This window comes from Cydia fagiglandana, chromosome 12 (assembly GCF_963556715.1).
Source record: "Cydia fagiglandana chromosome 12, ilCydFagi1.1, whole genome shotgun sequence".
Taxonomy (NCBI): domain Eukaryota; kingdom Metazoa; phylum Arthropoda; class Insecta; order Lepidoptera; family Tortricidae; genus Cydia; species Cydia fagiglandana.
Window position 1 is genome coordinate 3,263,428 of NC_085943.1, and position 144,179 is coordinate 3,407,606.

The 144,179-nt window shown below is 37.3% G+C and overlaps 3 protein-coding genes and 1 long non-coding RNA gene across 7 annotated transcripts; 3 read left to right on the top strand and 1 right to left on the bottom strand.

Moving 5' to 3' along the window:
• Window positions 1-3,716: 3,716 nt before the first annotated feature.
• Window positions 3,717-53,727, top strand: LOC134669210 (uncharacterized). Its single transcript, XR_010098873.1, has 2 exons — window positions 3,717-4,361; window positions 53,522-53,727. It is a non-coding gene; the product is annotated as an uncharacterized LOC134669210 (long non-coding RNA).
• On the bottom strand, window positions 10,198-11,288 carry LOC134669208 (lipase 1-like). Its single transcript, XM_063526725.1, has one exon. It carries the CDS (start codon window positions 11,286-11,288, stop codon window positions 10,200-10,202), a length of 1,089 nt encoding a protein of 362 aa, XP_063382795.1. The 3' UTR covers window positions 10,198-10,199.
• LOC134669209 (uncharacterized) lies at window positions 39,882-40,566 on the top strand. The gene has a single exon (XM_063526726.1). The coding sequence runs from the start codon at window positions 39,962-39,964 to the stop codon at window positions 40,475-40,477; it is 516 nt and encodes a 171-aa protein (XP_063382796.1). The 5' UTR covers window positions 39,882-39,961; the 3' UTR covers window positions 40,478-40,566.
• Window positions 53,728-61,667: 7,940 nt separating the features above from the next.
• Window positions 61,668-118,053, top strand: LOC134669397 (limbic system-associated membrane protein-like). Of its 4 annotated transcripts, none has more exons than XM_063526918.1 (10): window positions 61,668-61,903; window positions 62,371-62,692; window positions 72,092-72,219; window positions 83,224-83,431; window positions 97,697-97,870; window positions 99,053-99,181; window positions 105,589-105,727; window positions 109,734-109,882; window positions 110,275-110,331; window positions 116,007-118,053. In XM_063526918.1, exons 2-10 carry the CDS (start codon window positions 62,620-62,622, stop codon window positions 116,111-116,113), a joined length of 1,164 nt encoding a protein of 387 aa, XP_063382988.1. In that variant the 5' UTR covers window positions 61,668-61,903; window positions 62,371-62,619; the 3' UTR covers window positions 116,114-118,053. The 4 variants fall into 4 exon arrangements, with proteins under 4 accessions (XP_063382988.1, XP_063382989.1, XP_063382991.1 ...); XM_063526919.1 differs by having other exon boundaries at window positions 62,390-62,692; XM_063526921.1 differs by having other exon boundaries at window positions 62,486-62,692.
• Window positions 118,054-144,179: the final 26,126 nt, after the last annotated feature.

A 144,179-nucleotide genomic window follows, 5' to 3' on the forward strand; every position in this document is an offset into this window, starting at 1 on the left:
AGCAGATTTTGTAAAGTAACTTAAAGGTTAACTGGAAGAGATCCCTTAAAGGGATAAGTTCGCCTTTGTACTAATGACAAATGTTATTTTTCCTGTTTTGTTTTTATTTTTGTACAATAAAATGTTTTACTACTACTAAAGTATGGATCGTCCTCGCGATGCAGCGTCCGTAGCTAAAGGACTTTCTATCCTTTGCGAAATTTGCTCTGCGTTGCGCTGCGTGTACTGCGTCGCCTGCATCTCAGCATAAGCAATGTCAGTCAGGATGTCTACATACGTCTCTGCGCCGCAAGATCGAAATCCATCCTTAATGCGGCCTCCAGTAAGCGGTAATCTACTTCCGCAAATAATGAACCATTAATTTGGTCTGGAAGCATCCAGGGTATAAAATGGCATAAAATAGGGGAAGTGGGGGTCGTTAAAGTCCAGTTCTTACTTTATTGTTAGTTTTCGTACCTCGTCTACTTAAACTTTATGCATCTTTATAACAACCCTATTTTTCTACTCAGAATCAGGAGCTCTTTCGATTCTGAAAGAGACAAAGTATCCCAAGATGTTTTGTTTCATTTCGTTACCAGTTTTCAAAGACTTATTTGGCTGTAACGAAATGGAAAGAACGAAAAATGTATGGGAATTTACCTCCTTTCGTTGTCTGTACATGTTTGTACATGTCTGAACATGTCTGAGCTTATCGTAATCAGAAAATAAATGTCTTTTATCTTTTTATTTATGTTCTTTTTTCAAAGTCATTACTTTGTCATACATTACGTATGTCATAAAATTATTCACTTGAACAAAAGCCCGTTTTCCCCCAAGGTAGTATGAATAGTCCAATCAAGAAGATTTATTATTGCAAGCGCAAGCACAGCGCACTATACGAACAGGTAGGCGTGTTAGACCGATCAACGAGGAAGGCATATTCGGGTCTCGCGCTGAACGGAGCCTAGCAGGGAGCGGGGTGAGGCTGATCCGTATAATGAGGAATTTTGCCATTATTTATGTTTTATTGCACACTGTGATAAAAGAAAACGAATCACAATATTAAGAGTAGAAGTAAAACTATGGTTGGTTTTATCGCTGAAGAGAAATTTTTCACACAAAATATTTGCAAAATCGCGTCTGATGTTTAACCCTTGATAACTATGATAGACAATATTGTACAATTGTATATTACATTGATAAATTTCACATGCAAGACCAAGTAACGTATGAAGTATGTTAATTTCAAGGGATCATGCTTAAGGTGACAGTCCATTTCCAACGACAGCAGCACTACCATTCATTTTACTATGGAAATTGACAATAACACCGACGCGTTCGTACTAGCAGTGCAGCTGCGGTCAGAAATGGAATGTTTGTTACCCTTAGACCCACTTGCACCATTCCGCTAGCCTGGGGTTAACTGGTTAAACCGTTAACTCACTGCCAAATTGTACTGGTAACCATGGAAACTCCAGGTTTAACCGGTTAACCCGGGTTAGTGGATTGGTGCAAGTGGGCTTTAGTTGACGTATTTTTAACCGACTCCAAAAAACGATGGGGTTCACCAAAAAAAATATTATCTGACTGCTGAAGATATCACATATACTGAAATATTCACTTAAGTATCACGATATTGGTCATAGGTCCAATTTAACGTAATCACGTGACGCATGTAGCGAAAACATAGAACAGTGATGTTTATTTCATAAAATTGCAAAATTTCAATTTAAGGATTGTTTAGCGAAAAAATAATCCTTGTTGATTAGGATATGTTGTCAAGTTAGGGGAAGTGAGATTGGTTAGGGGAGAGAAAATTATTTTATATATTTATCAGGCTTCCTTACTTCAGAAAACGGAACCTTATAAAAATATTATGGAATATTTTATATGCATATCAAACATTTTGGTGTTAAATGAGGTTTTTATGAATATACACGTTATAAAGGGTGCCTAGATGTCATGTACTTAGGGCCGGTACAGAAGGACTGCAACCTGACTGCAATTTGTATGGAAACTGCATGCCAACTGCAACGTCGGCGTGCAGTTCCCATACAAGTTGCAGTCCATCTGTACCGGCGCTTAGTGTTATTAGTCATTAGTGCTAGTTATTAGGTACTTAGCGATTTGCTCACATAGGCGTTGGTTCTAAATTAGTAACTAAGTATGCTGTATTTTGTTCAATATCAAATGTTATTGAAAACTAGGTTACATTTTCTTTTAGATTTTAATATTCAAGGGTTAATGTTTCATTGTTTTTCATTGTCCCGGACAATTGACATAATATTTTATATTAAAAAGTTTACGACAACAAGTTTAAGTCAACACGTTTTATAAACCTATACTTACCCTATGAAGCTATACTAACATTTAATTTACTTTCGATGTATAGTTTAGTCTGATGTATAGAAAGTAAATTATGTAGACGTTAGCGTAATACAGGGCGAAATCTGGGTCGTGATTCAAACCTATTGTACTTAACTCGGTAAATTAACGCGATGTTAGGTATAAAGTTAATTTTTAAGTAATTGCAGCTATTCATTAATTAATCAACAATTTAAGTATCCCAGTTAAAAACAGAAATTATGGTTACCTTACAATTACTGTTAAAACCTATTTAATAAACAACTGATTAGATGAGTAAGAAATGTCAACCGTCACTGTTATGACAAAGCCAAAACTTTAAAATAAATAAAATCATTCAAAGATTGTACATTGAGTTCATTAATTCTGGTAATTTTAAAGATAATTAAGCAGAAAGATGCCCGTGGCATATCCGTTTTCAAATGTTGAGCGGTCTGACATGGTAATGTTTTATTACCAAGCACGTCGTGCTACCACTGCTCGGGATTTATTTCACCAACGTTATCGATTGATATGTTGAGAAAAGTGGTGCCTGAATTACTGCGAGAAGTGCCGGAACATTACTTGCATAACCTACACTATCAACACGATGGTGCTCCGGCTCATTTTGAACACCGAGTACGCAATTACCTTGATGAACAGTTCCCCGGGACGTTGGATTGGCCGAGGCGGCGGCGGACCCGTGGCAAGGCCTCCTCGTAGTCCCGACCTGACGCTCTAGGATTTTTTTCTCTGGGGCGAAATCAAAAGATTGGTGTACCATCGAAGAGCTTTGTCAGCGAGATATTGGAGCATTTGAAAGTGTGAAAATGAATCACTTTGCTCTCGGCAGATTAAAAGATAACCTAAGAGGACGAGCCGAATTGTGTCGACAGCAAAACGGATCACACTTTGAGCAGCTCCTGAAGTATGTTTAAGTTGTGATCGTATTTGTTAAAAGCTTGTGGAGTCTCCGTCCCAGTGCTTGTAAATAATTTTAATAAAGTCTTTAAATTATTTTTAAACTTTTTAATTGCTTTTACACTGAATGTAAAACCGAAGATAAGTGTTATCAGTTAATTATCGTAAGTTACCACTACTTTCTTTTCGAGATTCTAGATGTTCGTCTTGTCAAGTTGTAGGGTGACCATGACCCTAAATAAGAAATTATTTTGTATTTTATTTTTGTATGTGCAAAAAAAATACAAATTAATGCACTCTAATCTACAGTGTTGTGTTCCTAATTAAGTGGCAAGTCTTATTTTTCTTTCTTGCTACACGACCCAGATTTCACCCTGTATATGTTAACGACTCGAGGTACGGTTACTTAATTGTGACGTAGAGTCACGAAATGTCATTAAATCAAGTCGAATGAGCCTCCAGACAAAACCGCGTCACATAATCCTTAATTACATAACTCTTTCATTTACTAAGTTAGCATGAAAGAGCGAATAGGAATAACCCCGTAATGGAAGCTTTCCGGATTAATGGTTGACACCTTTTTAAATTTAATGAAGTGTTTTTTATTCATGTGTTTTTAGGGTTCCGTAGCCGAATGGCAAAAAACGGAACCCTTATGGATTCGTCATGTCTGTCCGTCGTGTATGTCACAGCCACTTTTTTCCGAAACTATAAGAACTATACTGTTGAAACTTGGTAAGTAGATGTATTCTGTGAACCGCATTAAGATTTTTACACAAAAATAGAAAAAAAAAACAATAAATTTTGAGGGTTCCCCATACTTAGAACTGAAACTGAAAAATGTTTTTTCATCAAACCCATACGTGTGGGGTATCCATGAATAGGTCTACAAAAATTATATTGAGGTTTCTAATATATTTTTTTTCTAAGCTGAATAGTTTGCGCGAGATACACTTCCAAAGTGGTAAAATGTGTGTTCCCCCCCCCCCCTGTAACTTCAAAATAAGAGAATGATAAAACTAAAAAAAATATATGATGTACATTACCATGCAAACTTCCACCGAAAATTGGTTTGAACGAGATCTAATAAGTAGTTTTTTTTTAATACGTCATAAATCGTAAACCGCAATTTTATAATGTTACTTGCTGCTACGGAACCCTTCATGGGCGAGTCCGACTCACACTTGGCCGCTTTTTTATTCATGTATTTTTGTTCTGTGGGTTTGTTTAACTTGGTGTTTTATTTTTAAGTTACGTATACGCTAGCTGTCGCTATCAGTGTCACGTCGGTAACCAGTGTCAGTGTCAGATCGAGTTTCAAAATATCATTGACGAATTTTTTTTGTTACCTGGGTGCCTAGCCAATATGCCATCACTTGCGCCGTAGCGAACGATACGCTAAAGTCTATCCGTTGCACTCATATGGAAGAGTTCGCTACGGCGCAAATGATTGGCATCTTAGGGCCCCCCACATCTGGCGTCTTTCGAGCGTCGGCGTCTACAATTCTATGGCCGACGTCGACGAAACGTCGACGCAGCGTCGACGCAACTGCGCGGCGACGTCATTTTACATAGCGCTGGACCGACGCCGACAGACGCCGACGCTCGAAAGACGCCAGATGTGGGGGGGCCCTTAGTTTCCTGAATACACTCTCACTTACCCATTAAGGTTGTTGAAGAAAGTTTACAGTTTCACCTAAAAGCTTACCGGTATTTACAAGACGTTATTTAATTTACTCAAGCCTTTAACATAACATATACATTTACCTAATTAACTTAATTAATTACCGTACGTGGGAGGTAACGTGCACAAGTGTGGGCATTAGTTAACCTCCTGAGACCCAAGAGCAATTGTATTGTTTTTTTTTTAAATTAGAATTTGGTTACACAATAAAAGTATACAAAATAGATTTTGGAATATGTACAAAAAATTGTACGCAGGGACTTTAGAGGTTAAGGTGTGTTGGGTTTATCTCGATGGATATTTATGTATTAACCCCCTTATTCATATTTAGTTAAATAATGTTTTATCCCTTTCTTACAAATAATAAGTCAAAATGACAGATAAAGACAAACGATTCTTAGCTAATTCAGGCCAGTATCGCGATTATGAATAATGCCATACATATATCGTTGTCAAAGTACCCACAACACAACCTTTATTGAGATTACTGTGGGACTTATTCAATTTGGGTGATAATGTCCTTTATATTTATTATTTATTTTGGCACATTGGGGGGAATATGTACATAGTGCAAGTGTTATTTTAAACGCCGAACTGCTATGAGAATATGACGTTTAAAAAACACTTTCACCGTCTGGGTTATCAAAATCGCTGCAAACTTGGCTTGGTCTAACACTATCAGGATCCCGACGAAACCCCCCCTCCCCCGTCGGTAGATAAGCTTTCCTTCCTACCTAAAGTAGGTAAACAACAACACACCAAATCCCTCAAAACGTGCGCAAGGCATCATTCAACGTTCATCTGGTCCCGTACACCGTATTCATTTGTTTTCGGTAGGATAGGTTCGGTAGGATTCGGTTGGTAAGTGACATTCGAAAGCACATTCAATTTTGTACCTTATCTTAGTGGGATAAGGTGCAAGTTTGAACTGGTTTACGAATGTGATGTATAGGTTGTTATGTGTGACGGGGCAGCGTGGCGAAACGCATGCAAATTTTAATACGATTTACCTACCTGCCCTACCTGAGTCTTAGGTTGGTTGACTACGAAGAATAGGGAGTTAGGGTACTATTTTAGTTTTATAATCGGTCTTAGCCTGCATAGAGTCCTCGAGACCAATTCACACACCAAAATTATCGCTTTTACATTGTTCATAGTTATAATTCGCGTGTGTATTTCGCTTGTACGTGTCCTTATTATTGGCGCAAGTGAAATTCAGTATGTCAAATGAGAACAATATGACATCATTTAGATATAATTTTGATGTTAAACGTAAGTTTGAATTTTCATTCTTGGCTTCTCTGTCAGACTCAGTTATTTGTTGTTTTGCATAATACACAATAAAGATTTACTTTAAATAAGTAATGAACTAATGAATTACAGACTAGTTTAGTATAGAAAAACGTAATTGCTCAAACATGATTTTATCGTTTAAAGGAATGAAATAAGAAAAAACAAGACGTGTCGTCAGGTGAGAACCAAAACTGACTAATTACTAAAAAATAATGAAACAAAAATGATTTTTTTTTGATATTAATACGGTTAACTAGGAGTTTTGTTTGTCACCTGACGATAACTATAAAAAACAGGTGGATTTGTTACGACGTCACAGAGTCCAATTTAGTAGCTTATCGTTACGACTGACTCTTCATATACAGGATGATTCAGGAGACGTGAGCAGGACTAACAGTGCGCATTTTGTAAATTATAAGCAACTGTTTCGTATCAGTATTAGTGAGATTAACGTTAATTTAGTACACGTGATGAAAAAAAAAATATTTACGACATGCACATGCGTATGCGTATGCATGCGATATTCTCTGTCAAATTGAATGTCATCACGGTCTGGTTACTTTTGAAAACTCGTATCTCACTCAAGTTTGATAGTTTATTTTCTACGTAATCAAAATGCTGTCATTACGGTTAAAAAGGTTTTATGTTTATTAATTAGGTCTTGTAGGGTAACCATGATTGTAGGGAGTTAAATTTGCCCACTCCAAAAAGTTAAAAATAGGAAAAAGTGTAGATGTTTCACCTAAATACGACGGTGATCGATGAATTATCAGTTACTAAGTGTGCAGGATTAGTCCTGCTTACGTCTCATGAATCACCCTGTAGAGTAAATGACTTAATTAAGAAAACTATCTTATCCATATTATTTGCAACGAAGTCGCCAGTCTTAAAATAAATAGCAAATGTCCACAGTCGTAGTAGTCTCACAATACTTCAATCACACTCAACCGCACTGAATCCGAGGCTTGATCAGCACTCTATTGACCAGTGCCGTACCGCAACGCAATACACCCTTGCGTTATAGTGTTTATATACCATAGTCTAATAAAACATGGTCTTCTCTTCCCAGAGCGACACAAGCCTACGTCACAATAACATTGCCACTTTATATAGCGCTATTGCATATTATTATATAGCGCTGTCGCATGATGACGTAGGCTTGTGTCAGTCACGTCGTCGGAAGAGAATACCAGGCGGAGTATCATTATTATTATACCATGTTATATACCTAATAAATCCGGACACACACGGATCCTTTAGCCAATCCAGTGCCGGATTTAGACATTTGCCGCCCGTAGGCTGTGCCGACTTTGCCGCCCCTATCCGCCTCGCTTATAGGTTTTTAAAGTACTTTCCTATCAGAGGCGTTTAATTTTATAGTACAACACACCATAGCCATATTAAAATGCATATAAGGTGACGTCACTTTCACATTCTAGATACAGATTTATATGGGCCGTTTTTGTCACTCAATGACGATACAACCTCTTTATATTTGCCTGATCTGATCGGTGACCGGTGGGTACCGCTGGGTTTTGGCCATTGAGAATCAAGGTGAGACATTGGCAGTCAGGCTGGATATAGCTAAGGAGTTCGGTTGGGTCTGGCATTGAGTCTGCTCGAAAGACTATGCTATACAAATGGATCGCTAGCTTTTTATCCGGTAGACGCATATGAGGCGTATAGTAGACGGAAGCTGCTCCGATAGCGTGGACATTACCGCTGGCGTTCTACTAGGCTCTGTGCTATCATTCAATGATATGGTCAGATGGGTAACAATAAAATGTAGTTAGCTAAACGAAAACCCGAGTCGTAGCGAGCGCGAAATTTTTTCGAGAATATATTAGTAGGTAGATAAATTTTTAGGGTTCCGTACTTCAAAAGGAAAGAATCGGAACCTATAATACCACGAAGATACAAGAATCGTCGACCATCCCAAATTTACAATGTAGACAGATGGGTCACAAATAATGTAGGTACTTAAGGCCGAGCCACACCGGCTGCGGGTGCAGCACGTTGCGTGGCGTGCGCTGCGTGACGTGCGCAGCACCCCTGTCACACCGGGTGACGCGCACGTCACGCAGCGCACGCCACGCAACGTGCTGCACACGCCACACAGGCGCACGCTGCAGCTCAGTCATGCGTGCAGTAAAATAAAATACTCCTGCGACAGTACCTACATCATGTTATTATAACTCCCGTTGCAAATGGAAGCTGCTCACCTAATGCCGCCATTGCAATTAGAAGAAAAAAATGTCTCATATTTGAATCGAGATAGTTGAGAGTACATAATATTGTTCACCGACGCAAAATAGTTCACAATACAACAACCTTGTTTTCCAATAGTATCGTTAATACCTAAAATCGATTCATTCCCACAGGCCAAATTATTTTTTTTAAGACGTATTTGTGGTAATCTTTGTGCTATATCGTAAATATACATTCATATTAACGAAAGATTATAATTAGTTTTTCTTTTATCACTGAATCCGTATTAAAAACCAGCACGCGCACCGGCCGAGTTGTAAATAAATACAAGTGGCTGCGCGTGTACACGCACAGCACCTATGCAGCACCGAGCTGTGCGTGTCCGAACCTGTTCGGTTCGCCCTCTCATAGGGAACGCAGTTAAACACAACGTCATCACTGCACGCAACGAAGCGACGTTGCCGCTCCGCTGCGTGGACGCGTGCACGCAGCACGCAGCTGGTTTGTCTCGTCGGAGCTGCGTTGCGTGCAAGTCACGCGTACGCGCACGTCACGCACACGTCACGCAAGCGGTGTGTCCTCTCTTATGAGTTTTCATATTCTACAACGCAGCGGGACGCGTACGTCACGCACACGCATCCGGTGTGGTTTGGCCTTTAAACGCGAGAAAACGCGAGCGTAGCGAGCGCGAAATTTTTTCGAGAAAATGGTAGGTACATGTTCAGGGTTTCGTACTTCAAAAAGGTCTTGACATGACAGACAAATTATGCTTGTTATTTAAATTTTACAAATAAATTCTGGTCTACCCTATTTGAACAGCACATAAAATATTTTATTTGACCCACATTTGCCGCCCCCTAAAATCTGCCGCTTTAGGCTTCAGCCTACTCAGCCTAGTGGTAAATCCGGCACTGAGCCAATCAAAAAGCAATGATTATCGCACATGTACATAAATTGCGAGACCAATTTAAAAATAACTCTATGAGACCCACCGCATTGCCGTACCGCAATATAACCTTGCGTTATAGTGTTTATATATAAAATCCGGATACTAACACGGACCCTATAGCCAATCAAAAAGCTATGATTATCGCACATGTACATTGCGAGACTAATTAAAAAATAAACTACGAGTATACTCTGGCACACCCACTTTCTCAAAAGAAAAAAAATTTTTCTGGAATTCGTGCATTTTATTTCTGCCTTTTGATTTTTGTGAAACGGTTTGAGTCGCATATTTTAAATGTGAAACCGCTCGAATTTTTATTGAACTATTGATACATTTTTATCGGTCTCGTCGGCTATAAAATGCGTTTCAATTTCTCTTTGCGCTTTGATCTTTGTATCGATACTTTTGGCATTGTAATTAGTTTTTGTGAATTTGTTTTAAAATTGTATCGTAAAAGTATTCAAGATTATTACATCTAGTATAAATCGTAAAGTTTTGTTTTAAATTTACCATTTTAACGATATTTTAAAACTTGTGAATAATAACGTAGTTAAGTTAGAAAAAACTTGCTACAAACAAAGTGACAAAGAAAGATAAAAATACTCAAAGTGAAATTTCAATAAATGTTGGTGGTTAAATAAAAGTCACAGACATAATTTTACAGAGCGATGTGAATATTGGGAGTTGTAGGAGAAGAAGAGATAGAATGAGCAATGACCATTCGGTCATTGATATGGATGCATTCAGAAACAATAAAACGCCCATTATTTTGTTAAGAGGAAGACCTAGAGTGAAATCAATAAAAAAAAAATGATTTAATTGTCATTGATCATTTTTATTCAACAACTCAATTATGTCACCAAATAAATACTTATCTGCTTCTCTTCCCCAAGTGAAATCGATGTGGGTCCATTTCTTATCTTTTATAGCCTTTATGTAAACTAGATTTGGCAATAGTCTTCCAAGGTGTTGGACATCCTCCATTGTTGCCATCATGTCGTTTTCACCATACAAAATGGCTGTTTTGGTAAACATTTTTCCCAAATCATATTCCGGAGGAACAATTTTCCCATAAACTAGAAAATTCTTTGAAGGTCCGTAATCAAATTGAGCAAATTTTCCACTAAAATATATTTGATCATAATGCTCTAAAGTTTTGCGAGAAATACCAGCGAAGTATTGAGCAAACAACAGTGGAATAAATTCTGATTCTATACCATCTGGATTGATACCAGTTATTATACCCACGGGAAAAATTGTACAAATCTTTTGTGTCAATTTTCCTAGAGTGCAAAATGATTCCATGAGCTTTTTATCTGCGTTACCATCAGCAAATATCTCATTGATTTGTAGTATTTTCAGTACTTTTGCAATAAGGGGACCTGCTTTTGCTATTGTTGCCATACCAGGTCCTATATGGTCTAAAAATGCTACTGGAGCCAGAGCTATTAGAAATTCAACTTTTTCATTATATTCTGGTTTTAAAGATGCTAAAACAAAAAAGGATGTTGTACCTTGCGAATGTGCAATTGCACTGAGTTTTGTTTGTTTAGTTTCTTTCAACACTCGATCGATCATCGCCGGCCAGTCGAATAAGCCCACTTGGTGAAAACTGAAGTTCCAGAAAGCCTCGTCTGTGTCTGGATTGAGATGAACATGCTTCCTTCCATATCGGTTGCCTCTTATATTTCCAGCCCATACATCATAGCCCTCGCGCGCCAGGGTTATAGCCAAGGACTTGTTGCCTCTGAGGACCCAAGTGTTCGAAGTGTCGCCTATCCCGTGCACCAAGAGTACCGGTTTCTTCTTCCCTGGTATGTGGAACAGCGTCAATATATAGCCATCTTCGGTCACCACTTCAAATTCTTCAGCATAAACACCACATTCGCGTGAAAGTTTAGTGAAATTCATTCGCTCTTTAGGAACTTTTGTAGAACTAATGTCACTGTGTTTAGTAGATTCACTTGAACTGAATTTGAAAAGTGATATAATTTGAATTGTAATCACAACTAACCGCATTCTAAGTTAAAAACAACGCGCAACGGTGCTATCTTTATCCAGACTAGTAAACTAAAGGTCCGTATGACTAGACAATTGATTTGAAAGTGACGCAACGACTTTAATATTTTATTAATTTGTTTAGTAAGTACATTAAGTAAAAAGTGGTCATTAGTGCTTTCCGTCTTAATCTTCAAGTGATTAAAAATATTCCACTGCTTTGGATTATAAGACTCGATTTATTGTGCAAGCATTTGTAGATCTTAGTTCAATAGTAGTAAGGCTTATAGGTATATTATTAATAAGGTAAGGCAAATGGTAACAATTATATAATAATTAAATAAATGATTATTCAATTATTGAATGTGTTGCTGTTTGTAAACATCCAAGAATTAGGAGCTTAATGCTTGCGCTCGACAAATATTTGCTTTCACCGGTATTTGGTCCGTAGGTAGGGTCACCAAACAAGTTATCTGCGTTATAATCTTATTGTTCTATCCTTTCGGCACCCCAGAGTTTCAGAACGTATTCATTAGCTAGCGCCACGCCCATGTCCTTAGTTATAGGGGAGAGTGGGGTAATCCCGGACAGCGGGTAAAGGGGCCCACTGATTAACAGTCCGCCGTACGGTATCGGCCTGTCAGTTGTTCGGAACTGTCAACTTTTGCGTTTAACTGACAGGCTGATATCGTCCGGCGAACTGTTAATCAGTGGGCCTCTTAATAGCAGACGTTTATGTATTGGATTTTTATCAATTTGGATATAGTTTCCATATTTTAACAAACAAGACATTTTATTGTAAATACTTAGGTACTCGCACATGCGTGGTACCACGCAGTAATAACATACACTAATCTATGGTACCATTTTAATTTTCGGTCCCAATATTTTGATGAAGCGGTGGTGGCCGAGTGGATATGTCGCCCGACTTTCAATCCAGAGGTCGCGGGTTCAAATCCTGGCTCGTACCAATGAGTTTTTCGGAACTTATGTACGAAATATCATTTGATATTTACCACTGGCTTTTCGGTGAAGGAAAACATCGTGAGGAAACCTGCATATATCTGCGAAGAAATTCAATGGTGTATGTGAAGTCCCCAATCCGCATTGGGCTAGCGTGGGGACTATATAGCCCAAACCCTCTCGTGCTTGAGAGGAGGCCTGTGCCCAGCAGTGGGACGTATAAAATAGGCTACATTTTTTTTTTGTATTTATAATATTTTGTCAAATTTTACCTGACTGCAAGGTGAGGTAATATTTAATTTCGTACTAGATCCAGACCCACCCAGCGATTTACCCTTCTGATCCTTTAAATGGCCATGTTAGCTTGAAATAATAATTTAAATATTAAAGATACGCCGCGCAACACCAGAATAAAAGGTAAAACATACTGACCACTTGCCTCCCACATCCGGGCCGGATGTTCCGGCCCCGGACAATAGAACCGGGTAAACACCCGGGTAATGTATTAACTTACTGTATACCCGGGCAATCTGCTTTTAAATCTGCGCTTAGATTTTTCAGGAATTTGAGATATAAATTTAATGTCGCTTTTGTTTCAAGATATTATTAATGGAGTGTGTAATTTAGGTGTCTAGATAATGTCCCTGTCTTTATGTTGGTTTTCGTAATAAATATACCAAACATAAATGTGAAATATGAGCCAAGAGTAGGTACGAGTGTGCCGTGTCGACAAAATAATTGAGATATAAATGGAAGCCAAGTCAGAATCAGATAATTATTCTGATTATTGGCTATTATTTAAGGGTTATCAAAATGCACAACAGGACTTAATCGCGTATTTAAGTTTTCAGATTTACCTCCGACGTTTCGAGGACGGCGTTGTCCCCTTGTTCTCGGAGAAGACTGGCTCAAGTTGACATCAACATCTTCTAGCCGCGCGAGTCGGAGTCGGAGGTAAATCTTAAAACTTAAATACGCGATAAGTCCCGTTGTGCAGTTTGATAATGTTTAATAATCGTGAAAGTTTAAATCAGTGTATTATTTAAGGATTTTGAAGGTATCATAGAGGGTTTATGTTGAGTGTGTAGATAAAAATATTAAGTAGCTACAAACAGCACTTTACAACATTACTTAACTTGGTTAACTGGAAGAGATCCCTCATAGGGATAAGTCTATATGTAGTTTATCAGAATTATTAGTTGTTCGTTGTTCAGTTGTTTTCCAATGCTGTAATAAATGCCTCTGTTCTCCTTGCTCCATTTTTACATGTCTCTGTTTGGCCCGATGGTTGACTGGTAGAGAATGCCATTAGGCATTAAGTTCGCCATTTGTTCATTATTTTTTTGTTTTGTGCAATAAAGTTTAAATAAATAAATAAATAAGTTTGTACTTCTTACTAATTGTATGTTATTTTTTTATATTTATGTTTTAATGTCTTTTTGTACAGTAAAAAGTTTACTACTACTACTACTAAGGTAGGTGTCATTACTTTTGTAGACTTACCTGTGACCACAATACCCAAGTGTGGCGTTTCGCTGTTACTTAACTCTTGGAGTTTCTAGCTATAGGGATGGTACTCCATGAGATTTATTTTAATTAAGTGGGACAGAAAACAACAACGTACGATGAAAATACATAATTATTCTAATTAAGTATAGGTATGTCTAGAAATATATCTTTATGAGTATTAGTCCCCAAAAATAGCGAAAACGAATTAAATTGATTATGTTTTTGAGTTTGCCCAAATATTCTTTTCTCATAACTTTTCTCTATATCATGTCCATCATATTATAAAAAATGTATTTTAAACTTGTAATGTAGTGTTAGCGATTGGTTTTAAATATAATTATGTACATATAAAGTCAATAATAAACATTTAAAAAAATTTGATACCTAAACGGGTGTTTTGAATTATTCGTAATTTCTCAGCTATTGTTATTTCTCGGCTTCTAAAAATATTCCATTCCATTGTATTGTAGGCTCTAAAATACGGATTTACTATAAATCCGCTTTTCGTAAATAGAATACATGTTTATTTCAGAGCAATAATCCAATAACGTATATTTTCTATAGAATTATCCTATTCAAATGGAATTATTACATTATAATTGAAGCTTACAGGAATAAGTTTCAATTTTCAGAACTGGATTTCCATTTTCAAAATCATTGATGAAAATAATTTACAAACAATGTGAACTAATGGGATGAATTTAATACAAAGTGCTTTTAAAGTAATACCACAACGTGTGTTATATACAAAACATTAATTAAATTAAGTGTTACATTCGAATTGAGACTGCACCAGCGTTAATGCTGCATACTGGTTGCTGCCGTCTGCTTTGCTGTGGGAAACGTCAATTACTTATAATACATACTTATTCAAATACATTACTTTTTGACGTTTGCACAGGCTAAAGGGTTATTCGCGGACGGTCTAGAACGCAAAATGACTAGTGTTACATTTTGCCTAAAGCGCTCTTAGTCCACATCGCGAACGGTCCAGAAGCGGCATTATGGTCGCATTTTTATTTACATAAACATATTTGTTAGAACGTGACAGACATGGTGACAAACAAGTGTCAAAATTGACATTTCTTCAAACAAAAACGTCATTTTGACACTTGTTTGACACTGACATATCTATTCCATATCATTTCAATATCTAGTACATATTTGACGTATCTCATTGTTCGAATACGGTTGTAAGGGTTAGATTTGACAAATCCGCGCGTCATCGTGGATGACACGAACTATAACGTCTATAACAATACAAATATATACTCGTAAATTTGAGATGAGTTGCGGTTTTAACATAACTAACATTATATTGTACTATACGTAACATTATATTCTTTACACGAAATAAAAAATATTTAATATATTTTCAAATCCCATTCTCGTCCCTACGCCGCGGCAAAAAGGAGACTTTGTGACGCAAACACGAAGGAAAAGTGGGCATGTCGCTTTTTAGAAGCAACTTAGTAATTTATCTTAGCTGCTTAAGCTTGCCCTTTTTGTTTTTGCCTTTGCCTTTTTAATTAGTTTCGTGCCGAGTTAAGATTTAAAAAAAGCTTAATTTTTTTGGTATGTCTTTATGGTTTGTGTTTTTATAATTATACAGGGTGTTTTTTCTGACCAGACTCTGAGGGGTGAAAATGTACGTACTGAACAACTTTTACTATGGGACCAAACCCGAAATCGCGAAATTTTTTTCAATAAGTATAGAAAACTGTCTACCGCCTTGACATTCTTGACAATAGAGGCGTGTTCAGATATTTGTGAGCAACTTGGCCGCTTTGGTATATCTGATGGCGATTGTACATTCCAGACCTGTGCTTGACAAGTACCTTCCTAGAATAAATGAACAAAAATACACCGTCGAGAATAAGACCAGTGTGGCTACCACCAGTTTGGCATTGACATAAACGCTAGCGTGAACGTAACTTTACTTTCTACGCATCTCGCTCGTCAGTACGAGTCAGAGGGGCTACCGCGAAAACCGAAATTCGCAAATTGCGGGGATCTTCCTCTTTTACTCCAATGAAGGCGTAATTTGAGTGACAGAGAAAAATGCCCGCAATTTGCGAACTTCGATTTTCGCGGTTATTGCCCTGTACGTCAGTACATATAAGTGCGGGCGGTACCTATAGAAAATAAATTACGTGGACGTTATTAGCGTATATACAGGGTGGCCCAAAAATACGTTGACAAAGTTTCTTGTAATTATTTTATTAATTACTTACGTAACTAGTACAAAATAAGCTAAAAATGAAAACTACACTGTTTTTATTCAAGAAAAATTGTCTTCATAATAGCCTCCTTTCGCTTTGCTACCCAAACGCAAACGTTTATTAAAATTTTCAACGAAATGCCGCAGCTCTCCAAGCATATTTTGTCCCATTCTTTAGTAAGTGTTGCTACTTTGTACTAGTTACGTAAGTACTTAATAAAATAATTAGAAAAGAACGTTGTCATCGTATTTTTGGGCCACCCTGTATTATTGTCAGTCACTCATGGTACGGGTACAGAAAAGCAATCGCATTTCGATATTCAAACCTGTCATTTTAATTCAGCTTCATCTCTTTCTCAATTTTTTGTTATTCATCTGGAACCTTTTAATAAAATTACCATAAACATAAAAAGACAAATTCACTGCACCGCGGCGGGGGGATTGGCTCGTAAATTTTCATAAAAAAATACGGCGCATTAGAAGATTGTAGGAAGAGTTATGTATTTTGAAATCTGTTTTATGTATTGTAAAATTGTTATGTATTGTAAAATTGTGTGCGACTTTCGGCTTGATTCGGAAAATGAACCACTTTTCTACCCTACCCACATATGTATTACCTAACCCTTTGCCTATGTACTTATGATTGTTTTAATGTAATAAATTTTTGTTGGAGATTTCTACTAGACTTCAACAAGTTACGGTACGGATAATTTAAAGATATTTTAAAGATAAATACCTATGTCAAATTTGACGTTGCCTCGATTCTGGAGGTCCTCTTGAACGATTTCGACAAGTTATGACTTAGATATCCAAGTCACATCTAGTCGATATCTAATGTAGATCTAGTTGATCTCTAAATCGTCTCAAGATCTTGTGATTATCTCGAAATCCGAATAGGCCTGTTTGGATCTAAACTCGTGTAAAGGGAAGTCAAAGGTACTTATTTACACTGAGCAAATGTTCTATGTTATGCCAGCAGGCAGAACTTGCCAGGGTATTTTGAGACAGGGGACTATTGAGAGGTTGATAGAATTAGACCAAGACAAGTCTGCAGCGATTTTGATAGCCCACGCAGTGCCAGGTGTTATTTTAAACGTCAAACTTCTATGAAATGATGAGGTATAAGTAACATTTGCACTGCGTGGGCTATCAAAATCGCTGCAGACTTTTCTTGGTCTAACTTTAATCGGAAATGTGCTTATAAGTAGACCGATCAAAGAGATCCAAAAAAGCGTTTTCAGGAATTACTTCCCAGCAAGCTAGAAATAGTTTTAAATATATATAGGTACCTTTAATTCATGAGTTGTGCATCACATTATTTTTTTAACACATTCATTACCACTAAATGCTACGGGTTACGCTCGTAGCGCGTAGCCACGGTTTCGCCGTATGTAGCGCGTAGTCGCTACGAACAGTGTACCCGACAGTCGGGTTCTTGGTGTTGAATGTGTTAAACAGTAAAATTTACTAGGTTACAAATGACTTGTTACCACTTTTATGAACAGCTCTAATATAAACCACATGAAACGAAAAGCCACGTTAAACTCTGAACAATAATTATTTATTCCGAAACCGTAACATCAAAGTAATATCAAATTTGACGTACTTACACTCTATTACATAAATCCTGGTAGCTTGTTAAAGTTGAATTAATGTAAATACCGCCAAACCTGATATAATTTGATCAGGTGGAATATATGTTAGGTACCTTATATACCTTATTACATTCTGACATTTCACTGTGGAGTTCGTTAAACACACTCGAACGTTTAAAGGGGCGTTGAGTTAACTCTTAAGTTTTATTTTATTTTACATGAATGAGGTATGAATTTTTAAAGATTTTAATATCGATCACGAGAAAATTTCTGTGTAAAATAGACCTTTTCTTAGGTACTAAGTATAGGCAATGATATTATTTGTGAAATGTATATTGGTTAATTTCCGTTACAGTGTAGCTACTTTTGAAAATTTCGTTTTCGAATTTTTTTCCATCAAACTATTGACATAAAAGTTTTAGGTACTTAATCAAACATCAATTTTAAACAATAATAAAATCTGTATCTGTAGGCATCTAGACACGCGGTAGCGTGTCCAGCCAAGTTCAAAGAAAAAGGAACTGGCGACGCAGCAACCGTTTGTACCTAATATTTACCTTTTTCCGTATATACCGTTATAAACCATTTGTGATACATGGTACATAATAATGTATCTAAGTCAGACGTGGCTCACTCCGCGATTCGCTTTGTTACAGGTATCTAAAAGTGCATCCGTTCCACACCAATTTTGGTCGCTAGCCATAAGCCGCGCGTGGCGCAGTCGCCACCTAGCGGCCATATGATATCTGTCCTGACATACTATTATTTATTCTGTGGTCCTGATCGTAACATACGCGTTTTGTTAGAGAGAGTATTCTGTAGGTAGGTAAGTACCTAGTACTATTATTTATTCTGTGTCTAAGTACAAAATGCAGCGCAAAGATTTTGGCTCTGTACAATGAAAATAATAAATAGTTATTTACTATTCCCATTTTGTGCTAGTAGGAACGGTATCAAAATGTTCCCATCTGTGACTTAACCTAGCCAAGCTGCATTTGGGACTAAACTATGCGACACGGTGCTACTAACGTTTTGATCTGGCAAAATATTTGATTTATCCACTTAAGAAAACACTAAATACCAGAATATTAATATTGACAAAGATATTTAGTGGTGTATTTTAACGACTTATATGTATGTATGTTTTAACTCTTTTTTTGTACAGATCACATAAAGGCAATTTTTTTATGAATATATTTACCTAAGTCATAGAGTGTCTATGAACTTTTGCAGCCGAGTGGGCCTACCAGCTGCGTCAACCAGACCGCGTAGCGTAGCCAACGTGCCAATCGCTAACACTCCGTAGCGAACGAAACTCAACTGTCACTGGCACACTAATATGGAAGAGTGATAGCACAAAGCGTTTCGATGGCGAAGCCCAAGCGATCATCTTGTCTAGGCCGCCTTGCAAAAATGTAGGTAAAGTTGGCATCACGTATTTATATAGAGTAATTACTGGCTATTTTTATTTTAAATTATTGTATTTTTTTAATTAATCACAGAATCAAAATAACATTTTATTTATTTATTTATTTTATTAGTCAAATAAGTAACACAGCATTACAGTAAAACCAAGGCACTGTGAAACTAAAAAAAAAACAATATAAAGAAACTACAAATAAAAACAAATAAAAACCAAAGACAAATTAAACATTAGATTTGGGCGACGACGTAACAGCGTGGCTCCGTTGCGTCGTCTGACTTGGTGTAGGATTCGGCAGGTTGCCCCGGTACCGCCGAAACACCACACCCTTCGGCCAGAAGTCCGCGCTTGCGATGGTGTCCTGCAGCGGCCGCGGCACGCGCACCACAAATGAACTGAAGTGCACATAGTGACGCGACTGTAGCTGGTGCACCCTCAGCGTGTAGCCAGTCTTCCGGCGGATGTACTCCACCACCTCGTCGGCCCCGGCGGAGTAATGCAGGCGAGACACGTAGAGCGCCTTACCCGGTGTCGCAATTCGTAGACCAGAATTAACCGGCCTTGTAAACAGCTTTTTCTTGGTAAAAATAATATTTTTGGCTAATGGCGAGGAAAATAACGCATCCAAAGCCTGCACATCTCACCGCAAGACTATTATGAAAACATAAATCGCACAGCTTATTAACTTGGCAACACTGCTTTATTAAAATGATAGTTTATTCAGCTTCAGCATGATAAAAGACTCATTTAGGTTTGGTTTGAAAATGAATTATGATTTCAAGGAAATAATTAACATTTTTCCTAGTCATATTATGGAAAAAATTATAGTTTGGGTAATATTCTCTGATCAATTGATAATGGATTAGTGGGCCTAGCACAAGAGTAGTGCGACAAACTTGGCTTACCTTTCCCTTTCTCACAGTATTATTTAGACAGGGAAGGGTTTTCTATCTCGCGGGTGAGATACTGTCGCACTGCTCCTGTGCTAGGCCTACACTACAGGCCCATCATGAGTTTTCTTAAACTGACGTTTGTAGGTATATAGTTTATTTTTACAATTATTCGACTATGTTATATCACATTTTTTACATTATTATTAAGTGTTAGAATTAAGAATTAACATGTAAACGAGTTGGTGACTTTACTGTAAGTTTATTATGTATCTTGAATAAATAAATGAAATGTTAAAGGGGCCCACTGATTAACAGTCCGCCGGACGGTATCGGCTTGTCAGTTGTTCGGACAATCGAACAAGTTTGAATAAGATCGTCCCATTTTATATTAATTATATGTCGTCAACTTTAACTATCCCAGCTTACATTACGAGTAAGTAGGTGTTTAACATTGTGTTTATAAGAGGATTATTCATAAAGGAGCATAGATATGTTTAACCTAACGTGAACCTAACATAAAGTTTGCAAGCATCCACAGGCTTAGGTAACCGCTTCTCGGCGGCCTTTAAGCTTGTTTGCCACCGACGTAAAAAAACCGGTTGCAATAGTCCAACAATACCGATTATCCGGAAACCGGTTTATTCCGGTAATGGGCCAATCACGTGGCGTAATCCGTATTTCGGGAAAGCAATCAAAATAGAATAAGGAGTCGCTATTGATGGCGTCAGGGTGGAAATTTGATTTGATTGGAGGGTGGGTTAACTTACTCGCATTTTGACTAAGGTTGGTTATTATTAAAGGTATAACAACCTTCTACAACACGTGTCAACTATGCTAATAGTTGACACGTGTTTCACGCCCCGATTCGAACTTTAAGATACGTCAGTTAATAGATCTAGAAACGATATGGATTAGATATGTCAGTGTTAAATGTGATGTTTCTTCAAACAAAAACGTCACCTTTGACACTGACACATCTAATACATATCGTTTCTAGATCTGTTAATTGACGTATCTTAAAGTTCGAATCGGGCAGTCAGTCTCGGCAACGTCTGAGGTATCAACCTCAGTTAACCTGAGTTATCAGACTGTTTAAGTTTAGGCACTAATCAATTTTGGTATCATTTTCAACTAAATCGAAGATGTAGACCATACCAAAATTCATCAAAATCTGGTCAGCGGTTATTGATTCCCTATACGAATTTCCACCTCCCTTTTCACCCTTTCAAGGGATGGTTTCTGGGATAAAAATTATCCTATGTCCTTGCCCGAGCGGGACTCAAACTAGTATACCAAATTTCAACTAAATCGATTCCGCAATTTTCTATTCTATCTTAAAACAGGTACCCTTTCAATACACCTGTCAGCCATTTAACTGTTAGATTATAATGCTGCCGGCGTATTATGGATGGCTTTATCCATCTTTATCCACGTGTTAAAATAACTGTCACTTTCGTGGGATAGAAAGTGCCGGACACCGTTCTATCAAGCTATCATGTAGACAAGAATGACCATCATATCCGCACTTGAGTAGAAAAACTCGTTTTTATAACACATTTAATAACACACCGTAATATATGCCCGTTAATAATGGCTCCTTTACTGAAAAATCCAAGGTTTTAATTAATCCTTTACGTCGCGGCGGCCGCGGGCGCCGGACAAAGTGGCCGGGGCACGGGAACTGTGAACTTGTGCAAAAAAATCGTCAGCAATTAATAACGCTCAACGAACTAGAATAACTATACATATATCCGTCGCTGATAACACCGAACTGTCTACCTAGCGTACGTATTATGCTTACGGTAAAGGACCCATGTCTCAGATGAGTACAGCAGGTTCGGCAGCACTCGATCGAGTTAGCGTTTTTGAGGCTGAACGCCGCAGTGAGCTCGACAAAAAACGAGATGAGCTTAAGGCTCGGCCGCCAGCCTCAATTTCCTACAATTATTTAGGTGGTGTGCTGACGTGCCCAAAATGCGCTCGAGTATTTAGCAAGAAGATAGGGTACGTGAGCCACTTCCTTAAGTGGCTCACGTACCCTATCTTCTTACTGTTTCTATTGCACCCTTGCCTTTTCTGGTGTGCCCTTGCACACCAGAGAGTGGATCAGCTACACTCTAATAACACGAGTTAAAAATTGCATACTCCAGAGCACACAGTCGCTGTGGCCAAAATAGGTCAGGAGAGAGCATCATCATCATCATTATCATCACCTAGCGTAGCTGCACAGACGCGTATTCGACATTATACGCTATATAGTTGTGTGCTTGCGTGCAGTTTACTTACATACGGAAGCGCTGGTCGCAAGTCGTAAGAGCGTGCAACTTGCAATCCGGAGGTCGCAGGTTCAAACCCCGGCTCATAGTACCAATGAGCTTTTTGGAACTTATGTACGAAATATCATTTTATAATTACCAGTCGCTTTTCGGCGAAGGAAAACATCGTGAGGAAACCGGACTAATCCCAATGAGGCCTAGTTTCCCCTCTGGATTGGAAGGTCAGATGGCAGTCACTTTCGGATAAAGTAGTGCCTATTCTTGGGATTAGTTGCCAAGCAGACCCTAGGCTCTCATGAGCCGTGGCAAAATGCCGGGATAACGCGAGGAAGAAGATACTATTATAGTACAAACGCCCGTTTTCTGTAACTCATCTGACCCTTTTTTACGCTCATCTGTGTTTACCGCAAAAGCTGAGTCAAACACGATTCCAACACTCCGTGGTTGTTATTTACACAGCGCCCTCATTAAACGAGCAAAGAACTTTTCACCAGTTGGGACTTTTAAAATGTTCGCGAAACTCGGATTTTTAATTTATTACCACTTTTAAAGACTTAACGCGGTTTGCGGCTCAAAGTTATCTTTTTAATAGTGCAAATTAAAATTGTTGCCAAAGGTTTTTGAGAAATTAACGCCAGAAAACCTAGAGAATAAGCGGAATACCTATTATGTGACTGAAATATAGAACGAAAAGTTGAAATGAAATGTTATTGCAGGTGAAATATAATATACAAATCAGTTTAATCAGAAATTAGAAATATTTATTTGCTTAGATACAGTAATTTGATGTTACACTACATTCATAAGACAAAATACTAAAAAAAAATTTCAATATTTGTTTCAGCTATTACTTTGGGCAAAGATCATTATCTTAAAGATTATTATCTTGTCGAAGAATCTTCTTCAAATTTGTAAACACTCATTGACTTCTCAAAATCTTTGAATCCCATAGATTAATGTTCCAGATAATCTTTATCGCCCGAAAACGTCTAAGACCCCTTCCTTTTACACCATCGTTTCCAAATTATTTTAAACAATCCACCGTTAAGAAACGGACGTCTATCCCGAAGGGACATCCCGGGGATCTCCAGAAACCACTATAACTAGACATCAGACAGCTACCAAAACCCCCCTGAACTACAAGAACTATCGCTGGAACTTCGGGGAGTGGAGGGTCTTGCAGAAGTGGTTCTGGTATACATAACAATTGGCCCGTCCCCTTATCTAAAAGGATAATTTTTCACGTCACTACAACCACGGGGCGGTGTTAGTCACAACTCCTTCAAGGCTTTTTATGGGCCGAAACGAGGGAGATTATGGTGTTCGGATGGAAACAGTACGCAACAATTTTTTGATAGTCTGCACAAATGTCCCGCAGTTCGGCAAATGCTTCCCCTGATTTTCATCATTTGACACCTCGAGACTCGACGGTTGTAATGATACTGCAGAGTTAAAGTGTTGTCATTGTCACTGTCAATCTCTTTGATAAAATGAGTGACGGATGGAAGGTTTTAATCGTGATGCCATGTTATTTTGTGGTACAATTTCCGACTCACATTGCATGTCAATGTCGCTGGACAATGTATCTCTTTTGTGGGTTGTCTAAGGTTGTCTACGCCAGCCATCCTGTGTGATCCATAAAATAATGAAATAAAGAATGCCTTGGTTTCGACTTTAGCTAATAATACATGATGTGCGATACAGTCATTATGGCCAATATGGTTTCTTTACGAAAAGTTATATTATAGTTACGTTTAGAAAATATTTAATTGCTTAAGTATTTATTGGAAAAGAAAACAAGATGGGGGTTCCTAGACACGACGCTGACGTAAGTACCTACATACAAGAAAATTTCTCTCTTTGGGGCACTGTTAACTTTCGTAATTTATGTCTCGTAATCGAAATTAGTCGCGTTTCACAATATTAAAATAGTATAAGTAAATAGTGTAGTTTTGGTCATCGCCAAAACGGTATCTTCCTAATAACTATACTGAGATTAGACAAAACTTTATCAACAATTTTATCACTTCAATCCTCGCCTCTGTTAGTTGAATAAACAGTTTGAAGAAGATAAGATAGTAAATCATTATCGTAATTTATTATAATATAAATATTGAATTATTTATTATAATAATGCTCCTGTCATTATAAAATTAGCCGTTACCCTCCTAACAACTTCATAAGATTATAGTATGAGTACTTTACTTGATTGGATCTTAGGCGCGGGCGAGTTCCTACATTTGTTACTAAACCCAAATATACCAAATTAACTAGCTTGCACTTAACTGCCCACGCTTTAAATATTTCTAAAGATTCCACATCGGGAAAACCTGAGCAAGGAACTCGATTTAGGTCCCCCATCGCTCCCATCTTCATCAAAATCTAGTAAGGCATGAAATGTTTCCCCCTCTTTTACGTGAGTGATCGTTAAAGCCAAGCCATACTAGCTTCTCCCGAGCGTAGGCGTTTAGTCCACTCTATGGCTGCTGCTCGATGTAACGTTAACGCAACTGCGTAGCGACGCCATTTTCCATAGCGTTGACTAGACGCCGACACTGGTGAGGGGTGGCTCTAAGGGCCAGATTAGTCCGTCTGCCAGTAGATCTTGGGCACATATTCAGCTGTTGAGGTGGTCGATCTTGGGTTACTGTTACAAGTTAGTTGACTGCGCCACTACCTCGCTGTCCGTGCCGAGGATTTATTCTATGCGTGCGGCCAGGAGCCGGTAAAATCGAGTTTCGCTACCGATTAGTCGAGTTACCTACTGCGGTTTTTGTACACTTGCATTTATTATGGATGTTTATATTGTTTCTTCTCATTTATCTATTAACCTATGGTTCTGGGTCATCCAGTTATCTCTTTTAAGGGTATAATAAACCTTGAATAGGCGTAATTCGCAGCAGTCGGAGCAGCATGGTCCAAACTTTTTTGTCGTTGGTCATCTTATCATTCATCTGCTTTCTTTTGACATCATCTCTCACTCATGATTCATCTCACTCAAAATTATTGATTTGATTTGGGATGTTTGTTGCAGTTTATATTAAGTTTTTGTAAGCTGTTCCAAAATTTTGACAAGTTTTTATCGTTAAAGTGTCTCTCCCATTCAGAACAGGTACTTAACTTATAGCCCTTAATTTAAAGAAACAAAGGAGTCATAAGCGAAGTACTATCAAACTTTTCGAAATGTTCTGATATCGGACCGAACTATGGTGAAATATCTGTAACACAACATCACAATATCGAGGTTGGGTAAAACTCGTTTGAAGAATTATTGAGCTGGCCCAAAAGCACGTTGACAGAGATTTTTACTTCGGCATATTCCTGATAATTCTAACAAACGTTTGCATTCATCTATCATAGCTACTAGAGAATATTTTGAAGACAATATAGTTAGAAACTAAACTACCATTGCTAGGGAGTTCTACCTTAGAGAAACATAACCAAGCAACTTACTTAAATAATAAGACTAGGTATACCAACTTTGTAACGAAAACCTGCAACAATATTAATGAAAGAATAAAGTTTGCGAAAGTTACTATTAGATAAATCCCCGTCTACTTACCTGGCTTAATTGTGACACAAGTCTAAAATAAAACAACCCGTGCCAAACTCCATCTAAGTTCGAGTTAAGCAATCTTCAATTCTCATATCGGCTTTGTACTAAGCCCCAAACGGCCGATTCTGTATGAAAATTTTAACAAAGTATGTGCGGAAAGAGAAGAGTCGTGGAATGTATGGGACCCAATACATTCCACGACTAACCTCCCTGTTTTGACTATAGTCTGACCGTAGAAAGTCTGCAGCGATTTTGATAGCCCACGCAGTGCAAGTGTCATTTTAAAAGTCAAACTTCTATGAAATTATGACGTATAAATAACACATACGCTGCGTGGGCTATCAAATCTGCTGAAGACTTTTATTGGTGCGACTATATTATTGTCAGTGATATTAATATTAGAGTGTGTATTTTTATTGAATTTGTATGCTAATAGGCACGACATAGTGATGCTCACAGAACACGTTAAAGACACCTTATATTCTTATTTCTGTGGTGATACTGAAATTTTATTTTAACATCTTTTTATACGATCTTGAATTGAGTTGAGTGTGAGTACCAATCAGTGAGGACGATAACCTCCCCTCCCCCTATAACCTCTCCTCCTCCTGTGGGTGACCTTTCGCTTCTTTTTTAGGGTTCCGTACCCAAAGGGTAAAACGGGACCCTATTACTAAGACTTCGCTGTCCGTCCGTCCGTCCGTCCGTCCGTCCGTCTGTCACCAGGCTGTATCTCACGAACCGTGATAGCTAGACAGTTGAAATTTTCACAGATGATGTATTTCTGTTGCCGCTATAACAACAAATACTAAAAACAGAATAAAATAATGATTTAAATGGGGCTCCCATACAACAAACGTGATTTTTGACCAAAGTTAAGCAACATCGGGAGGGGTCAGTACTTGGATGGGTGACCGGTTTTTTTTTTGCTTTTTTTTTGTTTTTTTTTTGCATTATGGTACGGAACCCTTCGTGCGCGAGTCCAACTCGCACTTGCCCGTTTTTTTTTAAATTTGCCGTTTTTTTCTTCTGACAGGAAGGACTTGACAGAGTATAATTGAGAGATGCAGCGGCATCAACAATGAAGACGTACATACATCTGCAATTGACACCGAACGTTATCTTCAAGGTCAAGTTTACATCAAATAAAATGAAAACCATATCAAATTGTGAACGGTTCAGTATCGTCAAGTCATCCGAGTTCTACAGGCAATGTATTAAAAAATCTTGATTTCTATACATGAATCAAAGAAGTTTCCGAAATTTTTGTAAGTGAACATTTTGCAATTTTTGACGTTTTCGATGACAAAAAGTAGGTAAACCAGAATCGGCCAGAAGCGAGTCTTACTTCGTTAACCGACTCGCCTGTCAAATTAAGATAGGCTACAATTTAATCTGTTAGCGTACTCGAAGGCTGAGTCAACAGATCGGGTATCCGTGGATGGATTTGCTCTATTGATTTGCATTGGTGGAGGAATTTTAAAATATTTGGTTGTAATAAGGTGAAAAACGTAAACGTAATCTATGTCGTGCGCGTTGGAGGACCTGTCATCTTGTGGACTGAATTGGAAACATAAACAACATTGTCAAAGCAAGTGCTGCCATCTGCGGTTCTCGTACGTTCTCTTGTGCAGTCATGATTGTCATGAATCTAGTATAACTGGTCAGGCATGGAGGGTGGGGGAAATGACCAAACGGGATAGTCTCATGTATATTTCAGTAGGAGTCGTAGAGAAAGCGCTATTATTGTTTGTCCTTATGTCAGTCTCACATTTTTTCTATTCCCCACCGTAAATTTTGTATAGTTTATGGTGGGCAACAAATATGTAATAAAACTCGACCTATTATAGTGTTGCATTGCGTATGTTTTATCCCTCTTGGATGCACGCGTAGGTATTGTACTCGTATATCTATAAGATCCTACCATCTATGTGCACAGTAGGTCCTGCCATATTGTGGGCTACATCGGAAGTATTAAACTTCATATTTACACCTCGCGCCAAAAATCTGACGGCTCCAGTCCTGCCCTGTCCCCTATAGTTCTTACACGCTTGGCTCCGTATAGATGTTCACTGTTCAGTATCTCAGTTTTCGTTGCACCATTGGTTTATAATATGTATAACTTTAAGATACGTCAAATATTACGATGTAGATTATATACATTCAGTGTCAAAAGTGACGTTTTTGTTTGAAGAAAAGTCTATTTTGACACTGACACATCTAATCCATATCGTCTCTAGCCGTAATATTTGAAGTAGGTATCTCAAAGTTCGAATCGGGCCGATAAGCTGTAGGCCTAAAGAAGATGAAGCTTTTAAATCAAATTTCAACACTTTAAAAACGCGGAACTAAAACGGGGTATTTGGCATTTGCTTTCCAAAGCCGATTTTAACAAACTGGTCGCCGTACGGGTTTTGTGTGGCCGGCGAAAAGCCCTGCCTTTACTTGAAGACTTAAGCCGACGTGTATTCTGCTCCTAGCGACAATATGTCGAACGGAGCTCAGGAAATATCGACTTTTTTAAAGATTCAGTCGATTGTTGTCATGATGGTAGACCGCCAAATATCTCGGCTTTGTGTTGCGATTTATCCTTTAAAATCGGAAAGATGAAATTAAGGTTGAATTACGTTAGACCGGGCCGGGTCCGGGCCGGACCTTCCGAGCGGAGCGGAGAAAAGTAACCGCCGGAAGCTTCGGCCCGGATCCGGCCGGCATGTATAGACCGTTAGCGTGAGTCATTCTTAAGATAGGATAAGTGATTTATTTTCTTAAACATGTAAAATTGATGTTTACATAATCTATATAAAATATCACATGATGTGAGCATGTAAGTATTGATCATAAAATTAAAGTATTTAAGATAAATAATTCGAAACCGGGACCTCAAGTTTCGTGGGCAGGATCACTACAGATTAGGCTGGAAGGCCGCCATCAAGCTTTAAAAGATTCATTAAATAATCGTTTTCCATCGTATTTTCTCGGAAACGTTCGTATTTGTCATGCTACTTCAGTCAACATCAGTACTTTTTGTAACGAGACTGACTGAAATAGCAAGACACGTTTGTACGTTTCCGTGAAAATACGATGGAAAATAATTATGCACTAAATCCGTAAATTGCCCGTATCGATCGATATAAGAATAGCCGCCCCGCTATCTTCCCAGACAGACCACTCGCCTGTTGGTTGAAGCGCTTAATTACTCGCGGCTCAAGCGCAATTGAGCGCTTGAAATTACCACTGATTTTTAAAACTTATTTTCTTCGTTTGGACAATTAAGGCCTGTGCACACCGGCTGCGTGTGCGTGACGTGCACGTGTGTGTGCGGCGTTGTAGTATACAGATCCTTACGAGAGACGGCACACCGCTTGCGTGACGTGTGCGTGTGCAGCTCCAACATTTTAGCGCACGCGCACATGCACGTCAGGCACACGCAAGCCCGTGTGCACAGGCCTTTAGTGGCGCTGACCAGGCCGCGTAGCCAACATGTCAAATATTACTACTGTTTCCACAATACCGCGCGTGTTGGATGGTCTGCCATGCCATCTCGTGACTTGAACCCATGGTATAATAATATACTCCGGCTGGTACTCTCTTCCCGTCGTTTCGTGGTCACGTGACTGACACAAGCCTACGTCATCATACGAAAGCGTTATATGATAACTAGATGAAAACCCGGCTTCGCTCGGGTAAAATTAAATAATAGTAATAGGTAATACTCATTTTGAATTAAGTAATTATTTACTTTTAGACTTCAAACCTTCATCAAGGCGGTTACAAACCTATCTCATCTCAGAAAACTTTAAATCCGTAACATACAATTATAACTCGAAAAATGTACTATTCCGATATATCTAAAAACAAATATGTAATTAAAAAAACCTAATCCGCTTTTCTGGTAGCAGTTCGGTTCTGTAAGGGTCGCAGTTCTAACCTAACCTAACCCACTTCTGGTTGCAGTTTGGTTCTATAAGGATCACAGTTCTAACCTGACCCACTTTTCTGGTCGCAGATCGGTTCTGTGAAGGCCGCATTTATAACCTAGCCCACTTTCCAATTTCAAAAATTGGAACCCTTTTGTACCTACCCTTCATGGCACTAAAGTGAAACTACTACTATTTCATTCTTTAATATTAATTAATATTAAATTCGTTTACAAAAAAAAAACTGGATAATTGCGAGTCGGACTCACCCATCAAGAACGGAACACTTTTTAATATTTGTTGTTATAGCGGCAACAGAAATACATCATGTGTGAAAATTTCAACTGTCTAGCTATCACGGTTCATGAGATACAGCCTGGTGACAGAGGGACAGTGGAGTAAACTGAAATAAAGGTTCCGTCACACCGGCGCGTTTTCAGAGCCGGGCCTGAGCGTTTTATATGAAAAAGCGGCGCGCCCCGCTCACGCGCCGCACGCGAAACGCGCCTGTGTGACGGAGCCTGAAGTGTCAAACCGGGCAAGTGCTCGCGCACGAAGGGTTCCATACTTTTTAGTATTTGTTGTTATAGCGGCAACAGAACTACATCATCTGTGAAAATTTCAACTGCCTAGGCCTATCAAGGTTCATGAGATACAGCCTGGTGACAGACAGACAGAAAGACAGACGGACAATGAAGTAAAACTGAAATAAATGTCATATACCTACTAAGAAAAGCCGGCCAAGTGCGAGTCGGAATCGCTAATAGGTTCCCGTTTTTTAGTTACCCTTCAGGTACGGAACCCTAGTATGAGTGTAATATATTTGTAACCGGACAGCAATGTGAGTCCCTTGGAGAAGCAGAGGTCTAGTCTAAACTCCCACTTACCATCGGCATTAACAGCCTTGTATGCTTGTTTGCCACCAAAATGTCATATTAAAACATATTAATAAAAATTTACTTGGTCAACAATGTGAGTCCCTTGGAGAAGCAGAGGTCTAGTCTAAACTCCCACTTACCATCGGCATTAACAGCCTTGTATGCTTGTTTGCCACCAACATGTCATATTTAAACATATTAATAAAAATTTACTCGGTCAGCAATCTGAGTCCCTTGGAGAAGCAGAGGTCTAGTCTAAACTCCCACTTACCATCGGCATTAACAGCCTTGTATGCTTGTTTGCCACCTGCCAATATGACATGTTATATTAAAACATATTAATAAAAATTTACTCATTTCATCGGTCATATCCAGCCTAGCATTGCATTGGCCCCGCTTAAATATTTCTTTAATTTGTTTTTAGTATTTGTTGTTATAGCGGCAACAGAAATACATCATTTGTGAAAGTTTAAACTGTCTAGTTAATCTAGTTATCACGGTTCATGAGATCTTGAGATACAGCCTGGTGACAGACAGGCGGACAGCAGAGTCTTAATATTTAATAGGGTCCCGTTTTTACCCTTTGGGTATGGAACCCTAAAAAGTGACCAAGGCCTCCAGTGCCCCAGGCTGAAATCAAAGCAGCGTCCTCTGCTATTGCAGCAGGTGCCTGTGCCATTCTGCCACCGGGCCACCCACGGCGGCATAGGTCGAATTTTTCCAAGTATACTTATGCACTACTTACTGAAGGCTTATGGAGCCTCGCCATCCCTAAGCCTAAATTAAATATTTTCTGAAAATAATTTGTTTTGTTCTAATAATATTGGAGTCCTAGTAATAGGGCTCCCGTTTTTACCCTTTGGCTACAGAACCCTAAAAATCAACCTTGTTTTGGTACTATGTACTACGCTTCACTATGACTCTAAAATTTTAGCAGGAATTAATATTTTTTTTGTTGTCACCTGTCAAATTAGAATAGAATAGAATAGAATATAGCCTTTATTGACCAAAAAATTAAATTTCAGCACATATTACATTTAAATAAATTCACATTTCATTTATATCAATTAGTTTCAATATTTTTTCCTTAGTAACTTTATTAAATAATTTTTATGTCATTGCTTTTTAATAATTATTTCAGTCTGCCTTCTTGGCATAGGCCTCCCCCAGCTCTCTCCAAAGCTCTCTATCCCTTGCCGTCCCTATCCAATTCGGTCCCGCATGCTTCTTTATGTCATCCGACCACCTCATTATTGGTCTCCCTTCTCTCCTTTTTCCATCTCTAGGATACCATTCCGCTACCTCTCTATCCCACTTATCTTTACCTTCCCTTGCCATATGTCCAGCCCAAGCTGTTGCAGTCAAAAGTGTGAACTGGTCAAAAGAACTTTTAACCGACAAAAACAGGCAAAACTGCTTTTGACTGAGCATGTTGGTCAAAAGTAGTTTTACCTGAAAATCATACCTATTTCTGGCAGCAGTTTCGTTTTTAGGGCGTAGCAAAAAAAAAATAACCCGAACCTACCTATCTCTGGGAACAGTTTCGTTTTTTGGGCGTAGCAAAAAAAATAACCCTAACCTAGCTATCTCTGCGAGTACTTTTGACTGATAGTAACAGTCACAACACAATTACTACCTATTAACCAATGATTTTCAGGTAAAACTACTTTTGACCAACATGCTCAGACAAAAGCAGTTTTGCCTGTTTTTGTCGGTTAAAAGTTCTTTTGACCAGTTCACACTTTTGACTGCGACATATATACTATCTATATATCTTATTATATTTAATCTTATATTCAACTTACATTCACTCCGGAGATAACTAATTAGTTTTATGCAGTTCACTTTCCAATTCACCGATCCACCTCAAATTTGATTCATAGTCTAAAGCACAGTTATTAAATATGTCCACAATACACTGTAGCTTTTAGCACTGTTTCACACTGTCAATGTACTTAATTAGAGTGAGTTACAGTCAGCTGGCACTTAAACTCAAAGTTTCTTTGAACAACGTCATTTTCATCTCGCTCACTTATTAGTTTATCACAGCTGCTTCAAGGTTGCTTTCACTTGCATTTCCAGGTAGCTCGTAGTGCCTTGACATGTAAGAATATTTGGAACCATTCTGAAATATTAAAATACAACTGAGAGACCGATGTTTATACTAAACACAATACACCCATGGAACGCTTTGAAGTTCAAATCTCGTTACGTTACGATGGCGTTTGCACTTTGCACTGTGTTCGGTGACTATTTTTTATTGTTAACACACACAATACACTATTTAACAGGTTTTTATCACGTCTGGAGTACCGGATAAAGTATTTTCGAATAACAGCTGTCGTTGACGTCTAGGCAGTGTTGCTATCGTCTTAAAAGCCGTAACAGACTATCGCACGTTCTGGCTTAAAAAAAAATTATGTAATAAATTATACCGGTATACATATCCATATGAAACGAAACTTAATGCAAATAATAACCATTATACATACCGGAAAGTCATCAAATAAACAGTAATATTCGTCTTGCTTTTTATTAAAAAAAAAACGACCAACCTAACTTGTAAGCATGTTTGCAGTTTCTAAACGCAACGCATAGCTGTCAAATGTCTACCAACAAATTGAACATTTGCATTCTTTGTCGAAATTTTTTCACTTTTAAATGCAAAATACTCGACAATACGAATTTTGCGGATACATGTTCTCGATTCAAAAGTGATATTTTTTCAAGCTCTTTCGATTGAGCATAATTTCATTTAGGTCTACCGTTAAACCGGCTCGCGTTTATATATAAAGATATGCGATAGCGCTATATATAGCGGCCATGTTATTGTGACGTAGGCTTATGTCATGCTGCATGCATGTGCTGTCACTATAGGAAGAGAAGACCATGTTTTATTAGACTATGCTTGAACCTAAAGCAAAAACAATTCACGCTTCTAAGCATGTGCTGTCCTCTACACTTCTACCTCTATTTCACATAGTAGGGTCTGCCATCCAGTGGCTTAAATCTAAAAATGGAAACTTAAATTATGCATGGCGTCAATGAATCTGTGCTTCTGTGATCTTATGGCTCCTCTATACGATGGGCCAGTGCCGGCCACTCCAAGGAACGCAGCCATGCGGTAGAATGAGATAGCAATATCACTTGCTCCCTCTAACGCATAAATGCGTCCCTTGGATTGGCGGCGTTGGCCCATCGTGTAGAGTAGCCATTACAGTTCATACACGCTCCGAATATTCTTGCAGATTTCGTATTTTTAACATATCGTGAGCGTATTATGGGCCCGATTCGGTTTTTGAAATAGACATCTATTAGATATCTTTTAGACATCACCAAGATACCATAACGATATCATGTTTAAGATCTAACCTGTCAAATTTGACATTTGCGCGATTCTGGAGATACTCTTGAACGATTTCCACAGGATATGACTTAGAGATCCAATTCACATCTAATAGATATCTTACTCTATCTAACGTAAAAGTGACATTGGTTGCCCGAATTGCGCTGCAAAAGAGAACTAGTTGATATCTAAACTATAACGTATCTAGAATGGATCTAGTACGTGTCGTCTCTTGTGAATATCTTGAAGTTCGAATACAGCAGTATGTCACCGTCTGTTTTCCATTTGGTTTTCATAATCGACAGTGATTGACAGGGCTCGCGGGGACTGTTCTGAAACATCTTCCTTCTTTACTCACTGCAGTGATTGACGTTTTGACGGAGCTGCTTGCGAACGCTACCTATCTGGGTACCTACTTAATGTATGTCTTTCGTAGCCATTTGGTTAAATTAGCCAGGGGGGCTGCCGCGAAAACCGAAATTCCTGTGATCTTTCTCTTTTACCTCAATGAAGGCGTAATTAGAGTGACAGAGAAAAATGCCCGCAATTTGCGAACGTCGATTTTCGCGGTTATAGGGCCAATTTTTATACTAGCGGCGGTATCATTATCATGGTCGCCTTTTTATCACCTATCATGCCATGCGTCACTGTCGCACTTAGATACCCACTTATTAGAACGTGACAGGTAATATCATCATCATCATCATCATCATCTCAGCCATAAGACGTCCACTGCTGAACATAGGCCTCCCCCTTGGACCTCCATTCGTACCGGTTGGAAGCGACCCGCATCCAGCGTCTTCCGGCGGCCTTAACAAGGTCGTCCGTCCATCTTGTGGGTGGACGTCCTACGTTGCGCTTGCTAGTCCGTGGTCTCCACTCGAGCACTTTTCGACCCCATTGGCCAACTTCTCTGCTGCTGTACTTACCTACTCTTAATTTCATCCACAAAATATGAAGTTTCCAGTTATATCATTAGGTATAATTACAAAAACCTGCCACAGATGTACTTAATTGTTTTCCATCGTATTTTCCCGATAACGTTCGTATTTGTCATGCTATTTCAGTCAACGTCAGTACTTTTTGTACCGAGACTGACTGAAACAGCAAGACACGTTCGTACGTTTCCGTGAAAATACGATGGAAAATAATTATTCACTATACCTGAAGGGCTACCGCGAAAACAGAAATTCGGAAATTGTGGGGATCTTTCTCTTTTACTCCAATGAAGGCGTAATAAGAGTGACAGAGAAAAATTCCCGCAATTTGCGAACTTCGATTTTCGCGGTTATAGCCCTGTACCTACCTCTAACATGTGTACCCAAACCTAATCATCATTAAACAGGCATCAAACGCGATCAATAAAGCGCCTGTCAGACGGCAAACGTCAAAGGTGTCAAGCGTGTGCTCGCCGTAATTTCCCCCGGGCCCCGGTTTCGGTCCGGTGGATTAGTTGCTTTCTTTTTAAGATGTTTATTATTGTATTTTGGGTTATATATTACATTTTGGGGAAATTACACACGGTGCTTTTGTTATCCTGTTCAAAGTCTGAGGGGTGAATATGTATGCGAAAAAAACTCTGATTCACCGAAATGTATGAATAGAATAGAATTGATATGAAAAGGCAGATTTTTTTTTGCGATTTTGTGGTTGGCCCCATAGTAAAAGTTGTTCAGTATGACTTACATATCCCTCAGAGTTTGGTCAGAGTACAAAATAAACCTGTATATTTACGGGCAATTTATTATTTGAGGAATGAAACAACATTCAATTCGTTTAACATAGAGGTATAATAATGAAATTTGTTTGAGGAAGCTGTCAATTCTGCTCAATTTCTTGCGAAGAAAATATGTTTACAATGTTATCTACATACATAACTTGCAAGTCGTTATAATATTGTATTGTTTTGTCGTTAGTCGTTATAACATTATCAAACTGCACAACGGGACTTAATCGCGTATTTAAACCCCCCCTCCCCCCCACCCCCGAAACGTCCTCGAAACGTCGGAGGTAAATCTTAAAACTTAAATACGCGATTAAGTCCCGTTGTGCAGTTTGATAATGTTTAATAGTCGTTATAAATTTGGCAAACATAGGGACTTGGACTTAGAAACTCCTAAAAGTAAGCCTAGTATAATAATAGCTCAGGCGAACGTAGGTATACTGACATCAGTACGGATATGATGGTCGTTCTTGTCTACGTGACAGCGTGATAAAACGGTGTCCGTCACTTTCTATCCCACGGTGATAAAAAGTGACAGTTATCTTGTCACGTGGATAAAGATGGATAAAGCCATCCATAATAAACCGGCAGAATGATGTCATTGGGCATGTTAATTAAACCCAACGTGTTAAGGCAAGTCCAGTAGAGTCCAGATTTTGGCATTTGTTAGTTTAGTTTGATAGTTTTCAGTTATGATATGACCTTGAAACTAATCTTTTATTTACTTTATTTACAAACCTGACTAATTGTACTTAATCTACTTATTGCGATACTCCGCACTTATACTAATAGAATGATTCAGATGTATTATTCATAAAAATATTAGTAACTCTTCACGGATTCATTCCACTACTGTTTGCAGACATAAGATAAGATCTTAATCTTATCATTATCATGAATTATTTTTAAACCGACGGACGGAGAAAGGAGGGTACAGATGTGGCGCATAATAATTTTCCATCGTATTTTCACGGATACTTACGAACGTGTCTTGATATTTCAGTCAGTCTCGGTACAAAAACTACTGAGGTTGACTGAAGTAGCATGACAAATACGAATGTTTCTGAGAAAACACGATGGAAAACAATTATGCACTACCCCCCTTATTCATAAACGTTTACTAAAGTTGACAAGCCTATAATAATCGTTTGTCCCTTTCCGACGTATTGGCATGATGGAAAGGGACAAACGATTATTTTCGGATTGTAAACTTTAGTAAACGTTTATGAATAAGGGGGTAGCTCCGACGTGTTGGCATGATGGAAAGGGATAAACGATTAACGGATTGTCAACTTTAGTAAACGTTTATGAATAAGGGGGTAGCTCCGACGTGTTGGCCTGATGGAAAGGGACAAACGATTAACGGATTGTCAACTTTAGTAAACGTTTATGGATAAGGGTACATCACATCTATAAAGTTCTTAAGCCACATGCCCATTAAGGGTTCGAGTTCAATAAAGTAAAGCGAACTGGAGCAAAATGAAATTAACATTCCTCTGGACTAAATCCAAATACTTTTCTATTCCAAGAATTATTTGCTACAAATTCCGCAGGGGTGCCGCGCCATTATCTTATCCAACGGGCCCATCCCTTACACCGGGGCCGGGACAGTCTCGCATTTGTCACCCCTAGCAACTGAGGGTAGGTATGTGAAAAATTTGGTCTCCGGGTTAAGAAAGGAGTTTCAACGGCAATTGAGAGAAGGAAATGAATAGTTGTTAAGGCTATTAGGTTTTTGAGAGTTTATTCGAAGTTTCTCGCATCGCATCTCGCTATAGGTACCTACAAGGTGATTTTGTGTACATGTATCTGATCTCACTTTAAAAAGTGAATATATCCCCGCGAAAATTAGCTGTGAAATAGAAAAAATAAAAGTCCATGAGAGTGGTTGAGTATAAGTAATAATACCCTTCAGGGTATAAGACATATGACGATATTTAATAAAAAAATCTGTTTAGGTAAGTACAATTAAGATGTGCTTATAGTAGCAGGACATTTATTTAAAGTTATATCAAAATGTATTGTGTTAGAATTGGGATTTTATACATTATGTCTACTCAGAACCAAGAGCTTTTTCCATTTTTACTGAGAGATAACGTGTGTATAAAAATACCAAAATATAAAATGCAAGTTGAGGGTACCACTTCAAATAGAAATGCCCAACAACAAGTGATGTCAACATGAGATTCGTAAAATAGTGTAAAGTTTAGTTTAGTGGGGAAAAAACTCATTTATTGTAAAATAAGTGTTATAAAATGAATACAAAACTAAAATTAACTACAACTAAAAACTAAAGCTAAAAATTAAAAATACCTATCAAAATTTTGCGCCATTAGTTTAGTTATTATTATCAGACTGACAGGCCAATTCGGCTTTATTTATTGGATTGCATTCCAATAAGATTCTAATGTCAGTATTAGTACAGTAGCAGTGACATGCTTGGTTGAAGAAATGTCTCTTTTGACCCTGACACATCACTGATGTGACATCAGTATCATATCGGAATGAGATACAATAACTAAAACTCGAATTTGCATGTGATTCTATGTTTATAATTAATAATTTGTGAAACGCAAAACTATGTATGTATGTGTGTATGTATGTGTGCAGGTACTCGTTGTACATGGATGACCGGTGAATCAGAATACTCTGATTCTGGTCCATTAGTATCGCCAATATAATCTCAAGTGGGCTTATCACTATTATTCATGAAGGTCACTATAGAAGGCGCATTTCCTAATATCAAAATTATGATTTCGTTATAACCTAAGTATTGCAACTCCTTAACTAAAGTTAGACCAATAAAAGTCTACAGCGCAATAATTTGACGGCGAATGAAAAAAAACTATAATAATGGCTGGGCCACTTTCTATAGGAGGGTATTTTTTTTAGCGATTTCGGGATTGGTCCCATATTACAAGTTGCAGTATAATCCAAAAAAGCTCCTTGGCATCGGGAATGCTGTCATTTTTTGCCCATCCTGTATTTACGGCGATATTCGAAGTTTGAAAACCTGATTTTAAATTGATATTGTCTATTGTTTCGGCATTACGTGGACAACTGAAAGTATAATCCAATAAAAACAGATTTTTTAATTTCTATATTTCTATTTCGGTCTTACTTTTAATTAGGTAATGGATTCTTGCGGGACTCTTCGTAATTAATAAAAAAAATCTATTTCTGGTTGTGGCAGTGTCACAACCAGAATCTGGGGCATGGCTGCACGCGTTGCCATCACCCCAATTGGGCACCTTACTTGACGGCAACTCGTTACGCGTGGCCGTTGCTCTCCGCCTGGGCTGCGATGTTTGCCAACCACATTTATGCATCTGCGGTTCCATGGTGGGGGCTGACGGTCACCACGCACTGAGTTGTCGCCGATGTGCAGGTAGGCATCCGCGTCACCATGCCCTAAATGATACGATCCAGCGAGCTCTCAGGTCGGCTGGTGTCCCATCAGTGCTTGAACCACCAGGCCTCAGTCGTACCGACGGTAAACGGCCTGATGGTCTGACTTTGGTACCATGGGAAAGGGGACGGTGTTTGGTTTGGGACGCTACATGCGTCAGTACGTTCGCCGCCTCCCACATCAGCCGTACATCGCGCGTGGCCGGTGCGGCAGCCGAAACTCAAGCGGATCTAAAGCGTCAAAAATATGCCCCTCTCTCCCCTGCCTACATAGTCATCCCTTTCTCTGTAGAAACGGCGGGTTGCTGGTCTGCCGACGCGAAACGCTTCACTCGTGATTTGGGACGTCGACTCAGACAGAAAGGGGAGGGTCCCCGCTCCGAGTCGTTCCTTGTGCAAAGGCTGTCCGTGGTGATCCAGCGTGGAAATGCTGCGAGCATCATGGGCACCTTTGCACCGGGAACGGCAGGGAGCGGTTTGTTTTCTTAAATTTATAGTTTTAATTTTTATTTGTAAGCCTTAGTTATATGTTATTTGTATTATTATGATTAATTTTTTTCACAGAATATTCCAATACATTGATAACATCAAATTAATCTACAACAATATGAATCATATAGATAATACTGCTGTTCAACAATACACTTGGGTCACCAATTCCAATATTATCAATATCGCTAAACACGTTCATCCAATTCGAAACCTAATGCCCTAAGCTATTGACTGCAATTTTCAATAAACTATATATGTACTTGATAAGCGGATATCTACTGAATAGATTTAAAAGCCTACGATAACAGAAATCAGTCGATATCACAACGTACAAACAACTCAGACGGTGAAGTATTTTATTGTGTTGCGCAAGAAAAGTCAAAATGAATTGTCGATATTACACCGAACGGACTTTGGGATGGATGTTGAACAATAAATTAATAGTGTTTCTTAGTCTTCTTTGTTTCTGCCTGTTCGTATCAACTTTAGCGTTATCAGGACAAAAAGGAAGATTACAGGATGAGTTAGACGAATTAAAAGCAGCGACGACAACAGAAGCGCCTACTGAAGCACCTGATAATACTACAGAGGCGTCCACAAATCCTGACGAGACGACAACCGAGGGAACTAATCCTGATGAAACGGAGACAAATCCTGATAACACTGCTCCAGAAACGAATCCTGATGAAGCTGCCCCAGAAACGGACGCAAACAATGGAACTGAAACTGAGACGGATACTGGCGAAAATAATACAGACAACAATGGTACTGAGGGCGCAAATCCTGTACTAGCAAAATCTGAAACAGTTGAATCTACGAATGAAGAAAATGTGAACACGTCAGAAAACTTGAAGGATATTGTGAAAGAGAGTAAATTACTGTCCTTGATAGTAGCGTAAGATAGCGAACAATTGTGTCAGTGTTATGTGTACCTATGTCATAAGTATTTTAACGATTGTAAATTTCTAATAAATCAAGAGTTTTTTTATTACTGATTTTAATGTCAATGCCAAGCTAAGTTTTATTAAAATAGACATTCGAGTTTTACATTCGAGGGTACAAACGATTGTTGGAAATTACAGTTGTGTGTTTGTGTTTTCTTAAAAACATTTAAAAACAAATCTTTATTTTGTTAATAAATGTAATCATAGTGATTCTGGCAAAACGACCGTGTCAGTAGAAAGACAATAATTAAAAAAAAATGTAGGCGCGGAGTGTTGACTGCACATAGAAAATTTTAATTTTCTACTGGCTGAAGTTGGGTGTGTTTCAATATATTTTTTTGCAACTACAATATTTGAATATAAATAATTATTAAAATAGGAGGTTATCGATACACTTCATTTATTCTCTCTTATTAATTTTTAACTAACTCTCTTACTTATAAATCTTATAATGTATCACCAAATAATAATATTACACGTATTACGTCTAATTATATGTCCTTATAACCCACAAAATACTTGTTATTTGATCAATACTGATAACGTTATCGGAACATACACCAGGAGGCAAATTAAAATATTTAATGTATGAAAATTTTGATTCGATATCACTGTTTCGCTTGCAGCAAAAAATTGATGCTCGTTTTCGTTTTGACCGATATCATAATTATAGAAAATACCATAATGGCAAAGGACACTTACCTTACTGGGATTTAAGTCCAAGACCAGTAGGCTATTAAGGCCATTATACTCGTATTTGTTGCTACAAAAATCGTGAAAAGTTAAGCTCTTGTTTACCTTCTATTTCTTATCAAGACATTATTAATAAACCACATAAAAACGGAAAACTCGACAACGGGAAAAGGAAACTGCCGATCAGTAAAAATATCAGGGACATTCTTATTTCATCAATTTTCTGGCAACAAATTGATGCGTGGTAGAGGGGGGAATAAGGAGGGAGAAATTTCGAAGGAAGCGATCTCATTTATAGAGCCTCTTTGATGAGATGACTTTCTCCATTACGGCACAGCTTACAACCGTATAAACATTTTGTAGAAAACGCGAGTACCTAATCATTGACACATAATATAAATAAAATATATAAAAAACGGACAAGCGCGAGTCGGACTCTCCCACCGAGGGTTCCGTACAAACTGAACTTATATTTAATTATTTTTGTGTATAAATTTATAGTTTTCTCATTTTTCCATGTACTTGTAGTGTAAAATGGTATTAAGTACTTGCTAAATTTCATAGTTCTAGGTCTAGAGAAGTACCTTTATAGAAGATGCCATTGAAGATGAACTTTATGCCTGCTTTCATTAGTTTCAATAGTTGTTGTTGTGTTTTCAATAGTTGCCTAGAAATAAATATCTTCATTTTTATTTTCATTTTCATTAGGTTCTTATTAGCTGTCACCATATTTCCCTCAAGGATTTTAATAGCGACCGTGAAAGGAGGTACAGTCAATAACAGAGCTACGAATAAGGCAAAGTGTCAAAAATATGTATACAGTACTTTATTGCCTGTACATTAAGGTCGTGTATACATATTTTTGGCACTTTGCCTGTATTCATAGCTCTGTTGTTGACTGTACCATGCAAACTTAACCATGTTATTGGGGACCGAAATACGCTGCACTTTCTGGTTCAAAATTACCGCTCTTGGAGAACCCTTACTGGAAGGTCACTGGTTTTACGAGCGATGCTTTTATTTTTTAACACATTCACTGCTAGCTTAGCCGATAACACGGTTAACCCGTTTGCAGCGAAAAACGTCTACGAACAGAGAACTCGTCTAGCGGGTCGCTGGCAGTGAATATGTTAAGGTTTTATTTCATATTTTAGGCGGCTATAAGTTGAGGTGACGTAACTGTTCTACTCTGTTGTAATTCCAATTTATCACACATATATTATATTGCTGAAATGATCAATGCTTATATGTATTTTGCGGTAAGTTTGTAATCTTGATAAAACATTTATTTAATGGGGTCGATTATTCACCCAAAACATGTTATTTTAGCTTATTTTTAATAATAGGTACTATAGTACCAAAAAATATAAATCACTCAAAGAGTCTCAAACCACGTAAAATTAATCAACTCAATAAATATACGGCTTCCTTCACAAAACAGGCAAAACAAACCCATCAGAAAATGCATACAGATTCCCTTTCCCGAAGGAAATATAAATACAGTATTGAAATATCGTATAATGTGTATCGGAATAACCTCCCAAGCATGTATAGCCGTCCAATTTACCTAGACCTACCTCGCCTCTCAAAACCCCTTGAAGTAGGAGGTGATAGGGGTATTTGCAGTGGTGTCGGGGGGTCAGAATCGAATGGTGGCAGTAAACGTTCGATAGGTTGGGAGCTACTTATGACTATGAATATTTATAATGTATTAGTAGAACGTCGCTGTTGCTACCGTGAATGTTAAGGCGCTTTCGGTGTAAAAAAATTAAACGTGATTGAAGTTAAACTGTTAAATCCCGGGTGGATTAGCTGATGTTATAATGATTATACATGGCCGTAAAATAACCTCGACCTATATTAGCCCTCGTTTACGTTCGAATAAAATGTGCATTTATGCCGGAGTTATATGTGTAGGTAGGTATTATGTTGTTTTTCGCTGCGATTGCGAGGAAAATATATTATTTTACCGTATATTTAAGTTGAGACACGCTTTCTTCTCTTCTTTAAATAACAGTAACGGATTAAGGAACGCAGCACACACCACCTCTACATCCGCCATTTTGCCTAATTTGTATGGAGCAGCGAATATTCAGGTGTTTTAGGTATTTGCTCACAACGAACAAATGCTCGCATCGAGCAAATGCGAATATTCGCATCGAGCAAATGCTCACGTCAGTCGCCACCTTAAAGGTGACAGTCCATTTCCAACGACAGCTGCTGCACTACTGTTCATTTTACTATGGAAATTGACAATGACAGCGACGCGTTCAGTACCGATAGTGCAGCTGCGGTTAGAAATGGAATGTTACCATAAGGAAAAGAGTAACCGGCATGCGAACTGACACGTGGAGATGCAGCAGTGGTTGTTTGTTTGGCAGGATTTGGACCTAATTGCTAAGTAAATAAGAGTCGTAATAGATTATTTCATTTTATGCACTAGAGCATAACAAATAAGTTTACGTCGCTTGAACGGGACTTAAACACCAATTTTATAAAAACTTGAGAAGTGAAAAAGTGTTGCATTTATTTTGTATTTTGGCCGACATCGAATAGACAATTATGTACATTGAAAAACAGGAAGCTGACAATGATAAACGAAGTAAATAAAACATTATTTAATTTGTTACTAATTATATCCCTTATCTCTGGCGGCTTCCTGACAAACTCAATTATAATTAAAATTAATGGTATTGTTCTAAATTCAAATTCAAAATTCATGTTTAATATGTAATTGATAATTGTATTTATTCAGAATCACTAAAAAATATTAGCATAGATGTAATGTTCGTATTAACAACTTGAAACATCATTAAAATACAAGCATCAATAAAATAAAATCATTAAAACATACCTACTTTGTTTGCTTGAGCGAAAAATGTTTTTAACGCAAATTAAATACAATTTACTGACATGCAAAATGTTTATTCAAAAAAACATTTCACATAGGTACAAAAAGTCAAACCTTAATTCAGTAACTACAAAAATACGAAAGATAATTTCAAAAATATATTCAATAACGGCCATTTTTCACCCCCTATTTACATATCAGACACTATTTTATAAACTGAATTTCATCGCACAATTTTCACTCCATATTTCACCAGCTCGCGCCGGCTGCCCCTTAAATGCAAATTATAAATGCTTATAAAGAGTTCAATTTATATTCTAATTCGATGGGCTGCCGCTAGAGGGCGCGGATTCCTTTGTTAAATAAAGTCGTTAAATCTAAACCCGGGAGCTTCCTATGTGTTACTTTGTGACTGTTGGAATATCAATTTTCTCATCAAGATATACCTATAACTACGGTTAAACACGTATTTCGGTAAAAGGCGAAATGGCGAATTTTTACTCGCATAACACTTTAAACTCTCGCGTTTTGTATACATAATTAATGTCATTAATGAATCGAAATTTAAAAAAAACACCCTAAAAATTTCAACAAGGAAGATGGGTACTAAATTATTATCCTCGACTTGGGGACCAGTGATTCAGATATTTAAACCAACAGTACGGATATGATGGTCGTTTTTGTCTACGTGACAGTGTGATAAAACGGTGCCCGTCTCTTTCTGTCCCGCAGAGTTAAAAAGTGACAGTTATTTTATCACGTGGATAAATGTGGATAAAGCGATCCATAATACGGCTTGCAGACCTATCTTCGGACGAGTGTGTTGCGTGTCGTTGTGCCGTGGACAATAAACATTAAACAAAAACGCCTTTGTTCTTCAGTACACCTGCATGAAATAAGGTATTTTTCGAGTAAGTGTGATGAAAATGACATTCGGCTCGATTCGGAAAATGATTTAGATTTCTACTAGACTTCAACAAGTTACGATATGGATAATTTAAAGATATTTGTAAGATAGATATGTCAAATTTGACGTTTCCGCGATTCTGGAGGTCCTCTTCAACGATTTCGACTAGTTATGACTTAGATATCCGAGTCACATCTAGTCGATATCGAATGTAGATCTAGTTGATCTCTAAATCGTCTCTAGATCTTGTGATTATCTCGAAATCCGAATAGGCCTGATTAATTATGTGACGAGTTTTTATTAACCGCCCATCACTTGGGATCGGCGCAGCATGTCGTTCCTCCATACCTCTGTCGTTCTCTGTCTCATCATTCACCTGTTTCCTTTTCATATCATGCCCAGTGTTCAACGGTGCTTGATAAACGGTCGCAGAAGAAGCCCCAAAGTAGTTTACACTTGCACAACTGTCGGAAATGTTTCGAGGAAGTACTCTTGTTGGAGGCAAAGACAAGTTAATGATAGAGACTGCCCAACTAACATGTAGTCTAATAAATATTATTTATGGAAAATTTGAAAGGAACCGTGGAAAAGGAAAACTAAACATAACCTACATGAGACTGACAAATAATTTCTTGTTAATGGGGAACGACACAAATCAAGTTATTAAGAAAAGATTTATTTTATTTTTTTATTTATTTATAATAACGGTACAGCTATCGTGACAGTTGCTTAATGCGATAGTGTAGCAAATATTTACCTAGGACTTAATACTATTAATATTTCAAAGAATTACATATAACATAACAAAGTGATTTTATTGAAGGCATTCTCAGAACAATGGAACACATCAATCCGGGTAGCAACTCGATAGAGCGCGCGCAGAGCTCTCGTCCACGGCGCCTCGCGCAGCAGGCCAGTGCGCGCGCGCGGCTCCGCCAGCAGCGGCGGTCGGCATCGGCGCCACACATACCATTGAAAACAGCCAAGCTAGGATGAGAATAAGCGTAGGCCACATGAGACATAAAACAATAGGAGACAGGATAATGAAAACTGTAGCTGATAGGTACCGAGATGTCACACCAATATGACACTGATCTGTCAGTGTTAAAACTGACATTTCTTCGACAAAAACGTCACTTTAGATACTGACATATCAGTATTATGGCTCCTCTACACGATGAGCCAACGCCGGCCACTCCAAGGGACGCATTTATGCGTTAGAGGGAGCCAAGTGATATTGCTATCTCATTCTACCGCATGGCTGCGTCCCTTGGAGTGGCGGGCGTTGGCCCATCGTGTAGAGGAGCCATTATATCAGCGTGACTTCTTTTGCAAGCATCCGAATCAGGCCGAAACATGAGTAACGCTACCTACTTAAGGGTCAATTTCACCAAACGAGCATTTTTGTCTAATTTCCATGGAATTTTGAAATACCAACATTACACAAAAAAAATATGCTGAGAATTTGATAAAAAATATAATAAATATTAATTTTCTTATGGGATAAAAATACTCATAAAACTATAAAAGTTATTTAAATTTAAAATTTTGGTCAGGGCACGGGAATTAGTGTGTCCATGGAAATTAGATTTTACTAGGACGGAAATAAGAACACGGCACGGGAATTGTTTTCTTAACTTATTTTGGTACTTAAAACTATTATTTATGTATATTTTAATCTACAATAATATACTGCAACCATACTGATGTGGCATCGGACATATTTGTAACAGGCTATATTGGTGTTTTGGTTTTTAAGAGCTATGGACTATCAGTGGTACTCAGGGTTCGTGGGTCTGACGCTCTATTGTCACACTACACGTCTGTGATATTCCTAAAAATCTATTTAATGAGTAAAATTAATTTTAGACAGAGAGAATGGGCGCCAGCACGCTGTAAGGCGTACAGAAAGGTAAAAATAAGATGAGGAAAAGAAAACTATTGTTTAAGCTCGAGACAATTAAATATAATATCAATGTTTCACACGAAAACAGTAGTATGGTTAGCAATACAGAAAATAACCTTACGCTATTATTATACTAAGAACACTATGCTATCGGACTGGTTACGCAGTCTCAGTTAAAGTTTATTATGTCTATACACTAATTATGCACTGAGCACTTGAAGTTTATTAAGAGGCCACTATTGCGTGAAGTTAATTAAAGTCTATTGATTAGTAGCACACCTAAATCACGTGTCTGTAGAAAGAAGGCAGCCTAGCTGTGACCAAGTCACGCCAGAGGCGCATAAGTGGCAGCCAAAAGCCGCGGTGACACGTGCTGAAACCGTCAGCCACGTGTCCAAGTGACCGCCTATCTAGCACGCCAACGTCGCGATGCGCAACAGGAGTCACAAGCTCGAGAGAGCCAATAACAAAATAGATCTGACCACACCTGAGTCACGTGTCCGTAGCAGAAGCCGGTGAAGCCCAGGCTACGCACTGCCCCAGAGGCGCGCAAGGGAACAGCCAAGAGTCGCGGTGACACGCGGTGATACCATCAGCCACGTGTCCAGGTGGCTGCCTGCCCGCTTCGCCAACGTCGCGATGAGCAGCGCGAAGCTCCAGCCCAACGTCTACGGCAACGCCCAGCGCCGACACGTGCCCGAAGAAAAGCCCAGGGTAGGGACCGGCATAAAGGCTAAAGGGAAAAAAAACCACATATTGAAACCCAATATAAAAAAAAAGGATTGATTCTCCACTGAAATTAACTGGACAATTACTAAACTAACACACCGATCTGGCATTTACAGGAAAACCTACAAATTGGCCATGCGGTCATCCGAAACACATGGGCAAGGACAAAAAAAAGGTTACATTTCCTACAATAAAATCGCAAATGCTTACCCGGATCTCAAGTGAAGCGATTGATGCTACACTGCTGACATTTATAAAAAAATATTTCTTTAGGAATTATCCTCCAGGAATTCAATTTAGGACGCCATATTGCTCTGTTTGCTGTAACAAGGAAATGTAAAATCAGTAAAGACGAACGTTATAAAAAACCGGGCTATATTTCTATAAAGATTTGCGCTGTGGCTTACCTCGCTACAAAAAGTGAAGATGTATTTCCATATTTTACAGGGATGGCTCCCGTACAAAGCGACCAGAGAATATCTGCACCAACTTCCTCACATGGCTGCGGAAATCTCAGTGACTTGATCTCGTTCGACAATCAATTTCCTCTCCTGTCACTTTTTTCAAACAAAAAACCCCGCTCAGAGCCAAGGAATTTTGCCAGGCATTGCAAACGATGTCCCAAACAATATTTGAAAATTATAATATTAAAAGACCAACGATACCGAGTACTAATATTTTTGAGGAACCAAACCTAAATATTTCAACCATTAAAGAAAATATTGAATACTAAATAAGAACCATAATATTTTCTAGACCGACAGCTCGCGACTAAGGGTTCAAGTGTCTCCTTGTGCGGATAGATGGCGCTGAAAACAATCTCGTTCGGCCTGTTCTATTACAATGTCGCTGTGAGTATGGAACTAAAAAAAAGAAATTGCTTTAGTTACGTTTGAAACGTAACATATTTACCTTCTTTAATTTTAGTTTCGAACGACAAATCTACGAAAGTATGTTACACTAAAAACTACGTATTTGAATAATCCTTTCCTTTATTTTAATGGCAACTAATCTCTCTTTCTTAGTAAAATGTACATATTTCAAAACAATACTTTGAGTAGTTTCGTAAACTTGTCCGCCTTTACATACAAAACTATTCATTAAAAAGTATCATTATGTATCTGCATGTAGATAGGTACAAGGTGTATGATCTGGTATATGGTCTTATAGGAAATGATCCTAAGAAATAAATAGGGGCACAGTGAGAAGAAGTTATTGTGTAAGTTAATCTGAAGAAATCGAATATGCTGCCTACATTAATTAATAACCCAAAAAAATGTTTGAACACATATGTGGTAAGGTGGGGTAAGACTATCACCGGGGTAAGACTATCACTTGTATGGAATCCTCATACTGTTAGTCTTGCCCCGATCAAAATAAACTAAGTTAGTCTTACCCCGCCTTACTTTACACATAGGTATACGGGGTGTCCCTGCCCTGCGGGAATATCTTCAAAGTGTAGGTTGGTTAAGTAATTTCTCAAAAATATCATAAACTTCCTAAAAAAAACTTGCTAAAAAAATACCCCCTGGCACTGACTAAAATAACCGACTTGGTTTCACATTACATCCCAAAACTTTTTTGTAGTAGAGTAGAAGAACTGCGTTGCGAGATTTGCATCTTTTTACATGAATTCTTTTTGATAGGATCCCATCTCTTTTTGTAGGCTGTCCTTCTTTTCGGGTAATCATACCCATACCATACTGATACTATGTATATACATATCATAATACATCTTTATTCATACTCACATCGTCCAGCGTAGTGTACCTTTACTTTCCCTACTAATTGTAAGAACTAAAAGGTAACGTTATTATCGCATATATTTCTATAGGATTATACAAACTTAATTATGCAGTTATCTTTAGAACGTGACTAATATTGCAGTATTATTAGATTTTTATTGGCTTAAAAAGCTAAAACCTAATTACGTTTCTAATTTGGAACTTGTGGGTATGCTAGAAGTACCTTAAAATAATATTGATTGAGAGTGATTGTGCCAGTGACAAAACTAAGGGATTTTAAAGTGTATTAATTCTTAGACTACATGCTCAAATTAAATGTTATTTAGATAGAATGTTATTGAGATTTGATGGTACGGCCGTGCCACTTTGTTTTGCTCGACTTGGCGGCGGCACTGCCGTGCCCCCAGATCCTTTGTCCTTCTTTAGGCCTCAAACTATCTCCATGCCAAATATGTATTATCAAGATGATATTGTTTCAGCGGCTTAAGCGTGACAAGATAATTTAACAGAGAGACAGACAGAGATACTTTCGCATTTATAATATAGTAAGAATAGGATATATTTAATTTTTCTTGTCCCTATTAGAAAAGCTAATTTATAACAACTAATCTATTAACCCTTATCTTGGCAAGGCTCAAAATATCTTAAATATAAACATTTTTTTAGTTTTTTGTCACCTATTGAGCATACTAGACTATTAAAAAATAAGAAAAAAAATCCAGGATTTTCCAGTTTCGGAAAATCATATGTATCATATTTGATACAGTGCCAATAACTCGACAAAATAGTTACCTACTTTTTAAAAGAAAAATGTAGATTTTAATAAAAATAAAACATGTAATGCAACAGAAATTAGCATTTACTGCTAATTAAACGCAATCTAAAGCATCAGATGACTATTAAACCTGTAAATATAAAATATATCTACGAATACCTGATCACATGGGCGGAAAATTTAATCCCGTAAAGTTTCAAAAAAGTCGTCAGCAAAAAGTTGAGTAAAATATGAAAAGTAAACAAATAATTAAAAGTAAAAAAAATATTTTTTTTTTTACTTTGGGGCCATTTTTTGCCATACACATATTTTTCCGTGCTACGGGCTACGGCGTAGCAATAGTGCTACAGCGTACGAATATATAGTTAAATAACATCTAGTCCTTAAAAAAATCAAAGTTAAATAACTAAATAATACGACAACTAATATTCTATAATTGAAGCATGTTTTGTAACCCCACAAAAATAAAAAAATAAAAAAATCATGTAAATCTATTTTGACGATAACTTGGCAATGTATTAAATGTAATACAATCCTTTCGATATGTACATTTCTGAGTTCTTGGCACTGTATCAAATATAATACATAACAGTTTCATGTAAGGTTCTATGTATTAAATGTTTTTAAATTCAAAGGCATTGTAAATATGTATGCATTAAGAGCCAGTAAAGACATCAAAATGTAGATTATGGAAAAATATATACTAACATAAGAAATAAATGCAAAACTTCCTGTACGAACCGAAATCTATTGTTTCCGCGGCGCCATGTTGATTATTACTAATTAATTTACAATGACACTCGTGCCCATTATTTTTTTCTATAAGTAAGGAGGGTAGCTCGACATATTGATGGTAGAATTATTTTGTTAGGTAATAAAGTGAACTTGCTAGATTTTTTTAAGTTCCATGTATCACGGGTGTTACGATGCCAAGATAAGGGTTAAACGAGCAATTCTTGTATATATTTCGGGGATCTCGGAAACAGCTCTAACGATTTCGATGAAATTTGATCATATATGGGTGTTTTCTGGGATGAAAAATTGATCTAGCTAGGTGTCTCTGGGAAAACGCGCATTTTTGAGTTTTTAGGTAGGTATATGTTTTCCGAGCAAAGCTCGGTCTCCTAGATATTTAAACTTTATACGGCTTACGCTGTCAGCTGTCAAATTTACAAAAAAAAAACCATTGTAAATTTGATTCATTTTGTTTCATGTAACCTTAGGTACGGGTATTATAATATGTAATAATTCCAAAAATAGTTTTATGTTTATATAATATTTTAATGGTATAATATGATCAATGAATAAGGTAAGGTGGCGCAAGGCTAACAGTACGAGGATTCCATACAAGTGATAGGCTTACCCCAGTGTCGTCTTACCCCACCTTACCTTACGTTGCCTAAATAAATTAAAAAAAAAAAAAATTAAAATTGCCCGGGTTATTCGGGTCCACCCTGTAAGTTGGTACTATAGTACTTATACTAAAAAACCGTTCATAGATTTTTGTGCATTCTTTGAGATTTCCTTAAATGTAAAATAGAAAGATACACGTCATATTATTATTACATATAATATATATTCAATGCCAATATATATATATATATGTAATAATAATATGACGTAAACATTGCCAATTAACTTACAGTGCCCCCAATTAAAAATTTATTGACAATAAATGTAATACTTTCTAATTCCCGTGCCACTTAATCAGCTGTTTTAGGTAAATATTCCATGGAAATTAGGGCACGGAAATTAGAATTCGTAATAAAAAAATTCGCCAAAAATTTAAATCGTGTTTACCCAAACTGTTATGTTATCGCTTACATAAAGATACATAAAGGGCTCCTAAATATGACAATTGTTATTGAAAAGCTATGTGGAAAATAAAATTTCTAAGGGGCATCGAAATTAGAAAAAAATTGTCGCCCACCCGGATTCCGAAATACTTATGCGATTTGCTCGAACACGCCGCGGCTTGACGTACATCCGTTTGCTTTGAGAAACAGCCGAATACTGCCAGTACAGGTGAGGCGGGACACGAGGCGGTTCAGATACAGACGTCGGCTGTCAGAGCCCTTTGAGTTTTGCCGACGAAATTTTACTCGCGCGCTCGGACAAAATTTAAACTTCGATCACGAGTTATTTACCACAATGAAGTTAATAGTGTATGTGCTCAATGATAGTAAATAGTTTAAGTATTTGACACTAAATTAGTGATACTAATGTAGAATTTTTCGTAGAATTTTTCATTATGCTCAAAAGCAGATTCCGGACAGGGCACGGGAGTAGTAATTTGAGCCTTTAGGTATTTTTAAGTGTACTCTAAAAACCAATTAATCAGTGAATTCATATGGAACCCGGTGTGAAAGTGTGGCTTCTTTATGTAAAAAAAAAATGGTAAGTATTATCCGATGCTAACCCGCGATTTTCATCACGGACAGAAAAAAAATCGTGTTCAGAAATTGACCCTTAACATATTGTCCGTCTTTATTTTTTATGTGTCTTTTATGTCTGGTGGAAAGTAACAGGTGAAGCACAACGATATTTACCTAAGTAGTACAACATTGTAAGCTTCAAAGAAAATAGGTAAACATTTTAGTATTTACGCAAAGAATGATATATAAGAAAGTAGGGAGTTTGGGGCCCACAAAAAACATGTAATATTAATAAAATATATACAGGTTTTGCATAGAAACGGGAAAAAGAAGTAAATATAAAAAGGCATGTTTCGTTTATTCTCAAATACCTACTCGTGATTTCTACGAGTATATGTACTTACCTAATTTTTTCAATATTTTGTTACACGAGTAACAAAACAAACAAAGTTGTAAAAGTAAATATCATTACTTTTTCACGTTAAGTTTGTTCTTCGTAAGTAACTCTGGGTATTCTAGAAAAACAATAATTAATAAACTGTTCAGGTATTCGTTTAGGGAACTATTGCTTTTTATTATTGAACGTACAATCTAGTAATGTACAAACTAACAAACTGATTTTAGAGCCACCATAGAACGTTTTCACAGTAAAGGTGACAGCCCATTTCCAACGACAGCTGCATTACTGTTCATTTTACTATGGAAATTGACAATGACAGCGACGCGTTCAGTACCGGTAGTGCAGCTGCGGTTAGAAATGGAATGTTACCATAAGTGTCATACCTCATAATAATTTTACTTTTTTAGGGTTCCGTAGCCAAATGGAAAAAAAACGGAACCCTTATAGATTCGTCATGTCTGTCTGTCTGTCCGTCCGTATGTCACAGCCACTTTTTTCCGAAACTATAAGAACTATACTGTTGAAACTTGGTAAGTAGATGTATTCTGTGAACCGCATTAAGATTTTCACACAAAAATAGAAAATAAACAATAAATTTTGGGGGTCCCCCATACTTAGAACTGAAAAATTTTTTTTTCATCAAACCCATACGTGTGGGTTATCTATGGATAGGTCTTCAGAAATGATATTGAGGTTTCTAAAATCAGTTTTTTCTAAACTGAATAATTTGCGCGAGAGACACTTCCAAAGTGGTAAAATGTGTGTCCCCCTCCCCCTGTAACTTCTAAAATAAGAGAATGATAAAACTAAAAAAAATATATGATGTACATTACCATGCAAACTTCCACCGAAAATTGGTTTGAACGAGATCTAGTAAGTAGTTTTTATTTAATCGTCATAAATCGTAAACCGCAATTTTATTATGTTACTTGCTGCTACGGAACCCTTCATGGGCGAGTCCGACTCGCACTTGGCCGCTTTTTTTAATCAATGTAATGCCAATCACGTAAATAGGTAGTTAATGTGAAAAGGTTTGACAGTGGGTCAGGTATCAAGTAGGTAGTTTGATAATTATTTTACTATTTACTACACTGTACTAACTAATAGTTAGCTATAGTCTGACCATCAGGGTGTAATAGTTAGCTATAACTAGTCTGGGTATACAGGGTGCTTCCTGTAACAGGAGCAATAAATTAAACTAAAGGCTGTACTCCTCAAACTGACCAACATTTGTTCAGCAACTTTTAAAAATTATGAATCCTTTAGACTTCCTCTTTTTCATACAAAATAAATATTGCCTTCTATGTACGCTGACATAGCAATGCACGCACGAGAACTTTCCAAAGTTGCGAAACTTTCCACATGAGAATTTCTCGGTAACTTCTGAGAATGTTCTCGAGAACGAGAATTTATTTATTTATCGTAGTTTATTCCATGAATATTCACGATAGTTTAGGTGTAGTCCTTACCCCCAGAAAATTCCGACTTTTGGTCGTCTGCTTCCGGTCAGAAAAATGTATGACGGCCCGGCCAAACGGTCAGACTTAGGTGGGGGGTGCTCGACCAAATGTCATAGAGGGACCCTGGCAGTGACATCAGTGTGTTTGACGTTACTTGTCACGCTTTTAACGTAACAAAATTTGCAATACATTGCGTCTTAGAATAAACTTTAAAGTGTAATAAAAATCAAAACATGAGTTATTTTCAAAAGTTGCTGAACAAATGTTGGTCAGTTTGAGGAGTACAACCTACAGTTTAATTTATTGCTCCTGTTACAGAAAACACACTGTATATTCATTGAAAATAATTAAGTGTTGGCAAAAATACGTATCCTGAATTGGCCTTTAGTAAATAACTTCGCATTAATTAACATTAAATCATCATCATCTTCCTCGCGTTGTCCCGGCATTTTGCCGCGGCTCACGGGAGCCTGGGGTCCGCATGGCAACTAATTCCAAGAATTTTATAAATTGTATCAAGGGATTCATGGGCGTATAGAACATATAGAATTTGGATTGTTTTAGTATAATTTTCATACTATGATATATATGATATGATAAAGCGAAGTGTTTGTGGGTGGGGACAGAGTGGGTCTCGCTTAAGTGTAACGAGTCCATATCACCCACATCCCTTTTATTATTATTACCCATAAAACAAATCCCTAATTAATAACTAACGCAATGTACGGTCATCTTAAGAGCCCATCAACGTGCACACTAGCGCCACTGCTAAATAATCGTGATTATTCAAATTAAGCGAAAGATATTTTAAAAAAGGGGCCGCTATGTACTTTATTTTGTATTTAAGTACCTTTTGAATACATCAAACTAGTTTTTATGCTGCTGGATTCGTCATTCTATGCGTCCAAAGTTAAAACGGCCGTTTTTGTTTTGAGTTCATAGATCGACGAATCCGGCAACATGGAAACTAGTTTGATGTATTCAAAAGGTACTTAAATACAAAATACAGTACGTAGCGGCCGCCGTTTTTGAAAGGTCTTTAGTTTAATTTGAATAATCACGATTATTTAGCAGTGGCGCTAGTGTGTAAGTTGATGGGCTCTTAAGAAGGTCCAATAAAGTGCTTGCTTCCAGGCTTATGCCATTTCATGTTGCGAGTGTGACCTTAAAATAAGGCACGTACTACACTGCAGTAAACAGGCAGTCGCAGGAGACTGGAGACGAGTAACAAGCCCTTTGGAGTATAAGGGATAAACCGGAAGCGGAAACAACTCATTCTATCAACATTTTGGTGAATAAAGGTGTAAGACCAAAAATTAAGGGCTATAAAAATTAATTTTCTTATTTAACCCTTATTTATTTTATCAATTTCATCATACTTATCCAAATGAAAGGATTACCTTTTAATGTGTCATGGCTTTCATGTGTCAATTTCATCCAGGAGCGTATATTTCTTTGATTTTCAATCGTAGGAAAAAAAAAACCATTTTATTTGATTGCTGAAACTAAAAGCAATCGCTGCTTTACCGACGAAATTATCAATGTTCTTCGTTGTTCCAGAAAAACGCTAAGTAGACGGAACTGCCGGCCTAGCCAAGGTTACAATCGCTATCGCTTCGACAACGAAACGCTTTGTGTCTCTCTATCACTCTTCCATAGTAGTGCGACAGTGGCAGTTGTGTTTCGATCGCTACGGAGCGTAAGCGATTGTCATGTTGGCTACGCGGCCTGTCCCTATGACGGAATTAGCCACATTGACACAGCAATCAGTGGATTTGTGTACGATTGTTCCTAAATATTCATTTCATCGTAAACCGCCCTAAGTTTATAATATTGTGATATCACATTGGGCCCCACCTGCTTGTCATTTGCGGCCGTTACGGTCTCTCCGCACTTAGAGAGTTGCCCGGCGCTAATGACTAAACTTTCAGCTTGATACATGTGGAATTACCCTAACAGGGCTTGTTGTAGACGCTTTGTGAAGGACTGGTTATATGTCTAAAGAGGCTATATATTGTAGGTATGGTCATATTATTACAGGGGTCGGACAAAAAGTGCGGATGACGTAAAAATGACGTAATCTTGCACACAGGATGATGTTTGAGTTTGTATTAACAAGATGTAGAAGTAACAGAATAATCGTAAATAAATCCATGGAATTAATAATACAGGTGGTAGGGTGATGTAGTGAATAAAATAAATTTCACGAATATGTAAATGTCTTTTAATATTGCTTACCTTCGTTGGTATATCTTGATTACAGCAAGAGCAGTATACGTGTTTGTCACGTACCTCCAAAAACGGAAAATTGCCACAATATTCGAGTAAAGATGACATTTTAGAGCGTTTTCTTATACATTAGTAAATATAAATTTTAGCTAAATATAATCGTGAAGATACAATAGCTAAACAATAACGAAGTCAATTTATTGTTCATCTGATTGACAATGTGTCAGTCAAAAACGTACTTACTCATTTCAAGTGGCGATATCGTTTAATAAAGAGGTTGATAAATGATAAGTGATAATTGTTTATGAAAATCAAAAATACTATTTGAAAACCTATAAGTGGTTTGACGTCATCCGCACTTTTTGTACGACCCCTCATATAAAAATGACTGACTAATTTTGTTACTAAATTTTAGAGATGGAATGTACCTATAATTATGTAGACGAAGCTAAGCTCTTGGTATATATTCTTAGGCTTTTTGTGATTTTTTTTGTCTAAGTATATGATAAATAATATATCTAAATATGAAAAATATAGGTAGGTAGTTATAAAAAGTCATTTTTTTAAGCAAGGAAACGTATAAATTAAATACCTATCTTAAGTAAAAATTTTGCATCAAAACTTCGATTGGCTCGTTCCTAGTACAAAGGCTGGACATACAAATAACATCATGGGCACCTTTGCACCGGGAGCGGCAAGGAGCGGTGCCCTATTTACAGTCAAAGAATTTAATTTCCTACTTGTAAAGACCCAATTTCTATTTTAAAACCCGTTTAAAACTATAAAGAGTAGGTAATTTGATTGTGACGTCACAAGCTAGTGTTTCATTGAAATTCCTTAGTAGCAAAATCGTTATGACAGTTCAAAAAAAAAAAAACTGATTTGACTTAGTAGTCAAATACCCTATTAGTATGATCAAGCCACACGACTCCGCTGGCTAGGTCACCTGGAGAGGATGAGGGAGGTTCGTGCTGTGAGAAGAGCGTATGTGGGGCACCTGGGTGGAAAACGTCCGTCTGGGCGTCTCAGATACCGCTGGAGTGACGAAGCCCAAAAAGACCTGTCCGCCTTCGGAATACCCAACTGGTGTGAAGTGGCGCAGAATAGGGCAGAATGGCCTTCTCTTGTTTTAGAGGCCAACTACCCGATTCGAACTTTAAGATACGTCAAATATTACAGCCAGATACGATATGGATTAGATATATCAGTGTCAAAAGTAACGTTTTTGTTTGAAGAAACGTCACATTTGACACTGACATACCTATCCAATCCGTATCGTATCTAGCCGATATATTTGACGTATCCTAAATTTCAAATAGGGCCGCAATATCCTTTTTGGGTCACTGAGCCAGTGATGTATGTATGTAAGTATGTATGTATGATATATGAGTGTCGTTATCAATACATACGTTTTCCAATCAATTAAATTTAAATTAAATGTTATTGATTACGATAGTTAATGTACCAAATTCAATATCATAATTATAACGATTCCCTTAATTTCTGTTAATGAATAAACAGTAAAGCAATTTACGTTAATTACTTTCCGGTCAGTTACATTAAATAAATTACTTTGATTAATAGATAGCAACTTCTGAAATTACATTCTATAGCTATGTAGTTTATTGGATTGTTATTATGGGTTATTAATGAAAAAGGGGTTAAATCCAACTTCATATTTCATCAACATCATCATTCTCTTGCCCTTGTCCCATTCACTTGGGGTCGGCGCAGCATGTCTTTCACGCGTATTCGGGAAACGAGATAATCACAAGATCTAGAGACGATATAGAGATCAACTAGATTTACATTAGATATCGCCTAGATGTGACTTGGATATCTAAGTCATAACTTGTCGACATCGTTCAAGAGGACCTCCAGAATCGCGGAAACGTCAAATTTGACATATCTATCTTACAAATATCTTTAAATTATCCATATCGTAACTTGTTGAGGTCTAGTAGAGATCTATTTCTCTTCCACACCTCTCTGTCGCCCGTCATTTCATCATTCACTTGCGTTCGTTTCATAATCATCTCTCACACAGTCCATCCACCTTTTCCTCGGTTTTCCTTTCCTCGTACCCCGTACTACCCTCCACATTCATTCGTAATACCTTTCTCGTTACATGACTTTCATCGCTCCGCATGACATGCCCGTAGTCCCGTATAGGGAATGCAAATCGGTTATTTTCGGTTATTTTTTGTATGGAAATAATCGGTTATTAACCGAAACCGCGGTTATTTCCATACAAAAAATAACCGATTTGCATTCCCTAGTCCCGTACCACGTTTCTAAATTCAACCATAAATAGTTAAATAAATTGAAAGGAATAAGTACATACAATTCTAGAAACAAGTGTTCTTAAAGACATTTTAAACTTGACTGAAATGTTTAACAAAAACTTTTTTTTTGTAGATAATATATCTAAATGAATAGTACAGTATCGTTTATTGCAACGCATGGCATAATACAATAGAAGTTACAATTGAAAAGGTCCGCATGGCACCCTGGTGTGCCCTGGTATGGCATTTATCCTTCAAATTAAATACATTACCTAAATATGATATTTAACACACATAAATAGATAATTAAACAGAATTGCCTCATTCGCTTTATAGAATAGAATATAAATACATTTATTTATGACAGACAAACACAGATGACAAAAACATGTTGACAAATATACAATGTATAACATTTAGTGCAAAATGCCATAAAAGGGTCACAACTCAGGATGTAGCTGGCAAAGCCAGCGCTGTTTTTCCAGCCAGCCAGTGTTGTTTGTTGTTTTTCAGCGCTGTTGTTCTTGTTTGTTTGTTTTTGTTGTTGTTGTTTGTTGTTGTTGTTGTTGTGTTGTTGGTTGTGTTGTTGTGTTGTTGTTGTTGTTCTTTGTTGTGTGTGTTGTTTGTGTTTTGTTCAGCGCTGTTGTTCGTTACATAGGTAGGTGTACAAAAAGTTGTATATCTCGATATATACGTATAAATATGTTATATGTACGTGTACGACACGTAATTTAATCAGGCACATTACGAGGTAATGTCTAAAATATAGCTCCACGGGCGTGTAATGGATACGACAAGTAACGCCACAGATACATGGTAAGTAGACGACGCATGTACTAAAACATTTGTGGAACGCATTTAAAACTGTCAGGCCAATTCAAACGTGCACCTGACATTAAAACATATAAATGATATTGGAATCATATCAGTAAGCTGTCATGTTTTGGGAATTTTTAACTATACTTATCTCAATAAATTATTTGTATTTGATATGACGAAATATCATTTGAAATTTACCAGTCGCTTTTCGGTGAAGGAAAACACCGTGAGGAAACCGGACTAATCCTAATATGGCCTAGTTTACCCTGTGGGTTGGAAGGTCAGATAGCAGTTGCTTTCGTAAAAACTAATGCCTACGTCAACTCTTGGGATTAGTTGCCAAGTGGACCCGAGGCTCCCATGAGACGTGGCAAAATGCCGGGACAACGCGAGGAAGATGATCAGTAAGCTGTCATTTGTTCGAGCTCACCTTACCTCACTTCTCGCTCGCAAAAAAATATACATGCACGGACAAATCAGAGCGCAATAAACGCGCGAATGACAGCTAACTGATTTGATTCCAATTGATACTGCAATAATATCGTTAGCTGTCATGCGCTCCTTTATTTTGCTGTATTTTGAATGATTTCAAATAATATCATTTAAATGGTTTGATGTCAGTTCAGATTGGCCGGTATAAATCATGTTTGATATCAGATGCACGTTCGAATTGGCCTGTATAAATGATTGAAATGGATATCATGTTATGGTACGAAAATAAGGTCCCGATGAGTGGTCTACTTAGATATGTCTATGGGAGAAGCAGATATACGCGAAAATATTGTGCCCAAACAATCATCCATCATGCTAACTCTTTTATTGGGAATTTTCTGTACGAATATTATTTATAATGTATTGTCACCGTAATGTAAAGGATTCGATCCATTTGGGTATATGACCGGTTAAAATACAGTACAATTAATCATAGAGAAATAAGTATCTTTTCACCACACCAGCTCAGAAAGGCTTACTTTGCACTTCAAAAACTGATAGCAAAGTTGCATTTTATTCACATGTGAGGCAAAGTAATCAAATGCAAATTTTGAGTGGTTTTCTTATGTTTGCTGGTAGAATTGATTTTTAAATGATGATTTTCGATGATAATATTACAAAAAAATCATTTGGGTGTTTTGGTTTGATTTTGTTTGATATTTTACATTTAATATTTACTTCGGGTTGAGTAGTGAAAAATTTTGTGTTTCACTCGGGAGCAAATTTGTTTAACCCTCGTGCTTTGAAATCCTCGCAACGCTCATGATTCCATTTTTCGAACCACTCGCTACGCTCGTGGTTCAATTTTGGAATTTTTCGCTTGCAACAACTTTGCCCCCTTGTAAAACAAATAACTAATTGTATTCTTACATATAGCGATCACTTTTAGCTAAAAACTTATTTTTATAATAAATTATAAATGAATTATAAGCAAGCTTTGCGAACAAAATATTTGTAAGATTGACCTTAAACTTAAGTTTAAGCTCTAAGCGAGTTTGAAACTTATGAATAATACCTACATTTAATTACACCTTTCATATATTTTATTATTACTAAGCAAGGATACTGAATGGATGGAGTAAGCGCTAAGGTAATAATATAATTATTGTAGACACACTTATAATTCTTACAAAATAATACGCTTACAGTTAAAAGTTAAACTTGTTGACACCCCTGTTTACATTGGGGATTGGTAAGACCCTTAAAAGAATCCTCAAAACAGAAAGCGATCGCTTCTTCATCTAACAAAACGTTAACAAGAGCCTTTCACACTCCCAAGTTCCATAAACGCGACGACGTATCAACGGGAATCCAAACACGTTCTTTTATTCCACAAAAATGGAACACCGGGGAAAGGAAAACAAAAATACAGTCGTATCCGTATTCATGCAAAAAGGCGCCTTCTAAACGTTTGAGTGGCAACCTTTTCATGACGTAACGTGTCTACGCCGCTGTGTGCTACGACTGCTACGAGCGGCCCGTAGCGGATCAGTGTGCCCGTAGATCCGCTACGGAACGGTCGTGCGGCGCTGCCAACTTGACGACTTGTTGCCGATGCCGCGATTTTTTTTGTGCGAATTCGATTTTTGAAATTTTGAATGTGCCAGTGTTAATAAAAAGAACGTGTTATTTAACGTATGTTTTTGAAAATCGCTCCACGGAAAAGGATGTAGATTGTTTATTGGGATTTCGGCATATAATAATAAAAACTATTCGTAAGTGATTCTGAATAGGAATACCAAGTGGATTTGATTTATTCCTGAGATTTTGTTTATATTCTGAGGAACGTATTCTGTATGAAGATGATTTTTATTTTTTGTCCTTTTTTGTTCTTCGTAGTTTTCTTACTTGCTGTATGATGATTTGTTAAAACATTCACTGCCAAAAACACGTATGTGTGTTCATTTTGGACTGGAAAGGGCCCGGATTGTTAATGTAATTAATTCCGTTCATTAAAGTTAACATATGTTTAGTGTAAGAATAATTTTGAAATTTGGTAATTCGCAATATTACCACGAACCCATTTTTTGATTCGTGCTTAAAGGATTGAGATTTCAAATTTAAAACTGTTTGAAAGACAAATCGAAATTTAAACTTCGACTTGAAACCATACTAGACGAATTCATATCAAATGGTAAATCCCCAATAAATATTCTCAAATGAATATTTAATACGAGCGAAGCCTGTATGTGTATATCCAGCGATTCAATAAACTATGTAAATGAAAACATTAAAATAATACCCGGAGAGAAAAGAAAAAGATACTGGCACATTACAAATGTACACAAAATTAAAAGCGCGATGAAAAATAAGTGAAAAGGAAAAACAAAAGAGCGTTGGCGTTGAGTCTCGAGCGAAAATGACTCTTCTTGAGTACTTTTAATGAGGGAAAATGTACTGTTTTTGCGTGAAATAGTGAATAGTTGACGGAATGAGGATCGAGAGGACGTGTTTTTGGTCGATGCTGCAGGCGCTGGCATTGTTGCCTACTATGGCTTTGAAAGGTGAGTTAAGTTTGCTCATAGGAATACTTTATTTGATGTAAAACATAAAACTTAACATATAATACATCTTATTCTAAATACAGGGTGATTTTTGGACCATTTGCCATATTAAGCGAGGTGATTAGTTAGGCCATACTGAACGACTTTTTCTATGGGACCAACTCCGAATGGTCCTGGGTTCGAATCCCGGTAAGGGCATTTATTTATGTGATGAACACATATATTTGTTCCTGATTCATGGGTGTTTTCTATACATATAAGTAAGTAGGTAAGTAAATATCCTTTATTGCAGCATAAAGGTAAAAAAATACAATTAGCGAAATACAAACTTAAGACTATGTAACAACAATAATAAGTATATATCTATAAGTATGTTTATATCGTCGCCTAGTACCCATATCACAAGCTATGCTTAGTCTGGGGCCAGGTTGATCTGTGTAAGATGTCCCCAATATTTATTTATTTAACTCCAATATTATCATCGTACTGACAGATAAAATAGGCGCGTACCAAAATACGCACAAACACATTCAAGAAACGAAATCCGCCCATAAAATTTCTCGTGTGACGTGACTTATTAAATCCAAACTTTTTTCAAAGCAAGTTATTGCCGGCATTGTCTTAGTCATGAAATTAAGCAACATTCGTGACGGATCCCGAACCACCTAAAAGTGCAATAAAATTGTTATAAAAAAATACTAAGCCTTATGGCAGAGAGAAAGTAAAGAAGTAAAGAGTAGTATACGGGGTGAAATTTTAATCACCATTCATACTTACGCAAAGTTCCTAGTGATCAATCGCGAAAAAAAATTGGCAGTCCCATAGAAATCATTAAAATAATCCAATATAATAATAGCGCTTAAATTGTATAAATTGTACAGTTGCTCTTTAGTCGCGCATAGGTAAGCGAGAAATGTGTTCATGCTAACGAGCTAGCTCCCGTACACCTAAAGGTAAAAATACATGCTTTTGTTTTTATAACAAGTTTAACAAAGATTAATGGATTGTGAAAATGTATCAAGAAATCAGATTCATTCTACGAATGAATCTGGTTTACGCCAATTGGGGTTAACACTCTATAAATCTGATTTCTCTCTAGTTTTGTCGAATAAAAATCTAAGTTACATAAGGCTCGGTACGGTACCGATCGCACCTGTCACCGAATGCTAATGCTCACACACAAATGGCGTTTCTTTCGCTTTTCGAACGGTTTCATGTGCCATGAGAAATGGGCCTGAATTGTATAAGAAGTGTGAGGTTCCGTGATGTTTAATAATAAAAAATACGTAGGTAGAGTCGGACCAAGTAAAGTGTGCAGCGGATTCCAAAGCTCACGCAGTGAAAGTGTCATTTATACGTCATAATTTCATAGAAGTTTGACGTTTAAAATATCACTTACACTGCGTGGGCAATCAAATCCGTGTCAGGCTTTTCTTGGACTGATTTTATAAGGGTATGATTTTGGATTTTATTGATATCGTATGATTAGTCTGACTTTCTGCCGTATTCGAACTTCAAGATATTCACAAGAAACGAGACGTACTAGATCCATTCTAGATACGTCGTTATAGTTTAGATATCAACTAGTTCTCTTTTGCAGCGCAATTCGGGCAACCAATGTCACTTTTACGTAAGATATAGTAAGATATCTATTAGATGTGATTGGATCTCTAAGTCATATCCTGTGGAAATCGTTCAAGAGTATCTCCAGAATCGCGCAAATGTCAAATTTGACATGTTAGATCTTAAACATATCGTTATCGTATCTTGGTGATGTCTAAAAGATAATAGATGTCTATTTCAAAATCCGAATCGGGCCCTTTTATTTGTTTCATTTCATTCATTTCAAAATGTGTTTGATGTAGAACTGATCCACACTAATTAAGTCCTATCTGGAATCCAATTGAAATTTGCTCAGCGGTAAATTTTCGGTTTTATCCAATAAGTCTACTGACAGGATCACATTATTCAGTAACCGCGGGCAATCTTTACGGATTGCATTCAAGTGTAATTCGTCGACTGTTCAATTTAGTCTGAGATTATAGCTTAACGTTAATTTTGCTAATGGTAACATTCCATTTCTAACCGCAGCTTCACTCCTAGTACTGAACGCGTCGCTGTTTTTGTCAATTTCCATAGTATGAACAGTAATGCAGCTGTCGTTGGAAATGGACTGTCACTACATTTAGGATTTGACGTCTCAAAATTGAACTTGATGCCAACTTCGAAATTCTGACAGGTGATTCCGATGTATGGAGATGTGAATAAGTAAAAATAATTCATATGTTGGCGTCAGATCATCTAACTCAGGACATGACGATCAGCTATTTTCTGCATCGCTAAATTCTTCACAGGCCCGATTTATTGTTGCCCGCAATATTTCAAAGTCGAATTCACTATTGGCACCCGAAGATCTATCATCCAGATCACGATCATCTTTACTTGCAAAGAATTGATAAATAATGCTCATTATCCGCACCTAAAAACCATCCATAATTATTAATATAATCAACTGTTCTCAGCTCTAAAAGAAGGTTAATTATTTTGAGCCTTATGCCTTGGTCAGAAGTTCTCAAATGTGTGCCGTAAAACTATAAATAACCGTTTCTATAGTTGAGAACGCGTTAAGGAAAACAAATTAATAGATTAAAAATCGATGACAATCAAAGTCTACCACTTAAAAATTGACTTGTGGTTGTGACTTGTGTCAATAAGTAGATGAATTGTAGTTACTTATAAATATTTATACCATCAAGGAAAATAAAAATAGGTGATGCTTTTCCGTATTGTTTGCGACATAATGTCTTCCCATATTATAATATATGTTCACGGAAATATAAAACAATGTCAACATTATTAAGCTTTCTTAGAAAGACACAGCCTTGACCCGATGGGACGCAAAAGCCGACAGAAGGTTAATGAAGCAAACATGGCGTATTTTCACTATATCCGATAGTACAATGCGGGCTTTTGTTTAAGGTGGTTCGCTTTCCATACAAAAAACAATTGCGTTATATTATGTAATTAGGTACACACTATTACTACATAAATATGTGTGCATCTATCTACTTTCGAATGTTTATTTGCGCTAAATTGATAGTAAAACTTTGTTTCATACAGAAATCACGCAAAAAAACGTTTTATTTTATATCAATGCAATACCAAAATAGTTATTTACGATACAAGTGCGTAAAAGAGAAAATTCGAAACGAGTGGCGATAAATTAAAACACGATCGAAGGGAGTGTTTTAAATCGACACGAGTTGCGAATTATTTATTCGCACGTGTATCGTACAACGTTTTACAGTACATATGGCCCTTTAAACTTTTGACATCGCACGAAAAGTGCTATTTTACGCACTAGTGCGGAAAAATAGGACCATATGTACTCTAATAACATTTTTTGCGTGATTTTAGTATAAAACAAAGTTTTAATGTCAGTTTAGCGCAAAGAAACATTCGAAAGCTGACAGATACGCACGTAATTATTTATATAGTATGTATGCAAAATTTCAGCTTCATTGGAAGACGGAAAGTGGGTCAAATTTAGCCTGCAAGATTTGACCCGTAAGATCATTTATGTATACATCGCAAGTTAAATATAAGCTTGTAAAATTGCCATTTCCAGCGACAAAAGTATCCGAGATTCAAGTTATTTTCGCGTGTCAGCTTCATTATGTGAGTAAAGCTCGTTTACAGGGCATGTAGTCGCTAATATATCTCTAGAGCTTTATTGTGCAAAAGCTCAGAGCTACGAGTATTCCCAGTTGGCAGCAAAATGAACTTTTCTAAATTGTCTCATTCTAAAGCTTGGCTGGCAGGCGCTTTCAGGCTGTATTAACGTTAGGTTTTTAGGGTACCCTACCAAAAAGGGTAAAAACGGGACCCTATTACTATGACTCCGCTGTCCGCCTGTCCGTCCGTCTCTCTGTCACCAGGCTATATCTCATGAACCGCGAAAGCTAGACAGTTGAAATTCTCACAGATGATATATTTATGTTGCCGCTACAACAACAAATACGAGTAGGTACTAAAAACATAATAACATATTTTTTTAAGTGGGGCTCCCGTACAACAAACGTGATTTGATTACCTTTCTTTGCGTAATGGTACGGAATCCTTCGTGTGCGAGTCCGACTTGCATTTGTTTTTATTTGACTGAAGTTAAAGCTTTAGAATTTGATACTAAATACACTGGGTATTCCTACCTAATTAAATAGGATATTTTAGTGTAGATATTGCTAAAGTTTCTTTGCAACGAAATAGTTTCTAATAACTCGAGGACACTGCTTTTTCGTGTTATCAGTGTTTTTGTGTAAAATGAACTTAAAAAAGACCCCTTGTATGTTTTGTTTACATTGCTGAGTTTTTTTACTTTCATTGGCAACTTTTAGTCTGTAGCATACTTAATTTTTAATTCTGAGTTGTTGTAAATATGGTAGAAATTCTTGTGAGTACCTAATACGTCAAGCAATAGTATATAAGGCCGTTAAAAAAGACCAACTTTAATGCTTGATTTTACATCAGAATACATCAAAGAAGGTGCCGAATTTAACCAAATGAATGAATTTGCAATTCCACAGCTGTTTTGGAAGTGATAAATTAGTACTATTAGGCACTGACTATCGATTTGGGGGTATGAATAGAACTGAAGAGCGTTTTTCTTTGAACGAGTGTTATTGGAAGCTTAATTTTATTCAACGAATACGAATTCTAGTTATCCAAACATTATCAATGCGGACTTATTAGGATTTCTTATAGTAAACACATTCTCTGCGGCACGGCACACGGTTGATTCGACCCAGTAAAAGTTTGCTTATGAAGTTAAACTAACAGTTTTTATTTGTTAGTAAGTTAAATAAGATTAAACGATTATTTATTTCAATTCACAAACTTACACACAATACATATTCAGAATCAACAAGAGTACACAAACTAACAGTGGCAATCATTTTAAAAAGTCGCTGAACAAAATGTTGGTCAGTTTGAGGAGTACCAGGCTACAGTTTCCTTTATTGCAACATTACAGTTTGAGGAGTACAAACTACAGTTTACTTCATTGCAACAATCAGTTTGAGGATTACAAGCTACAGTTTACTTTATTGCAACATTCAGTTTGAGGAACACAGGCTACAGTTTACTTTATTGCAACATTCAGTTTGAGGAATACAGGGTACAGTTTACTTTATTGCAACATTCAGTTTGAGGATTACAAGCTACAGTTTACTTTATTGCAACATTCAGTTTGAGGAATACAGGCTACAGTTTACTTTATTGCAACATTCAGTTTGAGGAATACAGGGTACAGTTTACTTTATTGCAACATTCAGTTTGAGGAATACAGGGTACAGTTTACTTTATTGCAACATTCAGTTTGAGGAACACAGGCTACAGTTTACTTTATTGCAACATTCAGTTTGAGGAATACAGGGTACAGTTTACTTTATTGCAACATTCAGTTTGAGGAGTACAGGCTACAGTTTACTTTATTGCAACATTCAGTTTGAGGAGTACAAGCTACCGTTTCTTTTTTTGCAATATTCAGTTTGAGGAGTACAAAATACAGTTTACTTTATTGCAATATTCAGTTTGAGGAGTACAAGCTACAGTTTACTTCATTGCAACAATTTGTTTGAGAAGAACAAGCTACAGTTTACTTTATTGCAATATTCAGTTTGAGGAGTACAAAAAACAGTTTACTTTACTGCAATATTCAGTTTGAGGAGTACAGGCTACAGTTTACTTTATTGCAACATTCAGTTTGAGGAATACAGGCTACAGTTTACTTTATTGCAACATTCAGTTTGAGGAATACAAGCTACAGTTTACTTTATTGCAACATTCAGTTTGAGGAATACAGGCTACAGTTTACTTTATTGCAACATTCAGTTTGAGGAATACAGGCTACAGTTTATTGCAACATTCACTTTGAGGAGTACAAGCTACAGTTTACTTTATTGCATTGCTCCTGTTACAAGCCACCCGGTTTGGAATACATTTAGAATTGGAAGTCCATATTATAGTTACCAAAAACACATTTTCTTAGCCATTTCTCACACAATATAGAGGTCATCAACATGTGCGAAAAGGCAATTAGCAAGTCAAATGCGGTTTCCTCCTATCCGTCATAGTTAACAATAACCTCCGGAACTGATGCAAATGTGGACATTTTAGTTGATGTGTGCGGAATGATTACGTAGTAGTGTCGCGTGTCAGCCGTAAGAGTTATGAGAAACTATAATTTAGCTTTAAAATTACCTCCAACGTTTGAAAGACAATAATTTTGTTACATTGGTCTGGAGAGACTGGCTAATTTGACATGTTCATCGTTTAAAAATGGCTTCCATCTTTATGATGACTTCCCCAATTTCAAAAGTGCCCTTAGAGCATTTGACGTCATAATTTCATAGAAGTTTGACGCGAGGAATGGAATTCCTTGCCGGCGTCTATATTTCCGTGTTCTTATAACCCGGCAACCTTCAAATCAAGAGTGAACAGGCACCTTCTGGGCAAGCTCGCTCCATCATAGGCCACGTCTACGCCTCGGCTAGTCTGTGGCCATGAGTAAGCCCATTCATAATAAAAAAAAAAGTTTGACGTTTAAAATAACACGTGCACTGCGTGGGCTATCAAATCCGCTGCAGACTTTTCATGGACTGACTTTACTGGTTTTCTAAAGCATCTGATTTGGCAGATTTAAGCAGAACATATACCCCAGCTAATCCGTATTTCGAAGCGTCACTAATCCAGGGTAATACAATATTGATAACCTATTACTATCATATTAATTATGAACGATGTATCCTTGTTTAGATCATCTGTTATTACGGGTTATAATTATTAATTGTGGATCCGTATCTCATAATAATTAATAATTTTGGCACAGCGCAAAATAACTGCCTCTTTCAAGTCAAAAAGTTTACACAATAGTCGCATGGAGATCCTAGAAGGAGACTCTGATGATTGGTACTATGTCAATGAGTAAATTAATAAATATTACTATTCGTACTAATTATTGTTCGAAGACATAAAGTGGTCACTTTTTGGAATGGCACGGATACTGGCCGCTAACAATTAAAAGAATTAAGAAATTGCCAAACAACCAACAATTAAGTGCCATTTTCAAACCAAAGGGTACTTATTATCGGTTGGCAATAAGTCCCTATTTCCTTATAGCTTCAATTTGAAATAAACCTTATCGACAATCGACAATATGGTACCTTTTGGTTGTAAACAACACTAATATCTTTTATTAAACTACCTATCCATCTATTATACTATTATAATTATTCACGTATCCACGGCAGAGACCTCTATAAATATGCGCAAAGTTGCTACGAATTCAGTTATTGCATAGTTCCGCCGGTGAATTTTGATTGATCATACATGCGCAATGCCTCGACTCTGTGGCATCGTAATTTTTACTAGCGCCGTGATGGAATTTTAAAATGAGTTTACAAATATGTAGGTGACTTGGTAATTCGTTCACCGCTTGGTAGTGACTAGGAACTCTTCATATAATTTGTTTCAGCATAAGGTTTATAATAATAGTGTAGTGTGTAATAGTGTGGCTACACCCCGAGGGCTCGAAGTGGCAAAGCATTGGCAGACAAAAATTTAGTTTTAAGAAATTTGATCCCTTTACACGAAAAGAAGAAGATAGTGTAGTGGATCAGAATTAGACGTACGTGGCTTATACATAGTGTTTCCATTAAAAAAATACAAATAAAAAAGTATATATCGAATAAGGTTCCTTTTTCACGTATTTTCTTTAGAATTTAGTAACTGGAGATGCCTTGTCTGTCTTTTTCTGTACAAAACAGTCTGCCGAATATTACGGGGGCAGGACACGTCAAATGTATAACGGCGTGATACGGGAAATGAATTACAGATTCATTAGATATGAAATAGTAAAGATATGTGACGTTCCGCGGCAAAAAGTACCATTGCCCTGGCTGAATATTGGAGCGGCGTTAATAAAAGCGTAAGCGCCAGCCGCCATAAGGTACATTTTGCCGTGGATCGTCACATATCTTTACTATTTCATATCTAGTGAATGTCTAATTCATTTCTCGAATCGCCCCGTATACGACTCACTCACTCGAGCGCCAAACTACCTCGACTGAAATGACCGCCTTTCATCCCTGTTTTAACAATATACTATTGTTTCATACCTACTTTGATGTTTGAAGTAAAGGCGGGGTATACTCAAATCTATAACTAGTCAACCCACGCTTATTTACTAAATAATTGTACATAAAATACAAAACAAATACAAATACTCTATATTGCACGCCTCATTACAGAAAACAACATACTTACAGTGATATTATATACCAGGCGATTTAAAAATATAAATAAGAAAAATTACTGCCTGGTAAAAATAGGCCTAAACATTTCACTTAAATAGAGAAAATACAGGATAATTCATAAAATATGAGTGAGCATGCATGTTATTAACAAATTAAAATAACTAATTAAAACTAGAACATGTCATTTACGAGACTATATATAATAACTATAATAAGGGCAAAGAATAATTACTAATTAAGCCACAGTGTAACGCTCTTTTATAACATATTATTTTCATAATGAGAAATCGTATTACAGTTATAAAAAATATAATTTAAACCGTCAACTTCACATGTCCAAGTTTCCACGCCAACTTCAACTGAATATAAACTTTAAACTGTAACATTTAAGACTCATTTTCCGTCGTAGCTCTTTCTCTTTTCACTTGGAATTCATTACCTATGCCGCTGGTTCCTTAGTAACCTGTATTTTAATTACATTAATAATATTTTAATTTGGCTTCTTTGAGTTTGGTCTTGAAATATACTCAAACTCATTTAATTATGTAGCAATTAGGATTGGAATACATTTTGGTGGCTGACGAATTTAGGCTATGTTAATTCTTTACCTAATTAAGACTATGGGTTCCTAGTACCTACTTGATGGATCTTAGATGTTCTAATTTCTTTAATTATGGGAATAAATGTGTTATTTTTAAACAAAAGGCAGCTTAAAATAAATGACATAGTTATATAGGTATTTTAAGTAACTTAAATAATATAGTTAATTAAAGTAGTTATATACTAAACTTAAATAACTAAAAAGTAACTTAATAATGTTTTCTATTTTTGACAACCTCCTAGCCTAGTTGGTAGTGACCCTGCCTATGAAGCAGGAGGTCCCGGGTTCGAATCCTGGTAAGGGCATTTATTTGTTTATTTATCACAAATATTTGTTGCTGAGTTATGGATGTTTTCTATGTATATAAGTATTTATATATATATCATCGTCTAGTACCCACAACACAAACCTTATTGAGCTTACCGTGGGACTAGATTGATCTGTGTTAAATTGTCCTATAATATTTATTTATTCGTCCTTTTTCAGATGCTCAAACGACCACTAAGAAATTCCCCGACGACCCGGAGTTTGAGCGGCCGATCGGCAACCATACATTCTTCCTCGGTCGCGAGGCAGTACTAGGATGCGCGGTCACCAACCTGGGCAAGCATAAAGTAAGTTACTATTGACACCTTATCAATTGGTATTTTAAATATCATACCGGTTTCGACCACGGTGACTGCTTAGTATTGGCCGACATAACAGATTTTAGCAAATGTACGGCCACATTCCCTGTAGTTTGTGCCGAAGTCTCCCAGTGCGATGGTTCAATGTCTTCAATGTCACATCTCCACATGTGGCGCTTTTAAGCAAACCTTAAAAGCTTAAACTTGGCTCCGACTTGAATTTAGCGCTAGTGAGTCGCACGCAGGAAAATGGGAACAAAACAAAATTGTTTTGAAATCCTTTGTCATGATGTCAGGTGTAAAGTACTATGAAAGGCCCTATGTTTAACGTGACAATGACGTCGTATTTGAGCGTCAACCGGCAACTACACATTTTTTATTGGCCGTTTTTGAAGGCTAGGTTGTGAGCAACCAAATACAAAGTTAATAGCAATCAATTTTTCTCACATAATATAAGTAATCATTACTAAGCACCTTAGTGAATATAATAAATTTTTGTAGGAAGGTTTTGCAAGTTAATTTACGGCTTAGGCTCTAGTTTAAAAGACGTTTAACATCAATACCCACTGTGTCAAGGCCGTGATAGGGGGCGCTACCTCCGTACAAAATTTATACGGTTTCTTAACTACTAAGCGTCTATTCAAGGTAACCTTACTTAAGAGAGGGCGTGAAGCCAGGAAATTAGAAAGAAACAAAAGATTTCTTCGCCGCACGAAACTTGCGAAGGAAGATTTGAATCGCACGGGTTTTTGGAGCATTCCACGGGCTGTCCCGTACAAACGCATTTTATTTCCTGTGTTGCGACTTTTTTCTCGGCATTTAAAGCAGGCGATTATTTTTCTGTGCATATTTTTGACCATTTGTCATAGAAAAGGAAACTCTTATACCTTTAAATCTTCAGAAACTTCGCGTTTGTACGGGACAACGGTAGACAATTACATGGAATGCTCCTTTTATGTTTTATCTCAACTACTTCATCATCATTCATTCATCTCAGCCATAAGACGTCCACTGTTGAACATAGGCCTCCCCCTTCGACCTCCATTCGTACCGGTTGAATGCGACCCGCATCCAGCGTCTTCCGGCGGTCTTAACAAGGTCGTATGTCCATCTTGTGGGTGGACGTCCTACGCTGCGCTTGCTAGTCCGTGGTCTCCACTCGAGCACTTTTCAACCCCATCGGCCATCTTCTCTGCGCGCAATGTGGCCTACCCATTGCCACTTCAGCTTGCTAATCCGGGGGGCTATGTCGGTGACTTTAGTTCGTCTACGGATCTCCTCATTTCTGATTCGATCACGCAGAGATACTCCGAGCATAGCCATCTCCATCTCCTCAACTACTTACTATGAACATGCTTAATTTTATAACATTGCTCGTCAGATATGTCTCATTGAATACATTTCTCGATTGTGTGTGAAAAGTATACAATACACTATTTTTAAACGTATTTTGAAAAAAGATAAAATTAAATATCTTAATACCGCCTAAATGTACATCAAGATGTACACTCCGTTTTGTTGGAATGTCAACCTTTATTAAAACAAACAAACGGCTCGATTCGGAAAATGAGTTAGATTTCTACTTGACTTCAACAAGTTACGATATGGATAATTTAAAGATATTTGTAAGATAGATATGTCAAATTAGACGTTTCCGCGATTCTGGAGGTCCTTTTGAACGATTTCGACAAGTTATGACTTAGATATCCAAGACACATCTAGTCGATATCTAATATAGATCTAGTTGATCTCTAAATCATCTCTAGATCTTGTGATTATCTCGAAATCCGAATAGGCCTGAAAGTATCTTTTCATTTGTCTCGTAAAATTTTCGAACAAATCAATTTCAACTCAAATACAAATAAAACTAGATTCAAACTTCCTTAGCTATAATTTTGTATGGCGGGCGACATGGAGTATAGACTCATATGTGGGCCGTCAGTCAATTAACTAGAAAATTACTGATAATTAAATTTTATTTATAAAAATAATAGCCACTTTTAATAATAGTTATCATCCACAATGTCATTAAGACGGCGTAACTATTGTGCCTTTATGCCTTACGTAAAAGGTAATAACCATTAGCATTCAAAAATAACAATAAAACTAACATTTCTGCTTAATGACCAATACCGTAATGGTGCCCATTACGGAGTATCAGAAAACTATTCCAGTTTTCAGCGCAAGAGGCTCGTTTGGACAGAACGATTTGCTCGACTAACGGTACAGAATAAATAATAGTACTAGATACAGAAGACTCACTCTTTAACAAAACGCGTCTGTCACGATCAGGACAGATATGGCCGCTAGGTGGCGATAGCGCCACGCGGGGCTTATGGCTAAATTGGTGTGGATCGGATGTACTTTTAGCTACCTGTAGCAAAGCGGCATAAACACGTCTGCAAAAAATCAGAACTACCGGATTTAACGCAAACGCGAAATGTATATAATTACTGTATTATGATTTCATATTTTAGTAGTCCCAAAATCACTTTAGACCTACGATTCACTATTTAATCAAACAACTAATTTAAAGTCCTCTATAATTAACATCAGTCATTCCAGTAGCTCGCACTAGCACTGAACGGGGCACGAACTTTGCCACTTCACGTAAAATACGAGCGCGTCTAATTCCCAAGATGACCCAAGTTGCTCCGAGTGCGAAATTTGCGCCAATTTATACGCCAGGTGCCAACATTTATAAAGAATTTTGCTAAGAAAAATTTGAATTGAAGTTTAGCTATAAATCCCCAAGAAAGGCGCAAAAAATATGCCTTGTGTATTAAAATTACAAACACAGATTAACTGCTAAATTAGTAGAATAATAAGTAATTATTTAAACAGGGTGTTTGGTACATCGTTTGCCAAATTTTAACGGCATACTTATAGGTTGAGTCATCTTCAATCTTCTCATGCCTATGGTCTTTTTACTACTACGCAAGTAAAAATTTGAAATTTACGAAAAACTGGCATAGAAGTGAAAAAAAGTGCGCCAAATTAAAATTTCTAGGCCTGAGAAGATAGCAAATGACTCAATCTATCTGCCGTTATAATTTGGCAAACGATGTACCAAACACCCTATATAAGAAGGTAATATCAACTTGATTTTAATATTTGCAAGTACGTCATTACGATTAAAATACTGCGTAACTAAACAGCAATAAGTTGTAGCCTATAGCCATAGGTCTTTTAGTAACCGAGCTTAGTCATGATTGATGATGACCAATATTTTTATTCATCAATTTACCTTTAAATGTATTTTTATGTCAAGATACTGTTCCAGGAAGGCATTTGAATTATTTATACTCTGGCAAGTAATTTTTAAGTGGCGAATATTGTCTCCGCCTACATTTTGCATAATGTTTTAAGTGAAAAGGGCATTTTCATTAAGGGGGAATTTATTACATTATAAACGTCATCGCCAGCTGGTGGGAAGGTAGGGTAAAACGGGATTTTTAACGTCGGATTCAAATGTCCAAATCAATCTTTGTGGTCATATTTCCACCTAGATTCTCTTAATTTATTTTGCTAGACAATCCAATGCTTTTGTCTATTAATATATTTATTTACATCTATTACTCTCGGTCGATTCCAGTAAATCTTTCTCAAAGCCAAATAAATACCAGATGATGTTGTAAATTTCTTTATACGGCTCTTGTACTAAAAATGATTTCATTAATCACGGATTGGGCTATACAAAGTACAAAAAATAAAATTTGCATCATGTGTACTATACTTATGTATGTATTGTATGTATTTATTGCATTAATTTATGTAAAAAGAGGAGGAATATTAGGTAATAATTAAACCACCCGTTATAATTGATTAATAGTCATGCAATGATAATCAATAATTATGCATATATTCAATTACACAAACGGGTCTACCGCGATATAATTTCATTGTTTTTACCTTTAATACCGACGTTTCAGCTGAGTTGCACCAGCTGTGGTCACGGAAAGACTGACGTCCCAACAAATGTCAACGGAGATATTAATAAAACAACACTAAACTACCCGAAATTAGTTTATAAAAATGATAATGATGTTTTGTGTAATTGAATATGTGTACAAAACGCGAGAGTTTAAAGTGTTATAATGATTATGCATGTAGTTGAATAGTGGTAGCGTGGCAGCAAGATCCTGCTTGTCCCGTTTTACCCTTGACCCCGTCTTACCCTACTCACCCTTAGTTTATTAATATATTTGAAGCTATTGGAATACATACACAGACAAAAAATGTTCAGCTCATTGTTTATTTAACAGTTTTTCTATTATTCAGATGTTGCCTGGAGGAGATTTATTGTAATGGTGAACGTTTCATCAAACAATGAATGTCAGAGAATTTAACGCTTATTTCTTGACGAAAGGCGTTAATAGTTATTTACGATACAAAGTGCGGAAAGTAGGAAACTCCTATTACCTATTCACACGTGTATTGACAACGTTTAACAGTACATATGGCCCTTTAAATTTTCGTCATACCTATGATCGGAAAGTGCTTATAATCGCACTAGTGCGGGAAAGTAGCAGTACCTATTGTGTATTTTGAAACGAGTGTAATATGTATGTCTTTCATCGAACAGCCACGTGTATAACGTAATCCCAGTGTTTATGGCACATACGGCACAGTTGAATAAGGAAGACGAGGAAATACAAAGCCATATAATCATGAAAGCGGTAAAGAAATCGGAAAAGGAAACAACAGACGGAAGGGCGTATCGAATACATGGTATTAAGGGCCCGATTCGGATTTTGAAATAGACATCTATTAGATATCTTTTAGACGTCACCAAGATACGATAACGATATGTTTAAGATCTAACCCGTCAAATTTGACATTTGCGCGATTCTGGAGATACTCTTGAACGATTTCCACAGGATATGACTTAGAGATCCAATTCACATCTAACAGATATCTTACTCTATCTAACGTAAAAGTGACATTGGTTGCCCGAATTGCGCTGCAAAAGAGAACTAGTTGATATCTAAACTATAACGTATCTAGAATGTATATAGTACGTATCGTCTCTTGTGAATATCTTGAAGTTCGAATACGGCAGTAAGTAACTGGTATTTACTATTTTATACCTGGGACTCGTTTCTCAAAAGCGTACGTGTAGCTTGTTATACACGTGGAAGTCCCTTTCTAACAAAAGCTGTCAAAAAGTGACATCCGCTTGTATTACAAGTTACAAGCTTTTGAGAAACGGGCCCCTGGTATTCGCTCATTAATTGTTGTTATACCTAGGGATAAACAAAACTATATGTACCTAAAGTAACATTAATTAATCAGAATCATTCTAAAGGAGAAAACGTACCTACCTCTTTTTTTTACTGTTTAATTAAAAGTAATACCTCCTTAAAATTCGCACACTACGCATTCGCACAAACTATTTATTTTAATAATTAATAAAGGTTCTGTGTAAAAAATATTACCGTTACGAAAAACATAAATTAAAAAATAAATACAAAAACTTAATAGGGAATTCATCTACCTACCTTTTAATTAAGCTTAGAATAAATTTAAAAGTGGAAAAATTACTGTCTTGGGTGAGTCTTGATCTCACAGCATCTGGATCGATACTCCAGCGCTCTGCCATCTGAGCCACCAAGACCTCATCCTTCTAAGGCCGTTAGTTCAAGTCTCACCCAAGACAGTAATTTTTCCACTTTTTAAATTTATTCTAAGCTTAATAGCATCCTTCGCAGACATTTCTGCTTGTAAAAAATTAAAATTACCGTTTACTTTTTTCTCATGTAGCCCCCACATAAATAATATGCGTAGCAGTATAAAATATTTACTAAATTCACAAAGTAACAAGTATTTGGACCACCCCGGCACATTAAAATTCATGCCACGCTGCAAGGTGCAGGCTGATTCCTGTGCATTGTTGGAACGTAGGCATGGAGCCAAAACAAACTTACAAAACCAAAACATCACAACTTGTATACAACTTTCTTTGATATACGTCCTTTTGACTTAGAAGAGCTCGTAGAATTAAAGGGTGACAAGTCTCACGTAATTTCTTAGGACATAAGTCCGTTTAGTTTGGAAAGAAGAACGTGAGCTTCTAGAGAATTCTAAAAACGAAACTGTAATTAAGCGTAATCTGTGTGAATTTTTGTGGTCATTCTATTTGAGACTGGGCTTCTATTGTGGGAGGAAACTAAGGTGCACTACAAATTGTTAGCTCGTGCAGTTTGTTTGGGATGTAATGAGCTTTGTTTTAGGTAGAACGCATATTAGTAGCAGGCAACTTGCAAGTAAACTGCGCCTAAAGGGGCCCACTGATTAACAGTCCGCCGGACGGTATTGGCCTGTCAGTTAGAACAAAATTTTGATAGTTCCGAACAACTGACAGGCCGATGCCGTCTGGCGGACTGTTAATCAGTGGGCCCCATTATGCATGGTGGACTCTGCCTCTTTGTCGCACTAGTAAATTCGTATGTAAGTGTGACAGGGACGCAACACGTCGAACGTGGTTCGCGGTAGGCCCTCAGGACACCGTAACCCATCACTACCATTCATTCATTCTTTTGAAATTAATGGCTCAGTACAATGGGACCATTTCACCAGGAGCAAGGTATTAGGAGCTTTAAATACTACTAAAATTGTACGGTTAGTACAAGACAGTGTACGACGATTTTATTAGGTCTTGTAAAGCCGACCACTGACTATCAGGCCACCGGACGATATCGGCCTGTCAGTTAGAACAAAAAATTGACAGCTCCGAACAACTGACCGGCTGATATCGTCCGTCGGACTATTAGTCAGTGGTCGGCTTTAAGCGATAGGGACTTTACAAATAGCACGTGGACTACCATGAGCAGTGGCAGCTACTATGAGCAGTGGTGGCCGAGTGGATATGACGCCCGACTTTCAATCCGGAGGTCGCGGGTTCAAATCCTGGCTCGTACCAATGAGTTTTTCGGAACTTATGTACGAAATATCATTTGATATTTACCACTAGATTTTCGGTGAAGGAAAACATCGTAAGGAAACCTGCATACATCTGCGAAGAAATTCGTAGGTGTATGTGAAGTCCCCAATCTGCATTGGGCTAGCGTGGGGACTATAGCCCAAGCCCTCTAGCGCATGAGAGGAGGCCTGTGCTCAGCAGTGGGACGTATATAGGCTGAAATGATGATGGTGATGATGACGTGGACTACCGGCCGTTGACACCAAAATTGTGGGTCCCCGCGTTTCAAGATTAAATTCTCCATTCACTGCACACTACCACATTATTTTACTGTATAGGTAATAAGCTATCGATATTACACCTTAAAAAATATTAATGAGCCAAAAACAAAGGAATTAATCACGAGGCGTGACTATCAAGATGGCGCTTGAACCGGAAATCCATCACTACCATATTCATTTTCATTAGTCGTGGCAGTGACAGTGATAGTTTGTAGCAGCTAAAGTGACCATTTATATCCTTGTCAAGTTATTTGTAAACTTGACTGTTAGAACAGGGTGCTTTTGTTATCACTGACCAAACTGAGGGGTGCATAAATATGTCGGTGGCCGATCGTAAGATCAGGCATATCGTGAAATTCCTAGGCATATCGTGAAACGTGAAAACCTTTGACTCGTTCCCTGACTCGAAGCCCCGCTACGCGGGACTCCTATTTCTGGGCAGCTTGCCCTTCGGGCATCTGAAGCAACCTAACGAACCTATCTTACCTATATAATGGTTTATTTAATGTGACTATCGTCAAATCATTACACAGGAACATTACGATCGGCCGCCGACACATACAGGATGATTCATGAGACGTGAGCAGGACTAATCCTGCACACTCAGTAACTGATAATTGATCGATCACCGTCGTATTTAGGTGAAACAACCACACTTTTTCCTATTTTTTAACTTTATCGCGAGGGCAAATTTAATTCTCTACAATCATGGTCACCCTACAAGGCCTAATTAATTAAAACCTGAATTTGACCAAAATTATGATTACGAAGAAAATAAACTGTCAAACTTGAGTGAGATACGAGTTTTCAAAAGTAACCAGACCGTGATGACATTCAATTTGACACAGAATATCGGTAGTTTAATATTCTAATTGTAGGGTGACCATGCATGTCGTAAATAAATTAATAACTTTTTTTTAAACATGACTAGAAAATTAACGTTAACCTCACTAATACTGATACGAAACAGTTGTTTATAATTTACGAAATGCGCAGTGTTAGTCCTGCTCACGTTTCCTGAATCATCCTGTATATACGAGTAGGTCACACTGAACAACTTTTACTATGGGCTAAGGAATGCAAATCGGTTATTTTTTGTATGGAAATAATCGGTTTTTAACCGAAACCGCGGTTATTTCCATACAAAAAAAACCGGGCAAGTGCGAGTCGGACTCGCGCACGAAGGGTTCCGTACCATAAAGCAAAAAAAAAACGGAAAAAAATGCAAAAAGAAAACGGTCACCCATCCAAGTACTGACCACGCCCGACGTTGCTTAACTTTGGCCAAAAATCACGTTTGCTGTATGGGAGCCCCACTTAAATCTTTATTTTATTCTGTTTTTACTATTTGTTGTTATAGCGGCAACAGAAATACATCATCTGTGAAAATTTCAACTGTCTAGCTATCACGGTTCGTGAGATACAGCCTGGTGACAGACGGACGGACGGACGGACGGACGGACGGACGGACAGCGAAGTCTTAGTAATAGGGTCCCGTTTTACCCTTTGGGTACGGAACCCTAATTAACCTATTTGCATTCCTTACATGGGCCAACCCACCAATCATCACCAACGAAATCGCGAAAGCAGTTGGAATGTACCTATTTCTCAATTTAGTCGCGTCCATAAGGCTCCTCTTCACGTTGGGCCAACCCCAACGCCAACGAGGGACGCATTTATGCGTTAGAGGAAGCAAGTGATATTGCTATCTCATTCTACCGCATGGGTGCGTCCCTCGTTGGCGTTGGGGTTGGCCCAACGTGAAGAGGAGCCTTTAAAGCAATAGTTAGTTCTTGAGGCCGATTCTACGTTTATTTGTTAGTGTTTGGACCTTGTAATGATACGCTACACTTCAGAAGCGGCGTCATGGTCGCATTTTTATCACCTGTCATGCCGTGCGTCACTTTCGCTCTTACAATAGACATAGACGCTATTGAGAACGTAAATTATTTTCTATGCATCTCGCTCGTACTGGCATATTAGTGAGAGTGAGATGTATCATAAATACGTAGACGTTAGCGTATATGTAAGTTTTGACACTGTCAGTGAGTACCCGTAATGGAACTCGATTATCCTAATTCAGTCACTCTTTAGCAGCATATTAGCTTGTAAATGGTGCCTTTCTTGCAGAAATTGGTAAGCGAGCTTAGGGCTAAAATACACCGAGTCATTAATATTGCCAAAGCTGAAACCGGAAACGAGTATATACAATTTAAAGGCCCTGTTAGCCAACAGGCCAATTCGAAACGTACACTGATATTAGAATGATATATGAATTATAATTTCGTTATTTGTTTTTCGCCCGTAACTCTTGTAATAATCAAAAACACGAAAAAAGTCAAACCAACGGACAAAGCTATGGTCATTATACAATAAATAATTGATAAATAATGTGTAAAAAAAAAATCTATATCCAGGGAGGAGATATTTAGGTGCACAGCGATTGGTAAAAATCATAGAAGTATATATCTGACGTCCCACGGTTACCTTATGGCGGTTGGCGCTTACGCTATTATTAACGCCGCCATAAGGTACCTTTTGTCGTGGAACGTCGCATATTATACACAATAAAAATATAATAAGATTGTATCATCATCATCGTCTCAGCCATAAGACGTCCACTGTGGAACATAGGCCTCCCCCTTAATAAGATTGTATACAACATCTTTATAAAAAAGTCACAATTCGTTCTGCCACAGAACCTCCGCTCTGTATGTTCCTAGCCTTACTCCTAATAGTCTTAATACCCTTTTTTCATAGAACTGGCCCGCTGCCAGAACACGAAAAACTTGGTAGTGGCGACTTGCGTCAATAATGCGAAATTTATAGCCGCAAAATGATTCCTTATTCGTATAATAAAATGCTCAAATGTTAGCAACAAGTGGGGAGATTAAACGAATGTAAATGGATATATTAAGTTTGAAACATAAGAATGGAAATGGGAAATAATGTTGGATTGAGCTAATGATTTGATTTGTTCATACATTTTCTATTTTTTGAGGGACATGTTAAGTACATAATTACTTTTCCATAGCTAAATGTGGATGAACTTTAATAAATGATAACACCTACCTACTCGTAACTTGAGAATGCTATGCGAGTGGCAAAAACGGCAAGTCGTTTTTTAAAAATAACAATGTTGTCTCCGAAATGGGCTTTTTCATAATTTTGAACCATACTTACAAATAAAATGGAAAAATTGTTTTTTTAAATGTTTTGTACCAGCTTACTTATGTCGGCGTTTTTAGCAGTAACAGAACCTACTCACTGGATAAAGGAAATACTACCTTTTATTTAACAGATTAATTAGGATCCAAGCCGAAACATCCATCTCATAAAATTCATACTCGGTAGACCCAATTAGGTGAAAATGTGTTCAAAAATGCGAGATGTTGCAAATTCTTTAAGAACCGCTTTTAAAACATACCTAACTCAAGGGCCACATTTGCATTTGCATAGCTTTTAGCAAGAGGAAACCATTGTTGATATTAAACTAAGATGTTTGGCAGTCCTCAACTGTGCGTTTCTCAAAAAAAATCCCACCTGGCACAGCTAAACTGTGAAATGAACTTCGCCCGCAGTACTTCCGCACCGATATGACCTTCAAACCTCCCGGCTTAAAGGTCAGCAACGTACCTGAAACCCTTCTTATGAAGTAGGTCCAACATGGGCGACGGTAATTCCACCCTTACAGGCGATTCGTCTGCTCAATTGCCTCCTACATCATAAAAAAAACTTATAATTCAAAAGTTCTTATAAATCAACGTATAAATCATTTCTTGTTCGCAGGTGGGCTGGCTCAGAGCAGAAGACCAAACAGTGTTGACCATGCACGACCGGGCTGTGCTGGGCGCACGCTACTCCGTCAGCCGAGACTCCCCTCGGACGTGGCAGCTGAGGATCCGGCCCCTCAGAGCGGAGGACCGCGGCTGCTATATGTGCCAGATCAACACGCAGCCCAGTATGAAGTGGCAGATCGGGTGTATTGATGTTTTTGGTAAGTCCCTGCTTCAAGGTTTATACTCATTTTTAGCGTGTCGTATTTACGAGCCGATGCACATATTTTCGTCTAGTGAGACCATTTTTTGAGGTTCTCGCGTTTGTTCAAAAATAATGTTTTTGTTTAAAATGTACTCATATTTACATATATTGTCGCTGGTGTCCAGGTAAGCCTAATTCTTCTTCTCAGTCGTATATTCTTGTCAGAGTAGTCGTTGTGGTCATTGTGATCGTTATAGGTATAGTTACGAAGTAGGAAACCCTAATTTGCACTAAATCGAGCTCACCTAAAGACAGTGGCGATTCCGGACTAATCCAATTAGAAGTTCCGCCGTTGCTGGAAACGAAAGACAAAGAGCACAAGGGGGATTTCTTGTAGTGAAGAAAAATTATGCAGTGGCAGCTTATTTACATCGTAAAGAACTTTTTCATATATTAAATTAGTCTTATGATTATTATTCACAACGACGGGACATATACATATAATCGCGTAAAATTGAGTTAAAACCTCCAACATTTCGAGGACGGCGTTGTCCCCGTAGTCTCGGAGAAGACTCGCTAAAGTTGACATCAACATCTTCTTTACGAGTTTTTCGAATTACCCGCACTTGGTCTTGTTTATTAACTTGAACGTTTAGCCTAGTGCGCAATTCTTATAAAAAAAAACTCATGGCTTTATTTTGCATTCCCATTTCCCGACTGTAAGTATAGGAAGATACACTTTTTGCACAGACTACGATAAGGTGCCACGTGTGCTCGGTGTATCAAATATTGTGTGTTAAATTAAAAATCTTGACTGTTTTTTTTTTTAATACGGCCCAAAAACGGTTCATTTGAGATAGATTACATACGCTTCCGATGTCGCCATACAAAATTAGTTAAATTAGTCAAACTCCTAAAGTCAGACGGCAATGTCTGCCGCACCCCTTTATTTCCCACTGATTTCTGGGGCACTGATCGATAGCCCAACCCCGATTTAGTTCCGTAGCTTCGTAACTAACTCTTTTAAATTGTTCACCTTTGTTAATAATTTATCAACTGGGTAAGAACGAAATGACGAAGTTAAAATGGTGTTATTAGGGTTCCGTACCCAAAAGGTAAAATCGGTACCCGATCACTAATACTCCACTGTCCGTCTGTCTGTCTGTCACCAGGCTGTAACTCATGAACCATATGATAGACACGACATTTTCGCAGATGAAGTATTTCTGTTGCCTCTATAATAACCAACACTAAAAAGTTCGGAACCCTCGGTGGGCTAGTCCGACTAGCACTTGTTCGATTTTTTTGGTCCACCGTTTACACGTGCCAGGCATATACGCATAATAACTACTCGTGTCACGGATAATACAGGATTATGGATCAATAGCGATATTCAGATTTTCTTATCTGTTATGGTTTTGATGTTGATATATGCAAACATCGGTTAAATCGGGGCAAAATTAAATGACTCTCTAGGTATATGTCATTTAATTTTTCCCCCTAAATCACTGACACTTATTGATACACGGCGCGATTCGGGAAATGAATTAGAGATGCACTAGATAAGATATAGTAAAGATATGTGACGTTCCACGGCGAAAGGTATCATTATCCCGACTGAATATTGGAGCGGCGTTAATAATAAGCGTAAGCGCCAACTGCCATAAGGTACCTTTTGCCGTGGAACGACACATATCTTTACTATTTCATATCTAGTGAATGTCTAACGGCGCGATATCTTAAAGTTCGAATCGCGCCGACAGTCAACGTCAATTACAAAGGAGTGCATGCGACGTGCGAAATGCACTTCGAATCGGATAATTATCTCGCTCGCACTTATTGGTCTACGGGAGATGCACTGCAAGTGGTGTCAAGTATACCTAGTCTAAATTATGCTTCAAACATATACTTTGAGTATGGCCACACAGCAGCCACTAGTTCGGTATTGTAAAATTCTATCGTCATTTTTTCCCATCCGCTAATAAGGCGCTGCCGTTACTTTATCCCAATGGCCCACAGAATGCCGACAAAAAATAACATAATAGCCCACTCCCACTCTATACACTAGAGTTTAAAACCAAATGCGAACCAGGACTGCGTAAAGCGGCTGTAACAGTCCTGATGAGTATTTGATTGCCAACGCGCAGCGGCTGTGGTAGTGATGTACCAATGTAGTTAGTCCGTGAATCCCAAAATTCCCGGCTTTAGAATCTGCAAACGTGCCGGAGTTTGAACCCGTAGTAGTTTGCAACACAAGACCTAGCTATTACTAATGGATAATAAAATAAAATTTATTATTTTGTATTATAAAATCCTATAATAAAACCCGCTATATAAATTTCTGAAAGAAATACAACTTTCAGTAGTTTTGACTTGACAGTAGCACAATTCTATACGATACCTAGGTACTATTCTATATCTAGGTAAAATAGTAAATACAGTCGCTAGATATTGGCAAAATATTATTATAAGAAGTAGCGTTTATAAAGTTAAAATGTAACTAAACACATTTTGTCATTATTAAAAATATGCCTGCAAAACAATCCCCGGGGGTTCCCTATTTTAGCGGGATTATTTTTAAACTGATGTCATCACATCACTAGTCGGTGGTTTACTTTGCGGCACAATCCAGCGGTTTATTGTTGACAGTTTTTGTATTGTGTTAAACACTGGCTTATTTACGCATTCACTGCCGGCATTGTGGATGGTGTGTTGTCATAAATTGAAGTTGCCATGTTGAGAATGATAATGTGCTATTTTGTGTTCAACAATGTCAGTCACGGGGTCCCTTTGTTGCCTATAAAGTTTTAAGTCATAATGTATTGTTTGTCATATTATCATTATATTAGTCATAAAACTGAAACCGTTAACTTATCAGGGGTTTCGTAAGGTGTTCCTATAGACAGGTTAGGTTAAATTTATTTTATGGCAATTTTGAAAACTCACGCGTATCTGATCCAAATAAATTATGACTGACGAAAATGCGGGCAAGCAATACATTATGACTTTAAACTTTTTGGGAAACAATAGAGACCCGTCAGTCACAAACCGTATTTATTTTTACTCGTATTATGAACACAGATCTGATATTGTTCCTGAGTCATGGTATAATAATATACTCCGCCTGGACTCTCTTCCCGTCTTTTCGTGGTCACGTGACTGACACAAGCCTACGTCATCATGCGACAGCGCTATATGATAATATGCGATAGCGCTATATATAGCGGCCATGTTATTGTGACGTAGGCTTGTGTCACTCTGGGAAGAGTAGACCATGTTTTATTACTACTATCACGCGTATTCGCGAAACGAGATAATCACAAGATCTAGAAACGATATAGAGATCAACTAGATTTACATTAGATATCGACTTGATGTGACTTGGATATCTAAGTCATAACTTGGCGAAATCGTTCAAGAGGACCTCCAGAATCGCGGAAACGTCAAATTTGACATCTATCTTACAAATATCTTTAAATTATCCATATCGTAACTTGTTGAAGTCTAGTAGAGATCTATTTTATTTTCCGAATCGAGCCGTATGTTCCTGAGTCATGAGTGTTTTCTATAGGTATACAGGCACTGTGGGCCTCTGAAATCCGATAGATTTTAATGGTTCATTCTTGACTAGAGATGGGTAGTGAGTAAATACTCACGGGTAAATACCGAGTAAATACTCAGTATTTACTCAATATACCCGTATTTACTCGTTTATACCCAAATTGGTGGGTATAAACCATTTAGAGTGCTGAAAGGGGCATATAAATTTGAAATATAGGTATATTTCGTAAACCGCTACTGGATTAAGTACTCAAAATTGTAGGAAATGTATTTTTAAGAGGGGCACTCCATACATGTAACTAATTGTCACAAAAAAAGATCTCAGAAACCACCAACGTGTTGCACATCATTAAATGGGTCTTTAAAAATAACTGGAATGTTTCTAAGAACATTTTTGGATAAAATGAATATTTTTGGAAAAAAACTTTTTCGAAAGGCCAAAATAATGTTTATCTTTCTATAACTTACCAAACAAAGTTCAGAAAAAATATGAAAACATATCGAGAGATGAGCCGTATAATAGAGTACAAAAAACAATATTTTGAACATCATCGGTTGAGCCATTTTTGAGTTTTCTTTAAAAAACCCTTAATAAAAGGTCGTAAGTGCCGCGTAAACACGCACTTTTGCGCGACTTGCACTTATCTAGAACATCGATAGAATTTAAGTACTCATATTTTTAAAGTAAATACCTTCTTATTTAAAACAAAATTGTTAACAAAATTTGCCTCTCACTAATAATTACCTTTTTTTCCTAAATTAAGCGTCCTCTATGCTTTTTATTTTATAGATTTTGTTAATACACGTTAGCACTCTTCAATAAAAGACAATTTTGTTAAAATCTTTTTTTTTGAATATTTTATAAGCAATCGTTTTTACCCACCTAAATGAGTAAATACGGGTATTTATCGGGTGCTTTGAGTAAATACTTAGTATTTACTCACCCCTACCCATCTCTATTCTTGACCGCATTTTAGAGACTAAAATGTCATATGAAGTTTCCTGAAATCGATCTTGTTTTAAAGATACCTATAAATATAAATTTGTAGAACATTTGTAAAAGATATAGTTTTTAAAGTAAAGAGTGCTGTTTTTCACCAACAAACTGTCAAGCAGTTTGGCGAAACCATATCATTGTAATAGTGTATTGATACTCTTATTGAAATAAAATAAATAAATAACTCTGCCACTATGTGACTTGGTTAGTTTAGATATACCTACTGACAAGATATTAATGTTTTATAGGAAACTCACAATTCTTATCTGTAAATATAAAAAAAAACTATACTTATTCGTTATAATGTTTTTTTTTCCGCCAAGATGTAAAAAGAAATGACGTGTCATGTAAACAAAAAAAAATTTTTTTTCGGCTATAAAATATTTTATTATGCCGAATTTGACCAAAACTCATATAACATTTTTGTGCTCCTTATTACCGACAGATATATTGAGTAAATATGTTATTCTTTTTTCTACTTACATTATGATATTCAATGTCAAAAATAATACCATGGCCTCTTTAAGTAAAGAGCCCTAAAAACGGACAAACAATAACTTAAATTATTGAAACAGACGTTTTACTCACAAGTGCTCATTATTTGTCATTATAGTATACTTTATTCCGGAGGTAAGTGCTACTTCCGTGAACAGTATATAGGTATATTAGGGCCACGACATACTGAAGGCACCTTTGTATTTTAAGTAATATACAGGACGGCCAAAAAATAAGAGCATTACCGTTGCCATAGGGTAAACTTAAAAGTAAAATGCATATAATATATCGTCGGGTGACAAGCAAAAGTCACTAACTAACACCATTGAAATTATTGGACGATAAACCGTGTTACAAGTGTAATAAAGTGCATTGTTATTTTAATTTTTGATAGTACTTTTACTTGTCACCCGACGTATGTCTATGGGCCTATTTTTAATATGGGCCTTGTTGCCTGTATCAAAATTTTCATTAACTAAATAAGTAATAAGTACACGCAAAATCGTTTTAAACGTTATCGTACTAAGTGTGTTTTACTTTTTTACAGCCGTCTTCGAAATTGCCACAAGTGAGCGTCGTCCTTTAAGGCATCAGGTGCTTTTGTTAATAACGGATACATGCTGGGGCGTAAATATATTAGTAGCTTAAATACTTTACATGGGAACCTGGTTTGAAAGTATGACTTTGATCGTTACGAGTATAAGTATAGACATTCAAATTAAAGAATATGAATCCTTCATAAAAAGAACATCCCTTAAGCTCCATGAAAAATGGTCCAAACCATACTCACAAATAATCAACTGGATCAAAGTCAAAATACAAATATCAATCATCAGAGCGGTCTCTCTAAGAATTAGAGGAACGAGAAGAAGGATAGAAAGATTTGGATCTGAAGACGGTTGTGGAATACCCATCCTTGAAGATTAAATTTCTCTTCTTTCTACCGCACAACTGTATTGAAATAAAGTTAAAATTGTATTATTTAACGTAATAAATGTGTTATCACCCTTCAAATTAAAGAATGCGAAGTTACACAGGCCGTACGTATTACACACGACCTTCACTTCATTGTCATTTTAGCTTACTGTGGGACTTAGTCAATTTGTATAATAATGTCCTGTAATATTTATAAATTAATTTTGTATGCACAAATAGGCGTGAACGATCCCCAAGGTCATAACAAAATCATATCGAAACCGTAACGAATTGTTAATTCTCCTTATAAAACAAAGTCTCCCGTCGCGTCTGTCTGTTTGTGTGTTTGTATGTTCGCGATAAACTCGAAAACTATTTAGCGCATTTTCATGCAGTTTTCACCTATCAATAGAGTGATTCTTGAGGACGGTTTAAGTGTATAATTTGTTAAGGTTTTGTGTAACCCGTGCGAATCCGGGGCGGGTGGCTAGTTAATTATTAAAATAATGTCATTTTTATGAAGCTATCATATGTTACTGGATCGCATACTTAAAACTTAAAGCTTACTACTGTATATCAAATAAATTAGGTATCAGATTACAATTTTTATTTATTTTCTTTCATATGTTTAGTTTTCTCTTACTATATTTATTTGCAAGACCGTTTTATTATGGAAATTAAAGTAAATATACTTACTTAAATAACTAATATCGGTTAACCAAACTGAAACTAGGTATAATAATATAAACTTGTTTTTATTTTGTCTCATTTCTTGAACATTATTAAAGAAATAACAAAGTTGACAAAATCCTCTTTCAGCAATATTATACGAAAAAGCCTAATATTCTTAAAGAAAGGACCAATCATATTAGCAAAACATTTCTGTCTTACAAAATACACTGGTAGTATTAGAAAAAAATATTTGTTGTTTTGTCATTTCGGTATCTACTTACTCGTACAAAAGCCAGTCGAATTTTGTTAATATTTCTTTCGGTAAGTACAGGGTGGCCAACTTGGAGGTATACAACTTATTTTTGCCGCCATTTTGTTTTGGCGGCAAATATGACAGCATGAAAATTACTTTGTGTAGATACGGCAAATTTGTTATGGAGCGTTTACAAGACGGGGACACGTGTCACGCGCCACGAGCGTAATTTCGTGAAACGGTGACATTGACTGGCCCCCAAGATCGCCTGATTTAACAGCTCCTGACTTTTTTCTGTGGGGCTATCTAAAGGGACGTGTCTAAGCTAATAGGCCAACGAACCTTCAGCAATTAAAACAAAATATTCGAAACACTGTCGCTGAAATAACGCCAGAAACGTGTGAAAAAGTGATGAAAAACGCGATGAAAAGGGTTCGCATCTGCCATGCTGCTAGAGGTGAACATTTGTCTGACATTATTTTCCATGTGTAATTGCTGACCCTACATACATATTATATTTAACAAGGAATATACTTAATATTTTTTATGTTTTATAGAATAAAATTTTAAAAATAAAGTGTATACCTCTCATTTGGCCACCCTGTATATAATAACATACCATTATTTTGCTTAGTATTACAAATCTAAAAAGTAATATATCAACCATATTATTACGTCTGATTAGTTGCTTTTAGGTAAAAAAAAAAACAGAATGAATCCGAAATCTGTAATTATATTTCTAGAAAGTTGGAGTGAACTTATAAGCATTTTGTCATTGTCGTCATGTTTACCTATAAGATTTGTCTTAACACGAGAAATTGAATAACAGCGATCTTAATAAATAAGTACTTACGGCCTGATTCGAACTTTAAGTTGCGTCAAAAATTGCTAAATGGATCGGATATGTCAGTGTCAAAAGTAACATTTTCGTTTGAAGTAATGTCACTTTTGATACTGACATATCTAATCCATATCGTATATAGACGTAATATTTGACGTACCATAAAGTTGGAATCGGGCAGTAAAAATAGTTAGTATAGGTATTTCCTTTTTACATTACCTGTGCATATTAGAAATTACTCCTTGGAGGATATAACCAACGGAGACGCCATGTCTAAAATTTCGGTACAAAATAGTCTGCCGTTTTTTGCGGGGGAGGGGCACATCAAATGTATGGGTACGTCATGTCAGATAAACGTCAGTCCATACATATGGTTGACATGAGGTTGACCATTGGCCGCCTATTTTCGACAGAGGGGAACACCTGTTAATGGCGGCTCCATTGTTAATTACTCCGTATACATTTAAAAGTGGAAACATTACTGTCTTGGGTGACACTTGAACTCACGACCTCTGTATAGACTACAGAATTAGTCTATAAAAGCTATAGGTACTTACCTACCTAAATAATAAGAAGCCGCACTACTTAGTTCGACAGCGGCCTACTTACTTAAGACAAGTAAGTGGGATTAGATTACCCGGATTAAGGACAATTTGCGATAAGTTTCCGATGCGTAGGCGTGCTGTTAAATTATAATGGGTACCGTAAAACGGGGTGAGTAGGTTTCGCGGGGAGAGTGGGGTTATGAATGGGGAGAGAAGGTTTGAGAGGGGGTGAGAAGGGATTTTAAGGCTACTGCTACAAAAATAATGTATTCCAATTTAAAATGGGGCTATAGTAATACGCATAATAAAAAAAATCGATCTAACAATCTTCCAAAATCACCTTGGTATAAGTAAATAGTGTAGTAGTAGTAAATAGTGTTAATTTATAATCTACTATTTCCAGCCAGCAATTTGCTCCTAAGCAAACGTTCAAAATGGCTAGAAAACTCAATTTAGCGCAACGTATCCATTAGGACTCATCTAAACTGTGGCAATAAATTCCTAGTCAGCGCAATGAGAATTGCGGCACGTAGCAGACCGTTTTATAGCGTTGTAGATGTAGATGTTTTATATTGCGGGGGGAATTGATGTAATTAAAATCATATAACTTTTGGTCTTTTAACCATCATCATCTCAGCCATAAGACGTCCACTGCTGAACATAGGCTTCCCCCTTTTTTATGGGGGGTGAATGCCATAATCGCCACGCTTGGCAGGCGGGTTGGCGAACGCAGTCGAGTACACCGAATTTGAGGGACGCTGCTGCCCGTCAACCGGTAGTCTTGGACGTAGTTTAAGGTCATACCCGGGTCTTTTAAACTGCAGGCCTATTAATTATGCATGGCCTTATTCACGTGACAAATTATCCGTCACTTTTTAACAGAGCGCGATTGAAAGTGACGGATAACGTTTTATCATGCTGTCGCGTAGACAAGAACGACCATCATATCTGTACTGAAATAGATAAACCATTCAGTGGCGGCGGCCGGATTTGAACCGGCGGCGGCGTCTTCAACTTAATGCTCCTCTACACGATGGGCCAACGCCGGCAACTCCAAGGAATGCATTTATGCGTTATAGGGAGCAAGTGATATTGCTATCTCATTCTACCGCATGGCTGCGACCCTTGAAGTGGCCGGTGCTGGCCCATCGTGTAGAAGAGCCATTACGCGGGGCCATTGGTGGCCTTGGCCTTAACATCTTACCCCTTATTTATTAAACTTTACGAGCCTGATTTAGTTAAATTATGTTGCATCCCTTTCTTACAAATACTAAGTCAAAATGACAGATAAAGACAAACGATTCATAGCTAATCAATATAATCGATTCAGGCTTGTGATACGTTTATGAATGACTCCATTAGTATTATAACATAACATCTATTTCAGTTTATCACTTATACGTATAATATTTTGTAACTATTTTAAAAACACAATTCAAAATATTTTATAAGTATGTTCGCTAATTTGTGGTACTTAATTTAGTTTAGGCGAAATACCCTAAATGAGTAGAATAATCATCACCGAATTATTTATCCACAATTCTCTTTTCTATTAAATATTTTCAACCATTAACGTTCCACATTAACGTTAAAAAAACTGGAGCTTAAACCGCCTTTTCCCACCCCATTAACAACCAGGTTGGACCGAGATCAATCCACATTTCAACACTTAAGTGTCAATAGAGGGGTAATTTAAAACTCGGGGCAAATCCCGCATGATGGATTGGCACTTGATCCTCGCGTTTTCAAATATACCTAAATAAAACGTTGATGTATGTGGATCAAAGGGTTGTGGCAGCCATTTTTGATTGGCAGTTGGCACGCATGGGGATAATGTTGACATGAAGTATCAAAGAGATCAATGCCGCGTTCAAAAGATTTAAAAGAAAATTGGATGGGCGCGTTCGGTTTTTAAATTATTTTTCCATCACGCTGGGTTTGTGCTCATGAATAGGCAATTTACGTTTTACATTTTTCGGTTGGTAATTAAAGTGATTTTATACAAACAAGATGTTTTTGGGTGAAATATTGTTATTGGTTATTGAGTTGATTCAATACGTGCAGGTATTATGTATTCTCGAAATAGATAGCTTCGTTCTAATTAATTTAAACGTATACTTGCAGACCAAAGGAATAAATTTAACTGAATAATTATTCGTAGGTACCATATTTCTTGGATCCATCCCAATCATAATCATTGTATTGATTTTAAAACTTAATTAATGTTATATTGTATACTTTGAATTTAGTAAGTGCTTATATAGGTATAAAGATTTCAAGTCTGATAGAAAAGATACCAAAACAATAACCAACACTTTCTAGTACCTAATGCAAAAATGTGGCAAAAATTTTAAAGGTATTGTAACTGATAAATTGATAATTATTATGGCTAACCGGATTTTATTTTAACTACATAGACTATATATACCAAAGAAGTTCCATCTTTGATCTGTTTAAAAATATATGTAAATATATTATAAATTATTTCATGGCTTTACTGTACAAAGTTTGCTTACATTACGTCTAGGACTCTAGGTCGACGTGACTTTGTATCGTTTTCCCTAACATTTATTTATTTACTTAAATAAAAATTAATAATAAATACCTACTCATTAAAATGTAGGTAAACGACTACAAACAGACTGACAGAAAATATTGATTTAGACTAGAAACAGAAAATAGAAAAAGAAAATATTTATTTGGCGTAAAACATATATATTAGGTACAACTACATTAGGTAGTTACTAAAGACTAGTTACCTTTATACTCCTCAAATATTCTATAAGCCTTAAATAGGTAAACTTCGTTCATGCCTAACTGTCACATTAAAATTGTTTTTAATTCACACGAAAATACCAAGCGCACCAAGGGGTTTCTCACAAAGGTTACGAACCCCTGTTCCCGTTAAACGTAAAAGTTTCGATCGTAAGTTTTTGAGCCATAAAAGGTGTAGCCTACGTAACAATACTCCCCTACAAGCAGAATAGTCAAACTTTTCATGTCCGATGTAAAGTACTTTATATGATAAAACTTGTGCTATCCTGTGGTCCGTAAAAGTTTCCGGATTACTTTATTTTATTATTCTCTTCGGCGAAATATGTCTAATAGAGAAAATGAAAGGGGAACGTGTGGATATACTTTCAAATCGAGGTTTTTATTCTGAATACGTGGTTCGGAGTTTGTAATATGATAGTAGGAAGTAGTAGGGAGTAGGAAGGTTTTTTTTAGACGATGACCGCTTCCCTTTAGGTGGCTCGTCTGCTCGTTTGCTGACTATTACATAAAAAAATAATTAAGCGCTGCTGGTAAAATAGTTATTAACGACACAAGTGCGGAAAAGAGGAAATTCGGCACGAGTGGCGATAATGATAATGTTTTAAATCGACACATGTTGCGAATTACCTATTCGCAAGTGTATCATACAACGTTTTACAGTACCTACATATTATGGCCCTTTAAACTTTTGACATTCGCACGAAAAGTACTATTTTACGCACTAGCGCGGGAAAGTAGGACATATGTAATTACCGTAAATTGTATTTTGTAATGTTAAACGGGTATTTTATGCATTAGAAGAAATTCCTGGTTTACATTGTAAATTAAATTATATGAAATGATTTTTGGTATAGTTTTGAAATATTTGAACTAATGTCTGTTTAATTGCTAAGTACATCACAATGTTTATTGCATCCTTCGCACAGTATGGTCGCTACATGGTCGCTACATGTCATTGTCATATCATGATATTTATATACCTACAATATTTTTATATGCAATTGATTCGGACGTGATTGACATTCACGTGAATTGGTAATATAAACGGTTAAACATATACGATAAATGTAAATCTCTATCATGATTGGTATATCCAAATTTATATCAACACATTTTCATCCTAAATCACGCAGTTTCACCCCACTAGGTACAAACAGACGAACTCTAAACGTTCAATAAAACAGTTTCCGTTGGAAAACCTCGCAAACTCGCAACAGTTCGCTTGTCGCACCGAGTGACACCCGGCCTCAATAAAGAACCGAACAAGTTCGAAATTGAAAAAGAAATCGCGGCCCGCGCCATGCAAATATCGGCAGGACTACGAAATTACTAAACTCGGCGGAGTTAGTTTCAGAACGGACCCAGTTGCCATAAGTTGCTGGCAAGTTGCAGTAAAAAAGTACAATTTTTCAAATTAGATCGCGTTTGGTGTTTACGTTTCTTAGGATTTATATAGAAGCTAAATCTGTTTCGAACACTTCTCAGTAATGTACAGTCTTATTTTATTTCTAAATTGGTGCAAAAAGAGACGCAGATTTTATTTTAAAGAATTTTATTCCGTTTTTTCGAGAAATTACTTCGTTTTTAGGCGGAGTAAGTTTTCGAATGAACCGTAATTCTGCCATTAAATAGTTGCTGGAGAGTTGCTTTGCAGTAAAATTAGAATGCGTTTGACGTTGAAGTTTCCTAGGATTTCTTAGAGCACTAAATTTTTTAACTAAAATAGTTCATGCACTCGGTATTATACAGCTTAAGGTCGGACTTTAGGAGGGTAGATAGTAGAAGATGCAACTTTCAATAAAAATGAAAAAACTGATGTTGCCCACTAAATATGTCTCGTTTACCTATAGTCCGTTTATTTTAGCATTAGAAAGAACTTCGCAGAAGTTCGCTAGTGGTTCTAAATCTGGCACTTTTAGCGGTAACAATTTGAAGTAAATTATATGTATTGACCATGCTACATTAGATAATTCAATAATTATTAACAATAAACGAGCCTGATAAAAACTGCACGCTTTCTTCTGCGGAGTTCTTTCTAATGCTAAAAAAAACGAACTATAATGCCTATTATAAAGCTACATTATGCTAGTTCTGCCATCTTGTGGGCAACATCGGAAGCATAAACTTCACATTTACGCCTCGCGCCAAAAATCTGACGGCTCTTATGCTGTCCCCTAATGCAGGCTGTATTGGAACTGATAAACTTTTTGAAAGAATTTCAAGTTTAAACTTATTTGTACTCATATTTGACATTTGAATTTTATGTTACTAAATAAGGTGTTAAAAGAGGCTTTCTCAACATTTAATAAACTTTATAAATGTGATTATAATCTTTTTTATCCTTCTTGAATGAGATTAAAAATCGGCGTTAACTTGAGATTTCATTTATTCAGGTTTTACTGTACCTACTAAACAAGAAAACTTGAAATGTGGGTCCCAATCTCGAATGCAAATGGCGCCCGGGCCAAACGTAAACGGTTGAAGTAAAAAAGTTTCCATGTTTCCTCGGGTACTATAAATCACAACAATATTGTGGAAATTTACTTTTTTCCACCAAATTTACTTTTCCCCGTGTGTTTCGTAAAAGTTTATGCATTAAAAAATTGGCAGGCTATTTGCGGGGGGGATAAACTGTTTCGTCCCGTCTTTTAGGAGTTTTCTTTCAATGGAGTTTGCCGTATTGGCGTATGAATAAAATCTGTTGCATAATTTTTTAGTGGGGTAAAGTTTGCGTTGGGGGATTAGGGTAATTTTTGAGATGGTAATGGAGTGGCCAAATGTGCACTCAGCGTCAGAAATTTCTGTTCAAGGTTGAAAATAGAGCTTTTTAAAATGGCCATGAGTTGTCTAATCCTAGTTCCAGGAATTGTTGAGATAGAACATGGCTGGAGGGAATTGATGATTGATTAAATTTAACCACAGAATTAATAGTACTACAGAAAGGAAACTTCCTACAAAACCGAAGTTTGACAGCGGTTCAGGGTTGATTCGACCCTGCTGTCCCTTTCTAATATATGGCACTATCCCTTTCGGCTATTTAGGGTTGTCCAAATTCAAGCCATTATCTTATCTGTGGTCGTGCACGCAAAGGAACGTCAAGTTGTGTCAACCCTAATAATTGCTCGGAGCAATCCTGAGCCGAGCGGAGCCGAGTTTGGCCGAAGTCAGGAGTTTCGCACCCCTGATTTAACTGCTTTTAACCATTTTTTTTTTCTATTTGTCTGCAGTACCCCCCGATATCGTGAGTGACGACACGTCCGGGGATGTCTCCGTCCAAGAGCTGGAGAACGCCACCCTCACATGCAAAGCCACCGGCCACCCACCCCCCAAAATTACCTGGAGGAGGGAGGATCATGAACCAATTCTGCTGAAGAAGACTCTCTCAAGGGAGTTTGTCAAAGGTAAGATTATTATTTTTATGTCGAAAACCATTGTCCGAGCTGAGAAAAGCTGACGCAAATTAATCTTGGCTAGCCTCGTAAGGCCCAATGTCCTAAATGTAGGACGAAACAATCACAGAATAAGTAATAATTTTTCGTATAAAAATTATCTTCTAGTTACTATAAAAATCTAGTCTAAGAGACAAACTAGCTATTCCTATTTCATCATCATCATCATCATCATCTCGGCCTATATACGTCCCACTGCTGGGCACAGGCCTCCTCTCGAGCGCGAGAGGGCTTGGGCTATAGTCCCCACGCTAGCCCAATGCGGATTGGGGACTTCACATATACCTTTGAATTTCTTCGCAGATGTAACTATGCAGGTTTCCTCACGATGTTTTCCTTCACCGAAAAGCGACTGGTAAATATCAAATGATATTTCGTACATAAGTTCCGAAAAACTCATTGGTACGAGCCGGGGTTTGAACCCGTGACCTCCGGATTGCAAATCGCACGCTCTTACCGCTAATTCTCTGGTTAGTCATAAACTTATGTATGACTTATGAAACCTTATTTTATCGAATTTTTCTAATACAAACATGCGTGTGGGGACTGTGGGGTGTGGGCGTATTCAAAGAGGTCGTTTTCTTTCACCAGCTTTTAGTAATAAATATCAATCGTTTTTTATTGAAGACTTGTTATGTAGCCAAATGAAAGCAATGACGTAAAAAATATTCTATTCAATCCGGGAGACGATTGTATACTTTTGGGCCCAATATGTTAAATTATGTTTATAAAGTACAAATAAAATTCTAATATTTGAATAACAAAATTTCCGTGAGACACAGACATATTAAATATACATATTAAGAACGGGTCACTCACGAACGGCGCCGTCTGCGCCGGTCCGTCACCGTCAACGCAAGCTCCTGATGACACTACTCGGTACAGAGCGAAACATGTCGAGCGTTTTTCGACTTAAAATACGTGAGTGACCAGTCTTAATATAATTTAATAAGTCAAATCTAATATTCTTTTATTTTATTATTGTTCCATCAAAAACCAACCTTGGTTTCTTTGTTTCTCGGTTGAATATACATACTTTGTCCCAATGCTGCTCAGTTGTCGGCTAAAATCAAAATAATCTTAAGTACCATTCATGTTCAATCAAATATCAACCTTATGTACCTTGTCACACAGTTGAAAGTTACGTGGGCAGCTCGCTGCCGTTATGGCGGGTGGATCGCAAGCAGATGGGAGCGTTTCTCTGCATCGCGTCCAACGACGTGCCGCCCGCAGTCAGCAAAAGGATCATTTTACTTGTAAATTGTAAGTTTTGTAAAAAGACAGAGAGAATCATACTATCTTTGTTTCGTATTTTCACGAAAACGTACGAACGTTCAGTCAGTCTTCGTACAAAAAGTATTGATGTTGATTGAAGTAAAATCTATTTTTTCTTTCCGTAGACTAAAATGACATTTCATACCATGGAATGACATTTTATGTTCATATTATGAAATGTCATTTTAGTCTACCGAATAAATAAATAGACTTTAGCATGACAAGAAAATAGAATGGAAAACAATTCTGCCCTCTAAGCTAAAAGCTAAGCTTGGCAACTAATCCTGAGAATGGTCAGATGGCAGTCGCTTTCGTAAAAACTAGTGCCTGTTTTTACACGACTGCCCAAACAAAAAGAGTGTATTGTTTTCAGGGTTCATGTTTGTATGTGAGTTTCTTTATTCCACCATAACTTCTGAATGCCTTAACCGATTTAGATAAATGATATATCATTAGAATCCTTACGTCATCCCGACTAACATAGGCTATGTGACGTCATAATAAAATCAATATGGCGGACATAATAGATGATATTGCGTGATGTTTAGAAAAAAAAATCTTGCAAACCTATCGAGTAGGGCCTCAAAATGAAGAGCTTTGAAAGACGATTTAAAATATATATGCAACATACGCGTTCAAGTCTTATTTTGGTAGAATAAGGATTCACAAAATGTGCTAAGAAAAATAAATCCTTCTAGTTATCTTATTTAGTGAGCTATCAAATGTAAGGGTTTTTACCGCTGATCATAAAAATATATATAAATCATATGGCATACCTAAGGTAAATACAGGAACTAAACACAAACATGTTCTAAGTCGCGCTATTGAAATCTAAACGTGTGAAATTCTATTTAAGCGATGGGCTTCGAATAATTTCTGGCTTAAGTATTGGATTCTTATATTTCTTGTGAATAAAATTATCCTTGCCTACTAAACCTAATTAACCCGCCTGCGAAAAAAATTGGTTTTGTTTTCACACGTGCGTAGGTACTACTTAAACTAATTTTCATTATAGGGATACTGCAATGTTCTGCCGAATATGCAAGAGTGATAGCGAAATTTCGATTTTATTATTTCGCGGTAAAGCCCGAGATTGTGATGGAGTGTAGTAGTGGCGCCCCCTGCGCAGAGTTTCGCGTAATATTCCCTATTGTAAGAAGTATCTATGTGACAATGTTTATACATATTATGTCTCTTCCTTCCTTCTCAAATGCTTCGAACCTTCCGTTATTCATTCCAAACCTAACTAGTAGTGGTAGACATTTGTCTAAATTCAAAAGCCGAAATGTGAGCTCCGCGTAGGGTCCAAGGGCCAGAGCGCACGCTTTTCGCAACTTTCCCCTAAGTACTATCTTAATTGTGAAGGCCAAAGGCCGAGCTGCAAGAGTGTTGTGTTCAAACACAGACCAATAGAAGAAGTGTCTAGATGCGCAGGCCAAAGTCCGAGCTGGGGTAGGGTCGAAGGCCAGGATCATCTGACAGGTGGAACTCACTTACTGCAATTTCCCCTAGTATACCTGCAATCTCCCCTTTTATAGCAATAAAAAAGCCAATGGCCCGAATCGTCCGAAAAAGGCGCGTCTTTAGTATTCAAACAACAACACATACCATAATATAGACAATAATACAAGTATCTAAATACGAAGGCCGAAGGCCGCAAACCTCGCGTATGGCTGAATGCCCGAAGCGTCTGAGAGAGGCGTACCTTTAGTATTTAAACACAGAACAATGCAATGTTACAAGTGTCTAATGTGAAGCCCGTAGACCGAACTCCGCGTAAAGCCGAAGATCCGGAGCGTCGGACAGGTACATGCGCTATCCTCAATTTCCCCTAGTATCTTAATTGGGAAGGCACGATTCCACGCGACGCCGAAGACTGACGTGCGGGAGTTTAGTACTAGTGGAACTCGGTCAGACATTTAAAGAAATTGCACCCGTGGGCCTTACGTAGAGCTCGGTCTTCAGTCTACATATTTTGACACATGAACAATGGTTCTGTGTTTCACCGCTAACGTTCCGCAGCATGGCTTTCAGCCTCGCGTAGAAGCGTGCTTCTCTTGAACGTTTTGGGCGTTCGGCTCTACGCAGAGCTCGGCCCTCAGCCATCTAGTCTGTCGGGGCTAATAGCTACCTATATTCGCCAGTTCATCATTTGTAAGTAGGTAGTAATTACTGCCACATAAACATGTTAGCGTCGCGTAGACTGAATAATGAAATGCAATCAGACGCATATGATTGTTGTTCGATTTGTTGCTAACAACGTGCTATTTAGCCTAGGGCCATGTGCGTCCTGCTAAAGTCGCATCGAAGGTAATCGAGTCAATAACTTTTTGAGTGGGAGTTAAAGTTATGAGTCTTTACTGTGGACCTTCAAACCCTCATGGACATGTTAAAAACTTCTACTTCTTTTTAAGAAACTATATGGGAAAATGTCAAATGTCCCATATCGTGAACACATCCACATATTATCCACAGAAAAGACGCCGGTATTCCGGAACAGTGAGTTTAATTAAAAGGTCCCAGTCCCAGGAGCTATTATCCACATAAAGAGAACTTTGTGGACAAACTAAATGCCCGGGTAATCTTTATAAATGATAGTTTTAGCTCGTTTTGTCACTAAAATGTGTAAAATAAAATTAATTAATTAAAAAAATAAAAACACGACTGCTGATTTTTAAAGCGAACTGAAAAGCTAAAAATAATGTTAATATGTTAGTTACATAAGGGGTCATGCACATTTATGACCGTGACTGTAGGTAGGTACGTGTGCATTTAGTTTCAATTGCAGTCGGGGGACCTTCATTTACCTACTGCATTATTTCATTTAAAAGGTCCCCCGACTGCAATCGTAACTAAATGCACACGTACCTACCTACAGTCACGGTCATAAATGTGCATGACCCCTTATGTAACTAACATATTAACATTATTTTTAGCTTTTCAGTTCGCTTTAAAAATCAGCAGTCGTGTTTTTATTTTTTTAATTAATTAATTTTATTTACGAAAGCGACTGCCATCTGACCTTCTAACACGGAGGGGAAACTAATCCTTGTTGGGATTAGTCCGGTTCCCTCGCGATGTTTTCCTTCCATGATATTTCGTATAAAAGTTCTAACAAATTCTGGTTCGAGCCGGGGTTTGAACCCGCGACCTCCGGATTGAAAGTCGATTGAAGATTGCTCTTGCCGCTAGGCCCGGTGGCCTGGCCTGGTGCCGGTGCGCAGCTTTATGAAATACGAGTGGAAAGCCACATATTAAGTAGTTACAAAATGTATTCGATCTATTAGATCGACCAACGCAACTTATCAGCTAGCCAGCTGGGACAAACTTTCCAACGTTAGTTTATGTCACTTTCTTGGGTCAAATAGAAACCCAGGTCGCATTACCTTTCAAAATGGCGCCCCGACCGCACGGGAACCTCGGTTACATCAATCACAGCTCCCTCGGTGCAATAAAATAACGTTACCTTCCTTGGTTGACAGGCCGCCATTTTCTTTCAATATTGCGAGTGCATGCAATCACATTATACAACTATGGATAGACTATAATCATACATAAGAAGCACAAAAATACTTCGATATTAATTATAATTATCTAGAAATCAATCGGTTTTCGTCGATATCTTTTTGCAATTCATTCGTCTTTGTTACACTCGTTGTTTAATATTAAGCTTTGTCCCTTTTCGTTCGGGAACTCGTTACAATTTTTGCCTTGTGACCCAGTTTAAAACTAAATAATTTAGTTTCTAGAAAATAATAGTACTTACAACTAACATATATCATTGAATTGTCTATTTGCAATTTAATCAGGGAAAGGACATAATTATAATATTATTTACTAACACACATTTGGAAATAAATTTCATAATCTGTTGTTTGCAGCATTATAAAAGTAAAAGGGATCCCACCAAAAACATTCTGTAAAAAACTAGCCAAGTCTCGATGGAGCTGCTTGTTTATCTCTAAAAAGTAATGAAATCTAGACAAAGTCGTGCCAAGTCTAAGGTTCCTTACTGCGATTTCTTTATTATTATAGTTAATGTTGTGTGACTTGGCCGTTGAAGGGTACACAAGGGTACAAAACCAGGTGCTCCATGACACCATTGTACCAATCTGTCGCCAGAACCGCTACCCATTGACGATGGAAAATTGCCACTTGGAAAACGTTGATTCAATAACCAGTCAATTGTAGGCTTCATAAAGCTGCGTATTTCAATAATACTTATGTATGGGCGAGCCTGAAACAAACAATTCTTTTTGGTGCAATGGCAGATTGGTGCAATGGTGTCATGGAGCACCTGGTTTTGTACCCTTGTGTACCCTTCAACGGCCAAGTCACACAACATTAACTATAATAATAAAGAAATCGCAGTAAGGAACCTTAGACTTGGCACGACTTTGTCTAGATTTCATTACTTTTTAGAGATAAACAAGCAGCTCCATCGAGACTTGGCTAGTTTTTTACAGAATGTTTTTGGTGGGATTTCACTTCTTTTTGTAGAAACGTGGGCATATTGATTTATTTTATTAGATTTTCTTATTTAACACATTTTTTTTCTTTTTAGGAGTAGTTTTTTTATTATTACTAATCTTTCTTTTCTTTTTTCCGGTTCTGATTCTTGTACAGTAGCAACAGTTTTTCGTATTGCCCATTCATTAAATCTAATAATTAAATAATAATCAGTAATCCGTCACTAATCATCATATAATGACTTGGCAATCGCACATAATGCTTTACTCGTACCGTACTCGTAAATATGTGTAATGCTCAAACTGCAATTAGCGCTAGCGTTATGTTCAATTAGAATTATTTTTAATAGGTGACGATGATCCTTTTGTCATTATGCAGCCGTGCGATGGCCAAGTCATTATACGTATTACAAATTAAAGATATCTTATTGATACGGTTTTAACACCCCCTGGCACTGATGAAAATAACCGACTTGGTTTCACATTACATCTCAAAACTTTTTTGTAGTAAAAGCGTTGCGAGACTTGCACCTTTTTACATGTAATGTTTTTGATGGGATCTCATCTCTTTTTGTAGGCAGTCCTTCTTTTCGGGTACTCATACCCATACTATGTATACACATATCATAACTAAACATATCTTCATTCATACTCACATCGTACATCGTAGTGTACCTTTACTTTACCTACTATTTGTAGGAACTGCAACAGTAACTTTGTAATATCATATATTTATATGGGATTACAAACTTACTTATGCAGTTCTTAGATCTTTAAAACGTGACTGATATTGCAATATTTTTAGGTTTTCCCTTTATGTGGCCATTAAACCCTAACTCTGTACCAAATTTCAGCTCTCTGAGTTTATGGGAAGTACTAGTTCTATTCTGATGATCATGAGTGAGTTTCATAAATGCGAAACTTTGCTTTCACTTAACTTCGGAACTAAATGACCTACAGACTTGAAATTTTGGATTTTAAGTATGTGATTATAGCTTACTGGATGACCAAAATTTCTGCGTTCTGGTCTTATCCAGAGGTTCTCAAATAGGGGCCTGAAAATGCGGCGAAATGGTTCCAGTAAAGGATGGTACGGCAGTGTTTGCTTCGCGCTCGACTTGGCGGGGGCACTGCCGTGCCCCCCGATAAGTTCGCCTTTGTACTTCTTGTTAATTGTATGTTATTTTTAATAAGTCTTTTTGTACAATAAAGAGTTTACTACTACTACTACTAAAAGTTTTGATCTAGTGCTTTAAACCTGCATAATGTAGCAGCTAGGAAATAACAGTGTTAACTTGTCTATTTCTTACCGAATTAGGTAAAGATTAAATTGACTAATACACTTTTTTGGACAAAAATTAGTACTTTGTTAAAACAAACTTATTAGCTTGTATTAGGTACAGATGTTACCTACCTACCTATAGTTGTTGAGGTGATTTTGCTGAACATGACAAGACACACGAGTCGTCTGCCTTTCTAGACTTGAGATAGGTTTTCAATAAGCCTATTCCTAATATACTTACAGCTAAGTCCCTAGGGACTAATAGAGCTCTGTCAGACTAATGAACTGACATTTTAAGATTAGATTGGAATCCTATTAATTGGGCGTTTTGCTTTTGCCTAAAGTTTTTAACAAATTTCTGTTCTTATTTGCAACCTAAAATAAATAATTAATTTACAAGAAATAGAAATATTTACGTGCGTTCGCTCATTCATGTGTGCAAATTATCGGTTCAAACTCACAATAAAGGATAACTCACGTTAGACCGGGCCGTGTACGGGCCGGGGCTTCCGGCGCTTACTTTTCTATGATACATTAATGACAGGCAATCACGTGATGCTTTCCATAGAAAACGATGCGTCGGAAGCTCCGGCCCGGTCTAACGTGAGTCATCCTTAGATATTAAATTTTACTGTTTTCCACAGTTGCACCAACAGTGAAAGTGCCAAACCAACTGTTGGGGGCGCCACTGGGCACGGACGTCAAACTGAAGTGCTACGTGGAGGCCTACCCCAACACCATCAATTATTGGATTAAGAATAGGGGAGAGATGCTGCTGGACGGGTGAGTTGAACTTGAAGATGGTCTGTATGACGGTGACCTGCTGACTGCTGAGCCCATCCACGTATATCTCAGGACTGGCCTTACGGGCAATAAGAATGGGGCATGAATGGGGCCAGTACAGCGGTGTGACACCCCTACAACGCGATTGGTTGACGAGTTAGCATCACGCGCATGATTGGCTAACTAGTTGCGTTAGATTACACGATTGGCTCGAATTCGTGAGTGACACCGCTGAACTAGTACCATTTTTAGTGCTAGTAAGACCCGTCTTGAGATATACGCCGATGAATGACTAATTTTTTATGTTCTTCTGCGATGCTCCTTCCAATAACGGCTTCCTAGTCTAGTCGGTAGTGACTCGGCCTACGAAGCAGGAGGTCCTGGGTTCAAATCCTGGTAAGGTATGAAACATCAGTTATCACAGATATTATATTTGTTCCTGAGTTGTGGGTGGTGTCGTATCTTCGTCTAGTATCCACTACACAAGCCTTAATCAGCTTACCGTAGGCCTACGCTGATCTGTGTAATACCTACTGTTCCATATTATATTTGAATAAAAATGTTATTAGGTACTGATTACTGATTACTTTTTTATCTTTCACTTTTCCATTAAGTGAAATGAAATAACAAGAAAGTTAATAGTTTACTCATAACAATTTTTAATATTAAAAAAAAACTTAGCGGTACAAAGAAAACAATAGCCTATTTAATTAAAGTAACATATTAAATAACAGAATTATGTATAATTATAATAAACATTTCGCTGCACAAACTAAACAGAATTCACAAGCAAAACCTCTGTATTTCCAAAAGAGTTCATATTACTAAAGCTCATTTTCCCCTGTACAAGAACACTATACTGAGCCTTAATATAAGCAAGATTAGCAGGAGCATGCACGCTATTCTGGGTCTTATAGGCGAGATGTAATGTCCCGGATAAACGGGGGGAGTCATAATGATTCGTAATAAGGGGAAAGTTTGCCTTTGCTAATACAACTCGCCAACGATGATCAGGTTGGTCTAGTTACTGGAGGCTGATTCTGAGTTAACAATGTGTTACGGCTTTGATTTTGTTTTAAAATACAAATAAAAAATTCTTTATTTCAAAAAAATATGATGCAAGGTATGGAGCTATCCTGTAAGCAAAAATATGCCCGTCTATCCATACAAATATCTATACAAATTTTGAGTCATAACAATTAAAATTATGTGTGTGTGTGTGTGTGTGTGTGTGTGTGTGTCTGTGTGTGTGCGTGTGTGTGCGTGTGTTCATGTGCGTGTGTGTATGTGTGTGTGTGTGAGAGAGTATGTGTGTGTGTGTGTGTGTGTGTGACGTGTGTGTGTGTGTGTGCACACGCTGATTGGTGCATGTGAAATGAAGTGGAATTAGTGCGTGAAATGCGCGTCAATCACCAAAATCATCAAGGTCGTAAATTCGTAGTCGCCACGATGCCTTTAATAAAAACCGGGCAAGTGCGAGTCGGACTCGCGCACGAAGGGTTCCGTACCATTAAGCAAAAAAAAACGGAAAAAAATGCAAAAAGAAAACGGCCACCCATCCAAGTACTGACCACGCCCGACGTTGCTTAACTTTGGTAAAAAATCACATTTGCTGTATGGGAGCCCCACTTACTCGTAAGTCTTTATTTTATTCTGTTTTTAGTATTTGTTGTTATAGCGGCAACAGAAATACATCATCTGTGAAAATTTCAACTGTCTAGCTATCACGGTTCGTGAGATACAGCCTGGTGACAGACAGACGGACGGACGGACGGACGGACAGCGAAGTCTTAATAATAGGGTCCCGTTTTACCCTTTGGGTACGGAACCCTAAAAACCGCCTAAATGGAATAAAAATAAGCTGATTTGTTACAACTCATATTTAATTACACAAACGGGTCTACCGCGATATAATTTCATTGTTTTTACTTTAAATTCCGACGTTTCAGCTCAGTTGCACTAGCTGTGGTGCGGTGTTTGTTTAAAAACCATTACTGCTTAGTAAAAGCAAAAGTTTTGAATTGATATTAGGGTATTATGTCATATTAGCAAACAAAAACCTCCTGTTGGGCTACGACGGTCGGCCATTATGTATGTCTGTCACGTGATAACAAGTATGTAAGTGCGAAAGTGACGCATAACATGACAAATGATAAAAATGCGACCATGATACCTACATTGGGCAAAAAAATATGATTCAAAGTAAAGAATTGTGTGTAAGGGGCTCAAATGATAAGGTGTTATTTTACGCATGTGGGCGACGCTAGGATGTGGGTGAGAAACCGCTATTTTTATATACGTGAAAGGTCAAAGGATTGTTTTTAAGTTAGAGGATAATATTTGAAGGTTGAAGTTAGCCTACGTCTTCTTACTTAATTGGAATTAACGTTAATGGGACCTTTAAAGTTTTATCTACTCTAAAGTAACATTTATAAAGAATAAGTCTGAATCAAATTAATTTTAAAAGTTTCTCGGAATTAATTTACTCCGAGTAATTAAATTTCAAAATGCCTTTATGTCCCTGTGATCGTTTATCCCTTTTAATTATACTTTTTCACTAATTTCAAATAAGGATTAAAACATTTCATCAATTTTTGCTTACAAATCTTGGAATTTATTAACAAAGAAGCTACCCAGATTTGTGTCAGATTGTCCTATGATACCTAACTATAGGTTTTTTTATTTCTTTATTTATACCTATAATATAAAAAAAAACATGTAGATAATGAGCGTACAGTGAAATTAGACTTATATCACCCTCTTATCTAAAATATTATGTTTACTGAATGTCTATAGAATTTAAGTACTTACCAATAAGAGTTTTCTATTATTGTACAAGAACTTATGTTTGCCTTTAAACCGCCGCGCTGTAGCTCGTAGACTGATGTGTAAGACAAACAAAATCGGGCTCATTTCACCGCTATCTGATAAATAAATAATAAAATATATAGGGGGCATCTTACACATTCATTCATTCATTCATTATTTATTCATAAAATATAATATTTTACATGTCAAATAAGGTAGGTACATAGACAATTTGTACATTAGGTCTTAGGTAGATAAGTATTTAACTATCAGGTAAGCAAGTACTTAAGATTACTAATTTATTTATGCATGTGTTGCATTATTTTGTGAGTAAGTTTGAAAACACAGTTCATAACTTAGATCTAAATATTTGGGTCACTAAATACACGCCTCGACAAATTCGTCAATAGTATAGCAAGCAAGGTTTATGAGTAATGTTTTTAGGCGATTTGCAAATACAACGTCGCTTTGTACTAATTTTATCTCCACAGGTAGTGAGTTATATAATCTTGCACCCGTGACACCGAGCGACCCTCGAGTTTTTGCAAATCTGCAACGCGGCACGACCAAAACATTACTTCGCCGGGTACTGGAATGAGTAGTATATGTGTTCAGGTTTGCTCTCACATATTTGCAGGCGTTCAGTATATATGCGCTATACAGATCTCATCATCTCAGCCATAAGACGTCCACTGCTGGACATAGGCCTCCCCCTTTTTTGGGGGGTGAATGCCATTATCGCCACGCTTGGCAGGCAGGTTGGCGATCGCAGTCGAGTACTCCGAATTTGAGGGACGCTGCTGCCCGGCCACCGGTGGTCTTGGACGTGGTTTAAGGACATACCCGGGTCATAGACGCAGTTTAAGGACAAAGCCGGGTCCCACCACAGATCTACCTAGCCCCAAACTAAGCAAAGCTTGTATGGGTGCTAGGCGCGATATACATACTTATAAAGATAAATACATATTTATATACATAGAAAACACCCATGACTCAGGAACAAATATTAGTGTTCATCACACAAATAAATGCCCTTACTGGAATTCGAACCCAGGACCATCGGCTTCGCAGGCAGGGTCACTATCCACTAGGCCAGACCGGTCGTCAATAAGACAAAACTTTGTGTAACTTCGTACCCACCGATGGCGGTTAAAAGGTTAGAAACTGCTCATAATAACCATAATACCCTTTGTCGCAGGCCGAAATACACGATAAGAGAAGAGAAATCCTCATACAAAGTGTCGATGTGGCTGACTATCCGGCAGTTCGCTCGGAGCGACATCGGGACCTACAACTGCGTCAGCACCAACTCGCTGGGCAAAAGCGAGGGGACACTCAGGCTTTACGGTCAGTATAAGGGCATTTTCACTTAAAAAAAAGTGTGTACCATGTACTTTTTTTCGAAAATACATTAAGTTCAGGGTTATCTTAACTCAGAATCACGAGGACTATCGATTGAAAAAGAAAATAAATGTGTCCCCGAAAAAAATAACAGTTTTGTGACGCTGTTTTACATATATTTTGTATGGACTGTCACAATAACTGACACTCAAAATTTATATCAAAAATAGGAAAAATGTTTTTTCTTTGTCTAAATAATCTAAATAATCCAAAAGCTGATGATTTTACGAAAAAAAGTTAATAGTACACTTTTAACTGAAACCCCCATTATTCTTCAACTCGATTATTTTTTTATATCTTTACCCACCATGGACTCAAACCTTTGTTTTCTTCTACAGAAATCAAACTAAACTCCTACAATGAAGACTTCAGCAATCAAATCAGCGTAGCTGGAGGTACGTTTATGTTCTTTTTACATTCTTCTTCTACCTTTATCTCGGCCCTTGCCAGGATCGGTTTTCCTACTTGCTTTTTCCACTTTGCGCGATCCTAGGCGTCCCTGGTGCGAGCCCGTTTACGCCCATGTCTGCTTTCCTGACATCGAGGCATCGCTTTTTTGGCTAGGTTAATTGATTTGTTTTTTACATAGTCAGCTGGCCTGCGACAGACGTGGCTGAATCACTATATTCTTTTTACATTAAGTATCAAAAAAATAAACTTTCCTACGATAGGTAAGCACAATCAGCAAAATATAGTATTTGTCACTCAATCTTTATTCGTCATGATATTTTTTTGTAATTATCTTCTTTGAGCAAATTCTATAACTTGTTTCTCTCTTAATAAGACTTATTCCTTTTTAGTCACGATCTTCCAGTGTTTGACATTACCTATTCGATCAAAAGTTGTGTACCTAATAGATAACACGGAAACCCAATATTTCACTTACCTTGATTAACTCCCCTTTATAATTAGATTCAGAAGCTTCATGTCAATTAGCGTGGCTTTACTGAATAATGAATGCCAAGTCCCGATTATCAAGATCTGGAGACCGTTTCTGTTGTAATAAGTTGATAAGAATTTGATATGACCTTAAAGTCACGTTCATTTCTATTGAAATTTGTGAAGACCAATCAGCGTCAGCTCTAGATAGATATATTTTTATATTAGGTAAATGATAAAAGTGTTTCTTCTCATCATGATATTCATGATCGCCCAATTAATCATGATGAGAAGAAACACATTTATTACACAATAAAAATATAAAATAACAGTAAGTTAACAAAGATATAAAATAAAAATAGTCTCCCCAATAAGGATCGTCAAGTATAAAGAAAACGTATCATTCATTAGTATTAAAATATAAAAAAGTTAAATTTAAAAATAGATGTATTGTAAACAATTGGAGGTGGTCAATATAATGTCAAATAAAGATAAAAGTACCTGTCTCAAAATAAATCATGAAATATAATTTTTAAAATACAAATTGAGCAATAAACAAAATTACAGCACTACAAATGCATCCATGTACTCGTTAACAGAGTACAGATACAGAGGGTTTTCCTACAAAACTTCCTCAATTGCTCTTAAATATTTCATTACTCGGCTCAGTAGCCCTGCGTAAAGTTGATCGCAGTCTGTCACGCTCGCCCAGATGTATTGGTGCGATACACAGTGTTTTATGAAAGCCAAAAAAGTGACATCCCCATTTTATTGCAAATTACTGTAGTTTAGATCATTATAAATGCGAGACTAAAACTCCCACGTTTCTAATTTGTGTAGTTTTTGAGAAATATTTTTTTTTAAATCGGGTTTAAAATACCCGGGTATTACGAAAAAAAATTATATGCTGCAAATTATTTAACAAACTGTTCTGTTGCCCTAAGTGTTTAATAAACCCTTCAAAGACGTACGTTTAGAGGTAATCACGGCCTCTATAAGTACATTTGATACAAAGATATTAATTATTTATTGATTTTAGTTTTTATTTTTTTTCTTCCATTTTCCGCCGTAGTCGCCAGCGATATTTGCATGGCAGCTTTATTATTATGTCTTCTATCTACCCTATTTTTTACAAGACATAATTCCGTGGAACATTCAAGTAATCGCCTAAACACTTTATATCCGGGTTACCCGGCCTCTAGGGTTGACACTTTGGTATTTTTAATTTTAAACATAGTTTTGTCGGGGATATCTATTGTTCTTGGTTTTTATGTGGTAATATGGAAAAAAAGTGTTGCCAGTGCTTCGAAGACTGATTTAGTAAGGTACATTACAAAAAAATCGAATGTAGGTCACCTTATTGAAGAGCGCAAAAAAAGGATACAAGATGAAATCCGACAAAAAATTGGTGTTTTAGTCGATGTCGTACGACCAAATAGTGGCACTACTAATGACGGCAATACTGCTAGGACAGTTTTGTCCGACAAACACCGCGGAACTTTTGCAAACATACTTGGAATAGAGAAGTGGCTTCTGGACGATCTCCACACAATTTTGGTTGCATTATCAAGTGGTCTTCCAATAGACTCAGAGAAGTTCGGTAATTTCTGAAAAGAACTGGCCGAAAAATATGTTCAGAGCTATAAATGGTGTCCTATGACAGTGACCATACATAAACTTCTGGCCCATGGAGCTGCAATTATACGAAACTCTTCTGTTCCAGTAGGAATGCTCTCCGAGCAAGCAGCAGAGTCTCGTAATAAATATTGGCGTCACGATAGAGAACATCATACTCGCAAATCGCATCGTATAAAAACAATGTTTGATTTGTTTCATAGAGCGTTAGTCTCATCAGACCCAATAATATCGGGGCATCGTATTTCGCAACGACAAAAAAATATTAAAAAGCGACCCCTACCATCTGCCGCAATAGAATTGTTAAAAGCACCACAGGATGCATCTATACCACCATCTGATGAAGACACAACACATGACGACAGCTTTTATGAGCTTCAAAATGGGGCAGAGAGCTTGGAAGTAGAAGAAGACATACAGTAACTTGTTTTAAACATTTTTTGCTGTTGATTTTTTTTTTTGTAATTCATGTTTTAAAACAATATATTTGCGAAAGTTTATTATAAACACTATCAAACAGCATTTTGTTGTATTTCGCATCATAATAGATACTTAGCGTAGCATAACAGACACTATTAGCAGTTTAAAAAAAATATTGTGTAACTGGTTTTAACCGATTATCGGTAAATTTTTACGATAACCAATCGAATATCCAGCGTTGAAAATTTACGTTAGTGCATTCCTGTATAGGTACTGAGTTAATTTTATATCCGAGGAAATCCGGATATTGGGTAGTGGCAGCCCTGAACGAAAATTTTAATTCACTGTAGATTAAATGTTCCACGGAATTATGTCTTGTAAAAAATAGGGTAGATAGAAGACATAATAATAAAGCTGCCATGCAAATATCGCTGGCGACTACGGCGGAAAATGGAAGAAAAAAAATAAAAACTAAAATCAATAAATAATTAATATCTTTGTATCAAATGTACTTATAGAGGCCGTGATTACCTCTAAACGTACGTCTTTGAAGGGTTTATTAAACACTTAGGGCAACAGAACAGTTTGTTAAATAATTTGCAGCATATAATTTTTTTTCGTAATATCCGGGTATTTTAAACCCGATTTTCAAAAAAATATTTCTCAAAAACTACACAAATTAGAAACGTGGGAGTTTTAGTCTCGCATTTATAATGATCTAAACTACAGTAATTTGCAATAAAATGGGGATGTCACTTTTTTGGCTTTCATAAAACACTGTGCGATAGAGAGGGAATGCGATGGAGTTCACGAAGACGCTTACGTAAATTTCCAGCGCATGCTGATTTAAGGTCACGATGAAATTACATCGAATTGTTAAAAACAGAATCAGCCCCCGCCCTGTAGTAACGTCACAGTAACAAGCTGCAGTTATGGCGGCTATTTATATATTTAATCGCGCTTTGGGGCCATCATTAATTATTGAAGTAGCTTAGAAAGTTGCAGCTAATTCACTTACCATGCCAGTAGTAGTAGCGGCAATAGTAGTTTCCAGTAGGAAAGTACTGTTACTCCTAGTTTAACCGAACCTAATTGTGTCAATGAAATAAATAATCCCTATTATTTTTTTAACAAAAAAGGTTATATTATTTTTTTGATATGACGCACCATATTAACTTCGACAAAATTTAACAGTTGAGCAAGATGGTTTTCCCCATACGATACTTTTAGTTATATCACGTACATGTTACCTATAACTTATATTGAACTTCAAGTTAATACATGATACCCGCTTAACGCCACTGTAGTAACGACGTAGATAGATTAACCTTTCACGTTGCGTTATGTCTGTTATTTCATCAGGCCTATAACCGCGAAAATCGAAGTTCGCAAATTGCGGGCATTTTTCTCTGTCACTCTAATTACATCTTCATTGGAGTAAAAGAGAAAGATCCCCACAATTTGCGAATTTCGGTTTCCGCGGTAGCCCTTCAGTATTCCGTGTGATACTTTTAATCCGAGTCGATTGCGGCCCATAACAAGTGACACCTCTACAGGGTGATTCATGAGACGTGAGCAGGACTAATCCTGCACACTCAGTAACTGATAATTGATCGATCACCGTCGTATTTAGGTGAAACAACTACACTTTTTCCTATTTTTTTACTTTTTGGTGAGGACAAATTTAATTCCCTACAATCATGGTCACCCTACAAGACCTAATTAATAAACATAAAACCTCTTTTACGGAGAAAATAAAATGTCAAACCTGAGTGAGATACGAGTTTTCAAAAGTAACCAGACCGTGATGACAGTGATGACATTCAATTTGACACAGAATATCGATAGTTTAGTATTCTAATGTTAGGGTGACCATCCATGTCGTAAATAAATTAATAACTTTTTTTTTCACCACGACTAGAAAATTAACGTTAACCTCACTAATACTGATAGGAAACAGTTGCTTATAATTTACGAAATGCGCAGTGTTAGTCCTGCTCACGTCTCCTGAATCACTCTGTATATGGTTTGCTTTTCTGTGTCACTTCTTAGTCTTAGGTAAACCCACCTTTGTGAGCACCTAGACTACGCTACGTCTTTGATTACGCAGTGGGGTATTACTTGCTAAGTTACTGCAATGGCAGCCTTACCTTAGTTAGGTTTCCTTAGTCATTTGTGAAATCCGCTTATGTGAATGGTTTAGTGTTAGGATTTAATTATGTTAGTTACTGTAGGTACATGTTGCTCGTAAATGGGATTATTTTACTTTTTGTACTTTGAATATGTTTTTGTTGGTTATAAGTACGTTAGGTTTTCAGTTTTACGCACACGCTGACGTAAACGGCAATTATGTATCAATTATGAATCATATACCTACGATTATTTACATTATTTTGCTTTCATAAGTAATAATTACCATGATTTCTAAAAAGCATATTTCAATTAAAAGACACGTCAAGATCACGTAGTCATATTCTAATACGAATAAAACCGGGCAAGTGCGAGTCGGACTCGCGCACGAAGGGTTCCGTACCAAAAAGCAAAAAAAAAAAAGCAAAAAAAAACGGTCACCCATCCAGGTACTGACCACTCCCGACGATGCTTTGGTCTAAAATCACGTTTGTTGTATGGGAGCCCCATTTAAATCTTTATTTTATTCTGTTTTTATTAGTATTTGTTGTTATAGCGCCAACAGAAATACATCATCTGTGAAAATTTCAACTGTCTAGCTATCACGGTTCGTGAGATACAGCCTGGTGACAGACGGACGAACGGACGGACGGACGGACGGACGGACGGACAGCGAAGTCTTAGTAATAGGGTCCCGTTTTACCCTTTGGGTACGGAACCCTAAAAAACGAACTATAGACTCAAAAGTTAAAAGTTAAACATATTACCTCTTATTTTTTTAGCTTTACGAGTATCTTTCAGCCTTTCTCATGAAAATTAAGTAGGTACAGTCGCCATCAGATATATCGGAGCAGCCAAGGTGTTCACAATATCTGAACGCGCACTCTAACGCCTTGACAATAGAGGCGTGCTCAGATATTTGTGAGCACCTTGGCCGCTCCGATATATCTGATGGCGAATGTACGAGTAATTTTAATTCTTATTTAACACGTATTTTCTCGCACAGGTCTCACAGAAGCAGCTAAAGGGAACTCGACGAATAAATTACTATTCCAAAGGACTTTGTTAACCATATTGTTTTGTTACCTCACAAATGTTTACATGTTCACGTAGTCGTTATATATGTAAATAGGTGTTATATATCGTTTAGGCATGGGCGATAAAGGATTAATTATGTACAGTCGCGATAAAACAACCAGGCCCCAATTTCACCACGGCTACAATTGTCAGTGACATATGTCGAGCGACAATTGTCAAGCGACAGGTGACATATTACAATTTTTTTAAATATTTTCTATAGAAATACAAACATGACAGGCATTTTGCTACAATTGTATGTATTACAATTATGTTATGAAACAAGAATTATTTTTTCTAGTCGACATATTTGTAGAATTGTCCGTGAATCTTGACAGGAAATGAGTTATATGACGGAATTTCGTGACAATTGTCGTGTTTCCTGTGACAATCGTCATAAACATAGCAAGAGAAATATCTGTTTTTTCCGATATAATAAAGTTTTTTTAATAATACAATGATGGTGGCAAACAGGAATATATATATATAAACGCCCGATGGTAAGCGGTAACCGTAGCCCATGGATGCCTGTGACATCAGCAACAGTGATGTTTTACAATTGTCTCACCTGTCATCGTGGTGAAATTGGGGCCTGGTATTATGTTTCACATTGTGGATATACCATACCGTCTAAAATCTACATATGATTTGATATAAATAATAAAGTTAACATTGAATGAAAAATTTATAAAAAAAATTATAACATTCGCGAGACTCACGCTCCGCTTCTATGGTTTGTTGTCAAAATAACATCAATTCATGACGCAAAATACTAGTTCTGTGTGCCAGTTCTATACGTTAATAATAATAGTTCAATGTGAAACTCAGATTTTTGATGTGTAAACGTCTTATAAATCTATGAACACCGGTAGCATGCACTAAAAAGTGTCACGTTGTGGACAGATCTCCATGGTAACATTGTGGACGGATCTCCATGGTAACGTTACGGCAACCATTTTTATTCTTTAATCGTTTGTAGAAAGGATATTTTTGTTTCCCTCACCACGCAGTTATGAAGCACGATCGCCCTTGCCTAAACGACTCCTAAGATAATTGTATGCTTTAAAAAACGTAATTCAATTACATGGTTTCAATTTGTGTAAATAGTAAATGTAAGATGTAATTATAAATACAACGATTCAAGTAACAATTGTAGCTCGTGTAACCGACTTTGCTTAGAACCGCCAAAATAAAGTATTATTGTTTCTATTTTCATGGGTTTAAGCAAACACTATTGTATTAATACTCTAAAGCACTATTTCCACAGAATAAATAATAGTACTAGGTACAGAAGACTCACTCTCCAACAAAACGCGTCTGTCACGATCAGCACAGATATGGCCGCTAGGTGGCGACAGCGCCACGCGCGGCTTATGGCAAACCCCAAAATTGGGGTCGAACGGATTTTGCTTACAAATTTTGCTGTCGAACAATGTTGAAACATATTTTTTTAGTAATTGGCTAAGGTAAACGTACTGGTTCTCGACGCGGTTCCAGAACATGTCATCTTGAAACTTAAGTCATTATCAATAGAGGTGACAGCAAGGTGTCATCTATTGGGCATTAGCCTGTCGAGCACTAGTACGTTTACCTTACATCTGTTTTCTAGATTATTTTTTTTAACTTTGGTGGCAGATGTTTTAAATATGAGTAAGTAAGTGTGTAAAATAGGGGCACTATTTTCTAGTCCCTTACTTTCTTTAGCCAGAATTATATTTTAATTAAATTACATTTACAATGTACTATTCACTTTTCAGAATAAAATACTGCACAGAAAGGTATATAATTATTTAAGAGTTTATACTGCTGCGAATTTTGAAATTTATAGCTTGCTCAAAACTTTGTATATATTATTTTCGTGTTCATTTGTATGTTATTCCATGTGTTTTACAATAGTGTTTGTGAAAACCAGGATCTGTAAATCATCGCTCGATAATAAGACTGTTTACAACAAATAAATAATATCAAAACATCTATCAGTGGTTGTATAATTTATGCCTTTTATAATACTTTTACATACTTCGATTTAGGCCGAGAAAAGTCTGCAGCGATTTTGATAGCCCACGCGTAAACGTTATTTATACGTCATAATTTCATAGAAGTTTGACGTTTAAAATACCACTTGCACTGCGTGGGCTATCAAAATCGCTGCAGACTTTTCTCGGTCTAACTCTATACATGGTGGCTATAAATAATTGCATTCCCGTTGCCAGGGAGGTTTTGGGATTATACTGAGCAACTTTTACTATGGGAACAACCCCGAGATCGCGAGAAAAATTTTGGCTGTTTCATACATTTTGGCTAGTCCGTTTTCTATGGGAGGGTAATATTTTTCGCGCATTTGGGTTGGTCCCAGCAGTTATTTTATAGCCACAGTGTCATTTTTTTCATATTATTGTAGAATCAAAATGCATATAGGTACTAATATATTTAACCCCCCCTCCCCTTCTCCAACTGTTCCTCTCTTCCTCTGTATATAGTTAATCACTGTAACTAAAGCCTTAAAAGATTCAATTTGGCCCTGAGATGGTACAGTCAGCAGCAGAAGTTGCTAAGCGGGCGAGTTGTTCAAAATGATCTTGACGCGACTTTAAGAGCGTGTCAAGGTAATTTTGAACACCTCTGCCGCTCAGCAACTTCTGCTAACTGTACAAACAGCTTACTGGCTATATAGCAACTATGTTCGTACGGTACCTATGTAAGGTAAAAAAAAATATGACAGTACCACTCAAGTCAACGACCAAAATATTGGTTGCAAAACGTTGTTTATTGGAATACTACGTATACCTCTAGTAGCTACCTTTTTGATGTGAATTTTTATCACGCAGGTACCTATATTTAATCCTACCTATTCCCTACCCAATACCTATTCAAAATCATTTTTCTTAGATCTCTAGAAATCTTCTTTGGATTTTTTACGGTAAAAATGTTTACGATTGCGATATCTTTTCCGCAACATGGCAAAGGCCAAATAGATCCTTTCTAAAGCTATACCGACACCAAATTGCAAACTGTGAACAATATTCACATACAAGCCCAGGTTTTTTATAGGCTGGCAATCATTTATTCGAATAATATAAAAGCCGATCCGATTATAGAAACCATATCGTTGTAAATTAATATCCTATTTCACTTCATATTGCAATTACCATCCTTTGTTCTCTAAATAGCAAACTACTAATATTCACAACAAAATCACTCCACGTTCCCACACAATTGCACATGCATTCAAATAATTTAGTATTTTCCCCGACAACGCAAAAGGAAGTGAAATTTATTTGATAAAAAATTCACTTCCCCGGTTTTGTTTCGCCCTACCGGCGTTGCAGAAATGTGCACCTGCGGCCCGACTCTGGTTATTGTCCGGGGTATTGCTCCATTTCAGTTTTTGTGCAGTTTTGTATTAAAATAGTTTCCTATTGGGAATTTCTAAGTTGGAATATCGACTGTCTTTTCAAAGTTTTAACTAAAGTGTCATTCTATGGAACTTGCTAACTATGTAAACAAACCGCCATATTGAAATTGTCTCTGAATGAGTAGTGACTTTTGTTTACATAGTTAGCAAATTCCATAGAATGACACTTTAGGTACAAACAGCAGCGTTATTAACTGTACATCGGTGGACCTTATTACAAAAGGCATAAGGTCCACCGAAGGAAAAGATTGTGGGTGATGGTATGTGATTTGGAATAGGAATTTCGAGGATTATTCCAGGTGTTCGACTTTGCTGCTTAGCAATTAGGCGCATTGATAATGCAATGCTTTGGTAAGTGGAGTGACATTACAATGTTTGTTTCTCGTCAGAATTCTTAAAAAACACTTGGAGTTAGTTTTGTCACGTTTCGTACTCTTCCTGGAGTATTCACTTATAACAACGGAACTGATCAAGGATTTTATGAAGATGAAGGGAAGGTAAGGAAAATACAGTCAGTTAGGGGTAAGTCACCTTATTTCCAGCAGCGGATAAGAAAGTCAATAAGGTGGCGGTACTGGTGCTCGACGCGATTCCAGTACATGTCATCTTGAAACTTAAGTCATTGTCAATAGAGGCGACAGCAAGGTGTCATCTATTGGGCATTAACATGTCGAGCACTAGTACCACCACCTTATGGCTCGTTTATTTGATCAGTGTAGAAAAGTAGGTAATAACTATAGTCCTAAGTCAGTTGAAGAGGAGCCATAGCCTCGCGCCCGTAGGTGATGGCAGGGTTCCGCGCCATCAAGGGCAGACACCGATCGCTGTGTCCCCCTCCAACGTATAGTTGCCGCCGTCGCCGCCGCCAGTCGGGCAATGTCAAGGCCGAGCCCTAAGACTTCACAAAACGAGCCAAGCGGATACAAAAAATACATGCAGTTTTTAGGTACCCACATAAGCACACATCTAAGAAAATAGTAAGGACCTTTTCTCGAAATTATCTAAAAAGGATGTAAAGGAGAAAAGCGGAGCTTTATTTTAATAGCTTTGCCACTCTAACATGAGTGTTCCACGTATAACGTGAAAGATACGAGTAACGTTATGATCTTTTATGTCGACTTTCTTTGTCGCATTTCCTAGAGGATATTCTACGTATACAGCTTACTCTATTTTCTTCGTTAACTCATAAAATTAATAAAATATATACATAATCTTAGGCCCACTTGCACCATTCCACTAACCCGGGGTTAACCGCTTAAACCTGGAGTTACCATGGTTACCCAGTACAATTTGACACTGGGTTAACGGTTTAAGCGCTCAACCCCGGGTTATTGGCATGGTACAAGTGGGCCTTACTGTGCTATTTTTGTTTGGAAATTGGTAGGTAGAATTATTTCATATGGTTTAAAGATTATTTTATCACATAATTTAGGCTAAATAATTTGTAATTTTCCTATAAAAAAAAATACTGGTTTATATTTTGGGTCCAAATCGGTTATCGCAAGTGTTGCCGACGGCTTTAACTGTCACCTGCTTTTTCTATAATTACAAGTAAGTTGTTCAAAAAATTATTTCCAATGGGCATTACGAAGGAAAAGACACAACCAAAATATAAAAAAAGCGGCCAAGTGCGAGTCGGACTCGGCCATGAAGGGTTCCGTAGCAGCAAGTAACATAATTAAATTGCGTTTCCGTTTTTTGCCATTTGGCTACGGAACCCTAAAAAAACCTCTTCAAACAAGGAAGAAAATATACCTCATATTAGAAGGACGAAATCTTATTTTTTGTATAACGTCAACTATCTAGATTAAACGACAAATACTCTTTAGAAAACAGTGACAAACATCATCACAATATCGGTAAACTTGAACTATGTCCCCCGATCTATTGTAGTTCGAGCCATGAATGAAATATAAAGGTGCCGTAGCGCAGGGCTCGGCTGACAATACACTTCATATTTATTTGAAACTACATTTTTCCAGCGAGAGCTGATGTGAACTTGTTTTATAGAAAATGACGCAGTTTCTAGTGATCCTGTAGCAGAGATATTATCCCAACAAAAACATAAATGTGAAATGAGAGCCAAGTTCAATATTAAGAATATGTGTCGTTGTTGACTCGCCGACAAAATAATTGAGATCTATGTATACGGATGCCAAGTTCTGTGCAGTGTAGAAAATACTGAAATTATAAAGGATTTGACTTTGAGCTACGTTTATGGATTTTTGTATTCTAGCCAAGCTAAGGGGCTTAAATAAATGTGCCCAATTTTATGTTTGTAGATTATATAGGTTTCAAGTTGTGTGTGTGTTGTGTCAAAAATAGCTCGAAATGGTTCGTGTAACACACACTCACACGGTTGCTGCGTTGTCAGTTCCTTTTTCTTTGAAGTTGGTTGGACACGCTACCGCGTGACATATAGATTTTTAGAATTATTTAATTTCTAAAAAAACAATACTTGCAGTTGACAGATTGCATCTGGCTCATAAAGTGTTGCATGTCACAGATACCGAGTTAATATAAACGGGAACCCAGCCTAACAGGCGCTGCTCCCTTCGCATGATTCAAACACTAACTATGCCCGGGAGGCGGCTCCATAAATTGCCAGCCATTCGTATAAATCAAAATCTAAACAAGCCGGCACGCAGGACGCATTCGATTTTAGAACATTTTGTGAGTTTTAGTTGAGGAGATTCTTTTCAAAAGGGCTTATTTCTCTATGAATACCATACATAAATAAGGCCTTTTGAAAAGACACTCCTCAGTTATTGATACAGTTTTGTGACATTTCTGTGAGTTTTAGTTATTGATTTGATACCGTGAGGTATCGCGTAGTGATTGGTAACAACGTTTTAATTTCATGGCAGCATGGTTGTTGAGTCAATAAAATCTGTAAAGTAAAATTCGGCTGAAATTATTAAATAACTAAGGTTATTATGAGTATGACCTTTATATGAGTATGAACCTTAATTGACCGTCTCCTACAAAAATGTATTTTATTTTATTTTATTTCCTTTACTTAACTCGACCACGGCCATGAAATTAAAACGTTGTTACCGATCACAGGTATCAGATATATCGGAGCAGCCAAGGTGCTCACAAATATCAGAACATGCACTTTAACATATTGATAAGAGGCTTTGTTTTGTGAATACCTTGGCCGCTCCGATATGTCAGATGGCGACTGAGCAGCGTCATGTTTTATAGATTGTATGGTGGTTAGTGTCAATATGACGCTCTACGAAACATGCCACGTCAGCCATTTTAGCAAGGCCTTATTCATTTTGATCCAAACATAGTCATGTTTTGTTTTTCTAAATACAATCCAATTTAATAAACAATATAATAAAAATTATAACTTGTGACGTTCGAGACCAATCGCCGACATTACTCTCAATATCCAAAAATCTACTCAAAATAATATGTACTCAAAATACAAGATTCATTTTGCAGGAATATAATACTCTCTATACGAGTACATCGTTATACTTGGTTGCTACACATATAGGCTGATGAAATCATCAACTATTTACAGCGAATCATCGAATCACAAGCCCGGTTGAACACCTTTTTTGCGTTGCCGCATTGCCGGATCCGATTCGGCCAGCTCAGACCTGTTTTCAAACAGCTTACCGAGGTTTTGCCTCATAAACAAATATCATAGGAACAATACAACGCATAGCTTAAATATTTTGAAATGGTAGTAGAGGCTTAAGAAGCGCTGGCTGGACATCGTGACAGCGGACATGCAAGAGAACAATCTCACACCTGAGGATGCCGAAGACCGGGCAAAGTAGAGAAGACTGAGCAGGAAAGCGGACCCTGGCGCTAGGTTGGGAGAACGCTAGGTTAAAGAAGAATAAGGTGGTCGAGGCATTAATATCGGAGATTCTATATAGCGGCCACGTAGAGATAAGCCCTTCACATGGCGACCCTGACAAGATGGCGATGAACGGCCTCATAAGAATTGCTGGATACCACTGGATGTGGGCACAGTACCGCACTTTGTGGAAAATATTAGAGTGGTATTTGTTCAGTAGTGGACATGCCTAATTTTTTAATAAATAAATAGATTTATAGCTTTCAAAATCTCTTTTTAATTAAATTAAACTGCACAGGAGGCTAACGGCCCGATTCCAACTTTAAGATACGTCAGTTAATAGATCTAGAAAAGATATGGATTAGATATGTCACTGTCAAACAAGTGTCAAAATTGACGTTTCTTCAAACAAATACGTCACTTTTGACACTTGTTTGACACTGACATATCTAATACATATCGGTTCAATATCTAGTATTTGACGTATCTCATTGTTCGAATACGGATGTAAGATTTTCAGCTTAAGTGGATATTTATTTTGAGTTATTTGGGCACTTAGCACTAAAAACTCCATACTCTTAGCCAGCTCGTCAAGCATTGACAATACAAGGCTCAGTCGTAATGGAGGCATAAATAATGCAGTGTCCATTTACTCACAACTGTCATTATTATCGGAACAGAATTAACTCCGGCACGATACGCTATGGGCCTTTATCCGTTTTGAAATACTATAGGTAAGTACATTTTTAAATGGTGGGCTACGAATTATAGTTCTAATTGCAAGCATACGTATGTAGATACATATAGGTGATATTTTAAATTTGCAAAACCTGTCACTGAACGACCTGACTTTAACCTACATTATTTGATCATGTAATGTTTTCATCTACCCTCAACTGGCGTCAGGATCCGTTTCTTTACTCTTTTTTAAATACCTAAAATCCTACCTGTTTTGCCTATCCTAATACCTAGTGCTCGAGTGGAGAACACGGACTAACAAGCGCAGCGTAGGACGTCCACCCACAAGATGGACGGACGACCTTGTTAAGGCCGCCGGAAGACGCTGGATGCGGGTCGCTTCCAACCGGTACGAATGGAGGTCCAAGAGGGAGGCCTATGTTCAGCAGTGTACGTCTTATGGCTGAGATGATGATGATGATGATGATGAAATACCTAAAGATACAGACTCTGTAGGCAAAATGCCCAAATGCAAAAATAGCAATCCAGAAGTTGTTACGAGCGCACATTTTAAATTACCAGAACACAAACTCGACTAAGCATGATCATTACAGCTAACTAATGACAATGATTCCGTGTGTTTGTCACTGTAAGAAGCACACGGATATCTGCAGCATCATTAGTAACCTTCATAATCACAACATCTCGCTGGCAATGGACTTGCCTTCGTCATTCGTCATGGCGATGATTGATGGAGACGGAAGATTATGGAGGTGCAGATGGGGTTCCTGTTTTGTCGTTTTAGATGAATTGATCGGGCCTAGCTGGTACGAACTTTATGATACGTCAAAAATTAAGCTAAAGATATGACACGAATCGGATATATCAATGTCAAAATTTTAATACGTCAAAAATTAAGCTGAATATACGACTTGGATCGGATACGTCAGTGTCGAAACTTTAAGATAGGTACGTCAAAAATTAAGCTAAAGATACAACATGGATCGGATATGTTAGTGTCAAAAGCGACTTTTCTTCAAACATAAATGTGGATATGATAATATATGTCATGTATCAAATGGATCGGATATGTCAGTGTCAAAAGTAACGTTTTTTTCAAACATAAACGTCACTTTTGACACTGGCATATCCGATCCATGTCGTATCTTTAGCAAATTTTTGACGTATTTTAAAGTTCGGATCAGGCCGTAAGATTAAGTATAGTTCTTTTGGGATTGGTATTGCAAAGTTGAATTTTGCTGTATTACAAAAACATTGAGGCATTTTTTTTTATATAATTATGATTGTAGCATTACAGAAGGATTCTTATACTTCAAGTGCGATAAGGTCATTTGAAATTCCAACACAAATTCTGATAAAAAGACAAATTATATCGACCGGGATGTGTACCGTGATTAGTTTTTCAAAAGGAACTGTTAAAAAGGTCATCATTGCAAATGAAGCATAAGGATCCTTCTCTAATGGAAAGCCACATATAAATGCTTTTCACTCACTTGAAAATAAATAGAGTACTGGATAGGTACTTATATATTGTGATTTTTTTGTATGATTGACTCATTCTCTACTTTAGAAGGTAACGTCTTAAGGTAAGGTAATAAGTAAATGTGAAGAAAAAAAGATTTGAGACGTATAAATCATTACTTACATTCAAACTTATTCTCTATCTCCGCATTTATGTAACAAAAATACAAAAACAAACAAACAACAAAACTTTCCACATAAACTAAGCACCCCTGCCCCATCTATCCAAATTTACTCACCGGGTGATTCCAAAGATTAATGAAGACGACACGTCCCGAGTCTACCTAAACATACCCAGATCCACAATTAACGTTCCGTAAGATTACCCCAAACCGGGACAAATGAATGATTGCGCAATACTGGTGATTCATTTGGCCAATTTATGCGATTTTCTTTTCTTTTGGTGCCTAATTTTCAGCCATTGTATAAAACGCTTAGTTGAAAAAGTTTACTCAATTTCCCGGTAGATGTCGCTTTTTATTTCTACAACTAGCTAACGGTTGTCTATCGTGGTTAATTAATTATATCCTCCAAATACTAGATATTCTACAAATCTACTATTTTGTTACCGGCATTAAAACGTAGCTATCTCGTCTTGAGGTTCGTAGATAGAGCTTGATTATGTACCTAAAAGTAACTTGAAGAAAGAAGTATTTATAACTAAGACAAATCAACCGAATAGTGATCCATCTCCACTTTAACTGGCCGCTTTTCAAGCTACATTATTTGAGTTTTAGAGCCATTAGAATATCAATTTAAAAGTTTAAAAAACTCCTTGTACATATCTACTTTTTCACAAGCTTTTACTTAACTTGCATATTATGTACCTAACTAATACTATGTATGTTTGTACGGGTCAAATCTTCACTTCCCGGTTTCCGTGATAATGCAATATTATGGTACCATCGAGCTGATCTGATGATGGAGACAGGAGGTAGCCATGTGGCTATAGGAATTCTGTGATAAAACAATTATTATTCTAATTATAATTCCAACCCCAAACAACTGTTTTTGGGGTGAGTATTATATCGATGAGCATGTATTAGTTGTCGTAATAGTTGTCTATGAAGAGAAAAGTACAGTCAGCGATAAAAGCTCGAACAAAAAATTAAATTTGTGCTACAAACTTATTTATGACGATACACACGTGTAACGTGTTCCACATACTCATACAACATGGATATTAATTGTAACGCGAAGCCGGAAGCCGGACTGGGTTTTTGCAATTTCCGCTCACTGAATATTAGATACGATACAACGTTCGTTTATACGTTATATAGAAAGCTTTTTCAATCTTTTTTTACCCGATTTGGTGAAGTATAAGTCAACCTTTAAATTTTGATATTACATTCTAGGTCACAAATGGCATAATTATTATATTATAGAAAAAATCCCTATCCCTACTAATATTAGAAATCCGATAGTAACTCTGTCTGTCTGTCTGTTGCCTGTTCACAATTAAACCTCTGAAGCGATTTATGTAGATAAAACTTAATATGAACATCTACTTTGATCAATAACCGACGTGTACGTAATATAAATCTAATTTGACAAACGCACAAACAGTGTAAAATAGAATTTCTAGCCAGCATGTAACTAGCACGTGACCTATTTTCGTTTTGAGTGAGTATCTTCAACTAAAATATTGTTTTCATAGCTATTAGCCTCGTAGCGAGTTCATTGCTTGAACGAACCAATCTATGAGCGCTAATTACCAAAAATGCAACTTACGTACCTACTTCCTGCTGTAACGCGACGACCCGAAGTGAATCTTGGCCTCCGGTACCAAAGGTCGCCATAATTCTCTGTCGGAAGCCGTTTCTGTCCTATCGACAGCGCCGAGTTCACCAACGTCCAGTCGAGGTCAAAGATATGTTCACATTATTCGCCTTATTACAAAGGAGTAAGGTGCATAAGTGTAAACGTATCTTTGACGTCGACTGTCCAAATAAATTACATATACTTACTCAATTATGGCCAGTGTTTCTGCTATACTTGCCCGTGTTTAGGGTTCCGTACCCAAAGGGTAAAACGGGACCCTATTACTAAGACTTCGCTGTCCGTCCGTCCGTCCGCCCGTCCGTCCGTCCGTCTGTCACCAGGCTGTATCTCACGAACCGTGATAGCTAGACAGTTGAAATTTTCACAGATGATGTATTTCTGTTGCCGCTATAACAACAAATACTAAAAACAGAATAAAATAAAGATTTAAATGGGGCTCCCATACAACAAACGTGATTTTTGACCAAAGTTAAGCAACGTCGGGAGGGGTCAGTACTTGGATGGGTGACCGTTTTTTTTTTGCTTTTTTGTTTTTTTTTGCATTGTGGTACGGAACCCTTCGTGCGCGAGTCCGACTCGCACTTGCCCGGTTTTTCTCAGATCTTGAGGTCACAGTAGGATATGATATGTTAGATGCGCGCTCGCGCCAGCATGTGAATAAAAGCCCGCTTCATGCATGTATATTTTGAGGCTGTTTTGCATCCGTTGGTACGGTTGTCCGCAGTCGCGAGGAACGGCAGAATTCTTGAATAAGATAAAATTTTAACAGAGGGCCTACCGCGAAACTCGTTCGACGTGTCTCTCTGTCGCACTTGTACATTCGTACGTATAAGTGTGACAGGGAGGCAACACGTCGAACGTGGTTCGTGGTAGGCCCTCAGTTCCTGAATTGAAGCACACTTTCGTTACCTACCTCGGTGACGGTGCTATGTTATCAGTCAGTAGCAAAAGCAGCTAAGCGGGTGAAGTGTTCAAAACGATCTATACACAAATTTGATGTTGAGTTATTTTTGTCATACTGGTGACTATAGAATAAAGTTTGTCTAAGGTTAGGGACAGACCATAGGTGGCCGTATAAAGCAACTCTTTAATTACCTACAGTCTGCATTAAAATATTGTATGAAAAGTACTTTCTATTTTTCTACAAAAACTCTTAAAAACTGCTTGTTGCAGATTGTCAGACACCGACGGGTTTCACGGTTATATAAATTTGCTATTCTTGTGATTATACTGAGCAACTTTTACTATAGGACCAACCTCGAGATCCCGAAAAAAATTTTTAGCTGTTTCATACATTTTGGCCGGTCCATTTTCTATGGGAGAGTAATTTTTTTTTACGATTTCAGGGTGGATCCCATAGTAAAAGTTGCTCAGTATGATTCCAAGACCTCCCTGGCAACTGGAATGCAGTTATTCTTCGGCCACCGTGTACATAATATGAAGCACATAATATAAGCACTAGAAGGTAGGTCACGATCATATTTTCAAAAATGGAATGAGCTTGCAGCGCGCATATCGTCTGAGCGCTCATTTGCACAGCATTCAGCATGACCTGAATTATTTTTGTTTAGTCTGCAGCTTTAGTACCTATGAATGCACACCTGCAACATATGGGTCATATACAAGGTCCTAATTTTTCTTTTTTTCCCGGTAATTATTATTTTTGTAACAAAAACCCACAATTTTAATAGACCTTAGACTCCTGTTCTGCGCTTAAATAAAACAGAAGAGACTTATTATTTCTGTTTATATATCATCAGGTGACATGCAAAACTCACTAATTACCACCACAAGTTCATAGCCTTAGTGAACCATATTAGCACTAAAAGCAGGTCGATTTTTGTTTAATATTAATTTTTAGTAATTAGTGATAATACGGAAGCGCTGGTGGCCTAGCGGTGAGAGCGTGCGACTTGCAATCTGGAGGTCGCGGGTTCAAACCCCGGCTCGTACCAATGAGTTTTTCGGAACTTATGTACAAAATATCATTTGATATTTATCAGTCGCTTTTCGGTGAAGAAAAACATCGTGAGGAAACCGGACTAATCCCAATAAGGCCTAGTTTACCCTCTGGGTTGGAAGGTCAGATGGCAGTCGCTTTCGTAAAAACTAGTGCCTACGTCAAATCGTGGGATTAGTTGTCAAGCGGACCCCAGGCTCCCATGGGCCGTGGCGAAATGCCGGGATAACGCCAGGAAGAAGAAGAAGATAGTAACCCTAGTAGGTATCATATATTCCTAGAATATAAACCACGCCATTCAGTGTTCTAGCGTACTAAATACCCGTAAGATTGAGAAACGACTTTTATCGCATAACGTTATTACTGATCACGTGATGTTTTATATATGTCGGCGGCCGATCGTAATATCAGGCCTGACGTGAAATTTCTAGGCATATCGTGAAACGTGAAAATCATTGACTCGTTCTCTGAATCGACGAAGCCCCGCTATGCGGGGTTCCTATTTCTGGGTAGTTTTATCTTCGGGCATCGGAAGCAACATAACGAACTTATCCTACCTATTTATTGATTTAATGTGATTATCGTCAAAACATTACATAGGGACATTACGATCTGCCTGATCTTACGATCGGCCGCCGACATAACTATATTATAGAAAACGAGTGTCGTACGTCTCGGCCCGGGTACGGACTGTTCTAACGTAAGTCATCCTTTATCCTTGGTTGCTGAAAATTTATACAAAATTCTCTGAAAATGTCGGCAGAGCGCACAAAAACAACAAAATAATTTTATCTCACGCAAAGGAAACTTAATTTTACCTGAGTCTAGTTTTCTCAAAGTTGCTCATTAGTTAGGAATGGGCGCGATGCGAAACAAGCTCAATAATGTTTTTTCTTTAGTATCTATTGCTTGTTTTACAAAACTATCATTATGAAAATATGCAAATGTCACGTACATAATATTTATCTGGTATAAAGGCGCAATTCCACCAATGTGCGCCACTGGTGCGGCTTAAGCATATTCAGTACAAAAATGCTTGTGCCGCATAGTGCCGCACACTCGTGGAATTCCGCCTCAAATCCCCGAATCACAACAGTCACGTGATGAGGCCTTTTTAGACAGAAATTTCATGTTATAAAACGGTTATATGATCTGCCAGCTGTCAACAGTACGGCTACCATCAGTTTGGCATTGACATAAACGCTATCGTGAACGTAATTTACTTACTTTCTATGCATCTCGCTCGTACTGATATATTAGTGCGAAAGAGATTTATAGAAAGTAAATTGAGAAAAGACTGTCTGAGAGATGATATGAAACGAACGCAAGTGAATGATGAAATGACGGGTGACAGAGAGGTGTGGAAGAGAAAGGCATGCTGCGCCGACCCCAAGTGAATAGGACAAGGGCAAGAGAATGATGCCTTTATGTCATGCCAAACTGATGGTAGCCGCGCAGAAATGACATGATATTCGATGCAGCAATAATCAACTGCAAAAATGCTATGGCCGATGACTGACGTGTGTGCATATTGGTTACGGAACCTAAGTCTTTACCCTCAAAAGTGTTGAAAGTGCAATAAATCACCCCGTCCTTGTAACAAACTGTTGTTCGTCCTTGTAACTGCCTCCGACGCTTGCAATATCCGGGCCAGATCACTGCAACTTGATGCCGACTTACTAGCACGGCGTATCTGATATTAATACCGTTATCTATATTTGGATGCGGATGAATTTTGGAACTTTAGATAAAGGACTTAGTCAAAAGTCCTAATTTATTTTAGTTAAAACTACCTATATCCCCATGCTGCCGTAGATGCTGGCAGCATATGCTTTCTGCCGTACTGCAATCACTAATTCTTTAAACGAGGAAGCTGCCAGATCCACCATCGTCGGTGACAACAACTGTTCTGTTTTTAATAACGGGAGAAAGGCGACCAATATATACAGCTGTTTTATAGCTAACATATCTGACATGGTAGGCAATGTATAGATATTGATTATAGTACTTACGCACTTAGTTTAGAGCAAATTAAACTGTCTTGCCCAAAATATCGTTTACCCAGTTCTGTTCTCTAATAGCAACTCCGCTCGAATACGGCTATAATAAATTCCTCGAGGCGATCAGTAAATATTATGGTTCCTAGTACTTCAACTTCAAGTGTTGGACGTATGCCAATATTAATAAGGTTGTCACCGCGTATTTACTTAGTACATACCTGTTCAATATACTTTGTTCATATACTCGGTATCGGCATTGAAGTACCAGGTCGATATGGTGTTTCTAGGTCACAAGGTATCCAAGACGATGACCCGATGTGTTGAATTATTTCCAACTATCCGATTTCTTAGTAAACAACGTCCTTAGTTGATGAATTGGTATTACATTTTCATAATTTATAGAAAAAAACTTGTCTGGCTTTCTTGGTACTAATGAAAAAAGATTTTGTAGAATTCAGTCTTTATAGAATAAATCAAGCTTTCACAATGTTATGTTTTTCACTTAGTTCAAGTGAGTTTATATAGATTTTGTAGTACTAATTACGAAGTGTTCAAGATTTATCCATGTTTTTTTGAACTAATTAAATATATTAGAGACATGTTCCTTCTCTTTATCTTGATGCTTTCAATCATTTATGTACATTATTTATGGGAATTATTTTAACTTGAATTGGCGTTTGCACTCTTAATAAGTGCCTATACCTTTAAAGACATTAAAATGACAATCCTAGCTTTTAGCTAGCAAAACAAACACTAAATTCTTTTACCTGTATTTTGTACATAATTATATCTTTCGATACACTTATTGAAAGAAGCCAAAATTACACGGTTTTAAATAAATAATCGGTATGACCTCATTGACCTCGGACATATAAGTATTATTATATTATAAATATTTAATGACAGCTGTTTAACTATCGATCATTGATAAGATAATTAAGTATTTCTTCGTGAAGGTGACGTACACATTCAGACTATACATATAGTGAAATATCTGTGTGAATCAGATTAAGTAACCATTAAAACCATTTCAATGGTTACTGAGACAAGGTGTCATTCATCCAATTAAATTTTCGTTTATTCCATTCGTGTCAGCTTTCGTGAATCAACCTGTACTTACACTAGAGTTGACCCATAGACTAGGAATCCTCTAGACCGAGTTTAGAGCAATTATTTCATGCAACCGATGATGCCAAAAATGCGGGGGTGCGCGGGACGAGGTGAGCGAAGTCCCGTGCCGTGATTGGTCCGTTCAAAGACACGGACGTCACACAAAGACACTTTCGACTCGAACATGGAGTAAAATTACCGTATGCGTGGCAGAGGGGGTTGCGCGACTATGCTAAGTCTGGTCGATGTTTTGTCTGTGAGTTGACCCAAGAAAAGTCTGCCATTATTTAGATAGCACACGCAGTGCCAGCTTTATTTTAAACTTCAAGCTTCTATAAAATTATGACGTATAAATAACACTTGCACTGCATGTGCTATCAAAATCGTTGCATACTTATCTTGGTCTACCTCTAGTAACAACGTTGAATGCTCAAGTCATACAACGAACAAGCCCGTATCTTCACGTATCTTGAAACGGATAGATATTCACTGCCGTATTCGAACTTCAAGATATTCACTAGAAACGACACGTACTAGATCCATTCTAGATACGTTATATTTTAGATATCAACTAGTTCTCTTTTGCAGTTCAATTAGGGCTAGCAATGTCACTTTTACGTTAGATAGAGTAAGATATCTATTAGATGTGAATTGGATCTAATAGATATCTTACTACAATAAAGTCGCGTCAAGATCATTTTGATCTCCTGGCCCGCTTAGCAACTTCTGCTGCTGACTGTAACAAACGCGAATCATCTTCATAAGTTCAGTAAGAAAACACATTCAAAGAAGATAAACTAGAGTATATCATCCATAAAAATAACATAAAAGACGCTCCACATAAGTTCTCCACAAGGAAACGAACTGTTGACTCCCTTGTGCGCAAAATAGAAGTAAAAGTACCCGCGGAAATAGATATCATCAAAGGAATCGAATATATCAGCTAAACGATGTGAAACATTGGAAAAATAGCCTCACCGAAGATGATATGTCGCCTCATAAAGTACGGGGCACGTACCACGGAAACTCACTTTGACAACTTTTATATGCGAAAAATGTAATTTTATACAACTTCGATAAATAAAATGTGCTAGAGATCTTTTGTGTGTATGTATGTCACTTTATTGCAGATACAGGTTTACATAAAATGGATAAAACAAAACGAAAATAAAAATGTTATGTACAAAGGCGAACTTATCCCTAAAATGTATTTCTTTCAGCTAACCTTTGAGAAAATGCGAGAGGATCCAACAGTAACAGGTGAAAGACAATTTAATATGGACAAATAGCAATATGACATTATTTTCTTTTATTTTAGAAATTAAACTTTCGTGAGACGTATTTTAAAATATTTAGATCACAACGGTTACACTCACTTGTATTTTTAGTCGCTATTGTAACCTTTTTGATCTAAATATATCTAGAAACGAAACAGATTACGAGAAGATACCTACGTCAGTATCAAAATGTGACGTTTCTTCAAACAAAAACGTCACTTTTGACACTGACACATCTAATCCATATCGTTTCTAGATCTATTAATTGACGTATCTTAAAGTTCGAATAGGGCAGGGATTCTAATCAAAACTGACACCTGACACTACCAATAGTAGTAACGCAGAGCAGCTAAAACGCAAACGTATGAATCAACGGCGACACTCGTCCATACATCAGCCGGTAGAGGGCGACACTTAATCCACACCCCTAAGCACGAGGAGATATGACGTCATACGTCACGCACGCCGCACGTGATAATATACAGCAAGCTCGAGCGCGGACTGTAGCATTAATTGTTATTTCGTATCTACGTAAGATCTAAGAAATTTATTGGCATGAAAGAAGGCCAATACAAACTTTATTTTTAGGGTTGAGTATGACATCAAAATGATCAAAATCAAAAGATATCAGTTGCCCGTGCGTCTCGTTTGTAGCAATAGGTACAATTATATCCGTTCATATTGTACCTATTTGCTTTTTGCTCTTACTAGTCCGTGCTAGTAAGAGCAAAATGCACGCGCGATATCGACATTATTTACCTATAATTTTGATGTAACAATGTAAGTTGGATTTGGCCTCAAGGATTTGAATCTTAAAGGCGAGAGTCCGACCAAGATAACAATTTTGATAGCGTACGCATTATAAGTGTTATTTATACGTCATAATTTCATAGAACTTTGACGTTCAAAATAACACTCACAGTGCGTGTGCTCTCAAAATCTTTGCAGACTTACCTTGGTATAACTCTAGTAACAAATTAAAAAAAATAATTGTATTCCATAAGTCATTTATCAGTTATTAAAACGGGGTTACAATAATTCCAACTTTGCGTTGCAAATCAGCGAGAGATTCATTTAAATGCCCCGGCATCAAACGGATATAACGATGCATCGCTATCACAAATTGCACGAATGGTTATAATGATTCAGCGGCAGGCAACTGGGATTTCAAATAATGATTTGTGTTTATTTATTATCAATTAGTATATTGAAAAATTTTCTGCTCTGATTCATAATGTAAACATATTATCCGAATAATTGCTGCAGCTGAATAAAAACCCTTTCGGGGTTCTAGCCTCGCATAAAAGCCCGCAGCAATTAAACGCTCCTGGCCTCCGTCATTATGAGTAGCATGGCTTTCGGCCTCGCTAACTCATATAATCATCACTTTCCATAGGTGGACATGGATACCTGCTTCAGTATTTATAGTAGAGAATATAAGCTAAGAATAACTATTGAATATCTTCGGTACCTACTATGCAAAGCTCGGCCTTCAGCCTCTCTTTTTAAAACACATTGGCTCTCAAAATCAACTCCATTGAACCTTGGGCCTTTGGCGTCGCTTTAATATACTTTCAGGGAATCTCCAGGCCTGTAGACAGCTTAATGCTGTGTGTATAATCATACCGGTGTATTTAGATAATGATGTACCCGCCAATTAATCAACCTTAATAGGTATCTAAACTAGATAACCAAGTAGGATAAATTTGGAGAAAGTTAGCAAAGACGTGTTTTGATATGAATCCAGTATCTCTAATAGCTGTAACAAATGTCTGTGGGAGTAATTACCGACTCCCACATTAATTATAATACTTTGATATGATCGTTTGGTAGACAGGCATCTTATATAAATGAAGATGATTCACTGTAGGTATTGATTGTATTGCGTTGTACTGTTTTTATTAAGACAAGGGTTGAAAGGGCCAACCCCGTTATCAATGTTACAGTTCATTGAAATTTAGGGTTGGCAAAACAGCATACTTTAAATTCGTCTGTAGTAGTAAAATAGCTTCAAAGTAATTTTCATTAAATAATAATTTAATTATTTAAATTGTATTACCATATGCGTTTAGTCGAACGAAAGAAATTTCCACTTTTTTTCCCTAGCCTAGTTGAGTGTCCCACTGCTGGGCAAAGGCCCTCTCCCCTTAATTTCCACGACTCGACGTGTTTCCTCCGGCTGCTGTCCAGGTCATCCCGCCATCCACTGTTTAAGAGGCCCACTGATTAACACTCCGCCGGACGGTATCGGCCTGTCAGTTGCAACAAAATTTTGACAGTTCCGAACAACTGACAGGCCGATACCGTCCGGCGGACTTTAATCAGTGGGCCCCTTTAGCGGTTTTTAATAGAAAAACCGAGACATAACTTTTTAGGAATACTTACTTGATTATTATTACGCAAAATGGCAGTAAATCTGGTTAGCACGATATCCTTCAATGATCTCATGCCTAGCGTTGAACCTTTGACTGAGACATACGTGTGATGACGTCACGTTTTCTCATATGCGCGAACGTGCTGGATGTAAATAATAAAGGCATTTTGACGTTCCTGCCTAAAACATAAAAGATTCAAATCGCCTTGTATGTGGGTAACGTTTCGGAACAAAAAATAAATAAGGGGTTGAATAATGTGTTAATTTTAAATTAGTTCGTTGGAATTTAATTAAGAAGGTATTGTTGTGTAGACCAAGGCTAAAAAAATATTATGGTCTTAAATTTTCCTTAGCTCTCATTATCTTTACGCATAATGAAGTCGAAATTAAACTTTCGTGAGACATATTTTAAACTGTTTAGACGACGACATGTAGCCAATAGCGACTAAAAATTCAAATGAGTGAAACCGTTGTCATCTAAACAACTCACAATGAAATCAAAATAAGAAGGACAGACGTGTTTCAATGCCAAGCTGCGTGAAATGCAAGGCGAGGATTCTCCACCAACTATGCCTATTGACAAAGTAAAATAGAAATAATAGACAAATGTCATCAATCGATAGGGTAACGATAAAGACATTTACCAGAGACGCAAAATCCAGTAGTATTGATCCTCAATAATGAAGAACTGACAATGAAGATCGGTCCCTCGAATTTTGCCGGTCCCGGAATTTTTACACACATTTATCATAGGCAAATGCAAAGACAAAAATCACTCGGTAACTAGACTTGACTTTTAGAGGCAAAATTCAACCAGAAGCTTAAAAACTTTATTGGCTTGATAAAAAAAAAACAATTAAACGTGTACTCTAATTACAGACTTAAGAGCCGAAACACGCTGAGCACTTTTGTCAAAAGTGAACCATCTGTCACAAGCACTCTGTACTTAGTAATGTATCACCACATTTTGCATTAAAAGCGTTCACAGTTTAGCAGATTTATGTACAGTCGACGTCAAAAATATGTTTACACTTTTGTACCTTATTCCTTTGTAATAAGGCGAAAAATGTAAACATATTTTTGACGTCGACTGTACAACGCGTTTGAAATAGTGACAGAGGTAGTTTTGGATTTGTACTGTTTGTAGTTTATGCGCTGTGATATTTATGATGCTTCGTGCGAAGTAATTTGTTGATTTTGCAGACTTTTATCGCTGTATGTTCGGTGCATTATGGTAATTCGTTTAGTTCGTATTTGCAATGAATTGGTGGTATTCTATTTGGAAACAGTTTAACGCTTATGGGTCAAAAATATTGGGAAAACCAGCGTTTTTTCTGTAGAAATTACAATAAATTACTATAAGTATACATTTTTCTAAGACTCATCATACAACTTAAAAAAAACATTTTTCTAAGATTTTCATCATACAATAAAAAACTTAAGTTACTAACGGGTCTAAAGCGATCAAATTCCATTATTTTATCTTTTTTCCGACGTTTCAGCCAGGTTGTCCTAGCTGTGGTCACGGAAGATAGGCTAATTTCTGAAAAAAAAATACACGAAAATCATATTAGAGCTTATTTGCATTTCAGTTTTGTGCGTATCAAGACATAAAGGGATTATATTTATTTATAAGGTAGATACAAATATTAAAAATAAAAATAACTTATTTATAAAATAAAACTAAAAACTAATACTAAATAAAATAAAATTAAATCAAAATTAAAATATGTCCAAGAAATTGGGCCCCTTTGGCATGGTGCCGAGGACGCTGGCAGCATTTCCCCGCTGTATTGCTAAGCTAATACGTTGAGCGAGAAAGCTGCCAGCTCTTCGGTCACCAGGGAAGTCTACGAGCTTTTTTGAAAGCTCCTTAAAAAGTTGTACATTAAATTCACATCGTATATTTATGTTTCGTTATTTTTTGCGAATCACAATTACTTCCTTCTTTAAGGAATTTAGAGCTATTTCTCTATTTACATTATGTGTGTACTATTTTTATTATTAAATATTATGTGTTATGTAATGCAATGTTATGTTCAAGTTTGTTTTTTGTTGTTCCTCTTTTTTACGTAAGTATATCTGTATATTTTTGCCACGAATAAACTATTTCTATGTTGCTTTTGAAGCCTCTTAAAGTCTATTATTGTACCTCTAGTATAATAAACTTAGGTTTATTAAATCCCCGTACCGAAATGAGGCTTTTGTGCACCAAGCCACAGGTCAGGCAGCGAAGATGAAGACGGAGATAGTTTGGAACCCTGCCCATGTTTACCCCGTATGCTGCAAGCTGATGCCTAACTGCCGACAGCCATATTGGCGTTAGTTAATTTGGAAAATTATTTAAATTTTCTAATCTATACATTGTAAATACAGATATCAATCACAAAGAAAAAAATCCAACGCCTAACAATTGTACCTTTTGTCGTGGAACGTCACATATCTTTACTATTTCGTATCTAGTGACTCTCTAACAGCCCTATTAACAGCTGTAATTCATTTCCCGAATCGCGTCGAATAGCGTTTCGTATTCTGCAAACGATTATCATCTTGGCCGATACCCGTACATTCCACGACTCTTCTCTTTCCGCACAACCTTGATTGTTTAACTGTTATGTAGGCTGGCTGTAACAGATTTTTTTATTTACAAATGCATATTTTGGTTACTTAAACATTCACAGGAGTGATGAAGTTACCTTTTGTTTCATGACACTTTACAGACCTCTCACTGCTCGGCTCATTACGTAATGCCGACGCCGGAATGTGTGACGGCAAATAAAACCTGCTACTGCCGTATATCCGCCACTTCGAGAGAGCATTTGGGGTTGACACAAGCTATAGGAAACAGCGAGGTATAGGGACCGTGCGCGTTGGAGGGTCTGCCAACTTTTGATCTGAATCAGAAACATATAATTTGCAAAGCAAGTGCTACTATCTACCGTTCTCGTCGGTACGTTTCCTTATACATAATAGTAGGTTCTGCCATCTTGTGGGCTACATCGGAAGAATAAACGACACATTTACGCCTTGCGCCAAAAATCTGACGGCTCATGTGCTGCCCCCTATAGTTCATGCATGGGGCCTTTAGAAAGTGTGCATGCTGTAAAGGACAGCAAGAGAGCTCTCCTTGTTTATAGGCGCGAATTCTAAATGTCAACTTTAAGTTTCTAATTTACGCCACAAACTGACTGTACTTTGACTTGACTGACTTTTCTTTCCACAGGCAACTAATACTCATCGAGACAATTCTAAAAACCCCAAACACAATCAGGTTTCGTTGTTTTATTACAGACTTCCTATGGCCACCTCCGGTCTCCATCAACAGATTAGCCCGATGATACCATAATATTGCATTGTCACCCGACTTACGTATGTATGCAAAATGTCAGCTCAGTCGGAAACCGGGAAGTGGATCAAATTTAACTTGCAAGATTTGATTACAGACCGACAGACAGACAACGGGACAGGTGAAACTAATGATTCGGTTAAATTGTGTTTTTTGAAAAACTAATTATAGCCAGCATTCTATGAATGTAGTATGATACCTTTGGGTATGGTGCTTTACGCAGGCTAGCGTCCCGTCCCCTCCCCCTGACGCAACCCCCCCCTTTTAGCATAAATATGTCCTGGTTGAGAGTTTTTTTTGTTTTTTGGGGAAAGTATACAATATAGGAAAAAAGTGTCAATGAAAGAAATGTTCCCTATTAAATTCTAAACAAAAAAGGTTATATTAATTTTTTTGATACGACGCACCATATTCATGTTATGGCTAGATGAACTTCGACAAAATTTTACCGTTGAAAAACTTGCAGAAGATCAATATAACATAGTACGTGATAGTACTAAAAGAAATCATACAGGACAATAACCTTGCAAGCTTATTTTCCGTATAAGATTTTTTTCAGTACTATCACGTACCAACTTATAATGAACTTCAAAAAGTTAATACATGAATATGGTGAGTCTTACTAAAAAGTTGTATATAACCTTTTTTGTTTAAAATTTATTAAGGATTATTTCTTACTTTGACACTTATTTCCTAACTCTAATACTTTTCTCGAAAATAAAAAAAAACCGTAAACCGGGACATATTTCATGCTAAAAGGGGGGGTTGCGTCAGGGGGAGGGGGAGGGACGCTAGTGTGCGTAAAGCACCATACCCAAAGGTATCATACTACATTCATAGAATGCTGGCTATAATTAGTTTTTCTTGCCCATACATTAGAACATAATTTAACCGAATCATAAATAAAAACTTGTAAAAAGCGACTGTTCCGAAAAGCTTATCGGTATAGGTAGTAGCGGCTCTCCGCCTCTGACTTAAACCGCGCAATACACTCGGACTTGGCGTGAATTGTTACTTGTAAAATCGTAGCCAACTTCCAGGGCCATAAGTCTGCGAGTCGCCGCCGTGACGGAATACTCCTCTAAGTCACGCCACTTGCCTCCCTAATGTATGGATATTTTGGGAGTTACTTTATTTAGACTGGGAGTGTTTGGCAGCGTAAGATGGGGGTGAGTCACTCTGCGAGACGAAGGGCCAGTTGCCAGTTACATTTAGTAGACTGATCAACATCACTCAGCAGTCAACTATGAAGCTTCCCATACGATAAAATTTTGCGAACGCTTTAACGGTGGCAGACGGTTTGGTGCAACCGACCCTAAGATTTATGTAGCAGAAAACGGATAATTTGACGACCGGTCTGGCCTAGTGGTAGTGACCCGCCTGTGAAGCCGACGGTCCTGGGTTCGAATCGCGATAAGGGCGATATTTGTATTCGTGTGATGAATACAAATATTTGTTACTAAGTCATGGGTGTTTTCTATGTATAAACGTATATTTTTTCTATATAAGTATGTATACATATCGTCGCCTAGCACCCATAGTACAAGCTGTGCTTAGGGCCCCCCCACATCTAGAGTCTTTCGAGCGTCGGCGTCTGTCGGCGTCTCGTCAGCGCTATGGAAAATGACGTCGCTGCGCAGTTGCGTCGACGTTGCGTCGAGCGCGGCCATACATTTGTAGACGCCGACGCTCGAAAGACGCTAGATGTGGGGGCCCTTAGTTTGGGGCTAGGTTGATCTGTGTAAAAAATAAATCTAGAGATAATAGCATGCGATATACGTGTTGTTGATCCTTTCAACACCCTTACACTCTTCTTGTGTAAACTACATAGTTACATGACTGTAATAATAAAAAAAAAAAAAACCTAGTCCTACAGTAACCTCAATTAAGGCTTGTGTTGTAGGTACTAAGCGACGATATACATACAGATATATAGATAAATACATGCATATCTATACAGATAACATAAATAACACAAGAAATAGTCGTGATAAACACACAAATAAAGGCCCGGTCTGGATTCAAACCCGGGACCTCCTGCTTCGTAGGCAGGGTCACTACTGACTACACTAGGAGGCCGTCAAATTGTAGTTGTATGTAGTAATTTACTGTAAGTTTCTTGAGAAAGCCTTGAGGCGAAGTCTACTCGTGTACCTATTTAATAATTTACAGAATATTTTGCACACTTAGCCATAAAGTTTACATTGTCAAGCCTATTACAATAAATCTAGTCAAGTACCCTACTTTATTCAAAATCACTTACACCAAGTGACCCGAAGCAAATCAAAAGTTCTCGTTTCGGACCTGGGCAAATACGCGCCCGCATTTTGCATACTCAAATATTTGAATTAAACCCATGTCCTTTCGTTTGACAGGTATGTACATAAAGCCGACTGAAATGAGCAAATGATAGTTAATTTTGATGTTAAGAGGAAATATTAGTCGAGACCAAATTGAGATTTAAGAAATTTAACACTTTAAGGGCGAAGAACCCGACTGTCGGGTACACTGCGTAGCGACTACGCGCTCCATACGGCGAAACCGTGGCTACGCGCTACAAGCTTAACCCGTAGCACTTAGCGGCAACGAAAATGTGTTAATTTAAGGTTTCTGTGTGGCAGCCGCGGGCGGAGCCCAAAAATTGTAAGCGTATAAAAAACCTCAAAACTCGAGGTTTCTTTCTCGACATCTCCTCCAAAAATAAACCAATCGTAACGATATTTTAGCAAACACAAACACAAAACATCGTCAACCTCTATACCGTTAACCACAATCTGCACTTGAGCGTTTTGCCAATCACTTAAACCTGTAGGTACTTTATGGAAGATTATATTAGTTCATTACAAATTGAAGTTATCATGTGAGTCGTCCGGATCCTGACAGCTATAAATTGCGGGCTCTGATCTTTCTCCGTCACTCTAATTACGCCTTAAGTCTTCATGGAGTAAAAGAGAAAGATCCCCGATTGCGAATTTTGGTTTTTGCGATAGGCACGCTGCTCGGTTACACCGTTTATCCCGAAATCGGATGTGGCCAGTAACATAAATAAGTAGGCATTACCAACTTCCCCTTAAACACAACACATGCTCGTCCCCCCCTTAATTTCCTCAAAGCACAATAACGCGCAAGTAATGGCTCATGAATCAACCGAATCACCAGAATATTGCTGTATTTTTCAAGGCGGGTTCAGTTTGAAACATTCCGCGTATTACCGGCCTTAATAATGCGTAACAGGTATGCTGCGTTCAAGATTTGAATATAAATTACGATGTTAATGTTATTAAGATTTTTATGTTATAATTTATTTATTCGAGTTTGGGCTTTAATTTTACTTATAAGATAGGTAGCTCAGTGGGAAGTGGGAAGGTTTGGCAGCACAGCGTCCTGAGTCCTGAGTGGCGTAGGCTGGTGCATGACAAAGTGCGCGATTTCGAGGAGCAACGTAAAGTTGACCTCGGCGCTAAACGCGATGAACTGAAAGCACACCAGCCTGCTTCCATTCACTACCACTATGTGGCTGGTGTTCTCACGTGCCCTCAATGTGCGCGGGGGTTTATTTTAAAAGATCGGCTACCGGCCCGATTCTAACTTTAAGATAAGTCAATTAATAGATCTGGAAACGATATGGATTAGATATGTCAGTGTCAAGCAAGTGTCAAAATTTACGTTTCTTCAAACAAAAACGTCACTTTTGACACTTTGACACTGACAGATCCAATCCATATCGTTTCAATATCTAGTATTTGACGTATCTCATTGTTCGAATACGGCTGTAAGTCGGCCATATTTGGGCGCATGAGCGCCGAGCTAACTAGGAGTTGAAGTCGTCGCCTTGATCGGAATCGACCGGAAGGATCATCATCAAGATAAATAGCGTTAGACCAAGCTAACTCTGCATAAAATGTTGGTAGATGATACTTTCAAATTTTGGCTTTCCACATGTTGATTTTCTAACGACATGAATATATATTTTTTTACGAATTGGTACACCCTATTTAATTGATACATTCAAGTATCTGATGTCGAAAGCCCACCGGGTCATAGTAAAATACTTGATGAAATTTTCGAGACTTATCGATTATGAAAATCCACGAAAGACTAACAGGCCAATTAGAGTTTTAGTTATTGGATCTCATTCCGATATGATACTGATCAGTCACTAGTCAGTGACAATAGTGACATTTCTTCATCCAAACGTCATTTTTAACATCAGATCCAATAGCTAAAACTCGAATTGGCCTGTAAGGAAGAAAGCAATTAAAAGACACCAAAGTAAGTTTTAAGGAAATTACATTTGTAATATCGGTTGTACACACTCGTCGAGAGCGTCTCGCCAAGAGTCTTGGCACTACTCCGATCCAATCGGAGAACCACGAGACGAGACGAGAAGGGAGCAGCATGTACACACTCGTTCTCGGTCTGTCTCGGGGTCTCTTGACGACTGTGTACAGTGTGTACCTACAGCCCGCATAAGTTTTAGTACCTTAGTACTAAGCAGTAACTATAGTATTAACACTTAGTAAAAAAATAAATAAATAAATCATTTATTCAGATGAAATAAATCCTATTTTACAAATGTTTTTCTTCTGCCAAACTGCACGACAGTTTTTTGGCAGAGGGAACTCCCTTAAACATAGATGGGTAGACTTAGCTAATTGCCTAATTAATTGTTAACTTAAGTACATATATCTTATTGCTTATGCTGGTAACTTTAACTTAAGAGCCAGGATTTGAAACCTCTGATACCGATTTTTCCTTAATAACAAAGATAATTATTTATTCAATAAGTACTTATAAT

What these genes read in the sequence shown, in the direction of transcription:
- LOC134669208 (XM_063526725.1), bottom strand. Translation starts at nt 11,288, where the DNA reads ATGAATTTCACTAAACTTTCACGCGAATGTGGTGTTTATGCTGAAGAA.
- LOC134669209 (XM_063526726.1), top strand. Translation starts at nt 39,962, where the DNA reads ATGAATTGTCGATATTACACCGAACGGACTTTGGGATGGATGTTGAAC.
- LOC134669397 (XM_063526918.1), top strand. Translation starts at nt 62,620, where the DNA reads ATGAGGATCGAGAGGACGTGTTTTTGGTCGATGCTGCAGGCGCTGGCA. An exon ending in CGGGTGTATTGATGTTTTTG is followed by an intron (nt 83,432 to 97,696) that starts GTAAGTCCCTGC and finishes ATTTGTCTGCAG; the next exon opens with TACCCCCCGATATCGTGAGT. An exon ending in GATCATTTTACTTGTAAATT is followed by an intron (nt 99,182 to 105,588) that starts GTAAGTTTTGTA and finishes TGTTTTCCACAG; the next exon opens with TTGCACCAACAGTGAAAGTG.